The following is a 122,176-nucleotide window of genomic DNA, read 5'->3' as shown; positions in this document are numbered from 1 at the left end:
CTGAGATAGACAGACTGGCGTATACACCAGGGAGCCATATGACAAGCATTAAACGGCTTAGAAGATTGTCTTAGTGCATTATTAGTTCAGCAGTTGTAAGGATTATTGCTGTTGTTGTTTGGGATTTTTTTTCTGGAAATATCATAGTAAACAACAGTTTAAAGGAGAACAACAAAATAGTTTTGCTGGTGCTAACAGTGGTACTTTTCCAAACAGAAGAAGGAGTGCAGGGAAAAAACACAGATTCCATGTCTGCACAGTACTAACACAACACTGCCCACAGACATCTGAGCTGCTTCTGAATGACTTAAATTCACACAGGGAGCAGAACAAATTCATTAGTGCAGTATTCTCTTTGGGCTGTTTGCTTGGCTAAAAAGCCAAATATATTCATCCAGATGTACAGCCACAGTAAACACAGCCATCCAGGTCCCAACACCCAAGGCCAGCTGTTAAGATCTGGACTCTTCTTCTCTTGAGCTATGCAGGAACAAGTAATAGCTCCTGTTTAAGTTACAAACCTTTCAGAGAAAGGAATCAACCTTCTCAGTATTAAGCACAAGATAATTAAGGCAGGCATTAAACATAAAGAATAAAAGTCAAGACATCTGAGCGTGAGCTAAAATACAGAAGCTGAGGAGGAATTTAAGATAGGTTACATTGCAAAAGTTGAAATTGTAGGAAAGAATTACCTTTCCAAAGACTTTCTAAATAACTGTAGAGGGGAATTAAAAAAGAATGTTCCAGTACTTGAAACATAAGGTGAAGATCTGGACAAGAATTTCAGTAGTAAGCATTACAGTTTAAATTGACAAGATTCTGTCCTAGGTAAAAAGTTAATTTCTGCCTAACACATGACAGATTGAGAGAAGAGATTTGAGAGGCTTGAGACAAACATAACGCTTATGTGATAAGTGCTAACTGATAGGCAGGAGCTGTGCCTCCTAGTGACTGAAGGAACAAGAAAAGCGAGGATGAGGATGAACCGTATTTAATGATGTTGCATATAGGCTGAAAGCCAGACATCCACAAGCAGATGGTCAAAGTCAGGCTGAGATCCTAATTTGAAAAATATGAAGGAGAGAAAAACCTGAGAGTGAATTTGATAAAGATGGTAACTTGTTCATTAGATGAAAGATGGTAAGAAATTAAGGGTATACACAGAGGTATCAAGGAATAAAGCAAATCTTCCAAAGGCAATGCGGAAACATGGGATAATCATGAGTCAACTTCATCATAAAAATCAAGTGAGACAAGATTTCAATGGCAGAAATTTGACCCTGATTTGAAAGATGTTGACTAACCACAAAGAACAATTATAGGCCTTGGGTCATTTGAGACTTGAGTGAAAAGAGATTCAACTCTAAGGCAGACAATGGACTGTAGAACATGCAATTTTAGAAGAACTTAGCAAATGTAAACAGAATATTGACTGAGACTGGAGCTGAATGGGTAAGACATAACATCTACAAAAGCAAGTACATACAGAGTTATTTTCAAAGGCACAAAGGCCCCTTAGGTTGCCAGATCATGAGAAGTCAGTGAACTCTACTTAATCACACTCCCTTGCTCTGAAATCTCCCCAATTATCATTCTAATTACATGGACATGACAAGTCAGCTGTCATTGTGGTGCTTCCCAGGAGTCTCTGGAGCCCTGCAGATACAGTATGTAATTGGTAAAGCCTGCTGTAGACCCACACATAGATTTGACACAAATGCAGCTTAACACATCCTTCAGCAATTCAGTTTGCTTTATCTTCCCTTGTTTTTCTGCTGGTCCTTCTCCTCATCATTTAAGGGAACAGGTCCATGACATACTACATCACTTCAGAAAAGCATTAGTTCTTTCACTGAATATACCTCAAGTGAGGGATCTTATTATTGCCTTCCAAACTGTCGCAAAAGCATAAAGTAACCTTTTTCTGGGTATGATTTCACCCTTTTTGAAGGTCTCCATGCACCTTACCTGTCTTAGAGAGCTATGCTGTGAGGGAGGTCATTCTTAGGATTGTAGATGCCATTTTGCCAAGATACAGCAGAAAGACACCTACATGTCCCATAATATTATTTGAATATTATATTCAATTTGCCTGTTATTTTCAATTTTGATGCTTATATGTTTGCTCAAAATCATGGTGATGTTTTAGGAATCAGTGCAAATTAGAAGGAAAGAGAGCAGTTGTGTCACCCCGTCATGCTATGTTACATAGTTTTGCTGGTGTTATAGCATTTGGTCAAAATTCAATACGAGTGTATCTCATACTGAGTATTTTGAACTGAGTATGAGTTATGTGCCAAAAGAACTCACTGATTCCCTGGATGCCCACCAAAAATAGAGTTTTTGATAAGAGTGCATTTTAACGTGTACCTGAGCTCCTTCCTTTTAGTGTTTCAAAGCATGTGTAAGCTTTCATGACTTTTAAGCTGTAGACTGATTCTCTTACATATTAGCAAGTGTGGGTCTCTTAAAATGAAAATCATCCAGAAAGCAAATAAAAATAACACCAAATAACACCATGGGTTCAAGCTCCCTATATGAGTACAAGTTCTTGTGGTAAGACCAAATAGCTGTTTTGATCAGACCAAATGAACTACAGTTCTTCTGGAGCCCTGGGGAGATGTTTCTCCCCTCCATCTCCTCACTTAACACTAGCTATATTAAACAGCTGTTAGTCCACTTTTACGGACACATGATAATGGTCACATGTTGGACTATGGAGACAGACTGGATGCCTGACAAAATGACCCAAACATGGTTCGTTCAACAGGGCTGCTTAAAACATTGTTCTAACCTGGACTGAAAGTTAGATGTACTACTGGAAATGCAAATATTTTCCTCCCTTTCAGTTACTGCAGCTCCTCTAGTGCCAGAGTATGAATATGAATTGAAAGTGACTCAACGAAAGTCTGCAGTACTGAATAATAACTGTATGATATAATCTATTAAAGACACAGCAGTGTGATAAGCTGGAGAATTAAAACATGTCTCTTTCCCCATTAGTCAGAATGTGTTTTTCTTTAATTGTATTTGGGTTTTTTTATGCACACACGAGTTAATGTCTTTGAGCTAGGTTAAAATGATTGTAAATAAGGGAGCTTTGAACTGGTTAATCCTTGCGATTTTATAAATTAAAACCTTGAGCCTCAGGAAAAGGATCGGAAACTCCACCATCACCAAAGAGGTGGCGAACAGCCTCAGAGCCATACATACAGATGGATCCAATAACTCGGAAAAGATTTCAGTGACAGAAACTGGATGCCATATCACATTGCTCCAAGTGTGAGTGGTAGCTAAACCAACGTTAGAATTGAGATCTCTTGTTTCTGTTGAGGTCAGGGGCACTTTTCTTCTTCAAACAATAAGTTACTGTTTCCCTGAATATCTCGTAGGAAAGGTATTTTGAGCATCACTGGTTTTTTGTTTTAGACTTCAGGTTAAACATAAACAGACATCTTGAGAGACTGCTGATGTGAGAGGTGGCTGGGATTTTTTTTCACAGTTTCACCCAGCAACACCAGGGGTAAATCAATTCAAAATTCATGTGAAACATAAAACAATACCGCTTAATTATTTCTTCCTAGGTAGGCTCTAACTTGGCAGGATCACAAAACCTACACTGCATGAAGTTTTCTGAGCACTCAAGCATTAGCCATAGCCATCAGCAGATTCTTCCATTGTGATGAGAGTTAGAATAACAATCAAGAAAGGCCGTTTTGACTCAAGTGTTTCCAGTTAGAGAGCAGATGTTGAATTTAATTGTCTGGGCTTCAAAAAGGCTTCGACAGAGCAAGTATTGGGCAAAACCACAAAGTTTTTTTCCTAATTCTAAACCAGATGATAACAAAATTAGAGCCTTGATCCATTTCACCCAACTTCAGCCTTCTAACCAACATGCAGATTAGAGGTTGTGTCTAAGCAAGACACAATCCTGGTTGTTCGAGGAGGGAGTAGAGCATCTCTAGAACAACTGTTTACTTATTATACGAATTACAGTTTACATAACCCCCTGTTTTTATTGACTGGTGAAGAGTCCCAAAGCATGTACATTCACACCTTAGGCTAAATGAGCAACTGTCAAAGCTCTGGTAGTGCTTGTGAATTAAAGTCTGGGTTTCTCTTAGGAAAACCAGCAGGTACACACCAGAAATTCATGAAGAGAGAAGAAAGATGAGCTGAACTTCAGGAAGAATTCTAATACCTTCTGGCAATAAGGAGCATGGATATTTTTTTTTCTTAATTGGACAATGGGCTCTGAAAACATACAGGAAAGATACTGTCTCTATTCCACAGACATCCTAACTTGACAGAAAATCCATGGATAAAAGAAGGAAATAGATACAGGGCCACGTACAAAGCCTGTGTAGAGGTGATAGACGCAGTGTGTTTGTGCAATACCTGAAGCTTGAGAAGGTAGGAAGCCAGAGCTAAAAAATAAGCTTGTGGCTGAAGGGAGAGACACACAGAACAAGAGAAGAGAGAGAAAGAACATACTGGCAGCGTAGAATCAAGATTTTTCAGTTTAGTAAGTAAATACGTATTTCCCCCACCCACATCTGGAATAATATGAATTCTGGATTCAAAACTGCATTCTTTACTTGCTTAAGACTCCCAGTAAAGTGTTTTTTGCTCAAGGAATGCAGGATCTAGTAGTGTCTTAGCTGCATGACTTCCACATGTAGTTGGTCATATTCACTCAAACTCTTTAATTGCAGGCAGTGCCTTCTCTTACTTAGACGCTTTCCATTCACTTTTCCCCTGCATATGCTTTTTTAAAAACTCTTTTTCAGTCAGGAAGAAAGAACAGCTCCAGGAAACTGTATATTCCAGATCAAGCCTAACTTGACCTCTAGAGCTAAAAAGTGAAATGGGTTTAGTAAAGTTTCAAAAAGTGAATCTGCTTTTATTTCAGTGTACAGTCTCTCATACTGCAGGTGTGTGAAGGTTTCCTATCAAATTGAATGTTGTCTTCACCTTGCAGACTGGCATACTTAATGTTTCCAGGACAGGCAACTTTTTGCTTAAATCCACGTTATACTTGTCAAGAATCAGAGAAACAAGATTGTGGTCATCAAAATCACTTAGAGTTATTTTTTATTTTATCGTTTTGTTTGCATGTATATAAATATTTAGTAAAAAGAAAGCTATCTACTCACATTACAAATTATGAACTACTAGAGATATTCCATTCTATTATTTGTATTCTAATTACCTTACATTTTGGAAAATGCAGTAATGCACATCACAGTGATGGAATTCATGCTTCTGAGACAAAACTAAGAAATTAATAGCTTCTTTCAACCTGAAGATGGAGCAACATAGGGAAGACTGGTTTTGTTGACTAGAAAAGGATGACGTAACTCGGCTGCAGAATAAGGATTTACCTAGATGATTTCTGGTGGATTTTCTGTGCTGAAAAGTGGAAGGAAGATTAGATCAGGAAAAACATAGATTAGGAAAGCATATTCTATGCCTGCTGCTTGAAGTATTTAAGCAGAAATATTAAAACTAGCCAGTGAGATACAATTTGCAGGGCGAATAGGTAAAACAATAAATTAGCTTTAATAAATGCTATGTTCAGGGAGCAAAGACTGTAGGAGTTCAGACTAAAGATTACACCTAACAACAACACCCAGTGGAGAGTCCAAGTTGGTAAAATATGTCATGGACCATTAAGTTAGGGCAGATGTGCATCCAGCCATTTTTGCTAAAACCCATCAGGTCCTAGATGCAAGGTTTTACAATTGTCTTTGTTGAATTTCATGTAGCAAGCATCTGCTGCTCCACTTTTCCAGCCTATCGAGGTCCCCCTAAATGCCAGGCAATCTCTGCCACCATGCTATCCTGCACCTGCTTTCCCATTATCTACCACTACCTCTCTGTCTGCACACCAGCTTTTAGCTCTTCCAGTTCTCTTCCCGCTTGGGTCAGATGGGACTGCTTCTCCATCCTTCAACAACCTAGTTTAAAGCCATCCTCATGAGGGTGGCAAGCCAGTTGGCAAAGACATTCTCACCTCAGTTTTTTAGGTGAATCCTCTCTCCATCCAACAGATGTCATTCCTCAAAAATCCCGGCGGAACCTGGAAGGGCCTGAAATACTATGTTGACATTAACAGCATTTGTTTGCCTATGCTGATCTTTAGCCCACATCCCTCACAACAGGTCACTATCCAGAAGGTAGCAAGTGAAGAACTGCTGCTCTGGGTAATCAGATATTTTTTCAGCTGCTTTTCACTGTTCTGTTCCCTCGTCCTGAAATGTAAATGAACTGCCTGTGATCAACAGATGATGAAAACCCATTTATATTATCTTTTCATGTCAAATGTAAATCAAACACAGTTTCTATTTATTAACTACATCTGATAGCATCCTCATGCACTTCTTCCTTTTGTACCAGTTATTAGAGGCTTCAGACTACTTGCTTTTTGACCTTTGCATTAAATTACCTTATCCTAGACTCTCCTCTACCTCTCATTTTTCATTATCTGTAGTACTGCAGCTCAAACTTTTCTCTGTTTCTCTGGCAAATCTCTTATTACTATCAAGCCACGGTCTTTTATTCTTCTTTGCTTGCCAGAAAACAAGATGCTGCATCAGCAGCGACAGTAATGAAGACTTGTGTTGTAACAGTTATGTCCTCCCTTCTTATCACAACAACCCAAGCTTCCCCTACAGCTTCCATGCCCTCTCATCACAATACCTTCAACTCCCTCCCATGTCCTACACAATATCTCAATGTCTCCTCTAGGCTCCCTGTAACACATCCCGTTCCTGCCTTTTCACTACCTAACTTCCCTCAGTGAGTCATGTCCCAAATACTCATAGCTCCCCCACATCTCTTGCTTGACTAAGATAAGACATAGTATGTATTGATAATACGTACCATGACGTATAGTGGAGTGAGCTCATAGCTCATAGACAGCCACTCTTGGAAAAATGGACATACAGCATTGTTTCTTCTTTCCCTCATTTGGGAGCTAAACGGGTTTTGCTTTTCTTCCAAATCACCCACTTTCAGGAAAGGTGTGGGAATATCATATCTCTGAATCCTCTAACACTCTACAGAATTTGCCTGAAATTAGTGGGTGGATTAAGAGAAGGAAAGGTAGGTGAGAGGCTAACAGGCATTGGCACTGTAGTTGTGTAAGCAAATACAACCACAGAGCTGACCCTGCTTCCTCTTTGGGCTAGCGTCACTCAGCTGTCATAATGTGATTTTTTTCCTTTGAAGTGACAACTGTACTGCTGAGAGGTTAATCAGAAACTTTCTTTAATAAAGGCAAGGCCACAGAAAATTGATAAAATGCTGGCTTTAGCCCAAATCTAAGCAGGAATGAAAAGCAGTTTCTGCCAGGCACCAGGTCAGCGACCTCTGTGAAGCTTGTACAGTATTTGGGCGGGCAGAAAAGTCACAACTTGTTACTTCATCTTTCTAGTCCTCAATCGAACTTTTCCCCCCAACACCACTGGTGTGCCTTGTAGGGACAACTCATGGGAACTGCTACCAGCTCTACTTCTCACTTCTCACTTCCTCTCATTCCGGAAGTAGTATATTCAGGCAGGTTCGTGTGACCGAAGAATACATCTACAGGCATAATTTTATTGCCAGGCTAATGAGTGCTGGTTGCAGACAATTTTAGCTCCATAAAAATGCACTGCATTTTCATTTGCTAAGAGCACTATTAAATGCGATCTTAATTTAAACATTGCATTGGACACCCCTGTCAATTTTACAAACAGAAGTGGTTTTTCCTAATGTCTTCTCGCTGAAGATTTCAGCAAAAAACTTAATTAATTGATTTGGAGCAGTTTCAGATGCAAATTGCTTTTGAATTTGTATTTATAAAAAGACACTTAATTTCAAAAAGATTTTCTTCCAGTATTTCATCTATAACTCTCTAGAATCAAAGTTTTATGGAAGTACTGTACTTGACAATGGAAATGGGCCAGGAAGACGTGACCACTTGTGCATTTAGTCTCCTGATAGCTGATATTCAAATGAAATGTGAATAAAAACTGCCAGCAGCCTCATCCTAAAGCTCCTCTTGGATCCCACAGAACCTGGACTTGTGCATCACATCCAACTTTTGGCCTCTACAGAATTATGCAAATCAAATAAAAATTCTATGTGAATGGCAAACAGCTCAAAATGGATCAAAATAACAGTAAAAAGAGAAGCCAGATACAGGAACTGGCCTCATTTTTCACTCCTCTTTCAAACATTTTACTTTCTTCTAACCTCCAGTAGCCATGCTGTTTCTCCAACCATCCTATTTATTTGCTTTTGCCATCGATGGAGAACCAGACATCAGCATTTTTCGTCTCAAACATTGTGACTGCTACAATGGCAAAGGTGTGATCTAAAGATGCAGAGGTGGGGCAGCACTGTTCTGACCCAGCTTCCTGCTTTACCTTGACACTTATGTTCACTGCCCCTGTCCCCATTCACCTCCTGTGGGAGGGCTCCAAGGGCTGGCTGTGCATGCATGGACAAAACAGGGCAAAAGAGCTGGTTTATGTAAGAGGCCTGCACCAGGTTATCTATAAAAGAAAACGGGTCAGGCCCTCTCACACTCTTTCACTTTCTTTCTCACGACCCCAACTCTTGCCCCTCCAACGTAGGACCAATGCAGGATCTGAGGACTGGTCATATTCTTTGTATTCCCTTCCCTTTCCCTTTCCCTTTCCCTTTCCCTTTCCCTTTCCCTTTCCCTTTCCCTTCCCTCTCTTTTTCTCTCTTTCTTTCTCTCTTTTCTCTTTCTCTCCCTGCTTGCTTTGCCTGGGCAAAACACAGCTGTCATATTCTACCTCCCATACTGCACTTTGTTGTGGGTGGAGGGAGCTTGTGGAAGTTTGTTGTGGTTTCCGGGCCAGCACCTTTTGAATAGTTTGTTTTGCAAGTTGAGAACGTAACAATATGTATACCGTGTAAAATTAAGGCCCACGTTTATGGACCACGTTTACGGAAAAGTATTTTAAGAATTTAAGCCAACAACTCAAGGGTCAACAGCGGGCTGGTTGCCTAAGTTAAAAATGCAAGAGTTCAGCCTCATGAGAATTTACAACAAACATCACCCCTCTACTGATGGGTCGTGACACCATCCTTACTGCATTGAAAAATGAAAGTAGGAATCTTTATGGGCATATAAACCACCCACTCCCTCAGATCTGGTCTACATGGATAAGCCGACCAGCAAAAGCACCAGGGGCATTTAGCTTGGCTTCTCCCATCAAACACCCTGACAGGCTTTGGCTTCCAAAAGGCACCAAGTCTTTATTTAAGCAGGAAAAGACCGTCTCCCCTTCCTTCCCTCAGACAAGCAGCCTCTCCCATACACAGACTTTTTAATCTGTTTCTCCACTAGCTCCAGCCGCTCCGATAATCCTGTGTGCATACCTTTACATCCTTTTAACTTTCTTTGCCAGTCAGTTTTAAGCTCTATTCGGTAACTTCAGGAAAACTCATAATTTCTATTTTTTTCTGTGATTTATCACCTTTGAGGCCATTCCTAACACGAGACCGTAGAGCCAGAGCAGAGCCCTTAGTGCCAGCGGTCAGAGTGCCGGGGGCTGCGTAAAGCAGAGCACATTCAGAGCATGACTGTCTACTCTCCCCCAGACCGCCGCTAAATTACTGTTAATCATCGCTTTGCCGCCCTAAGATACAGCCGGTTATTCTGAGGCACGCCACTGCCGCTGGCTGCAGCCCCGCATTGGGGCGAGCGCTGGAGCAGCCACTTCTCGCTAAGATACCAAGTGGAAGCTGCGCTCGAACCGCGCACCTCCGACTGCAGGCCGCGCCGGCCGCTGTGAGAGCGCACGCCGGGGCAACCGAGGGGCAGGGCTGCCTCCCGCCATGCCCGCCGCGGAGCGTGCCGGGAGCTGTAGTTCCGCCGCCGCACGGCCCCGTTCCCCCGCTGCTTCCCCGAGGGGAGCGGCGGCTCCGCCAGACCCTCTCCGGCCCCGCGGCTTTCCGGCGGGCAGCGCTGCTCGCCCCGGCCGGGCATGCGGCCGCTGCTGCGGCGGCTCCTCCCCGCGCTGCGCTCGGCGACGGCCCGAGCCCTGCTCGCCCGGCGGGCCGTGCCCATGGCGCTGCGGCCGGCGGAGGGAGCGGAACGGGCCGGCGGCAATGCCCGCAGCGCGGCCGACGGGGCCCCGGAGCTCGGTGAGAGGCAGCGGGGCAGTGGGGCGGGGGCAGCGGGGCGGGGGCAGAGGGCAGGGCCTGGCGAGGCCCCGCGCCCGCCTCCCCCTGGGCTACGGGCGGATGCCGGGACGTGCGGGGCGCGCTGGGGCGTAGGGGAAAACTTTTCAACTTAATTGTGGGCTCTTGTTGATAGGGCTCAGGAGCTTCCTTGCCTGCCCCGCTCAGTCCCTAGGCTTGCCGACAGTGTATGCGTCCGATCTGACTGAACACTAAATCTACCTTTTTTCGCCTAAGTTTACTACTACTTCTTTTCTTTTTAGTTCCCTAATTGTGTATCTGACCTGGCTGAATACTAACCCCACCATTTTTTCCACAAGAAATTTTATTGTTGTTAGTAGTAGTAGTTCCTTATCTATGTAAACTATAGTGCCGGTACTGGAGGTTCAGAATGTGTCTACACTAAGACCATCTACTTCTACAGCAGCCGTCAGTTAAACTGTCTCTATAGGATTCATTTGTTATTAAAAATATTAATAGAAAGCAGCAGGTGAAGGCTCAGCAAGAGTCAAGGAGCCCCAACCCTCTTGATATCAGGCAGATGGCAGGGATTGGAAAAAGGTCCCTGCTCAGAGAGGCAGAAGAATCCCCTTCTGGCATCCCTTGCCTCCCCATGTGCCCTTATGGAATAGGTAGGAGGCCCTGGATCTTGAGGGTCAGGCAGACAACAGTGGAGAAGCAGGTTTATCTAGAGGGTCTTCCAGGCCAGTGCAGACAACCAGTCACAAATACAGGCATTAAGAAAAAAAGAAAGGTAGCTGTGGTGGGTGACTTGAATCTGAGGGGAGCTGAGGGCCCTGTATGCTGGTTTTACCCATTCCACAGGAAAGTCTGATGACTTCCTGTGGCCCATGTAAGGGATATTACCAAGAGACTCCCAGGGCTAATTCTGCTCACTGATTACTGTGCACTGCTGGCTCTCCAGGTTGACAGTGATGAGGTTGATGAGAGAAGTACCAGGGTAATCAAACCTAGGACTTCAAGGCACTGGGTTGTCTCGTTGAAGGGACAGGAGCACAGGTAGGGTTTTCCTTGATTCCTTTGGCATCATTTATCAGGGATAAATGCCAGAAGGAACAGGAAAACCCGTGTGATCAACAAGTGGCTTAAAGATGGTGCCATTGGTGGAATTTGGGTTTTTTTGATCGTTGGGAGATTTATGCAGCACCAGGCCTGCAAGATGGTGTTCACCTGTCTAACAGGGGCAAAAGTATTCTAGAGATTGAGTTGGCAGGGCTGATTGAGAAGGTTTGAAGGGGGAAGGGGGTGAGACCAGCCTCACTAGGGATGAGCCTAGGGCCTGTATGCCAGTTATGGGGTGAAATCAGTAGCCCAGCTGAAGAGCATCTACACCAGTGCCTGCAGTATGGGTAACAAACAGGAGGATCTGGAGGCCATCGCACGGCAGGAAAGCCATGATATCGTCACCATCAGGGAAAGGTGGGGGGTGACTGTCATGACTGGAGTGCTGCAGTGGGTAGCAACAGGCTCTCCAGAGGGGACAGGTGAGGAAGAAGAGGAGTGGGGTGTCTGTATCTCAGGGAGTGTTTTGACTGCACAGAGCTTGAGGATAGTGATGATAAGGTTGAGTGCCTAGGGGTGAGAATCAGGGCAAAGGCTGGTAAGCCAGATATCCTGGTAGGAGTCTATTGCATACCATCCAACCAGGATGAAGAGGCAGATGGAATATCCTTGTAGGCAGCTGGCTGATGTTTCATGTTCACCAGACCTTGTTCTTGTGGGAGACTTTAGCCTGCCCGTGTCTGCTGGAAGCCCAGCAGAGTGGAAAGGAGGCAGTCTAGGAGGTTCATTGAGCATTTGGAAGATAACTTCCTGACACAGCTGGTGAGGGAGCCTACAGGGGCAGTGTCCTGCTAGACCTGCTCTTTATGAACAGAGAAGGGCTGGTGGGAGATGTGGTGGCCAGAGGCTGCCTTGGGCAGAGTGATCACAATGTGGTAAGAATTTTCAGTACTTGGTGAAGTAAAGAGGGGCATCAACAAAACCTCCACCTTGGACTTTCATAGCACAGACTATTCAGGACACTGATTTAGAGAGTCCCTTGGGAAGCAGCTCTTAAAAACAAAGGGGCCCAGGAAGGCTGGACACACTTTAAGAAAGAAATCCTGATGGCGCAGGAGCAGGCAGTCTCATCTCTGTGAAAGACAGGCTGGCAGGGAAGAAGACTAGCCTGGCTGAACAGGGAGTTTTCACAGGAACTTGGGGGGAAAAAAGGAGGGTGTATCAGCTTTGGGAAAAGGAGCAGGCAACTCAGAAGCATTTTAGGATGTTTTTAGGTCATGTAGAGTGAAAATTAGAGAGATGAAAGCTCAGTTAGAACTTACTGTGGCTGCTTTTATTAGGGAAAATGAAAAGTGTTTTTTAGACTACACTCATAACAGAAGGGGGCCAGGGAAAACATTCTTTATTGGACCTGGAGGAGAGTATAGTCACCAAAGACAAGGAAAAGGCTGAAGTACTTAACAGCTTCTTTGCCTCAGTTTTCAGCAGTAAGAATTGTTATCCTCAGGGCAGCTGGCCCCAGCTAAACTGGTAGACAGGGAGGAAAAGCAGAATGGATCCCCGGTATTCCAGGAGGAAGTAGTTAGTGACCTTAACCACTTAGATGCTCACGAGTGTATGGAGCTGGATGGGATCCATCCTAGGGTGATGAGGGAGCTCATTAAACCTCTGTCCATTATCCATCTGTCATCAGTCATGGCTAACTGGCGAGGTCCCAGGCAGCTGGAGGCTGGCCAGTGTGATACCCATCTACAAGAAATACTGGAAGGAGGATCTAGGGAACTGCAGGTCTGGCAGCCTGACCACAGAGCCCAGCAAGGTGATGGAGCAGATCATCTTGTGATCATACAGCACAGACAGGACAGCCAAGGGGTCAGACCCAGCCAGCACAGGTTTAGGAAATGCAGATACTTCCTGACCAACCTGATCTCCTTTAATGACCAGGAGACTCACCTGGTGGATGAGAATAAGGCTGTGGATATTGTCTACCTGGACTTCAGCAGAGCCTTCAACACCATGACCCACAGCATACTCCTGGCAAAGCTGTCAGCCCATGGCTTGGGCAGGTGCACTCATCTCTGGGTTAAGAACTGGCTGCATGGCCAGGCCCAGAGGGACATGGTGAATGGTGCCAATTGGTCACTAGCGGTGTCCCCAGGGGTCAGTGTTAGGTCCAGTCCTGTACAATTACTTTATTGATAATCTGGATGAGGGGATCAAGTCTACCACTAGCAGATTCACAGACAAGATCATGTTGGGTTGGAGTGTTGATCTGCTGGAGGGTAGGAAGGCTCTGCAGAAGGACCTGGACAGTCTGGATCGATGGGCTGATTTCAGTTTTATGAGGTTCAGCAAGACCAAGTGCTGGGTCCTGCACTTTGGCCACAACAATCCCCTGCAGCATTACAGGCTGGGGACAGAGTGGCTGGAAAGTGGCCCAGTGGAAAAGGGCCTGGGGGTACTGGTTTTGACAGCCGACTGAACATGAGCCAGCAGTTTGCCCAGGTGGCCAAGAAGACCAATGGCATCCTGGCCTGGATCAGCTATAGTGGTCAGTAGGACCAGGGCAGTGATTGTCCCAGTGTATTTAGCACTGATGAGGTCATACCTCAACTCCTGTGTCCAGTTCAGGAGCCCGTCAATTCAGGAAGGACATTGAGGGGCTGGAGCATGTCCAGAGAAGGGCAATGGCACTGGTGAAAAGTCTGGAGCACAAGTCTGATGAGGAACAGCTGAGGGAGCTGGAGGTGTTTAGCCTGGAATAAGAGGCTGAGGGAAATCTTACCTCTCTCTACAACAATCTGGAAGGAGGCTGCAGCCTCCCCAGGTGAGGATTGGCCTCCTCTCCCAGGCAACCAGCAACAGGACAAGAGGACACAGACTTAAGCTGTACCAGGGAGGTTTATGTTGGACATTCATAAGAAATTCTTCATGGAAAGAGGGGTCAGATATTGGAATGGGCTTTCCAGAAACATGTTGCAGTCATGTCTCTGGTTCTGTTTAAGGAAAGACTGGACATGGCACTTAGTGCCGTGTCCTTGTTGGCAACGTGGTGTTCAGTCATAAGATGGACTCAATGATCTCAGAGGTCTTTTCCAACTTAATTCATTCTGTGATAAACCTATTAAACACATCAACATAAACAGAGTGAACAGGGAATAGGGCCTGATGATCAAGTCTCACTGTGATCTGTGATACTTATATGTCAAATAATAGAAGATTATTCTATCTGAAACAATAATCTGAGTATGTAGAGAAGGCAGCTGGGATCAGAGCACAACCAAGTATGTTTTATTGCTCCTAATTTTTGTGGTCTCTCCTTTATGAGGTAGGTGTCATGATTTTTTTTTCTGCTGTAACAGATGACAAATGCTGAAGATCGGCAATCACTTAAATACAAATTAATGAATACTACTCATATATGAAATTCAGGCAAATATAATTAAGCATGCAATTAAGAACAAAGCTTATCCTATAACAGCTTGATGGTCAAGGAGCTCCTACGGAAGCTGGTTTTGTACTCTAGGTTTCAGATTATCAGCATTATGTCAAGAGTTTTGAAAAATCTTGTTTTCAGGTTGTTTTAGTAACTAGAATCCACCTCTTGAATTTTGTTGCTGATTTCTTGAATTAGTATTTCCAAAAAAGTGAGGGAGTTTGGGGGATTTTTGGTGGAGGCACAGCCTGTAGAATTTAAACACAGTGCCTTCTCAGTTCAGTTTACTGAAGGTGCATTGTTAATTACATTACCTGTGCCTTTACTATTGTGAACAGGGAGCATTTTGCAAAGTGGCACAAGTATGTTGCTTTTTGAGCAGACAGAGCAAAGGAAACCTGTAATCTGCAATATACACCCCTCAGATGTATGTGAGTCCTTATTCTGTAGCTGATGCTACCTTAACAAACCCCTTTTCCTCCCAGCTGATGATGATTCTGCACTGCTGAATTTTGAGGTTTGCTGCCCCAACCTGACCTACTTGTTTGTCGTTTTCATGGACCTCTGTCTTGTCCTTCAGTTTGAGATCTCTTTGGATCCAGGGTTGTTTTCTGTATGTTCCTGGATACCAGAAACAATCTGTTTTATGTGAGCTTTAATCTAAATGTTAAGTAATAATTTTATTATTGCTTTAATATCTGTTATGCATGGTTCTTTAGTGTCTGCAGGGGGAACAAGTAAAAAATCTAAATACTTTGTTTCCTTTGAATAGCCTGGGGAGATAAAGTTAGGTGTCAGACTATAACCTCAGAGTGATTTATGCCTCCCTACTTTACCCTGATGCAAATTGGCATTTAATCAGGTTGTTCTTTTATTTATCTTCCCTAGTATAAAGTGATACGTGTAAGAAATATTCCACAGGGTGATAATCACCAACAATGGGTCTGTAATATTGATTTTATACATGCATAGCCTTGTGTGGCTCAAGAACATAGTGTTCACTTCTGCTGCTGAATTTTGCTCTCAGGCCAGATTTGGGCCATCTGCACTGGTCATGAGAGGAGCTTTGAAAGTGTGTTTTCTGTAGTAATGAGCTGTCCTGGGATAAACTGCAATTCTAACATACAGCTCCTTCCACAACAGTAATCCCATTGTGGAGTTGTCCCAAAAGAGTATTGCTGGGTGCCAGATTATATGGCCATTGTTTGCTGCTAGAGAAGATTTTGCTTGTTCTTTTTTTTAAGGTATAACTCAATATGCCAATATTAGAGTTTACTGATGCAGAAGCATGAAGTAGACATAAGGAAATGACTCATGCTCAGTTAGTACTCTTGGGGAAAAAGACTTTTAAAAAAACTTGTTAGTGGACATTGTTCTGTCCTGTCTAACTCAAAATATTCTGTGATTGTGGTATTATTCTGAGGTACAGCTTCATGTATATGTTTGTACATGCAAGATGTGTTTTCATTTACATACTTAAATACTGAAAGTCAGTTTTTAGAAGGAGAAAATCAGATCATTGCTGTTTAAAACATGCTATACTGAGTGGGAGATTCATCTCATTCCTGAATGATAGGGTCAACTGAGTACCCTTTGTTTTATGTGGAATGATAGGATTCCCTTCCTGCTTCTTCATGCCTCATTTTCGGTGTATTTACAGTGGAATTAATTTGCCAATGTTTGTCTGCACTGAATTTCATAAGCCTTTACTGTTATCCAAAATGAACTTTTATGTGTGTTCTGAAGGGTTTTATTTTTTATGCTCAGTTATAAGTTTTTGGTTTGTTTTTTGTTTTGTTGTTTGGTTTTTTTCAGTAATTTCGTTTACTTGGAACCAAACAAGCCCATAGGTTATTAAAATATAGAAAGCAGACGTCTTTTTTTTTTCCTATTTCACATAAAATGTTAAGGTATTTTTACTGCTTTGTTGACAAAGAAGAACAAGATCCTTGCGGGGGTTATATGTCAATATTCATTTGCTGATAATGAAATGTTTACTTGATATGTTGCCTATGTATAATGTCTCTTAGTTGTTTATATCAAAAACTAAAACCCAGTGTGTTATTTTAAATATATTACAGATGGGCTGGAAAATATACAGCAAAAGAAAATCTTTAAAGAGAGAAAGGAAATAACACAACAGAAAGAAGAGCCATGTGCTGCTGATTCAATAGATTCTCTAATGGCAGAAATGCCATTTGTGGACACAGATATTGAAGATGAATGTGCTAGTAAGTACATTAAACAAGAAACAAGTAATAGTGAACAGTGAAAGTATAGACACATCATGCACTCAGTTCTTGGTCCTACCTGTTGGCATGAACCATGCACATGGAACAGTCTCCCTGCAAACAGGGAGAGAGTTACAGTCCAGAGCCTCTCTTATTAGTATTCAGTCCTGCAGTACTTGAGCATATTAAGAATTCACCCTTTTGTTATCCTGTGGAGCAATGAGTCACAGAATAAAGACATTTCATATGTCACTTCACATTACTGTATGTGAGCTTCTCAGGTGATGGGTTTTGTGAGCTGTCTGTCAATATATGTATTCCAGCATGGGGCTGGAAGTACACTTCTAATTGGACAGTGGATGTCTGCAGCCTGGTCAGCTTATGGGTAATGTATCAGGCCATGGGGTGGGAGAGGCTCTGTAAAGCCTCAAGGAAATGAGCCAAGACAAAAACAGTTATGTGCAAAGGAAGAACTGAGGACAGACACAGTTCTTTCACTGTATCAGAAGGTGTCTCTGGGAAAGGAGGAAGTAGAGAGCAGATCTGGCTGGGATGATATTTTCTTCTGGGCTGGGTTTGGTTCCTGTGCTATAGGTTGGTCAGTCTTAGTCTACTACAACTTTTTGCTTTAATAATCCTATGTATTACTACATTTTATATTTCAAAATGCAGAATGCATGGGATTTTTGAAATTTAATATTGGCCCTTCTGCTCTACAGTCATGTCCGTGTTCAGGTGTGGGCAGTTTGTTGTCTTCTGCATATGTTGGCTTAGGGAGGCTTAGTGGTTTGGAAGCCATGTGCCTGTCTGTGTTAGCAGCTTATAAACCTTGCTTAGAGGTATAGGCTGTTAGTTCTAGTGTGGTACTTCACTTGTATGGCTACATTAATTGAGGTCAGAGTTGGATCCCAGTCAGACAGTTCAGAGCATGGGCAGAGCAGGTGAATGGGAAGACATGCTCCAGTCAGTTGACTGAAGTCCAGCTCCTGTTGGTGTGGTATGACGAGTGTCTTTCTTTAAATGTCTGTGTGCTAAAAGTAACTTTTTTTTTTCTCTTCAGTGCATGCAACTTCTGAACTAAGTATTAAGAAGAAAAGAAAGCGGACTACTGGAAGGGAAATTGAAGAAGGCATTGAGAGAAAGAAGAAAAAGAATAAACAATATCAGCCAAATTATTTCATTTCTCTTCCAATTACTAATCCAAAGGTGATATTCTTTATTATACTAATTTGGTATAACCAGAATTACTTCATCAGCTGCATGTGTTTATAAGAAGAACAGTGTTTGATATTGTGCAAAACAATTTTTTTTCAGGTATTTTTAAAGAAACATTAGCAGTCTATTCAATGAGTAATGCTATGTTATGTAACTTTTCTTGTGAATAAAATTGCTTTTCTAAAAAAGACTGGAGGAAAAATACTTACATTTTTTATTCAGTTTGACAGTCTTATGGATTTCACTGAAGGTGGCTGAAATTTCTCCTCTGTAGTGTTACAGTATTGCCTGTTTTGTTGTTCACCTAGAATAAGGAAGAGAGACATTCCTATTTAATTTAAAAAGAAAGACTCTAGCAATGTGTTTAGATTTCTTTGTAGATACAAATTTATGTTTGGATCTGTTACCGTTTTAACTTGGCAGTCTGTAGTTTAGCATTTTCCAGTAAAATGGTTCATCTTATTTAAAATTCAAACAACTATTGTTTTAGTGAATTGTTGTTCACATGGATTCAGGAAATGCAAAGAGCTCTTTAAGAAAATGTATTTTCTTGCAGTTACATGAGTTGTCTCATTTAGGCAGTAAGTGAAAATGATTTCTTACATGCTGCAGGTTATCTCTGGTACATCTTTGATATCTTTTGTGTCTGAAACAAGGAAACTAGGTGCCTTATGTTCAAAAAATTGACCCAAGCAGTTTAACACCATTTGCAAATTTAGTTCATGGGGTTTTTTAATATCAGAAACTATTTCAGATGAATTTTAACTCATCCTACACCTGTATTGTCAGTTCTCTGAAAAAAGTAAAAGAGGATTAAGAAAATATGAAATGAGAATAAAATAGGTTTGAAAATGATACTGCAGTCTTTGATTCTTCAAAACATGATTTGTGATGAAGAGATTGTAAAAGCTGGTTTTACAAGATCCAGGATAGCCTGATACAAATATTTCAGGATATCTTTTGGGATATCTTAATCTAAAATATGTTTTCTTTCAGATCTGTTTAACAGATTCCATGATTTAACAAGTGCAAGAATAATATAGGGGTTATATAATCTGATAATTGAGAATTCCTGCTGACAATTGTTACTATGCCCAAGGGTTACTTGGGAAGGTCTTAAGTACGCTTGGTTTTTTATATGTCATTATTTAGTCATAGTTCATTCACAGAGGTAAAGAAACAACTCTTTAAATTAAATCTAAGAACATTTGGGAATTCCAGGTTGCTAGAAAGTTTTGTTTATACTTGGCATCTTAGAGGTAGAGTTGTTCTGAAAGTAGAAAATACACGTTGGAATTTTTACAGGCAATATTAGCCAAAATTTAGACACCTGGTTTCTTGATAGCCAGAGTGAATCCGGTAATTGCTGGTAGTATTTAGTTGGTAATGAGAAACCTTTATTTTGTTGAAGATCTGGTTTTGTTCCAGTGAAGTATTTTAAGCATTAGTACTACTTCTTTGTATTTTATGTAGTAATTTAAGCTTTACACAGAGGACATTTTGTAATAAAGGATATTTCTGAAACATTTAATCAACTGTTCCTTTTGGAAAATGACCAGTTTCCTTGTTTTCGTTTTAATTGTTTTGAATCTTCAGAAATAAAAAAATGTTGTTCCATTAATTTTGAATTTATATTGAACTTTGCATTATTACTTGTGCAAAAATTGTTAAATGGATTATGATCATTGTGTCTTTTTCTATTTGTTTGGGGATTTGGGGGGGGGGGGGGTTTAAGTTATGACTTACATGATGTGCTATCATTTGGTAGGTTAGCCTTTCAGGGTTCTCCAGTCTTGGCTATAATTACTATTGATCTGTTAAATCTTTAAAGCTTTACATTTACTTACTAGAAGTATCCTTGCAATAAGCAAAAGTGTGTTATTCTATTACTCTCCAGAATAACGTATTTCAAATAATGGGAGAGGAGATCTTGAAATCAGTAGTTGAGGCCTTTTTTTTGAACTTTTTTTTTTCAAAAATTCAGAGGGAGGAATTGTTAAGTGTGATCTGCCTTCAAAAAGTTTTTTTAATTAAGTCAGGACATCTCCAGTAAAAAGAAATAGCATGATAGCAGTTGAAATGTAAAAGAATGCTTTGTGAGGTAATGTAAATAACAGCTTAAATACCAGTTTATGTTTTCATTTATGCAGTGGGTCATATCTTGTTATATAGCATTATAAGAGTCCTAGTTTGCCTAATTAGAATAGTACACTCAAATACTAATTGCACCTTATATTTATTGGAGAAAACAGAACAAATCTGAAATTGTGATATGCATTGTGATAGCACACCTGTTTAACGGCTGTTTTGTTACATTTTGATCACATAACTTCAGGGGAAACATCTGAAAAACAAGTTTCTGAAATTCACAAAAACTTACTTGAAAACTTTTTTTTTTCTTTCCAAATAATGTTGATTGTGTAGAGCATTGTCATTCAGCCAGAGAGAGAAGACGTGCTGAGCCTTTTTTTTATTTTACCTGTTTCAAAAAAGCAGGGTTTTTCATACTTTCTTGATGGATTCAGCAATAACTTTTCTCTTTAGCTGCTGACTGACTGTCTTTGGACATAACCTTGTTCCAAAGTCATTATTATTTGTTAGGTTTTTAGCTTTGTTTTCCTAATAGAGTTTATACATCTATGAGCCTGTACTTTTGGGTTTTTTGGGTTTTCAACCTGTTGTCCAATTTTGGACAGAAAAATTGACATCTTGTAGGTATTAATTTCCTACAGTTTTTGTGCCACTGGTGCTTGCATAAAAGAGCGAGCCTTGAAAGAACATGCTTGCATGGAAGAACTACTGACGGGAACTGTAGGGGCATGGGGATGTGGGGTATTGGCTGCTAAACTAAATGCTGAGAAATATTGATCTCTTTCAGAGCTAGGATGGTTTTTACTCCCATGGTAACACAGTTCCACACCTGTCTTCTGTATTCTGAACGGCTTGTATACTTACAATTATATTTTTTCCTTTGCCAGCTCACAGGTGCAAATTAAATTTAGAAGCAATAGTTGAAAATTGAATAAAATTGTAATTAATATGATGCACACTTAATTTTTGAGGGTTTTTTTCTTTTTTTTGCTTTTTCTTATAAACTTAATTATTCAGTCAATACATTGCAATTAGCTGGAATCACGTTTACCAGTTCTTTGCTTAAATATGAATTAAATTCCTCCTGTATCTGAGACAATGAAACTATTATTTATCCAGGATAAGATCAGTTCTGACATGTGAAGGAAAATAGTCTTATTACAACATGAATTATGATAAAATGTTGATGGAATTTTCTTCATATGTTCTACACTACGTTAGACACTTGTGGTTTTGTAAATGCCATATTCCCTTTTCTGGCAAATAGCTTTTACCTTCCATCCTCCCCACCCTCACCAGCATTGGTTCCTTTGAGTTATATTAAAGTTATATTTATATGACACTACTAGATATCTATGGCTCATTAGGTAAAACTTCGGCATGGCAAAACTCATCTTAAGAAATTCAATCAGAAAAATCCTGAACACTCCCATTAGATTGTGGGGGTTTTTTTCCCAGGAAATTTATGTATTCCTTATGATTAACAGAGCAATCAAAATATATCAATGCTTTTTTTATACCTAAGAGCTACTTGTGCTTATCTTGTAAAAGTCAAGTCTGTACAGTACATTCATGAAGTATTCACCACTGAATTTCAAATAAGTAAACAATGAAAAAGTGAGACTGGATTTTTTGACATGCTTTTTTTAGACTTTATACACCAAAGATGATTTGTCTGGAATGTCTTTGCTCACTGTGCTCTAAGAAGTAATTTATTTTGTCAGATGGTCAGGTTTATTGGATTTAATTTTCACTAACATACTCAAGAATTGTTGCAGGGTTTTGGTGTTTTGTTTTTTAAATTGCTACAATGCAACTAGTATAATTTCAAGCACAGTAAACATTTTGGATACAATTTACAGAGCATGTATAAGCATATAAATAATTTTCAATTAAAAAAATGTAATTCCAGTATTTTTAAAGAGAAAGACTATTGAAGTTAGAACTCTATACCTGTTGCAAGGAAATCTATCTAAATATACTTGAAGGGCATATATACATTATATCTGTCTATTGGACAATATAACCAGAATTGCAAATCAGATATCTCTACAAATTATTTACTGGATATTCTGGTTTTGTATGTGCCCAGTCCTGCAAAAATCAGGTTTTTCTAGTCACTTACCTGTGCATAGCAAGACAGATGTTTAGCACAGTGGGCAGATAAATTCCTTGAAGAAGCTTTTTATTAGTATCACTGGCAGTGTAAAACTGGATGATCTTAATCTGCTTCAGGAATTTATGATACTTATGGAAGGAAATTCCTATTAAGATGTGATGAGGAGTGTCCAGTGATTTATTAATCACTCCATTTGTACCCAGTTTGGGTTCACTCAGGTCAATTAGCACAGCTTTATCAGAGGATAAAACTTTCTTCTGCTAGAATGGTTTTTGCATAAATGTTTGTTTTCCATTTGTGTGCTTTCTTGTTCACTTGCATGATGGGATACAGTAATTGTTGTAGTGGCTAACTGTTGTTTCTGTGTCTTTCTTCTCAGATTACTGGCAGTATTCAGGCTGTCCAAGATGCAATAATACAGAAGGATCAAAGGCTTTCCAAAGCAATGGTTCGCTCTGGCTCATTGCATGTCACCATGTTAGTGATGCATTTATCCAGTGAAGAAGAAATTAGCATGTAGGTATTTAGTGTAAATTAAGTATATACTAATGTTTTTGCTTGATGTATTCATAAAGAGACTAGCAGGGTTAACTGACACTTTTTTGTTAGTCCTACAGCCCTAATTTACTAGAGTTATTGAATGTTTAATTCATGTTTTTAAAATGCTAATCTTAATTTTGGCCATTTTCATAACTTCTGGTATATCATAAGCTCTGAACAAAGTATGTGTTTTTCCTGCTGTGTGCTGAACTTGCACTCACAGATCTCATGTTTGCTAAAGTAATTTTTTAAACCAATGTTTTGATATAGGGGACAGGGGAAATAAAAATCTGTTGGAAGTGGAGATTGCTCATAAGAAAGTGAGAATCCAAGGTAGAAAGTAGGAACCATTTGGTAGTCATGGGCATGCTTCTAATAAGAAGTATATTGGCTTGAAAGCATTTGACACACCTAAAAGTAATGAATGATCAGTATATCTAAATCAGTTGGCTTGTTTTTACACACTTGTTTTCTTTGAATGCTATATCCTTGAGATCTCTTTACTCCTACCTGTCCTGTGAAGATGCAAATTTGTCAGCATCTTCAACAGTCTGATCTAAGGGGAGAGAAACAGCCAGGAACAGAGACTAAAAAAGCAAAGGATACTAGATCTGGTAGAGTCCCTCCCCTCTCCATGTGCCTGGTTAATGAGTAAACTGTGATAGCACCTGAAAATTGGTGAGAACAACCACCAGCTGTTCATGTGAGATTTTTTTTTTTTAAGAGTTTGAAAACTTGTAGAAAAAAGAGTTTGGGATAATACCTCAAAGCGCATGTGTCTCTTCATGAGTATTTTTTAAAAGAGTCCAAAACCGTGTACCAAAACAAATATTCTCAAATTCAAGATATTTTGCTACTCTGTGAGCCCCTCCTCAGCTTCACTTTCTGAATGCCACCGAAGCACTGACTTAGAGTTCTTCTCTGCCTCTCCCAGCAGAACTCTACAGTCCAGGCACTCAGAACTGTCCTCTAGTCAGCAGCAGCTTCTTCAGAGATTCACCCCTTCCCTGGCCAGATGCCTCCTATAGGTTTCTAGCTCAGCTGTCCTCAGGTATTCTAGATTGCATGTTCTTTTAAATGAGATTTAAAATTCATAACTGATATTTTTTGTTTAATCTTTTGAGAGATCTCAAAGAGTAAAATGCTGAATTTGCCTTTTTCTTGTTTCACCAATTTTTGATACCAGGTTAATGGAAAGAAACCAAGATCCAAGCTGGCAAAAGAACCTGTGGGTAATGTAGGGGGAGAGTAATCTCTCAAAGTACAGCTAGTCAACTGGGCATCTGAGAGTTCACTGATCCTTAGGTTTGGATCCATTAAGTTACTTAGATATCTTCAGTTTTCCAACTGTGTTTGCACAATAGTGCCTCTGTCTACACAGAAATTAAATGTGTTGAATGCTGTTTGAAGTCAAATGCGTGATAAGAATGTGCTAAACGTAACATTCAATTCAGCACAAAGCCCTTTGTGTGGTATTTTAGTACATAGAGCTTCCACCCTGAAAATGGAAGATCTGTATTCTAGGCTGCACTTTTTAAGGGAATCCAGACCTGCAATTCCCATGTGAGTTTCCTAGCTGATTGACTGTGGTCTAGCCTTCATGAATACACTATACATCTCTTTTTGTAGAACTGTACAAAATCAAGAATGTGAGATTTTGAAAATAAAAAGAAAGCAAGCAATCAAGAGTCATGACAGCAGTCCCTTCAAGCCAAGACATTCTACTCTCTGCTAACTGTATGCATAGTCATGGGATCAGGTGCTAGAAGTCAGGATGCCTGCCTTTGCAGTAAATGCCTAATTATGAGATCATAGTGCCAAGTTTTTCTTGCTGGTTTTCTGTCATTGACTCTGTGAATCTCACCTTTGCATCACAAATAACAACTGACAGAATTGAGTTTGGCTTTTTTTGTGAGATCACTTTTTCTAACAAGTGATCAAAATTAAAACTCAGAAATTTCTTAAAAGAAACTTCATGAATTTTAAGTGCTTCAGGATTTACATTACAACAATATAGAAAGAAAACAGGCACTGCTTCTATAATTCTAGTTTGTGTTCACTTAGAGTATGCTGTTCTAATTTTTTTTTTTTTAATTTCCTTTTTGACTTTAGATCAAAGTGCTAGTTAACTTTTTGGGTATCTCTGGATTAGTTGCACTGAGTGTAATTACTAGTTGGCATTGTAAATACGATTTGGTATGGAATAACAAGAAAATACCACTGTTGTGCTTTTTGCTATTGATTTCAGTGGAAATGTTTGTCCTTGTGCATTATTCTTAAAAAAAACAATTGTCAGACGTTATAAGGTGGTTGACAGAATACAAAAGGCAAGATAGCTAGAGTGAGATGACAGTTATTTTTCTACATATTTTAGTGTTTGCAAGATTAAAAACAAAAGGAAAAGTAGGACTAGATCTTGGATGCCATAGTGCTAAACTGAAAGCATGCTGCAGTGGATTGACCTTTCATAGAACTGCTCAGGTATCCTTGGCTAGAAGTGAGTTCTGCAGCAGACCCTACAGTATGGAAATATAAATCAGCTGAGAAACAGAGCTTTCCATGGGCTCTCTGCGGACTAGTTCTCACATATAAAAAATCTAGGGATGGATTTTAGATACATTTATGAATCAATACTTAAAAGACCTCTGCAAGCCTTAATTTGACTCAGTGTGTTTGAAATATCTGCACTTGTTTTGGACCAATTTTTAGGTTCATGTTGGTAAAAAAATCTACTCCTGCTTATGTGTGAAGTAATCTGACAGGTAGAACCAGTATTAGATGGTGTTTTTGAAAGGTCTTGAAGTACAGCACATAGGGAAGACACAGGAACAGGCTTGTCTAACAGTGATAAGAGGGTAGGTAAGTGACTGACTACACTTAAAGTAAAATATCTTCGCCAAGGAACAAGTAATGGCGTTGTTTAAAATGGTTATTAGGAGCTAAAGTATTTCTAGCTTATAGATTAAAGCTCTGTAAAAAGACCACAGGAGAGCTCTATCAATGAAGGATATTTTGTCATGTAATCAACCTTCATGTGTTTCTTAACTTGGCCTAGGTTCCAGTTAATGCACAGTTCACATCAGGAGTCCACCTTGTCACACACAATGGTAATGTGTAGAGATTCTTGCAATTGTACAGGCTTCAATGAAATCATTTAACCCACTGTAGAAATCATGGTAATTGCTTTCATCCAGCTTGGACAAAAAAAGTAAACATACATCTTTTGAGCATTTTTAACCTATTACTGCCATCTAGTGTATATAAGTCTGCATCGATTTGGGGAAAAGATTAAATTCAGGTTCATTGAAAAGAATTGTGAGATGTGAGAGATCTTTTAGAAAACACTAAGAATGTTTACGTGGTTTTTGTTTAGAATTTGAATCCCTTTAAGTGCAGCTCAAAACAATTATTTCATGTAATTGTACATACACTTGATTTGGCTAATTAAGATGATAATTTAAAACTGTTTCTACCCTGTTAATGCAGTTATTGTGTGCATGCCTCTTAACTCTTACAGAAAGGTAAATTGAGATAGTACCTCTTTTAGTAACAGTTCTCCGTAAGCTTAATTGTAATTTCCATATAAGTTGATCATTATATATGTAATGTCACATCTGTTTATAATTTAACTAGCACTGTAGTAACCTTAGCTGAAGAAGAATATTAGTTCAACTGACATATTAGGAGAAGAAAAACCTTAATTAATTTAAAAATGGAAAACTAAATACTTCTGAGTAATCATCTTTAAATGGGATGCACAAAGTAATAGGGACACTGTCATATTATTGTCTGGATACCTTGAGGACTGAGATAAACTCTTTTGAGGAATTACATCTGCTGCTAAGTCTGCCTTATTATTTGTATGGTTTTACAGCACAGTGTATGAACCAGTTTACCTTTATAAAAAGGTGGTGGTAAAAATAATAATAATAGTAGTAACAATAACTGTATTGATAGGAAGTAGTGCAAAAGTACCATAGTTAATAAATTGACCATAGTTAATAAATTGATACTAAAAAATCTTTGTTACACTTATTGATATAATGATTAATAGCAATATTAACAGCAGAAATATATTTGACATTGGTATTTTCTTTCCTCTTGACAGAGCAGTTGGTGCTCTTTCAGACAGCAAGGTTTTTATAGACGATCTCCTGAAAGGAAAAAGAGTGGATTTGTCTTTTCAAGGCATTGATCACTTCAGAAATCAAGTTGGATTTGTGAATTTGGCAGAAAATGATCATACAACACTACTTAAGGAAATAGCAGGTACAACTTGTCAATCTAGTTTAAGTGTCTTGAAGACTTCTCAACAACCTAAATGAGAATGGAGCACAAAGATAAGTTGGTGCTAATTTAGTCAATATTAATTTACCTTTAACAACTGTAAATGCTACATAATTGATTTCCTGTCCTACTTTGCATATTTCAAAAGGATGTTAATGAATTACAGACAGTACGATTCTCTAATAACTTTTTATTTAGTATATGTAAAAAACATAGTGCAAATTTGTAAATGGTATGGAAAGACTCCATGTTACCTTGTTTTGGTCCCATTTTTATCCCTCTATGAGTCTATACTTAAACTATGTTGTTTACAGATATTTAATAAAAATTCTCAAAGAACAGTACTGTCTGTAATTCATTGGTGTCCTTTAAAACTATCCCGGCAATTCCAACTATTCCTTGGAAAGACTCTTTAAAAGAGTTTTTCAGTATTGATGAATTATCTTTTGTGCTCTGAGGAATGTGAGGTCACACCATTTTTTAATAGAGCAATAACCCATATAGGACATTTTGCAGAGTAGCAAAGACTGCTGCTGTCACACTACCTCTTTGCGGTCCAGTACAGAGGGAAAAATTGAACAAATCTTTATTAATACAGTGTTTTCTCTAGCAATTCATAAGTTTCATTTCTGAAGTGCAGCTGGTTTGACCTTTTACAAAGACTTCAGTTGAATTTATTAAGGAATCACTGTTTTGCTTCTTCAAGGTTATGTATGGCTTTTGCCATGTGCTAAGGTGAATTTTGGTTTTGTGTTGTTATTTTAGTTAATATAGTTATATTTAGTTACTGTAGTTATATTTAGTTAAATTAGCTTCTAAATGGTAGGAGACCATTTAGTTCCATCAATTATAAAGAAAATTGTTTGATAATAATAACATCTGAGGGCAGTCACTGCATGTCTGCAGATACCAGTGTAAAGGTAAGTTTGCCAGAGATGGAAGTCCAGGCAAAGCAGAGCTAATGTGAATCATCTGATTGCTCTGATTTACTGCTTACTTCCCAAAAACCCACTAAAAGACATAAACATTATTTAATTATCTACCAGGAATAGTGGTAAACTGTTCTGACAGATGTTTGAGGAGTATTTAAATAACTCTCTGTCAAAGTCTTTTTAGAAATTGTGTGCATACAGCGACAGGACTTTTAAAAAACTCTTTATTTCTTAAGCTTTGCTGCACCACAGAATATTTGAAGGACTGTTGTGGTTTAGTCCCAGCTGGCAGCTCAGTCACGCACAGTCACTTGCTCACTCTTGCCCAGCTCTTTGGGGGAGAGAACTGGAAGAGTAAAAGTGAGAAAACTTGTGAGTTGACATAAAGACAGTTTAATAGGGAAAGCAAAAGCCATGCACCCAAGCAGAGCAAAACAAGGAATTCATTCACCACTTCCCATGGGCAGGCACATATTCAGCCATCTCCAGGAGAGCAGGGCTCTATCACTAAGAGTGACTTGGGAAGACAAATGTCATCCTCCTTCCTTCTTCTTACCCCAGCACTATACATGCTGAGAGTGATACCATACAGTATGGAATATCTCTGTGGTCAGCTGGGGTCAGCTGTCCCAGCTGTGTCCCCTCCCAGCTCCTTGTGCACCTCCAGCCTGCTTGCTGGAGAGGTGGTCTGAGAAACAGGAAAGGTGTTGGCTCTGGGCAAGTGCTGCTCAGTAGTAACCAAGACATCCCTGAATGATCAAACCTCTTTTCAGCATAAATTCAAAAAATAACTCTATACTAGGTGTTAGGAAGAAAATCACCCAGCCAAAGCCAGCGCAAGTACGAAGTGAATTTGGAAAAAATTAATTGTTTGGGTTTTATTTTTATGTTGATGACTATATTGTAAATGCTGCTTGAAGCTGATAAAAGTGAATCCTGATTTTTACCCACAGGATTTTCAGATGTTGATTTTATGGATTAATGATGCATGTTGTGGTCTGACCACGAGAGGGAGCTTGTATTTCATGAACAGAAAAGTTACTCTTCTGTTTACACATGAAACACTTCATTTGCTTTTGGTACTTTGTTTTTAAGAAATGTTGATTTGTTGGCTTAAATATTTTACTATAATTAGGACTGTGCTGTAGTACAACAGCCAGGCTGACATGCAGTACAACTAACTTAGTAATTTTCCTTAATTTTGGTTGTGTGTAGATTACATTTAATTGGTTTCCTAGCAGTCCACACTAGAGAGCAAGAGAAACGGAAACGAGTCTTAATGCCCATCTTCTTCTCTAGATACATTACAGCTTTACTCAAGCATAAACTTACATTGCCACCATGCCAAAGCAATGTGGCCCCTTTGTGCAGCTACATGGAGAATTCAGCTGTGGTAAAATTAACATTTTTACCTTTGCCAGCTAATTTTTAGCCTATTCAGCTTGCCCATGAAGTTTACTGTATAGCTGCATAACTGTTGGCAGAAAAGATAGGAGCAGTGGCAGGCAGGGACCTAGAGAGGAGCAGTCTGTTCTGACAAGGATGATAGTTTATGAGCCTCTTTAAAAATTGTGAAACCACATATTTAGCATCCACTTGAGGGTGAATTGCATTGCCTCCCTTCAGGCAGCCTAGGGAAATAGTTTAATTCAGTTAATTTAGTTCACTTTAGTTACAGATGGCTGAAGCTATGATAAATGAATTTTGCTTCTTGTCAGTTGTTCTTAGGTCATTTCACATGATTAAAAAATAGGAAACTCAAAGGTAATTTTCCATTAGAACAACTGATTTGTACAAAGTGAACAAAAAGCTAGCAGTCCAAATTACTGTTGTTAAGTTAGGTGGGACTGGAGGTATAATTCCCTGAAATAATACTGAAAATGAGCACAGCAAATGCTTTTAGATTTTAATCTACATTCTTTTTCATATTGTGCTGCCAAACACTGAATTACAATAGCTCTGATAAATAGCTCGGTAAAATGAAGCAATATGCTTATTGTGATTTAAAAGAAGGTACTCTCACCCACTTCTTTTCGTGATCATAACAAACTAATAGGAAGTATTAGAATGGATTGAAGCCAGTATAAGAAGCAAGTTTTATTCGGAAATTCTACTTAGGTTTCTTTTTCAGTTTAGGACTTGGTCTTCACATTGTTACTGTCTTGTAAGGCTTACCTTATGTACTGACATATGTGCAGAGTGGGGATTGCCTGGCCCCACTGCTCCATAGATCCTACCTTATGAACGAGCTCATTTTTTCTTACATATACGTGTGTGGTGATGGAGAGAAACAAAACAACCCATGCATACTCCTGATGAGTGCTTGAAATAAGAGTATAGCTTGCTGATACGTGACAGGGGTCTGGGACAGTGACAGCTCACTGTAGAAAAGCCTAATACACAACCAACGAGCAGTGGGAAATCAGCTTGACTCTGGCTTACCTTTTGGCCCATCTCTTAAAAAACCCTAAGAACTTAATAATTTTAACATGGCTTAACCCGATAGCTCTAATGGTAAGTTATCTATGCTCAGCTTTTCTTCATTAACAAGTATAAAGTAAAAAAAATTCAATAAAAAGACAGAATACTGTTTCTAAGTTATAAACCTTTTAATTGAAGGAACATGGTTTTGAGACAAGCAGAGATGAATAGTCTGGAAGTAAACATACATATGTAGCAGCTTTTCTGTATCTAATGAAATCTTGGGAAAGAAGATGGCCATTTGTATTATGGAATATGGCTTAATATGCAATTTTACTATGAATTGTTCCGTATTGATCTAGCTGTTGAATTTTTGAGCTTTTCCCATACAAAGTGGTTCTGAGTAAGCTTCATAGATCACATTTCCATTCTAATTATAGGAAAAGAGTTGTCTAATGGATTCAGCTGCATCCACTGTAAGAGGCAGATGACATTCAGTAATTTTGACATTATAAAAAGAGGTACAAAATGATATTACAGAGTACTCCAAACTGCATGAAAGGCAGTCTGAAAGCTGTCCAAAAATTTGTTCCAGGAAGTCACTGAGCTTGTAAAAATAGCTTTAACATTTCTAGGGTATACTTTGAAGCTGCAAACATCAGTCAGCCTGAGGCTAATAAAGGAAAACATAGATTTTGTTTGATTTTTCAGTCTAAGTAGTAATGATAATGTCTGGAGGGAAGATGGAGGATACTCATTTGTCAAGACCCCTGGGCATTGTCTGTTTGTTTTTCTCATCACTGGCCTCTAATTTCTTTCAGTTTAGGTAGTGCCCATCATAAACTTTAACTTTTGTGTATTTGCCAGTCGACAAATCCACTTTTATGCTGTCTCACAAGCCTAGAACTTTCTCTTGCCCACAGCATCCATGTGTCCTTTCCAGTTTCTATTAAATCCTTTCTTGTAGCCACTTCTTCAAAGAGCTTCATGGATATTAATAGCATTACATTATCTTGTAACCTTCCTGTGCCCTCAGGCAAACATTTCTCTTTATTTCTTTTTTCCCTTCCACTAACTCAGATTTCATTCTAGTTCCATTATTTTTGAAGATGGAAACATTGTGTTAATTATGTTCATAAGTTACCTTAACCAGTAAAATGTCACATTTTCTGTACATGTCCAATTGTACAAAGCTGGTCCTATGTGTAGTCCCAGCAAGCCCAGTGTCTTGAGCCTGTGATGTTTAATATATTTATGCCATGACAAAGCTGTGTGAAAAGTCTGATGCCCGTGAGAACGTGTGTAGACACACACCTACACGCATGTAAATCTGTCAAGTTTAAAGTTGCAGCCTCTCTCTCTGTGCTTTTCTCTTCTGACCCAGGTTTTCATTGTTTTTACTTGATTGTAATTGCCAGGTATGAAAGAGGATTTTGGAAAGATAAATCAAACACATACCAAACAAAGCTATTTCACACAAAACGAAGACAGGCAGGCCAGTGGTTCTGTTCAGCAGGGCAAAGTGCAGGTGCCCAGCTGTCCCACCCACTTCCCACGCAGTCACAGCCCTGCTGAGATCCCTGGGTTCACAGTCCCGTGATCAGAGGCACATCGGAGGCACAAACCTCTGCTCTGATACTAAGCTCTTACCAGAGTTAGAAGGGGACACCTGGAGAGGTGCAGATCTTCATCAGCACAGATCCTAATTGCAGAGTGTGAGTCAAGACTGCATGGCCTAAGATGTGATGGCAGAAAAAAAAATATTTTTTTCAGGGAAAAAAAGACTGCTATGCACAAGACTGAGTCAGAACATCACATGGTAGTGTAAACCAGAGTCCAACAAGATTTACCCTTTGCTGGAATATCAACGTCAATGGATCCCCAAGCTGTGCTGTTCAGAGAACAGTTACAGGAGCCAGAAAGCTTAGTGGGGATTCAGTGTAAACTTAGAAATGTCTCCCACAGACAAAATGTAAAATCATACAAGCAGGTCAGCTGTACTTGTATTGTTTGCTTCCCAATGTGATGCTGTTTCTTCCAGGTGTCAGAAAAAGGACTGTTGAACTATCAAGCAAAAAAATAATATATTTAAATGAAGATACATTCTTTTGTTAAGAGCTGATTAAATTTATCTGATAGGATTGATAATTTTTCACCTATTTTTGATTGTATGAGTGAGCTAGACCTACACAAAGTGAAAAATTGGAAGTTGTACTTGGAAAGAAAAAAAGTTTAAAGTTTTGCAGTTTTTCTGTTTTTCAGCAATAGAAATACTCTATTTGCCAGTATTGTTTTTACCAGAGGTTTTTTAAATTTAATCTAAACCTTTTTTCAAACAGAAAATTTTCATGTTGAAAGTAGTTAATCTAAAAGAAACCATGGAACAGAATTCAAAAGTTACACTGAAATTTATTTCCAAGAAATTAAACATTACATTGGGCAGATGAGTTGCAAAACAGTAAACTAGGTCAGTGTTGTAGAGTTGTTTTGGCCTGGACTGCAAACAGATAAAAGTAAGAAAAAATAACATTAAAAGTAGGAAATTAGCTCAGAAGGCAAGAGTGAAGCTTTAAAACCCAAGCAAAAATCATCAGCGCACCTGGTATGTTCTCTAATGCCAGCATGTAAATCCAGCGCCTAAACTTAGAGCTTTCACTTCCAAGTTTCCTCTGGTCTGAGTGGGAGATTACCCAAATACAGATAATAGAATTCACCACAGAATACTGGTTTTGAATTGAGAATTCTGTTACGTACTCAAGAGTTTTCCTTAAGTTTCCCACACTCCCAGTGAGAGTGACTGCTGAACAGTGCTAATGTAGAGTTTCTATTTTGATAGAAAACTTAGACAGCATGAATAGCTTTCTAATTGCTATTATTTAACTGATATTAACTGCAAATATTTCACATGAAGTATTATATTCATTTTCACATGAAATAATACATACCTCTGAAGAAATAATATGTGCCTTTGAAATTAAGTAGAAATCTCCCAGCCTTTTTAGTACTCATCATCTTGTTTCTTTCATGTAAAGGAGCCATGACTAGAATTACATTTGAAAGCACATTTTAAGCATTATATTATGTAATATCTTTGTATTGATACACTTTTCTCCTCCCATCAGAGACTATGAGAAAGATATTTGAAGAAAAGGGGATCATGGCAGGAGAAGAAAGAACTTTTAAACCACATTTGACCTTCATGAAGTTGTCAAAATCAACAGAGCTGCGTAAGCAGGTGAGTTCATATTTCACATAGCTCAACAGCAATCTAGAAGGTTTAATTTGGAGATGGACAGTGTTGTTTATGCTGTAGCATCATATTTGCTACTTTGTAACCAGCTGAAGAGGTAAGACTTTAATATTGTTTTTTAAAGAAATAATTAATATATCTACCATATAAACAGTCCTATACTGTAACATACCACTCTTGATATTCTCGGTGCAGTAATAGCATGCTCTGTTTTCTGTTGGGAAATTAGGCAAGACCAAAGGATAAAAGTACTTGTTCAGAGTTGCAGAACTCCCATTAGGGGGTAGATTGTATGCATTCAGTTTGTTTGCTGAGTTTCGTTACTGTATGGGAGAAAACAAGCAAATGAACAGTGAAATTTCTGTTTGGATTATGCATAGTAGGCAGACTGTTAGTTCCCTCTACTAAATATGCTTTGGTGAATTTCAGAGTAATGAGGAAAAACTATACTTTTTATATATTTATAAAATATAATTTAATATATCCTCTATATTCTCTCTTGAATATAGAAGAAGATGACTGACAGCTAAATTGCTCTGATGGTGTCTGCTTCTTGCCTATTTATTAGTTTTTTTGACAAAATACACAAATCCATGAAAATAGGATATACCTGTGATTAAAATATATAGAAGCAATACTATTTTTAGTACCTATTTTTTATTTCATATTAATTTAACTATAGTACTGTATTATTTAACACAAGGTATACATCCATACATTTTTTATTGACATTCTGTAGAATGTTTTATGGGATTCTTTAACATTGACTAGGAAAATAATTTTCAGAAAAATATTTTAAATAAGAATTTAAGTACATAAAACTGATCTTTTAAGTTGATTTTTCCTTAATAGTGGGCATTAAAAAACATTTTAAAGTTTAATTAGAAATATCTCTAAAAATGCTGAAGGTGCACGTTTTAATTAAGTAGTATTTTGAAATCAGTAGTAAGAAGGTAGTGAGATTTGAGATACATCAAGAAAATCTGAGGGTATGCGTACTTGCTGTGAAGTAGAAAGAAGGACTTATCCACAGGATGCAGGTGGTATATCATAGATGTGAAATGTGTAAACTCACAGAAGCTTTTGCTTGAAATGAGAGTTGGGTTTTTAAAATGCTAATTTTAAAATTCCACAGATCTTCTAGAATATCAGCTGTTCAATGATTTAACTGGTTAAAACATCTGAGACAATCAAGGTGGGGTTTTTGCTATTCTATATTTTTGCTTTTTTTTGGCTGGTTGGTTGTTTCATTTACATTCATCTACCTTCCATGAAATATTAGCCAGGATACATCCTTTCTGTGTTCTGATATTCACTGCTGCTGACAGAACCAGGTCAATGTCATTCCAAATTATCTTCCCGAGCCCTCCATAATGCTGGATAATGTATATGATCTACTGTAAAGAAAGATACTATGTATTAAAAATGTGTACATTTTTCTCTGTCAATTCAGTGTCAGGCATAAGCATCAGTCTTTACTATAACTATTCTTTCACTGTGTTCCTGCATTTGGTTAGATAGTCCCATGTGTTTACAGAAAAACAGTAAATAAAATATATATATCGTAAAAGGAATAATTATTTTACGGTACATTTTAATATGACATCTAATTGCATTTTCATATAATATATGAACAATATGAAAAGCAAGAAAAGGGAAATGGATGAAGGTTACATGAGCAAGCTTATAAAAGAACAAATAGTACTGAAGTGTTTGAATATAGTTCTCAGCCATAGCTTTATAACTAAATTAATTTCTTTTTTAAATGTATGCTTCCTTATTTGAAACAGTATTCTGTTAAGTCACCCTCCTCTCAATGACATCTAAATTCCACCGAAGTTATATTTTGGAGAAAAAAAAAATCTGTTTTTTTAAACCTTAATACAGGCATTTTGAAATGCATCTATTCTGAAGAGATTTTAACTTTCCAAAAGTTAAAAATTATATTTACAAAGCAAAGAGTTTTAGAATTCAGAACTAGTAAAGATCTCAAGAAATCAGGTTTTCACTTTGAAGGCATGTCATTAAGCTAATAATGGTAAATCTAAAAATTTGGAAATATATTAAGAATAGATGAAAGTGTAAAATAAAGTGGATTAGAAAAGAGCTATCTGTTTTTTACTGTACCCCCTTCAGCTTTTCAGATTAAAGGACTTATTTACCTACTCAGAAGTGGGACCGACTCGTTCTTTATGCTTAGTAGGACCTTTCTCAGATTTGATGTGCCACTAAAAACTTTCCCAAGAACAGGAGGTATATAGTGTACTCCAAGATGTCCTTGTGGAAGGTGACAAATGGATGTAATTTACTTGCAGATGTTCAGCTATTTCCAGAATTATTTGAATGATAAGAATCCTGGGTTAGTATCATTATCTTCTATGCAAAGAACCTAATGAAGTGCAATAAAAGAAGCAACTGGAGTTTTGCATTTGAAGATAATGTTTCTATTCCTGCTTCCCTCACTTGCCTCTTAAGTTGCCACCAGTCAGTCACAAGCCCTGTTTTGCATTTTGTCCAGATTCCTGTTTATTTCAGGGGGTATTGTGAGGCACTTCATAAATGCTGAATGATGTTTGAAGGTCCTTTGATACCTAGTACTGCCAGAACTGCAAATTCTGTGAAATGAATTTCGTAAGTAGAAGACGACTGACAGCTAAATTGCTCTGATGGCATCTGCTTAATTAGTGCAGAGTATGTCCCTAGCCTAGACATTGGTTGACAACAAAAAATGCCAAAATTACAAATGATTAATCTTTTGTGTATTATAATCTGTTGTAAGTTTTGTACAAATATATTCTCTTTTACTAACTATACATGCAGTATCTTTAAGATGCTCCATGTATAGCTGGTAAAAGAGAATATATTACTGAGAAAAATGTTTGTATTTGCAACACTTCCAAGTATTGCTCAAGGCCTGATTCACTGTTGCCATTCACTTCAATGGTAACATCATCATGATACCAGATATTATGCAGACAGTATTATTATGACTGCACTGGAAATAGCACAATTCAATAATTTGTTATTGTACTTTGTAATGTAAATTATGTTAAAAGACTGTCACTTTCCAGTTTCTTACAGAAATAACAGAAGGTACTTATTTGGTAACCATAATAGTTTCTTTTATCATCAAGGAGGAAATTCCTTACTGAAACAAACTCAAAGCAGCATCCAGTTTCAGATTGTTTAATGTACGCTGATATTCATCTTTTTGCTATTTTCAGCCATATTTACCAGATAACATGTTTAATACTGATAATTATAAAGGGATTTAATTTCTTTTTAAACATTATTTTCTCTCATTTGATATTTTTGGCTTCTTGAAATAACATATAGATGAGAGATGTATAAAATGTCTTTTATTTGCCGTAATGTAAGTGGTTAGAGCAAGTTTTGGCAGACAATAAGCTATCTGATGTCTCCTCTGTCTTACTAACATGAGGAATCGCGGACACTTGTCTGGCTGCAGGAAAAATTATTGCATTAACATTGACTAGGAAAATAATTTTCAGAAAAAAAATTTAAATAAGAATTTAATTACAAAAAACTAATCTTTTAAGTTGATTTTTTCTCAATAGCGGGGCATTAAAAACATTTTAAAGTTTAATTAGAAATATCTCTAAAAATGCTGAAGGTGCATGTTTTAATTAAGTAGTATTTTGAAATCAGTAGTAAGAAGGAAGTGAGATTTGAGATACATCAAGAAAATTTGATGGTATGCATACTTGCTGTAAAGTAGAAAGAAGGACTTATTCACAGGATGCAGGTGGTATATCATAGATGTGAAATGTGTAAAGTCACAGAAGCTTTTGCTTGAAATGAGAGTTGGGTTTTTAAAATGCTAATTTAGATGCCATATTTAGATGTGGCTCTTTTGTCATTAATTCGGTAATGAATTTTTCTTGCATATGCGTGCATAAAATACTCTGTTCAGCAAAGATCCTCTGCATGACAAGAGAAGTGAAAGGGAATCCTCTCTTTGTGTTACTAATCCTCACATGTTAATAATTTAAAATAGAATAGAAAATGTAAATTTCTTTCTTACATTTCTAGATATTTAATTTTTGCCTTTATTTATACCCATGTGGCGTAGACACACACTATGTATGATACAACTGTATCATAAAGGACCTTAAAGAAGAGAACAGTTCTGAGTAAAACCAAGGCACTTCTATTTATCAGTCCCCACTCAATCTGACCATCAGCATTCTTTTTATAATAACTCCTGGGATCTCCAGCAGTTGGACAGAAAAGATGGTATAAGAAAAGCCAGAGTCATTAAATCCTTCTGCATTGCCACTCACCAGCCTGTATGTCAGTGGTTTGTATTGTGATAACTGTTAATTGTTGGTACAAGAGCCTGAGCCACGTATTTGTTTGGAGTCTTTGATGCTGATCCTAAAATGGCTGAAACCATCACTTTGGCACAATATGAAACAATATGAAACATCCCTTTAATAGTCTTCTAAGACCAGTAGAAATGTGTTGTGATTTTTCTACAGTATATTTTTTAAATCTGAGGTTCCAACAACAAGGACAGAAAATGCAGAAACTGAGTGACCCAACAGCTGGAAGAGGTTCTTAAAATTCTTGCTCTTCATACAGTCATATGGTACATCAAATTGCAGGGATATGTGAGTACTTGGTTTAAACAAGAAGAAGAAGGAAGAACCTAACTACAGACAGTTTGTTACAACCTAAATGTGCTGTGAGGTGTTATGTCATAGTGATCATTCTTTAAAGTACCAGACTCTCAGCTGTAGACATGATGCAGTCTTATGCATTTACACATACTCTTGCTACAGGACTGAGGCTGCAGAAGGCAACACCTCTTTAGACATGAACTCTTCCAAGTCCACTTGGGGATCGTCAAGGTCTATGCAAAGAAACTTTTCCACAACAGACTTGCATTTTTCCATCCTATCAGCTTTTGAAGGATCATCAAGACATTTGATAGGTTTTCCGGTGCGAATCAGTTCTGATACTTCCACTCCTCTTTCAATAATTTTGGCTGGCATTCCTGCTATTGTAGCAATATTGGCAGCCTGACTAATGGTGGACATGCCCTGTTTGATCTGATAGAAAAATATCAACTCCTCTCCATCCTGATGGGTCTCCAAGGTCAGGTACTCGAGAAGAGGTGTATCAGGCAGGAGTTCTAGCTGCATTAAACTGTGAAAATTAGTGGAGACAAAGACCTGTGGACACTGTGTTCCTTGTCTGATCCAGTACCTCAGGACAGCAGCCAGAAGGGACAGGCCATCCAGTGTGTTGGTCCCTTTACCAAACTCATCAATAAGTACCAGGGACCTCTCTGTGGCATTGTTTACAGCCTTGGCAACCTGGTTAAGATCAATCATGAATGTGGAGAGCCCTACAGAAACTGATTCCCTACTGTGGATTCTTGTGTAAATCCCATCAACTACTCCAATCTCTGCCTCTGCTGCAGGGACGTAACTGCCGATTAGGGCCATGAACACTATAAGACCTACTTGCTTTAAGTAAACACTCTTTCCAGAAGAGTTGGGCCCTGTGATGATCTTTATTCGTCCGGTAGCATCGCCGCTGTCCACAGGATTGGCCACGAAAGTCTTTGCACATAGTTCCATGAGTGGATGTCTTCCGTCTTTGATGTGGAAGCCGTGGCGGTGAGTAAAGCGAGGTCGGCAGTAGGCGTTCTCCCGGGCCATCGCTGCAAAGGCCAGCAGCACATCCAGGTGCGCAGTGTACTCAATCACACTGTTAAGTACTTCAGACTTCTCCAAGATCCTTGTTTGCAGCTGGTGCATGATGAGTGTTTCCTGGTCCCTGATCTCAGACTGCAAGTCACCCAGCAGGTTGTCTAGCTCCTTGGTCTGGGCACTTCTGTAGTACAGTTTATCTTCTGACAAAAACATGAAGTCCAAGCCTTCAATTTCGAAATCAGTCTTGTCCACCATATTTGGTAGGCGTTCAATGGACAGAAGGAACCCAAGCAAAGGAATGTAGATCACAGAACAGGCAGGAATCTGACTGTCCAAAGTCTCCAGTTCTTTTCGTGCTACTTCTGTAAGGAAGTCTGGTAGTCCCATGAGCTTTCGTTTCTTCTCATCAACCGTGGCATCTACATTGGGTCTAACAGTGAAGCGGTTCTCTGAGAGGCTGCCCTCAAAGTCTACCACTTTGCTTATTAGGTTAGCAATGTAGTGCAGATCATCAGTGAAGACACGTGAAATAGTCTGAAAAAGTTCAATAGTGTTGGGAAGAGAACGACATGTGTCTCTAAGACACACTGCATTGTATGCTGTCTTATAAAGCGCTTGCCAGTCACTAAGTTTTGTGTTGGAAAGAGTCATTCTCTTTAAAATAAGAGGCACATTTTTAATATTCTTGAGGCAGTTTTGAAGAGTGCGGACTGTTTCATGGTTCTGAGCCAGCAGGAAGAAGTTGATAACATCCAGCCGTTTGTTCAGCTCTGTCAGGTTCCGAGTAGGTCGTGTGAGCCACAACCTCAGCAGTTTTTCCCCCCATTTGCATCTGCAACGGTTTAAAATTCCATATAAGCTAAATCCTTCTTTTAGTCCACTGGATAGCTTGTACACAGAAGGATGCATGTCACTTTTAAATATCTGCAGGACACAGTAAGTGTCTTGGTCCATATTCACAGTGTCTGACAGCACAAATTTTTTAAAGGCCAAAATAGGAACTGCTATGCTGCTGTCTTCGAGTTCAACTCCAACCCTTCTTCTGTCTAGAAACTTAAGGAGGCCCCCTAAGGCTCGTATCATGAGTGGACTCTCAAAAGGGATGACTGAGGACAAATAGAGAATTTTCTCTGTGGCAGTCATATGGGATGGGATAAATGGAAATTCCCTAGACAGGATCCGTTGCTTGCTGACTTCTAGACCAAAATCTATGTTAGGAAACAGGACAATTTCTGGTTTTCCTATGTTCTTATCACCAGCAGTAGCTGTTAGGTTGGTCAGGAATTTGGCAATATTCTGGTCCTGTTTTGCACTGGTCACTATGCATTGAGGGTTAAGTTCCCCAATCACTTTCTGCAGTAGCTTGAGGTCTTCGTTATCAGGTATCTCAGGCATGAAGTAGACTGAGCAATCTTCTGTATCATAGTAAGTAATTGCCAGCTGCCCTGCATACCACAAAACAGACATATGTATCTCTGAGCCCTCTTGCTCATCCTGCTCCTCTTGCTCAGGCCCAAGCGGTGGTGGCAAGGCACAGCTCGTGGCTGATGTGGCACTCATTCTGTTGGCAAGAGGTATTTTCTTTACAGCTCATCCAAAATGTCCTGAGAAGTAACTTTAATTGACAACAGGAGGTTAACACTCACTCTTCCAACCCTGAAGAATCTAAGATGCTAACAGGAATTAACGATAAATGTTCAAGTGAAAAGATGCAGCCAGCAACTACAGCCACCATCGACTTCCAAGGAAGGTGTAACAGCTGACTACCAGCATTAGTTTTACAGTTTTTCTTTGTGTCCTTTATTTTTTTTAAGTATCTATGTACACCCAAGTACCCATAAATACAGTAACATGCACGGGTATGTATATCCATGTAGAAAACCATCCTCCCTTAGAGGTTCGTGGCACGCACCCGCGCTGACCATGGTTCCTCTCAGCAGTGCAGCCCCATAGCCTGGCCGTCATTTCAGGGTTGCAGGCCCATATTCATGTTGCACAATCACACAGCACCAGTTTCCATACAAGCACATAAGGGATCGGACATACCAATCCCTGTCAGCACCTCATTTGCAATCCTCACCACAGACGGGCAGCTCGTCCCAGCTGCTGCGCCTTCCTGCAGCCCAAAAGCGTTGTGCTGTCCCTCTTCCCTTCCTGTCCGGGCGGGAGCTCCCCGCTCCGTCGGGAGGGCCCGTCCGGAGGCCCGGACCCGCCTCTGCAGCCGGGCCGCGCCCACAGCGGCCCAGGGCCGGCTGGCGGCTCGGGCGCCCCGTAGGGTGCGGCCCTCGGGCCTCCTGCGGGCCCCGCCTGCATGGAGTACCCCGGTGCTGTGCTGGCGTCTGGGGTCTGGCCCACGGAGCTCGGAGCTGCTTGCGTCTCTGCTACTTGCGCCGGCACCACTGGAGCCTTCCTGCCCCCGGTCCCACACCTGGTTCCTGCCCCCGGTCCCGAGGCTGACTGTGGCAGTAGGCATGGGGACTGCATGGGGTTCAGCTGCTGGGATAGCAGGCTGCACCTTCCCAGAGACACCAGAAGAAAAACCAGACATTGCAGGGCTCCCAAAGGCATTCTCCCAGGTGCTCTGGCAGTCCTGCAAGAGCTCCTCGTGCCGTGCCTCTCCAGGCCCACGTTCCACAGCCATATCCTTTACAGGCGTCATCCATTACAGTGCTTCCTCCAGAGGCAGATGCCTTCCTCCTCCCCTTCCAACACCAAACGCTTCAAAGTGGCCTCTCTAGTACTCTTGTTTCCCACCCTCCCCCATTACAGCTTATCTTTATTATCAGTATCTGTACTATCCCCATGTGGTAACAACTTTTCTCTTGCATCTCTACTGCTCCAGACCCTTTCAGTTAAGAAATGAGCCATGACCTTCCCGTGCACCCGCATTGCTTCATCTTTTCACATCTCACTGCAAGCAGCACTCCAGAAATTGTTTCAGTTACTAAAAATATCATAGTTTTCCCATGGCTGCTTTTCCAAATACTTTTCAGTAGTGAATCACAAGCACAACTCAATTCCTGAGCATTCAGCATTTGATTCACACCTTCCCAACCTGTCTTTGACAAGCAACATCCCAAACTCTTGTAAATGTTATTTTTTTTTATTGCAGCATGAAGCTGTGATTTTTATCTTTTCTTCATTTCATTCCAGAAGTACTCAAGGTTTCACAGTTTGACAAGTGCGCTCCTGGCTGAAAAGGTCTTTTTTATTGCTAATTGATGTCTAACTGTATTTCCAAGAAGTGTCGGCTAAAAAGCAAGGAATGATTTAATGTCTGAATAACCTTAGTACATAAGGACTAGTCTAGCCACAGAACATAAAATTCTAAGTAATTACTGTGAGGACAGAATAAATGTAGACTTCCACAGAGATGTAGACTCCCAGATTTCCATTTCCTGAAATGAAAAGCATCCACCACTAGATGTCATCATGTCAGAGATTAAGGAAATGAAAAGATATTTGTCTTTCACTAGAGGAGACTTTTCACAGTGATGAGAAGCCACAGGCAAACCAGGAATTTGCAGCTGTTGGGGACGTAAAGCCGAGGGCCCAGGATGTTGTCAGGCTGCTTGTGCAAATGCATGGGGGGTGTGCAGGGGGAGAGGTTGGAGAAGAGCACAAAAGAGGAGTGGACGGTGTGGGCTGCAAAAGGGGCCAGTCCTGTTTAAAATGAGGCTGGTGGGCGCAGTTGTCCAACGGACTGCCAGGGGCAAATGTCTGTATCCTGTCCAAACTGTGTGTGTGGGGAGTGCAGGTGTTCACTGCCAAACCTCAAGCTGGGCCAGCCAGCAAGTGGGAGACCCGTGGGCTCAGTAAGAGGCCGGCAATCTGGGCAGGGTACTTGGGGGACAGAGGGGCCATGACAGTACTTCAGGACTGTACAAACATGAAAATAGAGAGAAAGTCATGTACATCCTACACTGTTGACCTTCTGTCCCTGCCAGGAGTAACCTGCACTTTTGTCTCCTGTGAGCCTCACGTGCAGGTGAAGGCAGTGCCATCCATGTAGCCAGCCATGTCCGTGTCCTTGTGTCCTTTGAGCATGGGTATGGTTTTGGGAGGTAGAAGCAGCAGGTACATCCATCAAAGACTGGACTGGACTCCAGTAGCCAGGCAGTAGGGGGCACTGGGCTGGAGCTGCTCGAGGCTCCTGATATTCCTTAGCATAGAGTAATGATATTTAAATAGCAAACAGCATTATTGGGAGGTAGATTGAAGGAGAAAATACTGAATTTCTACAAAGATCATGTATTTTTATTGAGGATGCAATGGAATGTGGACCACTAAACTCTTAAAATAACGACTGAAATGTTTTCTGAAAATAGCCTAATAGAATATTTATTATGTTCCACTTCATATATGCAAAACTACATAATGATTCCAATATTATATATCCCAGTAAGGTTTTAGATTTAATGAGATAAAAAAGTCTAGTGCTAGTAAAATACAACTACTTTTCTTGTATGCTGATTTTAATGACTCAGAAAACTGCCCTTGATGACTATTTGAGATTCTTCCTTGTAGCAGCATGCCCAGTGATGACAGCAAGAATAATTCCCAGTTACACATTCCATGAGTACTGTTGCAAACCATTGGAATTTAAAGCAGTTGTAGCATTGTGTATGCCTATTTGTTTCCTATAGGACTGAAAAGGAAGGAGGACTAATGACACTTTTATTTTATTGTTAACTTACGCAGTAGACAATACTTCCCTAAAATGGAAGATTTGGCACATGATTATTTTTGTATTCTTTTTACATCTTGAAGTAATTTTCCACAGTAACTGTACTTACGGTTAAAATGAAAGCTATAGAAATTAAATATGAAAATTCAGTCTCCGAGTAGAATGCCTAATTGAATTTTATGTTCCTTTTTAAAGGTGAAAAAAATTGACTCTAGTCTGTATGAAGATTTCAAAAACCATTATTTTGGAGATGAGATTTTGCACCGCTTTGATCTTTGCTCCATGTTGAAAAAAAAACAACCAAATGGTTACTACTACTGTGAGTCCTCTATTGTTTTTGGTAAGTACATCCTAATTTTCTTCTGGTCAGTTATGTCTCTGAGTTATACGTGCAAAAAGCCATTTTTTCTGGAGTGTGTGTTAGGCAATTCTTGTAAGATCCATGGAGAATGACAGCAGTCTCTCCCTCAGCCTTGGCTCTGCAGGAACTCTGTGCAGTGGTTCTCACTGACAGTTGAAGTTTATGTTCAATTATCCATCTCCAGAATCCCATTCCATTTCTCATCCTAAAATGAGTGTTTAAGATAAGTGAGATGTATCACTCCCCAGAGCTGCTCATCTCTCTGTTGACTTTAAAGACAGGCTGTGTGACTAAGTCAGATTAGACACAGTGCTTACAGATGATTAAAGCTAGGTGAAATGTCTCTGGTTTGGCAGAGATGTCACCTTACTTAGACTATATTCATATACAGAGGGAATTTCAGTGGTACCACAGATTTGATAATAACTCTTCAGAATACCGTTAGACTTTAAACATTGTACAGACACCTTGCTAGATTATTACAGTGCTAGAAATCACAATTGTGTCTTCCTGCTTTGTCTGAAGAGAAATACCAGTGTTAGAAGTTAGTGCTGTTTCAGGACCACACGTAGGGCTCTGGTGACAGTTTGGTTTTTCCCCTGTGGTGACTTCTTTTTGCTGCAGCATTGCTGCTGGAAGTGCTTACTGGTCTTGAGGATTGTTCTGAGGACTTTTAATTAAATACTTAAACAATGCTTTAAATGTGCCAGGCACTTCTCAAATTCTAGTTGCTGTTAATGCTTTGTTTGTGCTTAGGGTCACCTTTATTTAGCTTAGCTAAATTGTTACCAAAAAAATCAAAAGCAGTACAGAGGAAAAAAGTATAGGATGTGGCAAAACTATTGCAAAATCCAGATAATTCAAAATCAAAAAGAGATATATTATACATATTTATTTATCTCTCTATATATCTGTCTTACCATATTTATTACCTTCTGTTATATATGTTTCATAGTTATGTTTATCTTTGTGTATATAACTATATATATAATGCCTTCTGTACATGTTTGTGCATTTAAACATTATTTATATCCATCCAAATGCTTCAGAGAAGGAGAAGTTACAAGATCATTTAACATGTTATAAAATTTTTGATTTGGGTGAAATTGAGGCCCCACTATATACAAATATTCTTCAAACTATTTTGGAATATGATTAAGGAATTTGGTATATAACTCTTTACAAAAAAAGAATCTGCTTAGTAGTATATTTGGTAGATATGTTTTTCCCAAACATTTGTTTAAATCTGTCTTTTTGAACTTGTCTTGTTGCTGACATCTCAGATTGCTAAAATGAGACAGTCTTTCAGCAGTCTTTTGTATGCAAGTGCCATTAAATGGTTTACAACAGCAGTCAATCAACCAGTATTCAAAGCAAGAATCAGATGCTTGTTTGGCTTTAACTCAATCCCAGTACGACCATGCGTAAAGAATTTATGTGTCATTTTCACAGCCCAAACAGAACTCTGCTTTGAATTATTTTTACATGAGCACCACATCTGACTTTCTGTAGCCGTAGAGAGAGTGGATGTTCTTCAATGATATTAGATTAAGAAAGGGTACTGTTATTATCCCCGTTTTTCTCAGTTCTGTATGGATTTAGGTGCATCTTGGTGAAATATGTGCATTTAATTTCTTGGTTTTGTACATGTTAATATATGTTTATTTAAAGCCAGCAAGGAAAACACTATATTGGAATAGAGTTTAAATTACTTATTTTTTAATTTCAGAGAAGAAGAAACTGTATTTTAATGAATTTTGAAAAATTCCTTTTGAAGTGTTTTAAAATGTGATTTGAATAGGGTTTTTAGTAATTATAGGTACCTAGGACATTAAAATAAGGGAGTTAATGTAGTTCTATTAATACATCAAAAATAGTGAAATTTGAAAACTACTGAATACAGACAAAACACTGTATCCAGGTCTAGTTCTTCCTACATGTACATGTACACAGGAACTCGTCTTTTTCTTTAAGTACACAGAAATTACAGAAACAGAATTTACTTGTTACGTAGAGTTTGGTCAGAGTTAAGTGTTTTGCATTTAATAAGATGAAAAGATCTGAAAGGGGATCCAAATTATTGTTAGAAATCCATTCACAAGGGAGACTTGCTTACTTCAATGTTCTGGCAGCCAGGATGGCCAGGTGTGTCCTTGAGGGGCATCAGGCACAGCATGGCCACCCAGACGAGGGAGGGATTGTCCTGTTTTGCTCTGCACTGGGGGGACCTCACCTCCAGTGCTGGGGACAGCTTTAGGTGCCACAGTGTCAGAAAGACATTAAACTATTAGAGAGTGTCCAGAGGAAGGCAACAAAGATGGTGAAGGGCCTTGAGGGGCAGCTGAGGTCACTTTGTCTATTCAGCCTGGAGAAAAGGCTGAGGGGAAACCCCATTGCAGTTACAATTTCCTTGTGTGAGAGGAAGCCAGAGGGGCAAGTACCAATCTCTTCACTCTGGTGACCAGTGACAGGACTTGAGGAAACAGCATGATGCTGAGGTGGGGGAGGTTTAAGTTGGATACCAGGAAAAGGTTCTTCACCCAGAGGGTGGTTGGGCCCTGGAACAGGTCCAGCTTTCCCAGGGATGTGGTCACAGCACCAAGCCTCACAGAGTTCAAGAAGCATCTGGACGATTCTCTCAGGCACATGGTATGACTCCTGTGCAGGGCCAGGAGTTAGACTCGATGATCCTGATGGCTCCCTTCCAACTCAGCATATTCTATGGCTAATAAGTGTCACGACACGTATCAGCTGCACATTTATTTTAAAGTGTGTTTAAAAATAGGGGAACCAAAAGAGAGTGATATGAATAAAAGATGGAAGTACAATACTTGCTGAACTGCATCAGTATGCACCGTGGGTAATCAGGGTTTGACTGGATGTTACAGAGCAACATCCACTAACTTTAGCAGAGCCTACATCTGCACCAGAAGCTTTCTGTATCTGTGTGCTAGCCCAGATATATGGTATTCAGGAGTTCAAGATTGTTGTGATAGTGAAGGTAATGTTGAAGGTTCATCATCAAAGTAGAGTTCAGTTTGCTGTTTAAAGCAAACAAAACAGCAAGGCAACAAACAAAGTGTCCTTCTTTGGACCACCCACCTCATGGCAGCTGTTGTATATCACCTCAAATCCTAAAGATTAGTGATACTGGAATGAGTTGAGCTTTTCAGTATATACTCCTTCACTTGAGAGATTGGTCAGTTTTGGATATTGTGGTAAAGATATTCAATAGATCCTCTGAATGTCAGGAGCATTATGTAAATCTTATGTCAAATATACCTTTAGCATTAAGTATCTCAAATATTTTCAGGGTCCATTAATGTAGATTTTTGTAGACTTGTTTCAAAGAAAATTTGTTTGTAGTATTATAATGTAAAATGAGATTATACACACATTAAAGAAAGTTATCACATGCCAAGCTGTTTTCTGTGATGTTTCTTCTGTGTGGCTTGTAAGAAGTTTATACATCAGACTTCCCTGTGCTATTTCTGAGTTAGGGGAACTTCAAGATGTCTGTTGCTTGGTGGAAACTACCCAGCAGGTTACTGTTACTTTCTGCACAGCCAAAATTGATATTTCTGGAATGTGGACCAACCTGGAGGTTAAATTGCTCTTACAGTCCCCCTTAATCATTGCAATCTAGCAGTAGCAATATGGGAAATAAAATATCAGACTACAAACGTCTGTTTTATCTGCATAAAAGCATAATAATATGGTAAAAGGTAATGCTTCTTTCTGTTCAAGCAATACCTCAAAAAGATGCCTTTTTAAGTAGCAGAACACTGGTGGATCAATTTGCTTTTTAGTGCATCTATGTACAAGTTTTTGTGTCCAGTCTGACCTTGTCACCAAGGTCATTCTGCAGTCTCTCTGAGGTGGGAGACACCTGCAGAAAATTGTTCTTCTCATCCTAAAAGCACTGTCTAAGACAGGCAGGATCTAAAAAGTGTCTATGATAGCCAAGATGTGAGTGTAAGATACACTGCTTGAGCAGTTACTAATATTTGTTAATTAGCTTGCTTGCAAATTCCATATATATGTATATATATTAAGATACAAGTTTTCAACCAGATGGCAAAAAGGTGCATTATATTTGCAATCTTTAAGTTTCTGAAGGAGATCAATAACATTGTGCACAGAACATGTTACAAAAAAAAAAAAAAATTCTCGCCATTTACTGGTGTTACACTATTTAAACCATTTAAGTAACATTTTTGTTGCTTTAATAAACTTAATTAGGCTTTCAGGTGCAGTTTGTGCTTCCACATTGCATTGTAAAGTGCTAGCTAGGCAGCTGCTCAACACCCATGTCTCAAACAAAGAATAAGATGCTTCTGATGGTAAGTTGTATATGAGCCCTCCAGATTGAAGATAAGTTTGTCAGCAATAGGTTTGGGAATACGCACAGGGAAGAAAGAATTACAGAAGAAAGAACAGAAGAAAAACTCATCTGTACCTGAAACAGAAAATAGACTTGATAATGTCACTCTATGAACTCTGAGTAATACTGAGAAGAAACAGAAGACTGAAAATAAAGGAATTGGAAACCAATTGATAGTTGGATAGATTGTCAACATCCCTCAACCTGCTCTTGATAAAAATGCATTTACAGTCAAGCAAAAAATACAGTAGCTTTCGCCTTCATCATCAAGGACGAAGACATTTCAAATACAGAATGCAATATGAAGTTTTGCCAGTTGGTCTGAAAGCTTTTTATAGTGGCACTATCTTAAATGGAAGAAAGATTGCCATTTGTCTCCTGTAGATGCTCTCCTGCTTCTCTGTTTGTTGGTGGTTTGACCTCAATGTGGTTGGTTTTATTTGTATGGCAGTTGAGCATTTTCTCACACTGGGGACAGCAATGGTAAGCAGGTAAATGCTGCTTTAATTGTCCAGATTCTACACCCAGATTGTGCATATTATGTGTTGGTTTCTTTTCACCTTCCTTCTTAATTGCATGACAGTGAATCACTTTTTGTAAAATAACGATACATTCTTTAGTTTTACCACTAGTATGTCCTTCTTTCCTCTTTGTAATTTCAAAATACCCTTAGGTTTGTTTCTTTCACTTCTAATTTTCTTTCCTTGATAGTCTATTTGTATCCTAGCTTCTACTTTCTCCACCCTATTGGGTCGTGAGTAACTGTTTTTGAGATTCTTGCATATCTGTGGCACTTCTCCCAAATTTTAATTAATTATATGGTAGTCATAGTGCTTCTGGATAAGAATGTCTTGTGTGGTTTCCCAGGGGCTGTTTCTTAACATTTGAAATTAGTAATTAAATCACTGTTTGTGTTGAGTTTATCCAGAACTGCTGCAGTCTTGTGCATGCAGTGTGGTCAATAAGTATTTGCCTGAATAAAAAGCAACAGGTATTATGTGCTAATCAGTAAAGTCTTTCCCTAAAGCACTAGTTCTCAGCTGAGTCATGTGGTAGAATATTGAGTTATAAAAATGATTCTTTTAAACATGGCAGAGAAAAAAATCACATATTGGTTATTAACCTAGAAGCCAGGCTCTTTGTGGACACTGACTTAAAGTAGCAATCCAGGGGTTTCTTACACACATCAAATATTTTTCGTATTCCTAATGACAACAGAGTAGTGCCCTATTGATTCCTTTTCAGTACTACTGCTTTAGTACTTGTTGGATGGTCTCTAACAATGTATCTCATCTTGTTTAGCCACACTGGGCAGTTGCTTCTATATTTGGTAATTTTCTGCTGTTGAGACATTAATCATTAGTATCGCATTTTTCATAATGAGATAGCATTTTTATACTAGTTTTGTAATACCAGTTATGACCTAAAAGCTTTGTGGAAACTTACTGTGTCTGGATAAAGAGAAGAGGCTAATTAAGAGGAAGGTAACCATTATGATTTGAAAATGGAAGTTTTTATTTCAGAATAATATTTCATTGTTCTGAGGCAAATTCTAATGTTTGAGCTTTAATGCTAGCAAATGTATGACAAACTCTTCATGAGCCAGTGACAGGGAGCTTGAAAGACAGGAACATGATGTTTATAATTCAATCATTTATCTCCTTGTACTAAAAACAAGCAAAAAACCTTCTCATCACTTTCTGTGAAAATGAGATTTATTTTTTGTATTTGATTATGAGATTCACTTTATTGTACAGAATAATTTTTGCTACACTCTTTTTTAAAATATCATAATGCAATTCTGTTCAAAAGACTATTTTCCTTTGTTTTTCAACAAAAAAGTATTTGAAGAAGTGATGTGTTTTTGTGCCAGAGCTGTTATTAGTACTTGAAAATAAGTCAAAATAAGATTTGCCAAAACGGTTTTCAAAAAATTGTGCAAACAATGGGATAAAACTGATGAAGTAAATATAAGAGGAGTGCACAAAATGCTATATGACGTCACTACAATTGTGATTCATGACTGAAAATTTAGTTGAGTGTATGAAAAAGGCAGAATTGATTTTTCACAACCCAACATAGTATGCTATAAAAATACAATTTAATAACATCCAGCAGGTTTTTGGTGTCTTAAGTATTTATGCTTTAAAGATATTTTTCTCAGCAGACTTTGGTGTTCAAACAACTTATTTATTTCTAAATTTAATATAATAAAAATACATTGAAAATGCATAAAGCATTGATTTCAATATACCTTAATTGTAAAAAAGTAAACAGACCTCTTAGGTGGTATATATGTAATATGAATATTTAATATTCTTTATTGAATGGATCAGTAAATATATAATATTCTTTTCTGGAATGGATCAGTAGAAGATAATTAATTTATATTCTTAAAAATTTCCTAGCTAGCAAGGTGCTTTTGATGATACATATTACTTGCATAGTGTTGACATAAAATGAAAGGTATGTGTCATTTACCATAACCAAATTAAGCTCTTTCTGCATTTCCTGAGGAGTTTTTTCAGTAGTTTGAAGGACCTGGAATGAAAGGACAACCAGTTTTCCACTGTTCAAATGTCACCATTTTAGTTGTTTCTGGTTAGTGTAGAACTCTTACCCATTGTGCTGCATGGTTCCACAGGGCCTGTAGGCTTCCTACCTAATCCTTATGAGATATTCTAAAATAAGATATGATTGCAGATCAATAGAGGTCTGTACCTCAGGGATTATGACAAACACTGACATAAAAATGTAGCTGCTGGGGAAAAGGGCTTGTTGAGTGATACCACAACTTGCATTTTTCTTTCAAGACAGTACTCAGCAATTAATTGAAACTGGTTTTTCTAGGATAGAAACAATAGTTTTCTTATTCTAGACTGTGCATAAAATATTTTTGAGGCCCCTAGTATTTGTAAAAATAGATTCTTTTTGTGAAAATAATATCAAGATAAAGTGTGACAGATTTGGAAGATGCATTGTTAATGTGGCTTGTAGTGTAATTTCTTCTTTCCAAGAAAGCCACAATGTGCTGTTTCTCATGGGAAGCAATAGAATGTAAAAGCAAGATTACATCAATCACAGGCTAAAACATGACATCATTATTTTAACAGTAGTCTGCCAAGTTACTTTGTTTTAATCTATTCTTAAACACAACAGAGAGGGTTATCACAGTACTTGCTGAATACATGGTATGTGATATTTTAGTTTTTAAACGAAGATAAGATATTTAGGATCTGCATTAATATTTGATGACAGCTAAGAAACCTGAACCTCTTCTCTGTTTATAGGACAATTAGGCAGATATGTTGAGTACAAAAGGTTGGAGATGTCACTCAAGCAGTATAAAGACCTTTGTGGGAGGGTGCAACATGCAATTCACAAGCTTGTGGCTATATCATATATGTGAAGAGTTTTCATTTCTTCTTAGTGAAGTGTATCTGAGTCTGCGTGTGGACCCTTATTTGTCAGCCATCCAGCCAGGGGCAGTCCAGCATTGCTGGTAATCCCCCTCCCCCACACATACCAGAGGATGTGGGGTTCTTACACTGCCTTTCATGTTAGTGGCAATTCTTTACCTGTTCCATTGCAGGATTAAATGTGCTAACCACCCATGGCATAAGCTATGTGGTATTACTCTAGTGTTTGATGTACCTCACTCGCTTATGGTGTGCAAGTGACAGGGAGCACTTGGGATCATGTGGAGATGACAGTGCTAAATGCAGCTGTTCTTCTTGCCTCTCAAGTGTGAGTGCCACCACTAGGCTGATGCTATAATGTTTAGCTGTGTACTAATTTCTGTACCAGCATCAGCAGCTCAGGAGGTTTACATGGCCAAAGCTGTGGTACCCAAGCCTAGGTTGAACATGCAAACATGCTAATACTTACCAGACGTACTTACAGACATCGGAAGGTACGTTTCCAATTTTTCAACTTTTTAAACATGCCTACTCTTTATTTTTTGAGACAGTGTGCATTCACACTGATTGCATTCTGAGCAAATATCTGGGAATGTGTTGTTGCCAAAGTGCTGAGCTTGACAGTTTCAGTTGGCAGCACAGATTTCTGTTCACCTGGATTTGGATCACTATTGGTAGAGCAAGAGTGTCCTCTCTAGACTGCATGGTTTTACTTTAGGTAAATAGTTTACTTTTTGAAGTCCCAAGACATTACAGTTGACCCTTTGACACATACTTTTAAAAACTTCTGATGTTACTTCATGTTTTGCAAAGAGCAGGTTTGTCTTACAGAATTCTGAGTAGCCATCTACAGCCTAGGGATTACACCAGGAACTAATTGCTGACTGAAGACTGTTTGAAAAACCTTTTGCCTTTTAAATCATTTATTTAGAGAAGCAGTGAAAATACCACAATTGAATTTTAATACCTAGGCTACCATAGCTTTTTTTTGTTTTATTTTAAATGTTTAAGACGTTTTGAATCAGAAACCTTAGATACTGAACTTTATTGTTTTAATCAAGAGAACAAACAAAAGCCTTTTTTACACATATAAATGCTCCTAATGAAATGCTTTTGGAAAGTGGGTCAAGCTGAACAGGAACAAAGCACTCTCTTATTCCAAAATAAGTGTGTTCACATATGGAATTATTCAGAAACAGCTCTTAGTACTTTAAAATTCCCAGGCAGTGTTAATCTGTCTTATCTTTCAAATGCAGGCAAGCTCTATAGTTTTCCTTCCCCATTCCTATATTATTGCAGACTGAAATCACATTGAATGTTAAAATTTTTCATCACTTGATTAGGTTGTTACACCACCTCTGGAAGAAGAGATTTGTTGGTGTATCTTTAATATTAGAAATGTTATTTTCACATGAAAGCAAGTAAAAGCAATCATTATTTTGCATGGGATGTAGTCTTTCAGATGAATATCTTGAATTCTTTGTGATCTTTAGTATTGGTAAATTCAGCTTTCTATACATTGTAGTTTCCTTTCTTGATATATATAATATCTCAACATATTATCCACAATCCAGATTACGATTTCCTTCTTTTTCTTTTTTTTCCTAATTTTTTCTTTTAATCTTTTCCAGATTGTTTTTTTTTCTTCTTCCAGTTGTCTTGCAGTTAACTAGTCAGAGCTTCTTGGATTTTTTTTGGTTGTGTTTTTTTTTGTTTGTTTGGATATTTTGGGGGTTTTTTTGTTGTTGTGTTGTTGGTTTTTTTTTTTTTTTTTATTCCCAGAAATATGCAGGATATCTGTTTTAACTTTATTCATAATTCATTACCTGGACTGGTTTGAATGTACTTAGTGATTATCTCTAGTCTTGGAATAGCTTTTCTTAATTTCTAAGAACATAAAACACATGAAGGTATGCTGTATCTCCAAATGAAGCTTAAAATATTATACATACAACTCTTTCTATTTAAGCATATAAAACCCTATGTATTTCGGAGCAAACCAAAATCTATAATTTGAAATACAGATATGTAAACCCTAATGCCCTAGTTATTTGAGAACTATTGCAGATATTTCCGAGATAAAGAGTCATCTGTGTTTTCACTTCTTCTCTGTATCATGGTGCCTTTTATTGGCTTGTATGACCAACTTGCACAATGGTGTTGTGTTTATTCAGGTGCTTATGAGGGACAAGGACTAAAGTTCTGAAGATTTGGTTCTTTCTTAATGCTTATCTGCATGTTCAGTTTTAAACTCTTCACCCACTTTCAGTCCTTTTCTTCACTTCTTTCTCTGTTTGGGACTTAAGTAGTACAGGGCCAGTGGTGGTAAGGCACACCTAATGAGATTCTAAGGAAAAGAAAATTATTTTGGGAGAATATTGGTTTGTGCTAGTAGATTTTAAAGATGAGAATTATAAAGTACAATGCAATAGCTGAGTACAGCTTTTTATTATTGTTTGGATATATTTGAACTATTTAGCATCCATTTTGTTTAGAGGCGGGATCTTATCTAAATGAGTTGCACTGCTCAAATGTACGAAATTAGTCAGCTGCATATACCCGATAAGTTTCTTTTCTGTATCAGTAGCTATTCTGACGGTTGAATTTTTATTTGAATACTTTTGTCTTTATGGTTGATTTAATATAGTGGAAGAATCTGTAAGGGTTTGTGTTTTGTCACAACTATACATTGTTTCAATGTAAATTTACATTGCAAAAGCAAGTGTAATGATCTGTCAGTGCAGTTATATTAATAACTTTGTACTAGTAGGACAATTAAAATAATAAATCTACAGATACTCAGACTCTATTTTAAGGGTTGTTTCCCCAAACAAATTTTGGTCCACAGTGCTGGCCCACAGTCTCTTGCACTGTGAAATATAACACATACTGCATGTATGTTATCTACCTGGCTAAAAAGTGCACTTCATAGGTGTATTATGTTGAAAAGTCCTTCTGGTTTGTATTAAAGGAGGGGGTTGTTACATATCCTTGTGTATAAATAAAATTTACAAGTCAAGAAAAAGGTTTTAGATTAATATCTTTTTAAAGAATTTGGCCCTAGAATGAGATGCCTCCATTCCCAGTTGTGTGGAGTCCAGTATCTCAGAGTAGAGTCCAGAAAGCTGAACTGAATGCTGCATTGAACAAGCCAGGCATCAACACCTCTTTGTCTTACTTTGATTTTTGAGTTAGGCATCTCACCCAACAGGGATCTAAAACCTCTGCTTATGATACATGGGCACTTTAATCAGGTTTCACATTTTATCTTAAAGAGGAAATACTTTTTACGTACATAGTTTGCTTGCAAATGAAACTGGACATTGGGACTTTTTTCTTCTCTCAGCTTGGGGAAATTCAAGCCCCCAAAGACTAGCAAAGCCCCAAATGGCAGCTTAGCGTGGAAGCTGAATGATGCACCAGCGTTCTTCAAGGAGCTTCACCAGAGCAGCGGAGAATTCAGACATCACAAAGCCAAAGAATGAGCCCCACCCCTGCCCCAAATCAGACTCTCTAATCCTGTGATTATTTCCTGGAGTTTCTAGTCTTATGGAGGTCACAAGCACAATGCTAAAATGCTCACTGAACTCTTAATCTTGTGGCTGATTTAGAAAAGGGAGTGTCCAGTTTCTGGATCCTAAGCCCAGGCTGTTCAAACTGAGCCAGTCCTGAACATGACTATTTCTGCTACTGGACAACAGGAGAATATGTGGGGTTTATTCAGTTTCTGGATGCAGATTTATGACTCCTGGCTAAATGCTCTGTTTGGTGCTTGTCTTTTTTTGGTATTCCTTAGAAAGAAATTATCAGTATATACCTATTATCTTTATGCCTCTGTGTGGGTGTTTGCATGTTTGCGTATAGTGCACATGCATGTACGTTTACTGTAAGGTGATGCAAAACACTGCTTCTAAGCAGCTCTTCTGTTGCTGAAATCCTTGTTATCAATTCAGCCACAGTGGTGGGTGATGTTCGTTCATGTGGAGGAGGTTAAAAAAAGCACAGTAGAAAAGCATTGAATACATGTGGGTTTGGACAGCCTTTGTCTGTGGGACTTGTATGGTACCTTGATATATATCCAAGCTGCTTCCTACCAGTTGCATAGTAGATGCCCCCGATACAGGCTTTGGATTGACTACAGTCCAGATGTTCATCTTCTCATATATTGTTAGTTTGTGTTTCATTGAAATATTCCTTTTCTTTGGAAACAGTTCAGAGAATCTCATACATGAATGTCCATTTAAAGGAGCATCTTTTTTGACTGTTGCATGTTGTTATCTTTTGAACGTGAGCTTATTTTTCAATTTATGCTAGCTTTTGCATTCTTATGTAAAAGATTCATTAGCACCTAAAAAATTGATGTTTAAGATCATAATTAAAATACATAGATAAATCCTATTTTATCAATTAGCATAAAATAGCAATTTTGAAATCAGAACAGATACTGGAGATATTACCAGTGATTTTTCCTCTCTCCAAAATTATTTATCATTGCTAAGGACGAAAACAAATGTCTCTTTCCCTTCTCAAGGAGTTGTACAGTACACAGAAATTTTATGGAAATAAACAGAATGAGAACGAACAAAAGAAACTGTTTTACTTCATCTAATGCCTGCTTACATGAGTAAATTTTGTAAAAAAATACTTTTCAATACATTGAGGTAAAGAGAAAGAATTTGTTATTTCACTTAGTTGATATTGTAGCCTCTTGTTCACAGAGCAAATACAGAATCACACTCCCTTTTTTATGACCTTTATAAATACCACTGTGCCCTTGGAGTATAGAAATATGCAGGAATGCCCACTCAGTTAATTACATTTTACTCAGTTAATATTAGCATCTCAGTCTCCCAATTCTTAAATTCCTTTTTAAGAATGAAAATGTTTTTCTCAAAATATTTGAGAAAATACAGTTTTTGTACAAATAGGTAATAGATGTTCATATATGAAACTAAAATTACAGAACATGCTTCCTTCATATTTATAAATCTTAAATACTGAGATAGGAAGGCAATAAACATATTTCTAGGTGAAGATACAAGAAAGTCTTCAAGGTGTTGTCCTAAATGGCTTTTTTCTGAGAACCTTCTGGAAAATTTCTTCTAGCTATTAGATCACTTTTGACTCCATAGTTTTCTAGGACTTTGAGATTATGCACTTTCAGTGTTCCAAATTTTATATTACGTAGATATCACTTCTATATCTTTTTATAGAGATGTGATAGAAAATCACAATGCATAATCTTTGCTTCACTTTTTCTTACTTTATGTTTTACTTCTTCCTAGTATGCATAACATTCAGATTAATTGTTGTCAGTAGTCTTATGTGACCCACAAAGAAACTTAGCAATTTATTTAAAAATGCATATATTTTAATTTTAAATCTTAAGCATATTCTGTTAATGTCTGAGTCTTTTGGGTAAGTCCTATAATTACATCTACATTATTTTAGTGAACGCCAATATTTTATTTCATCTGTAATTGGAGGCCAGGGAAAAACTGGCAGAACTGTTTGTTTAAATCAGAATTAGGAGGCTGTTGATCTGTAGCAAAAGAATGGCTGGAGTCTAGATGAAGTGTCTGTTAACTTTAGGGCAGGACTTGATTTTTTTGTTAATTAGGGGGTTTAGAGAAGAATGTATGAAAGGAATAACAAGAATCTGTGTATGACTAACCAAAATGAGTTTAGTTCACAGTCATCTGAGAAAGCAAAAGCTGGCTGGCATTCCCAGTTCTCCTTTTCTTTCCATTTAGAATGAGTTTTCTGCTTTGATCTCAAGAAAATCTTGGAGCAGAATAGCATAAGAAATGAGTCAGTGTTACTGCCTGTCCTGATTCTTTAGCAGAGTCTTTCTGGCACTTCTCTTTGTGATGATAAATCTGGTAGATTCACACACAGGCAGTCATGGCAGTGTAATGCCTTTTAGTTAAAATTACACCAGCAGTTACCCAGCTTTCAATCCGTTGGTGTGTTTGTGATATGTTGGTAGACCATATGCTAAGGGGTCAACTGGAAGTGATAAATGCAGATTATTCACTACACTTGCTGCCAGGATATATTATTAATGAATGCATTTTTTGTGCCTGTTTTTGAGATGAACATTTCAAATTCCATGCTCTTTTCCCCCTTCTTTTCATAGTGTAAATTAAAACAGTGACAAGAAAAATGCAAAAGGAAAGAAAAAGCTTTTTAAAATTACAGTCAGTAAATGATGCTGGACTAAATGTTCACAATATTCAAGAATATGTGAGCTAGATCCTGAAATATTTTGCAATGTCCAATTTCTGTCTTTTTAGGAAGGAGTGAGAGCAAAGTTTTCCTGAAATAAGTTTTATTTTAACTGGTATACTCAGAAGAGAGTGTAACAGTTTAGTGCATTTGTTGTCTGCAAAAGATTGTTCTTTGTTTATCAGTTTTAGCTGAACGTGGATTTGAGCTTCACCTGACACGTACTGCTTTAAGTGACATTGTGCATGTCAGATGAAAGCCATAGTGCTGCACATTAATGGGATAAAATAATTCAAACAAGAGGGTCTTGTGAAGGATCCATACTTGGTTTCTGTGTGAAATTCAAGGTAGTGAGCCCTTTGCTGAGGTGAATGGGTTTAGATAGTCCAAAAAGATGATATTCCTGAGGTATCTCACATATGTGTGTAAGTGTGGGATGGGAATATTTTGCCTGCTGCCAGTGGCCAAAACCCAGGCACTGGGGGAGAATTAACTGCTTTTTCAGAATAAGCTGCTTTCTCATCTCATTGGCATGGAGGAAACTAGAATTCTCTAGGAATTGACTTTGGCATGACTTTTTGCAGATTTTGTGTGTATATGCCAGTCAAGCTCTTAAAATTGAAGATTGATTAGGACTGAACATGATCACTGATTAGAGCATCCTTCTTCCTCCCTGCTCCATTTACAGACATTCTTTCCACTGTCGCTGATCTTTTTGAAAGACTGTTGGCTGTGGAAGGAAAGGCTGTATTTAAGAATTTATTCAAATTTAGAAATTCATTTTCTGAAAGGTTTTGAGATTAAATGTGTGATTTCAAAGAAAATTAATAATCCTTTTCTTTCAGAATATTTACTTTCTTTATAATCTGACCAAAGAGATTGGTTGTTTTCCATGTAGAGTTTACTAAAGGAAATGACAGCATATGAACAGATTTCAGTGAACCATATTAAAGTGTAATCTAGCTGATAAAATCAAAACCTTATTAATTGTGGTTTTTAAATGCAAGTTGTACATGGATTCCTTTAGTGACTTTATGCTACTTTCCTTTTTCCCCCCATCAATCATAAAAAAGCCTTTGATACAGCCTTAAAAACATAGCTGTATGGCACAGTAACTAATGGTCCCTGCATTTCTGTTCTTTAAAGCTATGAACTTATTTGCACAGTACCAAATACCACATTTTCACTGACATTCAGGAATAAAATGGCAAAAGGATGAAGAATTCCGTAAAATACAGGGTATTTGTTCTCACTAGAAAGTCAGAAAAAATAACCTGTTACTACTGATTTCCAGAATTTCAGAGAGCATAGGGCATCTGTATTCAACATTTAATTTTTCTTCAGACTGTAGAAATACATACTGTAAGAGCCTTCTGTGGTTGTACCATCAAGTACTTCGAAAATAAAAGAAAACTATTACAGAGAGGACCACCTTAAATATCAGTTCTGTCTTGACTTGCATTTTGGCCAGCAGTTTTAACAAGCAGGGGAAAAGGAACTTTGTAATTTCTCAGAAAATTAACAAATGGTCACTGGAGCACCAGATATAGGAGATCAGGGAAAAGCTGCAATCCTGAGGAGTGTTGCAATAGGAGTGAGAAGGGGACTGCAATAAGGACCTCCCTGTGAAACCTTATGCTGGTTAAATTTTGGGCACATTCAGTGAGTTATCTATTTAAGTGTTCCAAACCCAAGAATAATTTTAGTAAAGAATGGTAATGAAGAGCAATACATCAGCAATAAAATACTGACTAGGGTCAGTGGCAGTAGCAGATTTGATACACAAAACTGTGGTACAGTGTCAGTGCACTTCAGTGACTTTCTTGACAGTCTTTGATGGGAAATAATACTAGTAGTCACAATGAATTGTAATTTCTTTTTTTTTTTTGTTTTAAAAAAAAGTGTATTCAATTTGCTTGTTCTTAGTGGAAAACTCATTTTAGGCTTTTTTTTTTAACAAGAATTGTTCTTCTAGTCTATGCACAACACTCAGCATTCCAGAAAGAAAATTTTAACATAATGTGATCAAAAATATATGCTTATTGCAAAAAATATCTCACTATGCTGTGTGCATAATGCATTTTATTTTAAATGTAAAAATTTGTCATGTTTGAATGGAGAACAAGAGAAGAATGTACAAGAACAGATCTCTAACTTCTCTTTCTTGGTAGCAGGGTTTTCCAGTTCTTCAAAATAATAATTTAGAAACCCTACATGTAACCAGGAAAATAAAATATAAAACAGCATTTGGGGAAAAAAATTCAAGTCCTCTTAAAGAAAGGCAAACAGCATACTGATAATTTGTTGGAAATGAATATTTTAGCAATCTAGATGTCAGAACATAGTTATTAGACCTTTGTCACTGCCACATCTTACTCTTGTTTAATTTTTATACACATAGGAAAAACACCCATCATTATTTTGCTGTAGCATATAATTTGAAAGTGAGGGGAATCTTTTATATTCTCCTTAAAACTTCTTTGGTGACCTCACAGTCAGGTTAACTCTCAGTAAACCATCATTGGATAGCTGTCTATAGCTACTGACTGCTTTGTAGAATTGAGAGACCGCATACTAGGAACAGAACTATTTCCAAGCATTATCATCTCAGCTGTTCAGTTTGCCTTATTTCAGAAGGAAAAAGTATGTAAGTACCAAAAATTTTCCCTTGACTTTTATTACAGTTTTTGCACACATGGCATTTAATAATTTATATTAAGAGAGTCAGGATTTTAAAGGGCGATTCCCTCACAGTAACAACTGTATCCTTCAGTTTCTGGTCCTCATGTTTTTTATATATTTTTTAATCTTTCTTTTCCACAGAAACTGGGGGAAGTACCTGAATATTGAATGAAATGAAAGCTTAGGAGGTCTCAGAGGTTTAGGCTTGTAAACTGAGCCTTGGGAAAACCCTGAAGTGTGTGGTGTACCTTGCCCTGGTTTTTCACATTGTCATGGGACTTATCTACAAGTCTTGTATGTCAAAGGGGATGCATTCTTGTACTGGCAAGCCAGTGTGAAAGTTCCTCTCATACACATTTGACCTCTCAATGAGGCCAAATCACTTCAAGAACAGATGGGATACCTTGGGATGAATACACTGTAGGTGGTCACATCCACTCTGCAAAGAAGGGTGCCATGATATGTTTGTGGTTTGCACCCAGAAGTGCTGTATGGCTTATTCTAAACGTGTCTCTGAATGCGTTCCTGAGGGTAACAACTTGTACAGTTTGCAGATTTGGTCTTGAGCCTTGCCCTCAGGTTGCACTTAAAATAGAAGGCAGGCTCATTGGTGGCTGGCATCCCAGCCTTTCCTGAAAGGTACAGTGCATTCTGGAAATGGAACTCACAGGAATAGTGATTTGCAGTGAGTAGGAGCAAGGTTCTCTCTCTAGAAGGCAGTGTTGTAAAACACATATTAGTGGTGAGAGTTCCCTGGAGGATTTTAATGTGCTTTTTAAAAGCATAGCTAAAATATGCACTCCTGTTTTATAATGCAAATGCCAACTCACTATCTTCTTTTTCCTTTTCTTTTTTTTTCTTTTTCTTTTTTTGTATAATGCATGTTTCTAGGAATATTCTTAAGCTATTGAAAGAAAATAAAATACATTAAATTTAATTGAGGCTCATCATTTAAGCTTCTTCTCCAGAAAACTTGAATTGGAAGTGTTTCCAGAAAGACACAATTGAAAAATTGTTAGAATTACACAATGCATTACAATCCAAATATCAGAAAGAAGTGGGAACATAGTCTGCACTGTCAAACACAGTAGGAAAATGTTTGCATATTGGCAAGTCCAACATATCATTTATTTATCCCTGTTTTATCTTATAAATGGGCATTGTAATTCTGATTTGGTCGGTGCTCCCAAAATAAAACTTACAGTGATTTACTGTCTTTTGCACTTTGTGTGTATGTGTGTTTTTATGCATAGGCTTGGGAACAGCTTCGGTTCTGAGAGCAGAAATACTTTTAAATTGAAATGCAGATCAGCTTTTCCTCCTCGCCCACTTTTTTACATAATTTGCACCACAAGCATCATCTAAAAAAAGCTAGGTTCCTTCTGATCAGCTGAACAGTATTCAGGAGCATTAAGAAGGCTGAAATTGCCTCTGCTTAAAATGAATACATTTTAGTTTCTCTTAGTCTTTATCTGCTGTGAGGAGACTTTCCAAGATTCAAAACCATAATTTCTCCTCAAGGAGGCTAATAGTTCTGTTTGTTGGTTTTGTTTCAACTACTTTGTTTTGGCTAATATGAATAGCCATCCTTGATAAAGGATGGTACCTTGCTATTCCTTACCTAGAAAAATTCTACACCTCCATTTCAATCCCAAGGTGTCCTTCAGTTTCTCTGCCTCCCAACAAAATATATACCAGTATCTTTTGGGATCTATTCATTTTTAAAAATGCTTTGGCTGTTTGTGTGGCCTCATGTGGCTAGAGTTACTATAATTCTATATCCAGTTACATGTGCCTGAAACAGCTGAAAGCTTTGCTGCTCTGCTGTAACTTCTGTCAAAAATGTATTTTGTATATCTCACCAAAATTTCAGGAGATGTCCAAACAAAACAAATGGCAGGCCTTGAGCTAGCAAAGCACTGAAAATGTCACCAGACCCACTTTTGTTATTGAATATCATATTTATTTAAAATATTGAAAACAGACCCTATCCAGCACTGGAGGTTTCAATGGACTTGATGGTCCCCTACTCTCACCTTGGAAGTTAGAATGCCTGTAGAATGATGGGTCCAGTGTTAAAGGGCCAGGACCCTCTTTGAATCCTCTGTTTCTTCCTTGTACCGACATTTGTGCTTATGTATTTTCTTAGTTTTGGCTAAAAGATGGCTTACTGGATGGATGACAGAGGTCTATCACTGGTTGTGACTATTCCAGAATTGCCTAATAGATTATTGTCATCCTGATATCCATGGATTGCCAGGACTGCTTACAAAGTGATCTTAAGTAAGAACTGTGGTTATTGCATGTTTTAACAGAAGAATGCTTGTGTTTAAGTACAAGAGGACTTTGTGTTACTTAATACTGCTTGGTTAAACATACTTGTGGAAAGATGAGAGCACCAGGAGCTCTCTGTATTCTTTTAGGTACTACATTGATGTGATCTCTCTATACAGAACAAGATTATGCTTACATAAAATTGAAAAATATGTTAATGTTTGTTTTATTAATTGAACATTTTTGATTGTTTGGGGTTTTTCTCTTTTATAAGTTTTCTTGGTTGAGAATATTTGAGGGGTTTGCCTAAAATGTTGTCTGTCTTCTTGCCTTCTTTTGATCCTGAACAGAATGGAAGATACTGCTCACTCTTAGAAATACTTTCTCAGTGCTTAGATGACTGTCTTCACTTATGCCCTGTAGTATTCATGTTTAATTCATTTATGTTGTAGAATATGGGTCATGTTCTTTTATTTTTGCTCTGGGTTAGGCTGACAGCATCTCCTTAAGGGAGGCAACTACACAGCTGAAAGGAATTGCATTGAATATAGAACTTAAAAATTGTTATAGTTATTTTAAAAACTTTTATACAGTCCTGAGGGGTTTTTTTCTTTTTTTTTTTCTTTTTTTTTTTTTTTTTTTTTTTTTTTTACTTCTGCTACTGGAAGATAATTCTTTAAACAGTAGATGATCTAATTATTGTTAATAACAGAGCAGTAATGGAAAAGAATAAAAATTACCACCTACCAACCTTAGGCATTGAGTTTTTGAATATTACGTAGCTTAAAGATAATTCTAATTTTATGAGAAACCAAGCTTTACAAATGTGTTAAATATATTACACTCGTTCTTCTGAGATAAGATGACTTATCTCTGTAAAAAATATGAAATATTCATAGGAATTTCCAGTCTGAGATTCTTACTTTTGGGAAAACAAACATAAAATTTCTTGAATCAAATAGTAGTTTGAATGGAATTAGTAGACATTTTTCTGAAGAACTTCTGCCACTGGTTAAATTAATGGTTTTATGGAAAGCATATCATAAGAACTAGAATATTTAAAAAGTGCAGATTAATAGTAGCAAAATTCATACCTTCGCCTGTGTGGTAACTGGATTCTTTGCTCATATATAAGTATTAGTCTTTATAATGTAAAAAAGTCATCTGAGCCTTTTGTTTTATTTCATCAATGTGATGAGGAAAAACTTGCATGCTTTAACGTCCTTCATATTAATACCAAATGTTAAGAACCATTGCTGTCACAGGCTGTCTGTAATGGTGCCCAAGGGTCAGTGACTGCAGGTATCACCAGAGGTGTGCAAGATTATGTCTTTTAATGGAAAGTAATTGTGCATTTGGTTTCTTCTGATTTATTTTTACTCTCTGAATGTAGAAAAAACTACTTTCAAAAGCAAATTGGCTGCAGTCATGAAAGGCTGTTTTTCAACTGCACATGGATGATCCCTCAATGAAACACCGTGGTTTTACTGGATCTCCTGGACAGGAAATTGTGTTGTGGTTTAACCCCAGCCAGCAACTGGGCTGTACCACACAGCTGCTCACTCCTTCCCTGTCCACCCCCACCCATGGTGGGATGGGGAGAAGAAGAAGAAAAAAAAAAGTAAAAACTATGGTTTGAGATAGGAACAGTTTAATAATGCAAATAAAGTTGTTAATAACAACAGCAACAATAATAATAATAATACAACAACAATAGGAGAATAATAAAATCCCCTGACAAATGGATTGTCAGCCTGTCCCCAAGCAGCTATTGGTGCCTCCCAGCCAACTCCCCCTGCTTCATATACAGGGCACAACATTCTAGAGTCTGCAATATCCCTTTGGCCAGTTCAGGTCAGCTGTCCTGGCTGCACTCCCTCCCAGCTTCTTGTGCACCTGCTCGCTGGCAGAGCTTAGGAAACTGAAAACTCCTTGATTTAGACTGAACGCTGAACGCTGCTCAGCAACAACTAAAACATCAGTGTGTTACCAACATTGTTCTCATCCTAAATCCAAAACACAGCACTGAACCAGCTACTGAGAAGAAAATGAAACTCTATTCCAGGATAGTATGCAGACTTTCTAGTCTGTAATCCCACAATTTCTATGTACACCTGCATTCCTTCATTATTAGCCAAATGATAGAAGATCTGTGGGATCATGTTTTCCTTATGGGTATATATGTGTGTTACCTGCCCATCACAGTATTCACTTTAGAACCTGTTGGCAAATTTCTGGTAAAGTAATCAGATGTAGAAATCTTGAAATAATAAATATCTACATGTTGGCAGAAATACACATCCAGATAGAAGAGAGAGAGATTTTATTAATTCCCACAATGAAGCAAAAATTGTAGTATGAGCTTGAGTTTTAAGAGCCACGGGGCATCAGGGAGTCTTGCCATTATGAATGGCTGACCATGGCTCAGTCTTCAATACGAGTTCATTGGAGACCAGAGAGCTACTTCTCAGCCACAAGTCATGTACATTCCTTGTTGTTTTACAGAACAGCTTGTGCTGACAGCAGATTGCAGCAAAAGCTGGGATATTCACATAGACTTTCCCTGCAAAGATGCTTTGATAGCCAAGAGCATGTGAGCACCCCAATAGTGTTTGATTCCTTGAAATTAAAGGAACCACGAGACAAAATAAGTAGAAAGCTGGGTGGTTTCGGTTCTGGTGAGTGGAAGAAGACTTAAACAAAATGTATGTATTTTCATTTTTTATTGACATACTTTAGAGAAATAGACTCAGTTTGCCAAAGCCATACAGGCTGTGCTCATTTACTGTCCTTTCTCACTGTGTATGCCAAACTTTCACTCTTAGGTATTTTATCATATATTTACTTTCAAGTCAGTAATGACTGTGTTGAATAATGTTAGGACTACTACTAATCTAGTAGGATTGCCTTTGATTCTTTTTTATCTTTAATAACTAACTGATGTTGCATCATGTTAGTATTTTATTACCTTAGAAAATCCTAAATTTATTACATCCACCAGGTGACCTTCATCATCCACACTTGTATTGCACACTGTGTCGAGAAAGGAGGACTGGTAACCTGGAGTGAAGGTGGCCGGCTTTATTCCTTCTGAAGTCAGAGGCAAATCCCCGCCACACCCAGAGCGAAAATCCCAGTTTGTTTCTCAGGATCTCAGGCTAGGGCTGCTGTGCCGCTCCTCCAGCTCCTTGAGCAGCTTTCTTCCTTCCCTAGTCTTATAACTTCATCTTTCCTTGTGAGGGAAAGAAAGAGAGCCCACGTATTAACTATAAATATTAATATATACATATATATATACATAATTTGTCCTTAACTATATTTTCTCCCGTTTCTCAGCACAGGGCTGTGGAGCAGAGGGGAGCAGTGGTGGCAGGGGCACTCAGCCCCACTGGCCGGTGCCGTATTTAAGGTGGCCTGTATTTTCCAGCGCCCATCCCTCCCCTAACGTCAGGACGAGAAAGGGAAGATCTGTCTTTAAGCACATTGGATGTCAGGGAGACAGGCGCAGGATATCAGTGATTCCCAGCCCCGCGGGCTGGGGCTGGCGCTGGGGTATGGGTCGGCATTGGGGCTGGGATTTGGGCTGGGGCTGGGGCTGGGCGGGGGCTGGCGGTGCCGTGCCGGGGGCGGGGCGGGGCCGCCGCTCGTCCCCGTCTCCCGCTCGCTTCCCGAGAGGAATAAGCAGTTTTTGCACGGACCGACGCCCGACTTGCAGGTTTTGCTTAAGGTGCAAGCAGAGAGGACGAGGGAGAGGCTGAGGCAGCCGGTGCCATGGGCCAGCTCTGCTGCTTTCCCTTCTCCAGAGGGGAGGAGAAGATCAGTAAGTGCGCGGCTGTGCGCGGCGCTGGCTGCCGCCGCCGCGGGGAGGGAGCTGCGGGAGCATTCCTGCGGGGTTTTTCCTTTTGGAAAATTAACTGATTGCTTTTTAGAGAAGGGGTTGAGACAAATTAAGCAATATTTCCACTAGGTAGATGAAGATTACTTTCTAATTTTCTTTCTAAGTAATCAGGTCTAATTTTGTTTCTGAGTATTCTGTCAGTCCATTTCTGGAAGCAAATGTAGCCGAAGTGAGCATTTTGATATTCCTTTTTGACAAGTGCAGTTTAGAGTGAGATATGAGAAGGTTTTGATATTGTAAGCATGTGCATGGTAATGGTAAAGCTCATTAGCAATAAATAGAAAGAATGGGGATTTTGTTGATGTCAGTGTTGACAGATGACAAAGGCTTTCGATTTGGGTGTTGGTTGGATGTGTAGTTTTAAGGTGACCAAATGAGGGAACAGTCACACTTTATGGATCTGGTAGCATCTGGTTTTGCTTTCAGTTGAGTAAATATAAGTTGAATCAGAGGGAGCAGTTCTGATCTCTTTATCCTTTGGTGTACTGAGTGAAGCTAACTAATTTGACTGGAATGTTGTTTCTGTTAAATTCTGTGCTGAAAATGATGTTTGTCCTAAAGTGGTTGCACAATAAAATATTTACTCTTGACTTCTTGCTCAGTGAAATACTTTCAACCTTTCTTCCAGAAGATACAGCCAAATTTCTGTCACATTGTGTCTGAAATCAGTTTTAACTAAATTCATGTAATTCATTAGCTGTAGGCTAGAAAATCCAGTTTTCTAATCTGGCTTATATTCCATTCTTATTTCTCAGAAAGCTGTCTAGGCATAAAGAAAGTGAGAGTTCATACCATCAATTAAACAATCATTGTGTCTACCAAGAGTGCAAGAATCTAGAAAACAGCCTCAGGAAGATGAGTTGGCAGTTATTTTAAAATGTTTTTCTTTCCCAGGTCATGGTATAAGGATAAATGTTACAAATTTTGCACTGGGGAAATGACTAGGAACATTTTATATTTCAAAACTATTTTTTCATCTAGCCAGTACAGAATGTCTTTATATGAAGAGCAAGTAAGTAGTGCATCTAACTTTTAATATATGACTTGGTGAAGATGGACAACAAATACAAATTGAGATTTTAAAATTGTTCTGTTGACAGAAAACAAGAGAAAGAAAAAAGCATTGTATTCTGCATCCTGCTTCACTCAGTCCGCTCACTTCATTGCTTTTTAACTTTTCTTCTGACATCACCTGTCATGCACCAGCTTTCTTTGTATGTGCTCTTGTGAGTGACTGGAATACACTGAATATAACATTTAGCACAGCATGACCTCAAACTATGTGTAATCAAAAAAAATAATTCAGGAGATGTCATTATGTATGTGCAAAGTCACAAGGGCTTTTGAAAGATGTCTGCTTTTTGGCATGTAGCAACTGAAAGGTGTGGCACAACCCCTTGAAAATGTGGAAAGGGTAAAAATGAATAGTTGTAGGATGAGGGGAATCTGAATCAAGGAGATCTGGCTATGGGTGAGGTAAGAGGGTGGTGTCTGAAATGAGCAGAGAAATGTAGATGTGGCACTGTTTTACGAGTGTTCATGGGGGAGTAACATGACTGAGCCATCTTAAAAAGGGAAAGAGAGAGGAAGTATAGGATGAGCATGGTGAATGTGATTGGTTTTTCCCTTCGTTCAGCGCTGACTGAAGAAAAGGGAGAGAAGGGAAATTGCTTTCCTTTCATCTGGCCTCCCTCCCTCTCTTCTGCCACATCTGTTTCTCCCTCTGTGCGCTGGGAGGAAGGACTACTGGGCATCTAGCATGGCCCCAGCCAGAGAGGCAGTTTGAAGCTGACCACGAGGAACAAGCAGAAGGGAATGTGTTTCACATCCATTTTTCCTCTCCTTATCATATTATCATAGTGACCTCTAAACTAATTGTGTTTAGAAATTAACCCAGGCTTTTTATTACCACTAAATGATCCTGGTTAGGAAACCTGCAGGTGCAAATCACAATTATGTGGCTGTTGTACATGAGAAACAAATATACATTATAAAGGTGCAAGGTCACTGTGGTACTTGACTCATTTCAGTTGCAGTGAAAATTAAAATGTATGAACTTCATTATGGTTTTCCTGTAAGCTTTGTTTCAGCTGAGGTGCCTCAAGTAAACTCAGCCATATTGTATTGCTGAAGGTTTGTTCCTTATGCAGTAAGGAAATGTTTTCATTTCATGTAAAGCATAGTTCCAAAAAGTGTTGTATATTTATTATCTGGTACTGTTGTATAGTACATCTTTGTGTTGAGTGAGGTGAAAGCTCAGTGCTTTCATTGTGTGCTTTTTAAAATTTGAGTTTAGATCTATTTCACAACAAGTGTGAATTGAATTTAGCTTCAACCCAATCTGCATTGTTAAAAAAATTAACCTATTTTACCTTAGAAATTAATAGGTGCTTATGACTGAAACACATCAAAATGCTGACAAGTGGAATCTGAGTTGTATTGCTAAGTTTTAACAGCCACTTGCTTATGTCTTGTATCCACACACAGGTATTTCACATCCTTTTCTATTCTCTTCAAATTTAGGTCTGTATGGAAAATATTTAGCCAAGTTTTATGGTTATGGTAAGATCGCAAGAGTGGTTGTCTGGGCCAGATTTAGGATCTGTCTCCCTAACACATGCCTAACAAAGCCATTGAAAAAGGGCAGGTGTGTAAGAAGGTGTTTCCCAAAATAAACTTCTAATCTTCAGCAGTTCAAGATTTGTGGACTTTGTGAAGAGGGATGGCATCCTTGATAGTCATCAGTCTTTAATTATTTTTTCCAGTCTCCTCTTGAATCCACAGAAAAATTTTATATTTCTGCTATCTTCTGGCTAGAGGCTATATGGCTTAAATACGGTTTTTGTTAAGAATCTTACTAGCCATGCCTACTAATACAACTTTGCTTACTGAGTACTATCTTAGTAAACACTTTTTCTGCTACGCTTGGTAGAAATCAAGTCCCAGAATGTACTCTGGGTAACAGAGATCTAGGGTATTCTGCAATGAAGGAGAGGAAAAAAGTATCTCTTCTCACCACTGATTGTGGGATAGACACAAGTAAAGCATGAGTAGAAACTGTTAAAACTTAGACATGTAGGACCTTCACAACCTGTTCTTTTTGTTGTCTTAGTGAATGGTCATACAATCACTCTAAGGCTGAGAATACTTTCTACAAGGATACAGACATCCAATTCAGCATATTAAGTTCCAGTGAAGTTGGTTGGAGTTTCAAAATTTGGCTCACTGTGTTCAAGGAGGAGCTTTTCAAAGTGTATATATTTCAAATAAAGATTAGTGTTTAGTCTAAAATTAATTCTTTATATTTCTGAGATTGTGAAGGAACTGCCTGCATGATAACCCTGTAGTTAGACCTTGTATTTGTAGACCTGTAGATCTGCTTATGTCAATGCTCAATAAGTGCTTTTTCATTTTGGAAATGGTCTCAAATGATTTTTAACTGCTATTTGAAATCATCTAATTGTAAATTCATTTCTGGTCTAAAGTTGTTTGTTTTGACTTTACAGCATGACGCTTTTTAATCTGACACAAAAGAAGGCACTTTACAAAATAAGCATTGTTATTTTACCCCATTATAGCTGTATATGTGGTAGCCCATTTGCTATGTGATAAGAAACCAAGGAACCTCAGAGACTTTGTTGTGCTGGCCAGAAATTGTTTAGAAATCAGCTGTTAAATATTGAACACATACAAAATTCCCATATTATTCAATTACTGATGTGAAATAAGGCTGGTCATATAATCAAAATAGAATATGAACCTTATTTGTATTCTAGAAAATGAGATTCCCAACTTTAAAGGGCAGAGGATAGCAGTGTGAGCACTTTTGCATGTTTTAATTTAATGAGATTAAACAATTTGATGTTTGATAGCTGTTCTAAACAGAACTAGAGCAGACCTGCTGAGAAGGACTTGGGCTGCTGGTGGATGGTGGACATGACCCAGCAATGTGCACTCACAGCCCAGAAATCCAGTTGTGTCCTGAGCTGCATCCAAAGCAGCATGGCCAGCAGGGCAAGGGAGGGGATTCTGCCCCTCTGCTCTGCTGAGACCCCACCTGCAGTGCTGCACCCAGCTCTGGGGTCCCGGCACAGGAAGGACATGGACATGCTGGAGAGAGTCCTGAGGACGACACCAAAGATGATTAGAGAGATGGAACACCTCTCCTATGAGGAAAGGCTGAGACAATTGGGGTTCAGCCTGGAGAAGAGATCTTTGGTGTGAATTTATTGCAGCCTTCCAGTAAAGAAGGCTGAAGAGGCCTGCAAGAAAGATGGAGAGAAACCTTTTACAAGGGCATGTAGTGCCAGAACTAGAGGGAACGGCTTCAACTGAAAGAGCTCAGGCTTTTAGATCAGATATTAAGAAGAAATTCTTTATTGTGATGGTGGTGAGACATTGGCACAGGTTGCCCAGAGTAACTGTGGGTGCTCCTTCCCTGGAGCAAGGCCAGTTTGGATGGGGCTTTGAATGACCTGGTCTAATGAAAGGTGTCCCTGCCCATGCCAGGAACTAGATGATCTTTAAGGCCCCTTCCACCCCAAACCATTCTATGATTTTATTATTATATGTTAATACTCATAGTGCATATTGAATATAGAGTGGCTAAATAGTTGTGGAAATGAGTAAATAAATACAGGACCTAGGGCTGTGTAGCCTGTGCAGAAGAACCAAGCAAGCTGGCAAGCTCCAACATAAAGCCAGCCAGACCAGCAGTCCAGATCTTTTGCGCCTGACCTAAAATTACTCAGCTGTATCAAATTAGGGATTGATTTTGAGGGTAAAGTTCAGTGTTTTCAAGTTCAATGAACAGAAAGCAGCTACTTTATTTAAATCTTAAATTGACTTTGAAAATACTGAAAGTTACGTTTGCAAATCAATTACTTGGTCAAATTTGCAGTGTGGTGTAAGTTATCATGATTTATTTTGCGTTTACGTAGCTGTAGTACAAAAGTTGCATTGTCTGGCCTTCTGTCATGAGAGACAGGACAGGTTTGCCTATCACAAATATTAAGTCAATCCCTGTTGTCAAACAGGCCTTGTACATTTGCCAGGTTGTCCAGTACTGATTGCTCCCTGTCCTGCAGGTTGTGTCCTTCTCACTTCTGTTTTGTGAGGTTTTAACTCTTATATGCTCAAAGTAAGATATAAGATACTTGCTGTGGTACTATGAAGACGCTATTATTTTCCCTTCTTCTTCCTGAAATGTGAATACACACTCATCAGCTGAGGTTGGTGAGTCCTATTTATACACATTCTCCAGTGCTTATATTCTGTCTTGCCAATCTCCCTGTGTGATGTTGTTTCTTCACTCCTACACATACGTTCACACAAAGTACACACAAAGAGGTGCATGAAGTGTATGAGAAAAAACAAACAATTTGAAGGAAAGGTGCATTCCTCGAAATGACAGTTTGAATAACAACTAGTTGTTGTTTGTCTTTTCCCCTCATAGAACTTCACAGTGCCTGTGATTAGATTGCTAAGATTGTTTCCATTCTCTATGGGAAGAAAAGAAAGAAAATCTAGCAGTCTAAACCAAAACTAAATATTCAATACTTGCCATGTCAAAGTTGAAAGTTCAACAAGTCTTCATCCTCCTGCAACCAACATTCGGTTCGATGACCAAGGCAGTAAACCCAGCCAGGGCCTGAAGACAGCCAGGACTGTCTTTAACGTCAGTATGATCATGAGTATCTTACAAGTATGTCCATTCTTGGGTCTGACAGTGGCTATCAAAACTTATCCATCAGTAATGCAGCTAGATTGCTAAGAGAACACTTAGTATCTTCACACTAGTGAAGAAAAAGAGAGATTTTTAAAAAATCTAGGAGAGAAAGTAAGGTGTTAAGTTCCCTCTCACTGCTAGGTATTAAGGAGGTGGATGACAGGACAGGCTTTCATAGCAGAGGAATGATATTTAAGAAAGCCATCAGGAGTGAATGCCTTTTTGTGGCCTCAGGAATGAAGAATGTAGTCATCTTGAAGTAAAGAGGATAAAAATACTGGTGACTGTGAAACTGGGAAGTTTTAAAAATTGTGTTGGATGTTTCCATATGTCTTAGGCAATCCTCGAAATTAAAATGTCTCAACAGATTTGGGGTTGTTGGTTGGGCTTTTTAAATTAATAACTGCATTTAGAAAATAGTCCTACATGATATGAAAACATATTGCTGAATTGTATTCTGTATCTGATCTATAGTAACTTTATGTGGCATTTGACTTTAATTGAAAAGTGGAATTTAATATTTTTTTCTCCCTTTGTGTTTGATACAAACATATGTAACCTCAAATTTAAATCCTACCAGCATATATGATCTTTGGAAATAAATTAAATGATTGAATTAAATTTTTATACCAGTTTTTATTTGGATATAAGGAATTTTGAAACATAGAATTGTATTTTTTTTTAATAGGCTACCTTTTACTATTTCACAAGTATGCAGCAGACTGTCTTGCTCTACAATCTATCACACTTCAAAAATTGGGCTCCCTTCCACCTTCCTGACAGGATGTTTCGTGTAAATTCCAACTAGAAATTCTGGAGATGGATCAAGTCAAATGTGATTGCCTTGTGTTTAGGTTGTATTACTGATGGTGGGAAAAAGCAGAAGTGTTTATTGTATAATTTATTTAGGGATGTGACAGAACTGCTTCTTTTCCTGAAAGGAAGCATGAGCAAAGTCAATGAGTTCTGTGGTTCATAATCAAAAAATGTCGAGGTTAATTTGTAGCTGTTCTAAAATACTGAACGTTGTAAATTCTGATAAAAGTCTAATCTTTATATAATGTACACTTATGTATGAAATGAGGATGTATCTGGGGACTTATTTGGAGTACAATTGGCTACAGTGATCCATAACTACACTATGCTTAGAAACTTCAGGAAAAGTCTTAACCTGTTTGAATTAAAGGACTTGAAGAATAACTCATGAGAAGATAGGAAGAGATTTCATTTCATTTCAGCTGTAGCAAGTAGAAGACCAGGATTAGCTAGATGGGACAGGTATCAACACTTGATCCGAGTAAGAGAGGATGAGAAAGAAAAAAAGTACTAGAGTTCAGAAGATCCTGATGAGAGGCTTTGAAATGGAGATGAGGTCACTAAAATTGGCTCCATGTTGATGCAGTTGGAACCTTAATGAACTTAATGATCACTTTTCATTGAAAGTATGCCAGCAAAGAACCAGTCTCCAGTGAATTGTGACTGTGTAGCAAGATGAGAACTGCACAGGTAACTGTGCAGCCATTGTTATTATGATGCACTGTTTCCTGTCTTCCACTGATGCCAGTGGGAAAAAATGTCTGAGAATGTTCTTTCAGCTTCCATCTAGGATGTTTTTGTGGTCACTTTGCCACTGTGTGTTGTATCTAGATTGTCCGTTAGCTTAAGTGTTGAAGGGCTATCTTTCCTTCAGCTTAATTGCCAAACCATCACTCTGCATAGATGGAAAAACCTTTTTGGCTATCAGGTGACACATTATATTGTGCAGAAGTATTTCCATAGGTTCCTCCTATGTTATTGAAATTGTATTTATTTTCTACATTGAGGCCAAGTTCTCTCTCTTCCATTCACATGCTACTGTTACTTTACTGTCAATACCTCTGGAACTGTATTACATCCCAAACATATTGGGGAAGAGTATCTTTTTTATCAGTTTAATGACTGGCAGAGAAGGATACACATAACGGTACTGTTTTTTGCTTTCGCCCTCACTATAATCTCAGTCCTTCTTACCCTGGTGGAGGAGTTGTGTGATCTTTGGATAAAACTACCAAGGTGAAAACTGGCCACGCTTTTTATAACCCTGCCTGTAGTTTATGGGAGGTTGCTACAAGCTACCATCTTTCGTAGTGAGTTCTAGCAAGAAATACATGATCACGTGCAGTACTGGTTAACCTGGCCTTATAAAGATAAATGTAGATAGTAACAAAGATAAGCAAAACAGTAATGGTTCTATGACCATAAAACCCTATCCTCTTCTAGGTTTAAAAGTGCTGACAGAAGAAGTTGCAGATTCCATGGAACCATTGCTGCCACCATCCCTGTTTGTGTGCACTGTGCACTGGTGTTCTGTGCTGTGTAGACTGATCCATAGCAGAGCAAGTTTTATGGGAGCACTCCTTTAATAAAGGCAAAAACACCCCAGTGAGGTTAAATGCTTCTCCATCATTAGCTGGCCAACCTGGGTAATTTTGTTTTAACTTAATTAAGGAATTCTCAAAAACCTTGAAGCAGCTGATGGTAAGGGTCACATAGCCACAGTGGCTTCTTCTATTGTGTGACTGGATCTAGTGAAGAGAAATACACATGAGAAGTACACAGGCTCGGTTTTGCAAAGTGCTGAGCAGCTTTGATACCTTGTGAACAGGTGCACACATGGAGATGCTTCCTGCTGCCAGTAGACCATGCTGGAGTGGCAAGGAGCTGAAGCTTCTGGTGCATGGGGAAAGGACTAGCAGAGTGGGAAGAGGAGACATTGACCAGAAAAGCTGATTATGATGTCTTTCTCAACAGAGTATACTGCTCCCTTGGTAATGGTAATGAAAGGGTTTTTACTATGTTTAAAGTAATAAGCTCTGCCTCTGTGCTGATTGATCCATTGGTACCTGTGGATAAAATATTAAATCATGTAGATGTCAAATGGGTCGGTCTTCCTGCTAAGTGTAAGCAGTCTCAGGACTGTGAAATGGTGTCTCTGTATCTGCCTTGGACTCAGATGGAGAAAACAAGACCTGCTTGGTTGTAGATGAGTGATTTTCGATGGACAAAATGTCTGGCTACAGAAAAAACAGTTGGAAGGGCAAAGCTCTGAGAGAGGTATGGACTCTGTGTCTCCCTTCTGCCACCCCTCCCAGTTGTATTGCCTCATATGGCTGCTGCTCCACAGGGTAAAATCCTAGACTTCTTATTGGTTGGCCAACTTCCAAGGTCCTGTAGCTTTTATCATGCTTATATTTCACAAGAAGGTTGTCTTCATATTTGTGTGATTTCCCAGCCTCTTCTGATCTGCAAAGCTATAATTCAGAAATGAGTTTATTGACAAAGAAATGATTGTTAGTTAATGCTTGTCTGGAAGTGTTAGGAGACGTGGAAGAAAATTCAAAAACTGATGCAAGTTTTTCTGCTGTGAAGGGCATTCTGTGAGCCATCTGTGGATTTTTTAGGTAATCACTGTTCAGTCCTGTTAGTACTGCGATGGAGAACTCTGTTATGGGACTTTTCATTGAATGAAGACGAGAGACATTACAACTGTTTCATTTACAGCTGAAGGCTTCTTTGCAGATATGGGAAGCTAGCCTGTGATCCCAGTGAGTCCATGCAAAGGTCACCGCTGCTGGAACTAGTCAGCAGGCTTGTCAGGCTGACAGAGGCTGCTCGTTGAGGGGGTTATGGTTGTGGAGAATGCATTATTAGTTATACTATAGTTATGCAGTTTTCTGAGTGAAAATAAAACACAACAAGAAGTGATGATGAGTACCGTGCAGTATTGCTGCTGTTGTATGGTACTGTAAGGGAAAGAAAAAGTAATCCTCTGGCAAGCAGAGGAGCCTTCCTTAAAATGTTTATTTTACTGGACATTGATGCAATTAATTATTTCTGTGATTTGTTTTCTTGATTTTGCTCTCTATTTTAAAATCTGTGACAAAATAAAATTTTTGTAAACCTGGCTATAAGGTCAGACAATCCATTTAGAGAAGTTATGCACTGGAAAGTTGCTTATGTGGAGAAGTTCCTAACTGTGACCTTAGCCAGACATTTTGTTCATTGTTTCTGGAAAGTATTTCATTCAAAAAACACATGAATAAAACCAGCAGATTCCAAAGGAACAGTAGTATTTTCTTAAACTCCCTACTGAGCACACTGATGCTATGTCAGTTAAATTGATTGACAAAAGTTTGGAGAGAGAGGAGTCTTCAATAGATGCAGAATTGAGTCCTGTATTTCTTAGGTTATATAGATGTCACTTCAAATTCCATCCACCATAGGTAATTTCCTTGGCCTGTAAGGGGGGAAAAGAAGGCCCAAAAATATATCGAAACACTCCATTGGCAGTTGGAAAAAAGAAGCTTTATGATGATCGGGAATATGAGCAAATTCTGCCGCAATCGCACTCAAATGGCCCTGGGCATTACTGTGGGCCACCAGCTGCAGTGGCAGATTACAGATGAAAGTTGCATTTAATATTCCAAACTGGGCTGCTTCTTGGTTCAAAAAGCCAAACAGACCAAAGAATAGTGAATGCAATTTCTCATGGGGGTAAATCTTTCAAATGCCATTAGTTTGTTTTTAAATCTCCAGCATAAAGTTTGACAGAAAGCTTGAATAGAAATTAATAACTCTTTTAAAATATACTGTAATGATTAATTGCTTTTCATCTTTTATAAATGGGTAATAACTGACAGCTAAATATTGTCTACGAATTTGCAATATAACATAAATAAAAATACATGTTGCTTTTGCCCAGAAAATTTATTTCTATGTAATAAAAATAAGTACACAGGTAATTTTTCTGGTAGTGGTAAAATCTCAGAAAAGTTTCCACTGTCCAGTAACTGGATTGTTATTTTTAATAATTTTTAAATTAATCAGAAATAATAGTTTCAGTAATATTATAGCATTTAGTACTTCAGTGCTTGAAAGCTGTCTTAAAGGATGCTTCAGTTGGAATATTCAATTAGAAACAAGCTAACAGGTGTTTAAGGATTTTTGGTAAACATGCAAGTAAAACCATGAAAGTGAAACAGATTAACTGGGGCATGAATCAAGCGGTACTAAAAATGTCAAGTGAAACCCTTAGCAGCAGTAGGCAGGAATAGTGCTGATTTATACCGAGCAAGGACCTGGCCTGCCAAGTGTCATGGCTGTGACAGTCCACTGGCAGCCCCTGGAGTCCAGAGCTACAGTGAGATGGATGAGAATATCAGCCAGCCCATTTAAAAGCAGACCTTCTATAAATAATATCAGAAAGACTGGTTCAGATGGCAAGCCAACAAAATTGCCAACTCCATCTGGAATCCTCTTTCTAAGTACATACATAGCAAGGGAAGGAGCCTGGGTAAAATGTTGTTTGTACAGCCCTGGGCATTAAAAATCAGGCTGGTGGTCTGCTCCCTTGGCTCTTGCCGGAGGCTTCCAGCATGATTTCTTCAAGACAGAGTGAGCCTGGAAAGAAACTAAGATCTCTATTAAGTCTGCATTTACACTGGTTTTTCCGAGCAGTGCCATCCCATGTTCTTTTTGGGTTTAAAAGGGGGAAATAAAGGCCAAAAGAAAAAGTGAATGTACATAAACATGTTGTGGGTGAATCTAAGAGCGTAATTTCCCTGATGGTCCTATATGCAGATGTTCCACTTAAGAAGAGAAAGTGTAATGGATTTCTCATACTTCCATAAGTATGCCGGTTAAACATTAGTGCTCATTAGTGGAAAATATGTTTGGTATCCACCCCATAGACACCTAGATATGAGATATTTTGTCTTCTAAGCTGTTAAAAAGATTTAAAGATTATCTTAGTAACACCATTGCCACAGCAAAATGAAGACTGGGTTCTCAGAGGAACTCTGTTTGCTTTACTCTAGGTATATTTGAATAAGGCAAAGGCTACAGCATTATGTTTTTATTGATTTTCAGAGGGTAAATTACAGGTCATTGCTATCAGATAATATTAAAAGCTGCCCTGTATGCCCAGTGAACAATATCCAAATACCTTGTTCTTATTACAGAAGTCCTCTCAGTACTATTTCTCTCATTCATTATTGCATACTCCTGTCTCAGTTTACTGAGATTTGTGTGTAGTCTGGCACAGTGCCTCTCTCTATTCACTACACAAATTGTGCTACTCTTTACACATCAAACAGTAGAATGAATTTTGTCTTTCCATTTCCATACTTCTGCAGGTTAGATCAGAACTTCTGCAGTCAGATTTCATTGTAGTAAAAGAGGAAATGGAAATTCTCTTGTTCCCACAGCTTTACTGGAGTCAGGAGCCAAATCCTGTCCTCTGGCACACGTGTTACTCTAGCTACTACTGCATTACTGTCTAAAACTGTTCTTAGTTCATACTTCTGTTTTCATTTGTGCTGGGCTGCTTTGGAGTTACGATTCAAAACCTCTGCCAGGAGAAATCCACAGAAGTAACTGTTCCACGAATGCAGAATTTGGCTCAATGTACTTCTCAGCTTTGCTACCTACAGACACAGAGCCCAGCTCTGTGACTGCTCTGGGTGCCTTGGACTGCAGTGCACTGCATGCCGGGGTGTCTGGGGCTGCACCTGGTCACTGGGACTGCCTTGCCTGTGCCATCACCCTGGCATAGTTCTGGGCCTGGCAAACATGCTGCAGAAACTCTTGGGCACTGGTTAGGAGTTAGCACCAACCCAAGTCCTTTCCCAGCAGGCAGTTTGGATACAGCCACAGCATTTCAGAAGAGCTGGATGGGATGGACCTGAGTTGCTCTGTGCTGACTGGCCTTAGAGCCAACAAGTACTGGCATTGTAGAGCTCACCTGTGTAAAAGAGGCAGGTGCATGAAACACCAGGTTTCAGAGATGCTTTTCATGGTACTGTGAGAACAGGTGTTTGCCTAATGTCAACATAGAACCCAAGCTGGATTCTCCTTCTCTGCTCGAAAGTGATCCATAAGCAAATCCATATTACAGCCAAATGGAAAGTGCAACATGCTAAACAGGAAATATCATTCTCTGTTAGTATATGTAAACAGCTACCCCTTCAGTTTAGACCTATAGTCTTGCTATATTGCAAGTCGTACTGTGACCTAATCCCTCTGAGTTTAGAGTGGAGCTGCTCACAATATAGAAATTGTAGCATATGGATAAAACATCTATTACAGAAATAGAATAGCCACACTTGAGAGTGGGAAAGTGTTTGTTATACAACCAAAACGTGGTAGTTGTCTACTTCTTTCTAAGCTGATATTTTAAATGTACTTTTTTTCCCTTTTTACGGTCTGATTTGTGATGCTTAATGCTAGGTAATTGAGTGCTTTGTTTGCTAATGGAGAGTGGTATTCCTGGAAGCGGGCAGGCATATTCTAACCTCGATTCCAGAAACCATTAAAAAGTTAATTTAAAAAAAAAATAACAAAATTGGTCTGCACAGCCTCCATTAAAGGTGCCATATAATTAAGAAAGAGAAAATGAGTTATTTTGTTTTAATAAAGGTCTCTAGAAACTAGAATATGGACTAATAATCAGACTCTCAATTTTGACATTTCTGTACTGATTTGGTATGATCAGGAAGCTGTACTCAGTCCTCTATGAAAAAGGGGTGAAAACAGATTTCATCTGTGGAAACGGTTCACTTCTGGGAAGGATAAAACAACCCCAAAATCTATCTCTTTTTTTCCCCTTCAGCAAGGTCGTGTGCCACCAGACCTATAACCTTGAAGCAGAAATGGCATGCATGCAGTGCTAGCCTAATCTGCCCTGGGAAGATGAGTGTAACTTTTGTCCTAGAAGCTCAAGAAGCTCATGGAGCAGAGGAAATAGATTCTTGGAGGAAGTATTGTGTTTCCAGAAGAATATAATGCTTGAAACGTGGAGTAGGAGCCCAGGCTGTGCTTCAGAAAATGCTTTGGGAGCTGTGGAGCTACATCTTGGGGAGCTCTGAGAGCAGGAGCTAGCTAGTTTTGGCAAGGAAAAAAAAGCTACAAAGACAGACGGCAGGAGGAGGAACTGGTTAACATGATTAAGCAACTGTTAAGATTGTTAGGATAGCATGGGATTACTTCTATTGCATCATGTGAAATAAGAACAAGAGAGAACATTTTGTATATATTTCAGGGAAAGCTTCCTGTCAGTGACAGATGCTGGGCTGCAGAGAGTCTACATTTTGCAATGTTGTGACCAAGATTTTGTGATTAAGGCAGGCAAACAAAGAAGGCAAGACAAACAACAGGTCGACTGAGGGGTTGTCCTTTAGATGACATTGGTCTGTTATTATTTGTGAAATTATTATAGGCAAAGTGGAAAATAAGATAACCTGAAAAGTATCATAATAAGAGTACTGATGCCTTGTTCAGCAGCTGATTACTGATGGTTTAATAATGTTTTATGCCAAGTCATTTTGCCATTCCTAAAATTTGAGTGGGCCAGTTTACAAAAGCTTAAAGTGGAGAACTGACAGAAGAGATTGGGATTTAGAGGAATTTGGGGTATTTGATTTTATATGCTGTGTAAGTTAGCATGGTGTCCCTGCCCATGGCAGAAGGGTTAGAACTAGATGATCTTTAAGGTCTCTTCCAACCCTAACCATTCTATAATTCTGTGGATCATGAGGTTGTGAATTGTCTTAAAAGGAAAATGGACTGGGTGCAGGCTGTCCTTGAGCCTTAAGTAGCTAGAAATACCCTGTACCAATAACCAATCTGGCATTGCCAAGCTTGTACAATCAATCTCAAGGTCAGTACTTTTAGACTTGTAATTCGGATGTTGGCATACACAGCCGAACTTTTGCCAGGCTTTTGACCCTGCCTGAATTGTCCTAAATTGGTATAGGGAGAATTCACTTCTTATCAGTTATTTCCTCTGGATCCCAATCCCCAAATCTCAAAATCCACCAACTTTATCTTTTGTGCTGATGGCTTAGTCCCTTTGAATATCTGCCAATCTCAGGTGAATTTGATCTGAGCACTTGCTACGTTTCCTGTGAGCTAAAATTCTCAGGTATGGATAATTCATTTCACTCACTAGAGGGATTATACCCTTTTGCTGAGAGGCAAATTGTCTTACTCCATGGTCTATTATTGTGTTATTCTGTTTCACATCCTAGCAATAATTTTTAAATGACATTTTATTCAATCTTTCGTTTTACTGCAAAGCACGAAGGATTGAACAAAAAACATATTAAGATAAGCCATGTTTTCTGTATCACTTACTGTGGCTGAGTACAATCAGCAAATGTACATTTTTTTCTGTCTTAAAAATCCATTACCACTAGTATAGTCTAATGCAGTCAAAAAGGTTTTCCTTTCTTTCTCTCTCACATCCTCTTTCTTTTTTAACATTAATACAGTGCGATAGGTTTTTCGAGGAGAAAATGGTGAGTTTACTCTTGCAGTTCTACAAACTGTAACCTGTGATGGGGTGAATTCTAGGGACTGAACCCCCTTCTAAAGTCAGGATTTACCTTTCTCTGTTAAAATGAAATTTGCTGTAGTGTTTTTATGTTTTGAGGCACAGTTGATCCTCTGATTTAATGACATAAATGTTAATTTATGTTGAGCTCCACCTGTGTGCCCTACTCATACATTGTGTGTGTATTCTCTCCTACAATAATCTGAAATATTTGGAACAAGGGCCACATGTAATACGGCCCGGATAATGGAGTCACTGCCTGTAATGCTTGCTTCAGCACAAGTGAATAATAATAATAACAATAATAATAATAGTAATAATAATAATAATAATAATAATAATAATAATAATAGTAATAATAATGTCCCTTCCAAAAGAAGTGCATAATTTTACTTTATAAGATCAATTTCATTCCCTTTGCCCTTTTTTAAACCATAATCTTTAAAGAAGGCATAAAATGAGAAAATAGTATAGGATTAGACTTTAAATAAAAACATGATATGTAGTAAGATCTGTCCTAGTTTAATCTTCTCCATCAACAGCAGAATGTGTGGATGCCTGTGGTGCTGCAGCTAGGCTGTGAGGACGGGCCAGTTCTCTAAAGCTCTAGGTTACTGCTTCTGATGCTCCACTGTGTAGCTACACCTGCATTCTTGGCATTCAAACCATGTTGTACTGTGCTGAGCAACTGTTGTATGTGCTTTTCTGTCTTGGGAAATCTCAAAATCATGAATGACATAATCTGCTTTTGAGGAGAACCATTGTCCATTTCTTTCCTTCTCCTCATCCTTAACAAACTTTTCTTGGCCCCTCTAGCCAGATAAAGAAATGGAAGAACTTTTCTATACGGGAAACATAAAGATAAAGCAAACTAAAGTATTAACTCAAGCTTTTGACCACACAGTTGGTTCTGAACAGAGTGCAAAGAAATGCAAAAACTGGTTATGGCGTGAATATCCACCCTTTATTCTTTTACTCTTGAAATGAGGAGGGACTGAGAACAATATTCCTTAAAATAAGAGGATGAAGAAAATATATGAAACTCCAAACTAGAACTGTTTGGCCTCATATAAAGGCCCAAAAGACCAGCTGGCATAAATCAGCAGTTTTCTACTGATGTTATGGGTCAGATTTAGAATTATTGGGATGCTAAAGAGGAAGGTGTGGAACACTGCACTATGTAGGTAGAGAGAAAATTTGCGAATGGAAAAAGGAGTGTAAAGAGATGAGAACCATCAGTTTTAAGGCATGGTAATGAGCAATCCATTATGGTACAGTGTAAATTGGTAAAAATTGTGATGATTAGTTCAGTTTTTAGCATAGCAGACATATTTTTCTGGATTGATTTCACTGAAGTGTTGCTAGAACAGCCTTTGACTCACTGAGTTTGAGGAAGTAGAAATATGGGGGAAGAAAGGGAGGGGGAGTTATTATTTTGCTAGAATGCAGTGTTAGAACTGTAGGGATTTACTCTCATTAAAGAGGTGTTGCTATTATATAGGGAAATGGGTTTTTTAAGGAGTTTTATATTGTTTCACAAAGAAAGGCTTTTATAACTGTTTGGTATTTAGCATAGGAAGGATATAGAAGTAGGGGCCAATGGTTTAAAAACAGTAATTAGAACTTAATTATTCTTGATTTTTAATGGAGAAGCAGACTCAATAATAATCTTAATTTTGATTATTAGGTGCTTGTTCAGCAAATGAGGTTATTTTCACTATTCATAAAGAATACAGGATGGGAAAATAATTAGTACTGTCCTCTCATATTCTTTCAATTTTTTCTTGCCCTAGATTATAAAGTCTTTTTTTTTCACGTGAAGGATTGATTGTATTTAATTTAGTTTTATGGCATGGTAATGGTTCGGGATTTTTTCATCCGCAGATTTTGTTCCACCGTCCTCTAGCAACATTTTTTAAATTTCTGTGAATTAGATTAAGTGAGCTGTAGTCATACCTTCAGCATTCTTAATTCTTTATCTACAGCTATTCTGATTTCATGTCTCAGGTCACCAAAAATCCCATGGCACAGAGCAGTTTATTATGACCAAGCACATGCCTGAATTTGTTGCTTATCTTGTCTTTGGAATATTTTTCTTTGGAAATCAAGAAGGACTTTTGCAAGGTCATGTGGCGATAGGACAATAGCTTTAAACTGAAAGAGGGTAGTGAGTGCAGGGAAGTTGTGCATGCCCAATCACTGGAAGTGTTCAATGCCAAGTTGGATGGGGCTCTGAGCAGCCTGGTCTACTGAAAGGTGACCCTGCCCATCGCAGCAGGGGTAGCACTAGATGAGTTTTAAGGTCCCTTCCAAACCTAATCATTCTGTGATTAAGTGTGCTTCAAAGTGGGTATGTTTGGACTTCTGGAGAGTGATAAAAGTTGAGGAAGAGCTTGTCCTGAAGATCCCAAACAGTGGTTTTATGGGTTCAAGGCCAGAGCATTTAAGGAGAGGTCTAAACTATGTACTAGTACTCTCCAAGTAACAAAAGTAAGCTTCATGTTTACAAACATTTGTGTGGTAGAGCAGTGAACATTTATACAGCTACATCTCACAATATCAGTTTTAAAACTGATAACAAATTCTAGCTCTTAAAAAACCCCACCACATTTAAAGGGGAAGTTAGGTGGCAAACAAAAGGGAGGGAAGAAGGAACAAAACTAAATGCATTATTTAAAGCAAAATCTATGATAGATAAAGGGGGTTCAGATAGGAAAGGCCATGATAAGTACTTAAAGTTAGGGGGTGTTTTTAAATGCAATTCAAATTGATTTAATGGTGGGTGTCTTGTTAGCTTTCCCAAGGCTGTTAGCTAATTTGATCAGATTCTGTAGACTTGATCCATGAAAGGAAAGGCAGCAACAATACTACTCATGAGTTAAAAAAACCATAACTTTATGGTTTTCCTAAGAAGCTTACAAAGTGTGTTCAGTTCCTTCAAGAGGAAGATTCCGGGGGGAAAGGATTAGACCTATCTATTTTGACTGCCTTTGGATGCAGAAATGCTACCAGTTCAAATCTTTGTAAGATGCTTATACCAAGAGAGGGGACTCTAACCTTCTTCCATTAAATTCAGAATCTAATTAAGTATGGTCACAGAAATGTTAAAAGCACCTTGCAAATGATGGGTTTTTTCATTAAAATTATACAGTGTTTAAAATTATTAAATCAGATTAAAATTATTACAGTATTTTATGGACACTGTTGGACATACTCTTGAATTGCAATTATATTTTTTTGCAAGATTTCATCTTCCTTTTGCAGTTCAAACAGTATGCAGCTGTGTTTCACAACTCATGTTACTGCAACTGAAACAATTAAATGACAATACATGTTGATTAAAATTTGACTTTTGTGTCCATAACTTACAAATAGATTCATAATTGCTTCCCCCAGGGAAAGAGATGTACTTTGTGAGAGACTGTGATAACGTGAGTTTGTATGGAGCTTTTTTCTGAGCTCAGGAGGACCAACAACTCAGGTTCAGCTTGTTAAGATCCAGTTATTAACACTTGTTTAACTATCTGTCTTAGTCTAAAAAAGATTGCTTTTTCTAGTATGCTAGACAGTAGCATGGAAAAGTCACAGCCAAAATAGCATCCCTTTGAAAGCTGTGTAGTAACAAATAAATCCTAAAGATGTGAAACTGAAGTTCCCATAGACTATTGGAAGGATAAGGAAACAGTAACAAGAGGTGAATATTTATTAATATTTATTTATTTGACTTATATGAATATTTATTAAATTACTTGCTTTGTCATGCTTGTGAGTAAACATTTGATTTTCATGGTTGATAGGTCCATAAGCAGGGACTTCAAGGTTTTGGCAAAGTATTTGGACTGTGGCAATTAAAATCTTTGTATATACCCTTTTGGTTAGCTGCTGTGTTTTCTGGGCCTACACCTCCCTAAGCTTGGTGACCTAGCAGGGTGATTTTCTGCCTTCAAGACCATCCAGCTCTGTCTGTGGTCACTGGTGACCGAGGTTGATGGGGAAGCAGCCTGTGCTGTCACCCATAGCGTGTTACATTCTCAATATTATTTCTGGAGGAGTTGAAGGCAAGGGATTGATGTGTCTGTCCTGTTCCAGAATTCAGCTTTTCCATGGGAAAACTGGGAAGCCGGATCTCTCTCTCTCTTAGGCTCTGAAAACAATAGGAGGCTTCCCCCTTGGCACATCCTAGAGGGTGCAGCAACTCTTTTGCTCTCCTTGATCAGCCTGCTGACCCAAGCCACCCCATACCGTGTTCCTGGGAGCTACTGGCACCAGACAGCACTGCGAATGGTGAAGGGGAATGAATAATGTTGCCTGGATATTTGCCATCACAATCTGCCTCAATCTTTTGGTTCTTCCATTGCCATCTTGCACAGTGGGTGTTACTGTGGCTGTGTAAAACCACTTCTGTAACTTGACCTGTTCTCTCTACCGGAGTGTTGGTGCGAAAAATCAAGTAAAACTCACAGCTTTTTAAGCCATCTTGTTTCCTTCAGCCTCTTTGCTATCTTTCCTGCCTGTTTCACTAGACTTCTTATAAATTGGTTCAATTTAAGCATTAAACTACATTAAAGGAGTCTGGGAATTTCTCTGTCAACAGGTGTCTTTTAATAGAAAAATGAACCCAAGTTATTTAACAGAACTCCCTGTATGTCAGGACTAGAGTCTTACATAATTTTTAAAATTTTGTTTGTTCTGAAGGCTCTTGCCTGGGGCATCACATCCCTCAGTGCTTGCAGAGGGATGAATAGGTTTCGCAGATCACATCCTCTTTCTTCATTTAGAGGTGGTCAGAAAACTTAGAGTTTCACAGAGGTTTGTGTGAAACAAAACAAACTTTTGCCATGTTTGCCAAGTCTGCAGCTCAAAGGGTCCTGCAAGTACTCCTGCTGTCATTACCGAATCTGGCAAGAGCACCACTTTCCCTGAGTAGCTGCAACACCCTTAACTTCCTCTTTAGTAGAAATTCCTAACTTTTTCAGTTTTATTCCATGGTGTGCCAAATTAAATAAAAAAAACCTTTCCAGCAAACTAGAAACCATGTATTCAGGATGAAAGACAGATTGTTATTGCCTTGTAAGACAGTTCTGTATTTACAGAGCAATATATGTAAACATAAAGAAGTTTGTTAGATGTCCCACATCAGGTGGGAACACCCAGCAACAGAAATGTCATCACCCTCATGTCATAATGAGATTATAATTTCACCCTTCCTCCCAGTGCCTTATTTGTGTCAATTTCTTAAGTGACCACTTAAGAGACTTTTCATCCACGTCCTTCTTAATTAACAAGGAAATGTTCAGAGTTGTGACTTTCCTGTCTGTACTTACTTTGTTGATTAGACATGGGCACATGCTCATATTTGTGTTCATAGAGTTTGTAAAAACTGAATTAGAAGTAATTATTAGAATAACACAAAAGGTAGGTGGGGGCATGTGTGTTACCACAGCCCTCCCCAGGTGGCAGAGCAGAACCTCTGTCACCAGAGTACAAATTTCTCAGCTGGTCTTGGTAAGCTATTCAAAATACTAAGGGTCTCTTTTATAATGTTTCCCATGTTATCAGTGTTTTGTTGCCAAGAAAGGTTGTTAGAAGCAAAAACAAAGCCCAGTGTGTTGAGGCCACAAGGGGAAGATTGCAGAACATTGTCTTGGAGCATAGCTGGTAAAAGGTTGTAAAACTGGCTTTTCCTATAAAAGGGATCCCCTGTTGTTTCCTTCAATTAAATCTGTTACAAAAAAAATCACAATCCATGGGCTGATCATATGAACAATAGAGGGATCCAAACTGTCCTGCCTCTCTCCAAATCTGAGATGTCTACATACACTCTTAACAGGCTATGTCAGGGCCATGAAAATGCTGTACCAGGACCATGAAAGCAGATTTGTTCCAATACAGTATTTCAAAATTCAGCTCACAATCTTGTAATATGTAGGGGGGTGTAGACTTGAAGAGTAAACCTAGTCCAGTAGAAAAATGCAGCAGTGAATTTGAATCCAAACTTGGCTGTGATTGCAGGCATCTGGTTCATGTCCATAACTGCTAGCAGTAGGATGTAGGATCATAAAGCCTCTTCTGAATAATTCTGTGGAATTGATAATTCCCTTTGTAAAAAATGATGGTTATTTCAGGACAACTGGTGTGCTTCAGTTTTAGTAATAAAAAACACTGCTCAGCATGAATGCATTGAGGTACATTCACAGAGTGTGAATTGGTTTTCATATTTTGAAAATTATAGAAGAGAATTCTGGGATAAACAAAATGAATGGCTTTTTTCATTTCTTTTTCTGAGCAACGTTGAGAAGACAGTGAAATTTTTTTATTCTCAGGCATAGAAATAAAACAGTGTCACAATATTGATGCAAATACAGTGCTGTGGTATATCTGTTCCCTTTTCAGAACAGAGATTACACACAGAGCAAGTGTGAATTTTTAAGCCTCCCTTTTGAATCTAAAACATTCATGTCTACAATGACTTCTACAGATATTCCAATAATGGTAGACAGTCCATTCGAAGCATTTGCCTGCTGCAAAGGAATTATATTCATCAAAGAAGCAGGCAAGCAGCAGCTGCAGCATGGAAGAAGAGATGTAAACAGGACAGATGTGTGTTAAATTGTTAAGTAGATATAGATGACCAATATTCGTTTTTATTATATGACCTGTTTCATTTTATCAACATATGAACGTTGATAAAAAATGAGAAGGAATGATACAATGGTACCCAGCTACCTTGCCAGCCAACTGTGGCATTGCAGACACTTCCACAACTGCTATTTTGGGAGTATGAGAACAGAAACAGAACATCAGGGAATTATATAGGCCCATGTGCCTGTCTACCAAGGTGGCTGCACAGGTAAGTTCAAGCACAGTCTTCATGCAAGGAGGTGCATGCATTTGCATTCACATGTCAGTCAGATGTCTTTCCAGTGGGAGTGCAGGGCTCTCTTAGGAGCTGCTACAGTCTTCACCCTAGACTTTTGATGAGCCATGAATATCTCAAAATACTAAAAATAAACAAATGAAAAACCACAAACCCATTCTTCTGTAGCTAAATAAACTGTAGTTTTTAAAGGGCTCATTTAAGCAATCTGATGTTTTTCATTCTTGAGAAGGTACTTAAAAGTGAAATACTTGCTTATTTTGAAACAATAAACACAATAGTAGCTATATGGATTTTATACATATATCTGTAAATGAGAAGTGTTCTGCAGAAAGCATGCATGGGGGAAGAGCTCTGGCCTTTTTTAAACTGTAATACATGATGCACTACAACTAAAATTACACTGTCAGTAGATGTAATCACTACTGTTGTGTATCTGGAGGCTCTCTGATTAGTCGTCTTCTGCATATTAAGCACTACAAGGTCAAGTGTGAGAGTGGCTCAACACCATATTTCCCATTGATTTTGTTCTGAGTTTCATGGGTGGATCATTAGCACCATGTGAGTAACAATTTCCGTGATCCACAAGCAATTCTGAAAAAGAAGAAACTCTGCAACTGGAAACCAGTTTTATTTTAAATAATCATTAATATGTTAATTTTTTTTTAATGACTAAATAGACCAGGGCAACCAACACATTTTTGAGCATCTTTACTAAAAGCAAAGGAAATCAGTAATCAAAGTGCTTCATTCAAAGGAGTGTGTGGGATCAACTCAGAAAAGCTGTGAGGAGAGGCTGCTCATAAATACCTTGGGTGCCTTGAGAGAGAAGAGACTGAATTAAGTCCCTCCTTCCTGTAAGTTAAAGGATAGACTTAGATGCAGGATTTAGAGATAGCAAAGAAATATTGTAAGCAGTGAGTCAGAGAATGTGGAGTATGTAGCTGTTTGGTTTTGGGAATAGTGCCTCTGCCTCCATTGCATGGTAGCCTAAAATATTTCTCCTTGGAAATGATAATTCTGTTTTTAATGTATTCTTATATTTACATGCTTATAATACATTCTTATAATGTATTCTTTTATTTGGGGTTAACCAAAACTATCCCCCTAGATGTTATTAATAATATTTTTAGTATATTTATCTACACTTTCTCCAAAATGTAAAGAAATGCTTTACCAAGATGTAGTCTGATGATTCTTCAGGGGGAGAGCACATTTATTCCTTGCCCGTACTAACAGTGCTGTGGAGGCCCAGAACTGTAAGAGCTGCTGTTCCAGAGCAGAATGATCAGATTAACAGCTGATTGAGGCACTGCCTCTGAATATGAAGAGTTTTGTTTGCTTCTCTCTCTCCTCCTTGAATCCCCATATGAATTAAGCTTTATGAGTGAAATCGCTCCCAGGTTGTGCAGTATACTAGGAAGACTAATAAAAGTCTTCCATAACTATTATCTAAATGTTCTGGCAAACTTTAATAAATTTACATACATGAAAAATGACAAATTTAGGTAATTGAACATTACAAAGCTTTGTGCTGAGAGTGTACAATAATATCTCTTTCACCAGATGTGTGTGACTAAACAGCTTCTTATTACTGGTTGCAGAATGCAAAAAGAATGCCAAAAGAGAACATGAAATGTATGACCTTTAAATATAGATGGAGGGAAACAGTTATTTACCTAGTGCAGGGGACTGTGAAATAGCAAATGGCATGACCAATGAGAGTTGGACAATAAAATTTGCTTTTCCTGCAACAAATTCTTTGTGAAAGGAGGATTCTGCACTAGGGTTTATAGTTTACTAGGAAAATGTTTCATGGAAATGTACCATTTCAAATTACATGTAATGATGTATGAGAATCCTCACTATGTATACTGTTGTTTTGTCGAATATGTTATTCATACCAAGTTTTAGCAAAACAGCAAAAAGTCTCAGCTTCTTGTTTTTATCAGCAGATATTTAAGAATGGACTGCTGGAACTTGAAATCATTTGATGTTAAAGCTTTAGGTAGAAGACAGAAGAGAGGCAGGGAGGGATTATATGGTTTTTTCGAAGTTTTATGCTTTTAGAAAAATACTTGTAACCTGTTCTTTAAGTGTTTTAGTAATTTTCCCCGTGAGGAACTCTTGAATTACAAATAATGAATACATAGATAGATTTTAGATTTATTAAGCAAAATCACAAAATGGTGGCACCTAAATTTAGGAATGCTGCTAAAATGTAAATATGCCTTATGCCATATTTAATCCTGAGATTGGCTCAGTTGGTCAGAGCATGGGGCTAATGATGCCAAGGTTGCAAGTTTGATTCCCTTAAGGGCCATTTACTTAAGAGTTGGATTTGATGATCCTTATGGGCCCCTTCCAACTCAGAATATTCTGTGATTCTGTGATCTTTGCACAGATGTCACAGGTGATCGTTGGCCAGAAAAAATTAAATTTGCACATTTACTCTTCTAAGCTGAATGAGGGCTTATTATGTTAGCCAGTGGCTTTTCCTGCAGTGTTATAAGAAACATGAGCAGTGAAATATCTTTGATCTAATACGCTGTACACATCTTTATGGAACGCTTTTGATTTGGAGCTTGAAGGGGGAAAAAAATTACTTTTTTACAATCAGGAAGAGGCAGCTAATAACTTAGAATCCAGCTGAAGTCAGAGGCTCCTGATAAAATCACAGCTACTGTCTTTGCATGGCAATGAATTCCTTCTCTTGTCTGTTGTGACACATAGGTGAAAAACAAGCAGCAGAGCCAGACGATGCAGAGCTGGTGAGCCTCAGCAAAAGGCTGGTGGAGAATGCAGTGCTGAAGGCTGTGCAGCAATATTTAGAAGAAACACAAAACAAAAGCAGACAGACTGATGGGAGCCCTGCAAAAACTGAGGAAGCAGCAAGTGGCAGCAAGAATGAGAGCGACAATGATAACAGCAAGTGAGCACTGTGCAAAAAGCCTGGGAGCAAATATCCCACCAAGAATAACTACAAAACCGTGTTCCGCTCCCTGCTGAAATTTGCAAAGTGGTGTTGGGTGTCAGGCACTCTGTGAGTCTCGTATCAAAAGTTTGTTCTGAATTGAAGGACACTATCTACTGGTTCAATAAGTTCTTGCACTGCTGAAAATCTGTCAAATGCTGGGAGGGATGGACGGTGGAAAAAAGACAAGAGTGGTGAAGCAGGCAGCTCCAGTCTTCACTTCTCTTGATACCACAGGTCCCTTCCTTGCTTTTGGAGAGAAACTGAACATTTTGCATTTGTCGTTTGGATTGTCGTGGATGGCTGTGGATGAGGCCTTGCCCTAAGTGGAAGCGATGCCCTGCGCCCGAGGGTTTGGCAGCGCTGCAGGGCTGCTTGATCCGTGTGGGAGCACGTGCTGTTTCCTAGTCAACAGCAGTCAATACCAAGCTAAAAATTACCACTACAGATACTCATCACAGATACTATTACACAGTATGTAATAAGACAGGAGTTTCCCTTAAATGTGATGCTGTACTGTTCTTTACTTTTTGGTAGCATTTGTTGATGTAAATTATATTTTTTGATGAAATGCCTTTTTATAAAAAATCAGTATGGGCAAAACACTGAGCACTTACTGCTGTCCAAACCAGATATTATCTCTTTATCTCTGTACATTGATTCTAAATCACATTAGTTGTTATAAAATGTATTATATTGTTGTTTTCCTCTAGGAAAGAGCCATGAAGCAGACTTAGTAAAGGAAGCTTTACGCAGAGAAACGCAGGCCCTGTTACCCAGACTGAATCAGATAAAGGAGCTGTTAACGAGTCCTGAGATCCGCACAAAAATTGGCAAAGAACTGTTTGAAGACAGGCACAACTCTAGCAGTAAATGGAAAAGTTGTATTGACTCTGAGTCTCCAAATGTATGACTGTAAATTGCCATGATCGAAAATCTCATCAGGTTGTATAAAGACAAAATATTGTGGCAAGAAATTTTTCAGGTTGGTTTGTTTGGGTTTTTTTAACTGAAAATGTGAATGGGTGTTAATGTCTCATGAGGAATCATGCTGAAATACTTGCACAGAAGGATTATATTTCATAATAATGAAGAATAGCCACTTCTCAACACTGCATTGAAACATGTTTGAATGTGCAGGTACATGTCATGACTCCAAAGTGGAAAAATACTGGTGTCAAATGGATCTGAGCAAACACTGTGCCCTTCCTCTATCATTGTAAATAACTCCGTTTTTTCTCATATATTCCTTCCCTAACAATGATGTACAAGTACCAAAAAATTGGTTGTTTTAAATACTTCAAAATGTATATTTGGGAAAAAAAATCCTCTTTTAATTATCTGCCTTTTGTATATGTACTGGCATTTTGGGTTAGCATTGTATGTTTTTTATTGTTTTTTTAAACAGCACTTGAATACTTGTATAGATGCTGACATTTAGTTTCTGCTGATGTTTACACGAAAGCAAGAATGTTTTAAATTTCAGTATGAAATTCAGGCTCCACTGATCTCAATGGCATACTCTCATTGGCTTTAATGGAGTCAGGATGCTGCAATTAAGATTTCTTGTGCAAATAATCATATTCCTTGGGATAATATTTGCCTTTTTACTTTTGTAGAACAGCGTTTTTGTCTTTTGTTTTTGATGTTACTCCATCTCTACCTTCTGCTGCCTGAGGTGGGGTGTCAGTTTGCTCTCATTTTTCCCTCCACACACCTGCAAGATTCACTGAAGATTTGGATGATGAACAACAGTGCAGGACTAGGTCCAATATTTGCAATTTTTATACACATGGGCATAAAAGCTATATAATATGTTGTGATTGGTATCAGAATTGTGCTGTTAGAACAAGCTGTGTTCATGTTCTTCATTTGTCTCAAGCACTGTCATTTATCTCACATCAGAGCTTTTTTTTTCCTCATTTGATATATAACAGTATATTCTGAACCGCATCTTATACATGCCATGTTCACAATAAAATATTTTTCCTTTGCACTCTGTCTACGTTTTCAGCTGTTTCCAAATGGACTTGAATAAAATTAAGTACTTGCAAGTAGCAGTGTTACAGGAGAGAAATAGTGCTCCAGTGAATCGCACCATTAAGTTGACTACAGGGTGTTGTGCCAACATACTGCTCTGGAATTTGGCTGCTGAAATCATGCAGATAAACTAGGCCCAAGTCATTACTGTTTTCAAGGAAAAACCTTTGAAACTCTTGGGATTAGTTTATGTTCTGGGCAGGACCGGTCTAGAAATAAATACTAGTTGCAGCTTCCTAGAGGTCCACTCTTGAAGTGTGAGTTAAAGGAGTAGTCTTAAAATACTCTAGAATGATAGATTTAAAAAAAAAAAAATCTGAATCTGAAATCATCCCTGAAGATCATTGGGAGGTAGTTTTATATAGGCTATCAAGCAATTTAAATCCAACTTGCACATAAGAACACAAAACCAGACACTCAGCTGTGAAAACAGGAAAACAATTTATTGTATTATATCTGAATCATGGATTGTCATCTCCTATTCCTCTATAGAAGTCATTTCCATGATCAAGGATCTTTTTATATCATTCAGCTTGTAACAGTCATTGTTCTCATGTTTCAAGTAAAACTGTGCAAATTAGTCACTGAATTTTTGTCCAGGCACTGTGATAGGTGACCTCATTATTAGAGAGCCTACTCATTCAGTTCCTATGGATGGCGTCAAGAATAGCAGCTCTGAAAAATGTTTAGGAGAGTTAAAGGCCTGAGCATCGGCATCATCTGAGATGTACTGGAGTCGGTCTGCCAAATATGGCACAAACCGTAAAGGAGACGTTCTACTGGATCAGAAACTGTGGGAGAGGGGACATCCCAGAGCCTCTAAAAAGACTCTGAATACCTGTGTTTAAGCAACCCAAACCCATCTTTAATTTTCAGATGTTTTGAGACAGGAAAATCAACAGGGCTTTTGTTTCTGAACCATTCATGTTCTCTTAAAACAGCCTTTACTTCTGGTTTTGACAAGAACGACTGTTAATTTACTCAAAATTCAAAACAATAGAGAGGAAAAACCCGTGCATCTGGATTCATTTTCTTATGACAACCCTTCTTGCTTTCTCAAAGTTTTTTTTCCACTGACAGTGAAGCCTGGCTGCCAAATTGAAGGATAAATCTCTTGTATGGACCTGTGAGATGAGCACTGAAGAATGCAGATACATAAAGACTGAACCTAATATAGGTAGGTGTGAAGCTCAGAGCTGCACCCACCAGAACAAATATGTTGCCTTCCTCACACTTACAAATCATTTTCAGACAACAATTCTGTTTCTTAAATAAGCTCTTCTTCTGGGGAATGTCTTAAGGTAGTGGTGCACAGGTTATTCTAAGAAAGCGTTGGCATTTCAAAACAGACGGTGCAAGTTTGTCCATGTCTTGTTTTCAGTTCTACCTTTCAGTTTGCTCATACTCAAAGTGTATTTCTAAACGGCTGATTGTAGAGCTGTCTGTGACAGATTTAAAAGCAGTAGCTCAGCTTCCAGTACTAATCTAGCTGGAATTGCCCGTGACCTACTGAGAAACTTCCTGACATCTAGGCTTGGTCCAGGCATAGACTGAAAAAAATTGTGGAAAGCATGCACTGGATATCTGAGCAACCCATGCCATAAATTCCCTACACTGTTGGAGTGTGCATCAGAGCTGCTGAGGAGTTGACAGAGTAACCAGAGAGACAGTAAATCCATATAAGTCCTGACTAACAGGCACCAATTCTCTGTTGAAGGAAGGGAGACTGTTGTGGAGACCCATGTCTCCAAGCACAGGTGCATGTGGCATAAGGATGCTCAGTCTGGTAGCTAAGGGGTGGTGCACCAGCTGAACGTGCATCAAGGCCTTTGTGAGAACAAAGCTAAATGGTGTTTCTGTGTTGACTGAATGTGACCTAAAGCTAAAATGGATTGGAGCTTAAGGTCAGATTTGAATGCTGTATCCAGATATACAGGTATTGGGACCTACGCTGGATAATGCCCTGTGTCAATTGATGGTCCTACTGAATTGTTTGGTAAAATACTACTTCTTGGCAAGGTTATGCAGTTTGTAAGTTAGGATTCATGAGGCTTCATGTTACATATTTATAGAAGTTTCTGATTATGACTGTGCACACTTCTGTGTGTGCTATTTTAGCCTAAAGACCATGTGAGCGTGTCATGGATCAGAGTGTGAGCCATGCTTCATTCTAGTGACAAGAATGATACTGTTTCATTTTTATGTCAGTCTAGACATGACTCACATATTCTTGTTAGAATTCTGACTTTTAAAAAGTCTTGAGAGATATCCTACACATTTATGTAGTCTGCAAGCAGAAAAACAGAAGAGCAGGGCTTCTGCCCTCACTGGAACTTGTAAGTTAAAATTCATTAAAAGCACACTTTTTTTTTCCAGTTATGTTCAAGAATATGCTTGTGAAATGAAGTGTAAACTGAAACTTTTTCACTGCAGATGAAATACTATCTGCAGAGCTGTCTGCAGCCCAGTGGAAGGCAGGAGGAAATGTGGTTGCCTCAGGTGGAGCCTGATAGGCAGACATCTGAGGGTTGCTTCACTCTGCTTTTAGCCTCAGACTTGGTTTTGCACAATCTTTTTCAAAACGATGTTTTATCTGCCTCTGTTCAGCTGTTGGTATATTGTCTTGGCCTGAAAAAATGAGGAGCTGAACTACTACTGTGGCTTTCAGCTGTTTCCATGCCTTTGGAGGTGGGGAGAAGTTGTTGCTGAAATCCCAAAGAGATTGATGTCTTTCAGAGGCACTTCTGGAAGGAGGGCCGACATGACTGTTCACTGAAGTCTTCATCTGGCAGTGGCCATTGTCTGATCTAGCCCAAAACTACTGGACAAAAGCAGCTCCCAAGGGATGCACCCTCCCAGAAATGACTTGGTAAGTGGGTCAACTGTGTGATTAGTGAGCAGTTGGATAAAGTAAGTGGTGTTTTAGCATCATGAAAATTGTGTCAAGTCATGGTCATGTAATAATTTAATTTGTGAAGACCTTTTGGAATCTCAGTTCTTCTGTAGGTTTTCACATAGTGGCAGGGGGTAATCTCTGAAACTGATGAAGGTGCATTTGCTTACAAAGAGCTCTTTAGTGCTGTACCATAATCTTCTATAGAAATGCTTTTTGCACTTCTTATTTCAATTAAACAAAGTCTTTCCCGGCCTGGTTTCAGAGGCCAGTCACACTATTCTTATGGAAAAGGAAACTGTTTGAACCGTGGAAGTAGGAGCACGTTAATGCTGACATGTGTTTTACTCTGCCATTCCTTTGATCAATAGTTTCTGTATAAGCAACTTCTTAGCATGCACTCATCTTCTAATTTATATTCTCCTCATGTTGAGCCTTTATAATGAGAACATTTGTACTGAATGAAAATCAGTCCCAAGAGACGGCTGGGCTGAGAAATAAAACACACTCATAGTGGAGCAATAATTAGAACAGTACAAGGGAAAACAAAAAGCGATATGCCTGCCATTCCTGGCATAGCAAAAAGGGCACTCTGGCATTGATAAGCAAATAATTCTGCAGCAGGAGGCTGGAGTTTGACTGGTCTCTGCTCCCACTTCTGTTTATGTTCTTTGTTTAGTGACTCTTGGATGAAAAATGCATTAGCAGAGACATGGAACTGTTTCTTGAAGGAACTTTCCTCATTGCTGTAAAACAAACCCCCTTTTTGCTTGTGGTGATTAAGGATTAAACTAATCCAAAATGCAGAATTAGGGTAGTTAAGAGGAGATAATTAAAAAATTACACATGGGGATTTCAGTGGAAGCTTATTTGAAATAAAAGTTGGTTTTCTTTCAGATAAGAAAGGCAGAGATGATTTGAGGTCAAGATTGACTCTAGAGATTCTGGTGGGATCTTTTTAGCAAAACTACAATTTGAATTAAAATTCAGAGAAAGCAGAGCATTGCAGAATACTTTTTACTTTAATTCTTTTTTTCTTTTCTTTTCTTAACCATACAGAGAGCTTCAGGTACTGAAATGCTAAGAGGGTAAGAAGAAGAAAACATGCTGATAATAACTCAGGTCATAACTCAGAAAAACAAAACATAACAGAAAAACAAAGCAAAGAAGAAATACCAGCAACTAATGATAAAGTTCAAAGGTAGCTGCCACTGTGAAAAAAATTTAGTAAGTCCAAATGTTTAGAAGAATAGAGGATGCAATGAAGCAAAACAATAGTGTTCTCTGCATCTGGTCAGTCAAATAATGAACACTTGTGTTTGTCACTCTGCTGGACTGTACAGGCGAATGTCCCATTTCCCAGTCACATTTTCCACCCAGATACATCCAAGTAAGAAGGCTGAATGAGCATATGGCTGGGAAATGCCACTCTAGCAGAGCACTGAAGTGAAGGGTTACAAGAAACATTGCAGGATAGAGGCTGAGTCAAGATAAAGTCAAGGCAGAGCTCAGGGAGATGATCTCTAGAGACGCAGGAAGAAGCAAAGGAACAAGGTGTGCATTTGAAGCTCCATTTATCACTGTGTAGGTCCTCTGAACCTTCATCACTTTCAGAGGTTACCCCTTGTCACTATGTGAAAAGTTACAGAAGAATCAAAATTTCATAAGGTTTTCACAAATTAAATTTTTATATGACCATGATTTGGAACAATTTTCATAAAGCTAAAACACCACTTTATCTGACTTCTGTCAAAGTGGAACAAGTAGTCAAATCCTTGAATGTGCACAGAGAGCTACAGGAAATTAATTGCAAATGATCTTAAATTTGCAGTTTAAGGTATTCCTGAGGTATTCCTGCTGCCAGCCAGCGAAGCAGAGTGGGCAACAAACCTCCCTCCTCCAGAATCAAATGGATGACTGAATATTTGCAAATGACTCGAGGTGATGGCTGCAGCATCAAGCCTTGTTCTTGCTAAGTACAGGAAATTGAAGTACAACCTCAGCAAACTTATTCAGGTCAATTACCAAAAAGGTCCATGGCAAAATCAGGCAGAATAATAAAGTAAATATGATTACTTGATAAATTAAAACCTTCTTTACCATTGTACTCTAAATTTAGATGTATCACTGGACTGGGATAGATCCTATTGTTTGTAGGATTGCTAACAAAGGGAGTATGCAGAGAATGTCTAAAGCAACATTCTAAATTAATAATTCTGCAAAGGTAAGGAAGGTGTTTCAAAAGTGAAGGTGCAAAAAGGAAAAAATAGATTAAGTTTTTAGTAAGTCCAGATAGTCTCAACTTCATCCATCCATCCATCCATCCATCCATCCATCCATCCATCCATCCATTCATCCCAGTAAAACTTCAAGTGCAGGGACAAGTCTAACATATACAGTTCCATTGCGCTTAAAGCATAAAAGCATAAAATATGTTAATCAAGGAAACATAACTGAAACTGCTTTTAGTGGTAGATGTAGAAAACATAGAAAAATTGATTCATTGCTTATTGAGCTAACGTTGCCAGTGACCTACCTGTTACATATTTAATCTGTCATTTTCCATGTAGATATAGTAATACTTTCTCTAGAGATACAGGAAAGGCACCGAAATACAGAGAACATCCACTTAATTTGTACCTAAAGATTATAGAAAAAGAAATGAAGTAATGCATTTTTTTGGGAGACTGGAAATTAACTTTATTAGTTAAATACTAGACAGTTTTTGCACTTTCAGTATATAATCATGTACTACTTTGAAAATAGCATGAACAAAACACATTATGGAACATCACTGGATTTAGTGATGGATTTAGTTACAGAAAAGATGAGCATGGAGAAGCCACAGATGAATTTGTCTTGATTTGTCTTGTTGCCATTGTGTTAACCTCAAACTCTTGGAAGACCACTTTTCATCTGTCATAACTGCAGAGATGCTCCTTCATAATTACTTACTAAGTCTCTGGGTTTTTTACTGCTATAGCATTTCTGGATCATCTGCATGAATTAATAATTTATATACATTCATAATTTACACTAGGGAGTGTGATGGAGTAACAGAGGCTGGAGGCCATGGGATCAAAGGGAAGAAGGATCTTCTCTGTAGTCAGTAAAGTCACCAACGTCATGAAGAGAAGCTAAATGACTGTATGCGGAGTCTGATCTCCTGGAAAGCAATGTACTCTACCAAACTGGGGGAGCAACCTATACCACCAGCACATGAAAACCTAGGCTGGAAAAGTGAACATGAACAGGTCCTAGCTCAAAATGTGTTATGGCCTCTCTTTCAGCTCAGTTTGTTTGGGCATCTTTAACAGGAATAAAGAGATTCCACAAACTGGACATGCACTCAAAAGCATAAAGTGACTGTTTATTATGTAACACATAAAAAAATGGGGCTTTACAAACTACTAAGCTAAGCTTTAATGTGCTCCCCACCCCAAAGTCTCTCTGCTGGTCAGGTGGCCATGAAATAGGAAGAGAGGTGTTGGTCTCCACAGTCCCCTGGACCAAAGTCTCCATGGTGCTGAGCTGCCCCCTGCCACCCCCTCCCCCCACTGCTGGTCCACAGCTGTGTGAGCCAGTGATTCCTGCATTGCTGACCTCCTGCCACTCCATCTCACATCCTTCATCCAGCCTCCATCAGAGCTGCACAGGTCAGCTGTCAACATGAGACCTTGTTCCCAGGCTGGGGGAGGCACAACATGCCCAGCAGCCTCACCACATCCACATCTGTCATTTGGGCTGTTCTCCACACCAGCAGACATTTCCATCCAAATACTACATTAGCTTATGCATGGGTGGATTAATGTTACTATTTGTATTCAGGACTTAAACTGCTCCTTGCAAGAATTAGATTAAGGAGGTTTCAGAGAAGTGTTAGCTAGCATTTGTTAATCATTATTCTTGAATGTAATCTCAGAGCACTTGGCTCTGCCAAAATATTGGACAGTTTCCTCACTCTGTCTCCTTTCCTCACTCCAGAGAAATCCAAAGAGAAGCTTGCTTTAGCCACAGCTGGCCCCAGAGGATTAGTCACAGAGGTATAGGAAGCCTGTGGACAAAATCAAAGGGAACCCTATGGCAATGGACACTGAACACACAGATAAAGTCTTCATATTGCAGTACTCTTCTCCTTCCTCTGGTTTACTCGGAAGTCATCCTACAGTGCTCCTTTGGTGGGGACTCTGCCACATGAGAATGCTCAGTTTGGCTGTTTTGTGAAATTCATCCTTCACTAACCACGTTATTTATATTTGGAGGTTTGTGTAAGACCAGTTTAAAAATAAACACAAGCTCAACATGGACCTAGCACAGTCTGGTGTGAACATGTTGCAGCATCTGTGTCAAACTCTCCTGACATAAAATAAACTTAGCCTGTACTACCAACACTTAGCCTGGAAATCACACAAATATATTAAGAAGCTTTCAAAAGAAATTAGAGTGGATTTAGCTGCTATCTCCAAGTTTTATTAACTGTACAAGCAGACACACCAGGTTATGCACAAATCACTTGCATGCACTTTGTTCTGCTGCTGCAGAAGTCCATATCATGGAAGTTATGTGACAAGAAGAGTTTTGCTCATTCATGTGAACACCATGAAGTACTTTATTGGAGAGCAAAAGGCTCAGAGTGGCAGCACACCCAGGAGCTGAGCAAACCTGGACTAGGAGACATCAGATCTAGAGTATCTGATTTCAAACCAAAGTAATCATCATGAAGGTCTTTCATCACCCAGATTTCTTCATTGAAAGGACAGAGAGAGAAGTTGGATCCCAAAACTGAAATAGTAAATATTTATTAGGCAGTTGTTTATAGAGTGGGCTTCTGGCATGATGTCTAAAATAGCCCTGTTTTTTAATCACACTACTTTAGAGTGTGTTTAAAAACTGAAAATGCCCTTGCTACCCAAGTGAGGTAATTTCCCCCTGCAGTCTATAGAAAAAATATGACTAGGGTGTCACATTTGCATTAACAGAAATGAAAGTATACTAAGGCCAATAATGAATAGCTTTAGAACCCTTGTTCTGAGCCTCTGGGATAAACACAGTTAAATAATGAAAAAATAAACCTGTGAGCATAGTTACAGATTCATTCCACAAGTCACAATGTTGCTTTTTATGAGATCAAAAATCATGCAAAAAATTATGCAAGGATATTCAGCCAAGTTTTTATGACAAACAAAACATTAGAGAAACTCAACATTTTTTGTCTGTTTTTGACTGTTTCCCTTATGGGCTCCCTCCAACGGAGAATATTCTGTGGTTTCAGAGCCAAATGAGAATAGGAAATCTGTCTCCTCTCTTAACAGGTATTACACATATCAAGCTGCAGTTTACATGCATTAATATATTACTTTAAACCAAAAATTTCCCCCCTCTGCTTTACTCATGTGACTGTAAGAACTGAGATACCACAAAGAGCCATGTTCTCACTAGTAGCAGCAGTGGCTGCTTCAGCTGAGTGCTTCTTTCCCTGGCACATCCTCCCAGTTTCCTGCAATCAACCCTTAAGGGACTTTGTGAGTGGGAACTTGCATCTGGAACTGGAGGCTGTGATTACTGGCCAGATTAGCAAAAATGAAAATTATTTTCAAAGAGCAGAGAAGACACATAAGATGATAATAAAAGACAGTTGAAGTTGTAAGTGAATTAATGAGCAAAAGACAAACGCAGTCATATTTCACAATAATACTTTGAGTGCTATTTGGTATAGTCCCAGCTCTCACAGAAGCAGAGCTGGGCTGCAAAATGCAGAGTGGCTTGGGTTGCTCTTATGTCCTGATAGGCCATGAATCTGTACCCACAGTGTGCCTGGGTAATGGCCAGGCTCATACTACACTGTGGTTCTTAGCATCCTGTGACAAGTCTTCCCCAAAGCTCTTTGATACTCAAACTGACAGCTGTCCTTTTATTGCTGTGCCAAATCAGAAATGTTTGGCTGCCAAGGTCAGGGAGATGTTCCCAGAAACAGGTTGGTGAGCAGCTCTGTTTTTCAGACAGGACATTGCAAATCCTCACCACCTGGCATGATTTGCCTCCAACTGAGGCACCATGGCCTCCAACTAAAGAGCAGCCATGTGGTTGTGCCTGGCATAGATGTGGTGCCCTGAGCAAGATCACCTTCTCACAGGCAGGCAGTCTGGGTAATTTACACCCTCCCAGGGCAAATGTATTTCAACTAGACCAGAGAGTCAAATGCAATACATTGGACCAAATAGATAATGTATGATAGATTGGGATTGCAGAAAATAAAGACTTATTTGGAAAGAAAACATTTTTAGTCTGTTATTAGATCAGGACAAAACATTGCCTGAATAATAATTACAGTTGAAATTACACCTTTTTTTTTTTTTTTTTTTCCAGTTTGGGGTTTGGGGGTGAAGTAGCATTGCCAGAGCTGGGAGAAAGTCTGGTTCTTAGTGCACCAAAGCTGCTAATGGAGAGAATGTATCATTCATATTGCTTTTCTGTTATGCTCATTTCCTATTTATCTTCTATTAAATTATGGTCCTTCTTGAAGACATATCAGCGGGTAGGGTCTGTGTTACTACTGGCTGCTTCAGCAGCCTGGATCCTTTCAAAATATTGTTTTGCAATAAGGGACATCAGAGGAAGCTGGCAGGACACAAACAGAAGATGGGTTTAGCATACACTAGATAATCGACCTGTGGAACTTACCGCAGAAGGATGTTAGTGGAAAATCTTTACATGGCTTGGGGGATGAAAGGATGACAGGAAATCCACAGTGGATTGATACTGAAACCACAGCCGCTTTAGGAAAGCCCCAGCTGTAAAGCTCTTTCTGTCTTCTAAAATATGAAATTTTATAAATGTTTCAATTGGCCAGTTTGCAACACATGTGACCTTTGTTACCCTTACTCCTTGGGCTTTGGAAAATTGCTGTACTATTCATTTGATCATACACAGGAAAAGCATTGTTATCAAGCTGAGATCAGATTACCAATAAAAACATAATCATAGTCTTGGTAAATTCACAAGAGCCTACTGAAGGTGATAATATGTGCAGATTGCTCTTTTAAAGCCCAAGGGGAATTTCATGCTTCAGCAGTATCCTTCCCACCACTGGCACAGGGAATTATCCTCATCCCTTGCACCTTAGCTGAATTTAGATCTCGTTACTATCACAAAAAAAACCCCACATGCTATTTCTCTTCTATTTGATAATGTGTTTTCTTCTCATATGGGAACTGTTCTATATTTCTGTATTTTTATACTTGCTGGTCATTTTTACACCTCTTGTGCCGTAGGACAGACCTTCTGGACTGATGTGATTAGAATTGAAGACGTTATCATTCCAGAGTCATATATAGTCTGGCATGATGATGTTTTTTTTATATTTTCTGTTTCTCTCCTAATAATTCATAACATTCAGTTTAGCTTTTTGATCACGGCCCTGAACTAAGGTGAACTTTTCAGAGAAATACTCACAATGATTGCAAGATCTTTTTCCTGGGTAGCAATAGCTCATTTACAGATCATTATTGTGAATGTGTAATTAAGGTAGATTTTGTATTGATTTGTATTTATCAGTATTGAACTGATTCAGCCATTGCATTATTTATTGATATTCTCACAAAATGTTTTTATAGGTCTTGGTAGACTTAGCTTTGACTACTGTGATTAATTCAATATTATCAGCAAAAAGTGTCTCCTAAGTCTTCACATTAGTTTCATGATCACTTACAGACATTTATGGAATTCTACATTTCCTATTACTCTACTAATTTTATAATCATAATTGCCTAGTTTCTTTAATGCACTTTGAGAAGAGACATTGTTAAAATGATTTGATGATTAGCTCATCCTTAATTGTATGTTTGTTGGTATACTCAAATAGCTCCAACAGCTTTTACTCTAAAAGCCATGTTGATTCATTGCATACATGACATGTTTATTTATTTTCTGATGTTTTCCCATTAATCTGCTCAGTGTAAAAGGCACATTTATCTCTTTGTAATTCTTAAAATTTTCCCAGGGGTTTCATTAAATATTGATGCCACATTTACCACTTTCGAGTCCTTGGGATCTGAACTAATTTTAAGCAATGGGGTACAGTGCGGTCAGTTCAAACCATCCTAGAATGGAGTCATGCAGGAATTAGGCATGTTCTGGTAGCCAGACTTCACCATGTCTCTTCTGCTGCATTGCTTCATTTTGCAGGAAAAGCAGTGCAGACATAGCATCTCATCCACCTGCAGATGAGCAGCACCTTTCATTTGTATCTGTTGCTTTCAATTCCAGGACTTTTAGATTTGCCATGCTACTTATAATGTCATGACAGAAAGTAATAAGAACAAGCACATGCTGCCAGTGACCTTAGTGGACTGGAGAGTGCCCTTTCAGCTGGAAGATTTTAGTGGTCCCTGTGCCAAAATATATTGTGAAAACTGTGCTAGGTCCTTTATCAATACAAGTGTGATAAAATTGGCATGGATAAGCTAATTTTTCCTATATGAGAGCTCAAAGATTTGAGTTCACATGCAACTGCCTACTTCTCAGTTCAACAGTTACCAGAAGAAACCTGGACCATACAAAGCCTCGCAACCAAAAAGAAATAAAGGCCCTTCTCTTTCAGATGAACAATTTGGCTAATGAATGCTCCCAAGAATGGGTTCACCTCAGGGGAGAAAAGAGAGATCCTAGTGGAGGTAAAACCACATGGTTCTCTCCTTTCATACTTCTGCCAAGGCTTATGCAGGTGAAATTACAGCACAAACCCAGACAGCCGTTCATTGTAGGAAAGAGGTGATGGGAGATCTTCCAAGTATTTACAACAGTTCTTTTCTCTTTACTGTATTTAGATTTGATCAATTTGAGGGGTAGGAAGTAAGGTTCTGGGAGAGAAATAATTTAATACAAAGAAAAACCCTGCATGCTGAAGGTAATAATATTTTATACAAGAAACTTTGTTTCTGGCCTTCAAAAAGAAAGATGCTTTCAATTTTCTGTAATGCTAAAGCCATTTTGCACCATCTGGACTTATGTTGCAGTTTTCAAGCAGGAAATTTTTTCATTCCTTTGTAACCTTCATATCTTAGTTGCAGTGATCTCTAAAACTCAGTTACAGTAATGATATTTTATAAAATAGACTAAATATCTAGCATCAAATATCAGATTGATTTTCTCTTCAGATATTCCATTTCTTTAATGTGCCAGTTATTTTGTCCTTGCCAGGAGCCTGTTAGAGCACTTTCCCCTCTGCTGGTGATGGAAACAGAACCCTGTTCAACCCATGGTTTAAGCCCAAACTTGCTAAGTGTACTGTCAATGCTGCCTTGCAATTTTAGCACTGTGGAAAGCAGACTTGAAAGACTCAAGGTCCCATCAGCCTTCTGAAGGATGTGGACAGAGTAACTGGTTCAAGAATCCAATTTAAGTCTCCATTTCCAGATGTAAAACTCAACACTAGAGAAGGTCTTTGGCATATACCAATGTATTTTTATTGACTTGATTTTATTCTATATCAGGACAAACCTACCTGAAAATTTACTTTTAGGATTATGTTTTCCACTATGACAAACAGATGAATCCAGGAAAAAATGCTTGTATATTTAGACACAGTCCAAAGAACAAAACTCATTTGCAAGAGTGCAAATGCTTGAACTTCAGTTCACAGAATCTGCCATCTTAATATTTAAAGTAAATTCAAAGCAAATGCAATAGTCTCATGCCTCCAGTTATCTCAACTGCCAGTGGTAAGTAATCCTGGCAAATCCACTTAGAGATAACAGTAGGTGTTTAGATACACAACTGAAAAAGCACCTTAACCTTGTGCCTGGGTTAGAACAAAGTGTCCTTATGATTACTTGGATTTCCTGCTTCCGTTTGGGCTGAAACTACTTTGGGAACAGTTTAACTCAACTATGCCGGAGTTTCAGTCATAGCAGCATCTGTGAAACAGAGAACGAAACATGAAAAAGCAAAAATTATCAAGTCATAAAAATCCCATAATATTTGTTTGGCATTAGTTATTATTTTGAAATTAAAATCTGAAGCAGAAGGCTTTCTTTGAGGAAAAGCTGCTCATGCCTTTCTTTTCTTGGAGAGGTCTCTCTTCCCTCAGAAAAATGCTGAAAATACCAAGAAACAAACATGCAATCTCTGTAAGTTTTTCCAGCTGGGCAGCTTTGTTCAGCTAAAATATTCTTAATCTCTTAAGCATGATCTGATGCCACTTCTTTCCAGGCTGCATGAGTCCTCTTCTGACCTTGTAAATTGAGTTTATATGTATACTCATCTACAGCTGTCGTTTGCAGTGCCAGAGGCAATTCAATTGCTTGGTATTTTCATTAGTCCCCTATTGATCAGTTCCCCTTCCTCCCTGCTGCGCACAGAAAAGTACATTTCCTGTTGCTATTTGCTGTTTAACTAAACCCTCTTATGGGTTTTTTTTGGCATTTTGATGGTATTCGATGGTAATCTTAACTGGTTGTCATTAAAGCAGCATTTTAATTCAGTATTTTACTTAAAGCAAACTTTGACACAACTTTAGCTGGCTCTGGAAGTTCTACTCTGAATTCTTAGTCAATCTCTTCTCCTTCTTCCCTCCTTCCCAGGTCTGTTAAACTGAGTGCTGGGCTGAGAAGTGGGAGGCTTTCCTCATGGAGCTGAAGGCATTCCTGACAAATACTGCAGCATGCCCTCTAAGGCTGCTATCCAGCATATGCTGGGAAGCATAGCACCGTCACACACTGTGGGTGTCATCTGCTGGGACACTGGGGCCTCTGAGGTCTCAGAGAAGAGCCTGCAAGTGCCAGGTGACCTCACTGGAGTCAGGTGAGAGAGCAGCCATGGGAAAACCCTGACCTGCCTTGTTCCGGTCAGGGGTGTTACACAAGAGCACTATGATAGATTAATTTAAAACAAGCTTTCTTTCATGCTGTAAAGCCACAGCACTCTCATCCCATTTGTCCAGCTGGTGCCTTCTCTCCTAGGACATTTGCTGACCCATGGGAAAATGTATCCTCTGGTTCACACCCTTTGGAGGCAGTGTCCTTATGAAGGCTGGGATTGCCATGGTGGGATGCATCTGCCTTGTGTTTTGTGTTTTGCTTCCATTCTGTGGTCATCAGAGAGTACGACTTTCTCTTTTCAGTTCTCAAATTAAAAATCTCATTCACTGCAATATTTTTTATGATATTAGTTTTGTTTTGTTTTGTTTTGTTTTGTTTTGTTTTGTTTTGTTTTGTTTTGTTTTGTTTTGTTTTGTTTTGTTTTGTTTTGTTTTGCTTTGTTTTGTTTTGTTTTGTTTTGTTTGGGTTTTGAACTTTTGAAACATTTTGGACACCTATAGGTCTAGGAGAACATGTTGTTTAGATGCTCACTAGCACAGAGGAAAAAATAAAAACTTCTTTCACTTTTTTTTTTTTACAGTAAATTCCAACAAATTCATACTATGTCTTTTAAATATGTTATTTTTAAATTGTTCATGCTTGCATTCAAGACTCTTTAGGTGAGTTACTGGAGCAGTGACCAGCTGTGAGGTCTCACAACATACAATTTGAGAGGTGCACTAAACCTCAGAGACAGAGGAGAGCTGAATTTGCTAGTCAGGAAAAACTACGCTAAATTTCCAGGTCTGTGTGTTTTCATGTTCCCCAGCCTCCACAGAACAGAACTAAAGTCATTGGAAATGGCAATATACCACTTCATCAATGCTGAATCCTTCTGCCAGAATGACTCAACTTCAACCATGTGATGTGTAAGTAAAAATAGGAATAAGCATGTGCATTGATTTATGGTATGAACGCTCAGATATTGAAAGTTAAATTGTTACAAACTTTATTTTAATCTGAAAAGTAATAATAGGACAGACATGAAAGAGCTCTGATAGTGAAGTTCTCCATTGCAAAGGCCTTTCTTGATGCTACTGGAAAATGCCAGCTGAATTTCTGACTCAGTCTCCAGCAGGGAAACCCTCCTGCCAAAGTCCCATGATCCAGTACGGAAATCCCAAGTGTCATGTAATATATCCCTGAGGGTAAATATCAATATGGAAACTGTCAATCTTCTTTTTGTTTCTGGCTGTTGCCCACACTTCCCCGAACCTCACATTTTTCCATGAAATGTGTTTCCATGGATTTCTTCTTTTTCCTCAGCCCTACCACCTGTTGTGCTTCAGGCAGAGCTGTGCTTTGTCCACCTGTGAGCACATGCAGGGGCACCAAGCTCCCTCCTGCCACAGAAAAAACCTTCTCCCTGCTGCCGTCAGTGACAAAAACCACTGCCCGGGACAAGTTGTGTGACACAAAGCTGCAGGTTCCTGCTCCATCTTGGACAGTGATGAGGCCTGAACATTTAGTGGGGAAGAGGAGTTTCCAGAGCAAGGTTAGGAACAGTGAAAGCCTCAGGGAAGGGACCTCAGCACCTTGCCCCTTTTGGTTCAGTGTTTCCCCAGTGACACAAGAGAACATCTGGGGTGCTTGGGGGATCTCCTTACCCTGAACTCAGCTCTGATGGACATCTTTCCCTGCCAGCACCCTGAGGTTTTGACCACCATGTTGGGAGGGCAGTAGGCTTCCCAGTAAGCTTCCTGAAGACAGGAGACCTCTCTCCCTGGCTGGGACACCCCATTTTGATCCAGACTTGGCCGGAAATGGCTAAATATGGTGCAAAGTTCTTGCCTGTGGGAACGAAGTCACTGAGCTGGTCTTGGGACAAGTTCTTCATCTTCCTTCAGGGAAATTGAATGTCTTGTGAGCCACAGCAATTCCTGAGCTGGCTGAGGGCCTTCCAGCCTGCCCCATGTTGCAGACTCACCACCTCCATTCCTGAACCTCTGTACAGAGCTCCTTTGTGCCATCTATCATTTAAAATGACATTCCAGTAGTGCCCAAGAGCCCAAGTACTCGGTAGTCTCTGGGACTCTGGAAGTTGCTCCTGGGCATACTTAAAGGCATCCAGATGATGGCAGCAAAAAGGACTGGGTACAGCCACACAGTCCTCTCCATTTCCAACTTTAAAACAAATATGCGTCTCTCTACTCTCACTTGCACATATGAAGAAGTTTTAATTACATCCTGAGAAAAAACAGTGTGATCCTTACTGCTTTGAGAGTCCAGGTTTCTGCAGCACAAACCCTTTCCTTCAACTCCCCTGCCCAGAACTGGGCTGCTCAAGGCTCCTCTGCTTTCTTTTGTCTTCACTTCACTCTATAAAACAAGTGCTCAGATCCCCTGTGGATGAAGGTTAGCCAAGGCAACATGGCTCCTGGCTCGCCATATACCTGGTGCTGAGCACAGCAGGGGTTTAGTGTCTCATGGCTGGTTTGGGAAGGAGCAAACTGAGCAGAAGAAATCACCACAGCTTATTTGGCATGGGATGAACCCCTGGACTCTGAATGCCACTGGACACTCGGGGGCTGCAGACTATGCAAGTTGTGCTTTCCCACTTCTGTCCACTGCACGTGGCTGCCTGTTGGAAGTGGGATGACAAAACCAGAACTAAACAAACAAAGAACCCAAATCATCACATTTTGAAGAGCCAGAGCTAAAAGGCAGCTTGGAAAAGAAGTATTTTCACACAGGCTGAAACAACAGTGAAAATACAAGGCTGTAGTTACTGCATGCAAGCACTGGCTTTGTAGGAGTGCTGAACTGAGGCAGAGCAGCTTGCACACAGGTAATGGAGGGATAAAAACGACACTTACAGGAGCCATTCCCAACACATTGTAGCAGATTTAAAACCTGCCGCAAGAGATCAAAGCCAGCAAGTATTATGTGCTGGAGACAAGAGCAGAGAATCCTAGGCGTTGCCCAGGTTTCAGATTTACTGCATTAAATTAAACCCCTGGACAATCAGAGAAAATAGACCATAACCAAGTGAAAACAAAACCAGAACACTCAATGCATTTCATCCTGTCCCACTGACATGCTGGAAGGATCACACAGACAAAATCAGTTGAGTTTTGCATGGACAGCTGGGGGATATGAATTTGGCATGTGGGCAGTTGTGGGTGACAGGAGTACCAGGATGTCCATGTCCTGCCTTTGGGTGCACATCCCCTGGAAAAAGGGAAATTGTTTATCTGAAGTAGGCTGAAGATCAACAGAATAGCACCTGTCAGGCATCTCAAAGCATTTACATTTCGGCCACCACCTGGACTAACGTATCTAAGCTGAAAGGCAGCAGATCAGATTTTAGGGAACAGTGATTGCCCTCTCTCCAGAGAGTGGAGGGATCTTGCCCATGCCCAGCAGTGTGGTGTGATACGGCTGCTGTCACTGGCTCTGTCTCCCTGCCCCCTGCAGTCACACTCATTTTGCATGGCCAACATGCACTGTGGGTTCCTGCCCTGTTTTCCTACAAATGCATCCAGCTTTCTCTGGAAAACAACAAGAGATTTCTTCATTTCTGTAAGCAGCTTGTCCCAGTAAGTGCTCTTGGTGGTAAGAATATGATCCTAATTGCTGATTGGATTTCTCTGGATTTGCATTCCAGGAAGGGTTTTTTACTTTTCTGGATTTTTTTTTCTGATAGATTAAGGAAGCCCTTTATATCTTTTATTTTCCACTTGAAAGATACATTCAGGTTGCAATTATGCCACTATTACTACCACAGTTATCACTAGATAACTGAAATGAACTGAACAAATCCTATCAGAAGTGATTCTCCATTTTTATTTTTAATTATTACTTTTCCTGGGACTTGTGGAAGGCTGCTGTATATATATATATATATATATAATGTATTACATTATTCACAATGATAGTATTTTTAAAACTGTTGGCACTATATTATCACCCTTCCACAGCATCTGAAACTTCTGTTCTCTTAATACAGAAAAGCCTTCTCAATAAACTCTTTTGGGATGTGGATTATATCTACTGACTTTAATTTATTCCCTGAATTTTCTTAACTTCCTTAGGAGTCACTAGTGACATCGTAATAGGATGCACGTGCACAGAACATAACCAAATTTGATCTTATGCTGCATTTGTTCAGTCACAGAGATGGTTTGTGTCCTACCAGCCTAGAACATGAACATAAAATAAGATATTTATTCATCCATTAGCACAAACCCTCAGTATACTCTCTCAGTTGTGGTTCAGTCTCTGCTCTGGACTGATATTGAGGGGTTTTTTGCTTTAACACAGAGATCTAAACCAGAATATGTTATTTCATCATTCATTAATTCAGCCTATTTATTTAATTATAATAAGAAATTAGATGCAATATGAGGACTGATAAAATGAAGAGATCCCATTGGCAGTAAAAGTCGATCAGGCTTTTCACAATTAAATTGATATGTTTTGAGGACATATTTAACAACTTCAAAGGAGAAACAAATCTTTGAACACACACTTCTCTGTTATACCAAACCATTGCTTCAGGCATTGGAAGGAAAATATTGCAAGTACAATTAAGTTACTGGGACTGTAATACATTTACTGGGTAAATGTATTGCTTTGGATTTTTCCTCTGGTCTATTTTACATATTAGAAAATCTATGCAAGTCTTGCCCAACAATCACACAATTGTACAGCTGAGTAGCACATGCAACTATCATAAAGAGTGTATATTCAGGAAGGGAAGCTTTTCCAGTTGTTATGAGTATAATGCAATCTAAAGATACAGCAGTATCTTTAGAAAATATTAGAATATTTTTGTAAATATTCACTAACATGTTTCTATCCTGAATGTGGAAGGAAAATGCATTTTGCCAGGAGTGGTCCCAACTCTTTTTGTGAGCAGCTTATACTAAGGGCAGAGAAAATGCTTGGAACTTCCTCGGAGAAATCCTGCTACTGGAGATCTCCAACCATGCTGTCCATTCTTCCAGGTAAATAGTTTTTGTACCTCTGAAAGGTGTGTAAGATTCAAAGGCCAGAGAAGAGACATGCCAGAGTCCCATGTATCCAGCAGGTAGAGCAGAGATGCCTGTTGTCCTGGCAAGTGGAGAGGGGATGCCATGAACAGGAACAAAGAGCCACATGGAGCATCTGTGTTAGAAACTGGGAGTGTGGAAAGAGATGCAGAAACCTCTAGAGGTTCATCAGTCTACTCCCACGGCATGATTAGATCATTTGGGTCAGTTTTCTAAAGGCTCCAGATGATTGAATTAGTCAAGGATAAGTCGGATTATTTCTGCCTTATTGCCATCATTAGGTTGCTGTAAACATATCAATTAAAAGAGTTTGCTCTGACAGGATTCCTGCTGTTACTAATTCAATGGCTCCCATTGTAAAGAAAACCACCTTGGTTGTAGTCCTGAGAAGGCTGTGGCAGCTGAATATATTGGAATGCCTCGTCTTGGGAGCCAAGGAATCTCTCTTTTTCCTGAGAAGAGGACACATGACTGGCTGTGATGGAAAGGAAGCAGTGATATGGGCAAAGACCCCAGGTTAGGGTGCCAAAGCTTTTATCTACCCAAGTAAGAAAATTCAGCTGTGCTTTCTTTTGAGAATTTCGGGGGGCATTGCCCACCACCATGGGCTTGTTACCCCCCAGTTAGATCAGTCCCAATGCCATGTCACCCTCCCAGCTGGAAAATAGCACTTTTCCCTGGACACTCCAGGAATGTGTTGCAAAGATGCAGTCATACCATAACCACAGTGTGCACTGGGCTTTTGAGACATAAACATGAAAACCATATGGTCTTCATACCTAATACTTTGCAGGAGAAAAATCAAATCTTCAGACTGAAAGAGTCCCATCTGTATTTCCTCAAAGCAGTAACAAGAACAATAGTGTGGGATAGCAGTACCAGCATAAAAATATTATATATGAAGAAATCCTTATCTGAATAAGCGTGGGTGAGCTAACAGCTCACTGATCACAGATTCATAGAATTGCTATGTTTGGAAAGGGATGTCTAAAATTATTGAATCCAAGCATTAACCCAGCACTGCCAAGTCTGCCACTAAATCACGTCCCCAAGTTCCACATCTAAATGTCTTTTAAATATCTCCAGGGATGGTGACTCAACCACTTGCCTGGGCAGTCTTTCCAATGCCTGACCTCCCTTTCAGTGAAGAAATTCTTCCTAATGTCCAATCTAAACCTTCCCTGGACAACTTGAGGCCATTTCTTCTTGTCCTGTCACTTGTTACCAATTAAGGTTTTCAAAAACTGGAGGGTATTTCCAAATACTACTCCCTGAAGACTTGTAGTTAAAATGCAGATCTATGCTCTGACCTTGGGATTATGAGGTCTTAAAGCTTTCCCATCAGTCACCCCACATCAGGAATATTTCGTTATGTATATTGATTATGATTTTGCAAAACTAAATTGTGTGTGGGACTCTTAAGTTCTGAATATGTCATTTATTTGCATAAAACACATACCTCTTCCAAAGCACATTAGTTTTCTCACAGACCCTGCAGAATGGGTGGATCTTTATTCCTAATGCCTGACAACTGTTAAATTCACAAAGCAATACTCAGATGACATATTTATTAGCATTACTGGCTGGTCTCCTAAGCAAAAATTGTGGGAAGAGCCCTTTCATGAGAGGGTGGTTGCTGTAGCCAGGGATGGTATTGCCTGGCTATCACAGAGTGACTCCAGCTGATGTCTTGCCAGTTCTTTGATGCAGCACAAGAAAGCACTGCTGCACAGCTCTATCCATCTGGGTTAAAATCATTGCTACTTGTACCTCTTGGATACAGGTTGGTCACATTTATGACTCAAAGAGTGCTCCTGTCCATCATCCTGTCCTTCTTTTCAAAGCTTCCTCTGTGTTTGCTCATTCTCCCTGTGCTCAGAACCAGCCTGGTTTTACATTAGATATTTCTGCCACCTTTCTTCAGTGCACTATGCCAAAGCATTGCTGCAACGTGAAGCCGAGGTTGTGTTTCCCAGGACAGACCTGTCTGGTTGTGTTGTCCCTGTTTCTCTGCACACTGCAGGCCTGGGGCTTTCAGCTGCACAAGCCCCTTGTGTCACTGCATCACGTCATCCTCTCACATTGCATGTGGTGGCATGAGGGAAGCCCGAGCTACTGCTTTTTCTCTGGCATTGGCTGTGGTGGGGACCAGCAGCAGCTGCCCAGCACTTGCAGTACCATTAATGCTGGGTAGTACAACCTTTGCTGGTCTTTAACAGCAGAAGTGCCCAACGGAGAGGAGCATGTACTGAGCAGGATTTTGGAACACCCAGGTGTGCTGGAAGAGGACACTAACAGCAGGAGTAGCTGGGAAGGAATCACAACCGCAACTGAGACGGAAAAAGTATCTTCTTACCTACGGGACAATGGTCATTTCTTCACAAGATGCAGGTTTCCTGGGCACCATACAAAGGTGATCATACAAAAAAAAAAAGAAAAATCCCTAATTCATAGACATGAAGATCTTCTATTCACTTTCAGAAAAAGGGCAGGAACATCTCTAATCAGGCACCTTGGAAATCTCCAGCTTTGTCAATTGGTTCATTTCTACTGGAGTCTGAATCAGGATTACTCATGTTCACCAGATTACTCTTGCCTTTCTCATGACCCAAAAGGAAAAAGATATGGCTCAGGCCAACCTGAAAATCATAACCAAAAGCCGTTTTAAAATCCTTCACCTTAAATTAGAGTTTTTACAGCTTTCAGAGGCCTTTTTGCTCAAGGATGTCTGCTACGGTTTTACGTTTTCTCACATTTTCAGTGTTTTTGCTCACCACCAAGATGGCTGAAGACAGCTGTGAATGAGCAAGAGGAGGTAAAAAGAGAGCAGGCCCCAGGGGGAGCTGCCATAGCTAGAAAGCTCTATCTCCTTGACAGGGACAAGGGACACAACTGTAGATTCTCACAAGAAGAAAGGCCTGTTCAGGCTCTGGAGAGGCAGCCTCTACAGTGTGCCCTATTCCTGAAGGGAAGCATGGCAGCCCATGTGGTAAAGATGTGGTGTACCCCAGCTGAGGGATCTCCCACAGCACTTGGGCATCAGGCTGGTCATGCAGTGTGCTCTGTGGCTAATTAGGGACTGTTGAAGAATGCAAACCTACAGAGTCCAATTACTGCTGATTTATTGCATCAACCATTTAAATCAAAGAGTGAAATGGGAAAAAAATACATTTGTTCAGCAAGTGAAAAATACTGAATTAAGCAGATTGAGTCTCTCACCACCATTCTCTAATCATGATGTTGCTTCTGCATCTGCTTTGTAGGTTTAGCTGGAAGTATTTTCTAGAGACAGGAAGACAATTAGACAAGTACCTGTGAACAATATTGGTGTTGGTTTGTTTTGGTTTTTTGGTCTGTAGGAGAACATTGCCAATATGCTGTGGAAACAAGAAATACAGAATTGTAGAATACAATTGTAGAATCAAATTGTAGGTTGCAAAAGACCTTTAAGATTACCAGGTCCAACTGTTAACCCAGCACTGCCAAATCCAACATTAAACCATGTCCCCAGGTGCCACAACTACACATCTTTTGAATACCTCCAAGACTGGTGACTCAACCCTTCCCTGGGCAGCCTGTCCCAGTGCTTGACAACCCTTTCAGTGGTGGTGTTTTTGTAATACCCCATCTACACACCCCAGCACACTCTGAGGCCATTTCTTCTCATCCTGTCACCTGTTGTTTGGGAACAGAGGCAGACTCCCACCTGGATACAGCTTCCTTTCAGGTAGCTGTAAAGAGTGATAAGGTCTCCCCTCAGCCTCCTTTTCTCCAGTCTAAACAACCCCAACTCCCTCAGAAGCTCTTCATCAGACTTGTGCTCCAGACCCCTTTTCAGAAGCCAGGGAGAACTTGACTTTTTCCCTGCTACTAACTGGGAGTGTGACACAGAGCAAAGCACTACAGGGCTTTCTCTTCTTTCATGTATGGCACTGAAAATATTAAAGAGCATCCACTTATTCCAGACATCCCTCACTGCTGAAGTGGGATCAGGTGGTGGGAGCTGTTGATTTTTTTACGTCTTGCTTGCTCTTCTTTGGAAACATAAAATTTCATTATCATTTGAAGAGGCATCTCATTGCTTTTACCAGTGACACCAGCCCTTTCTTTCCCTCATCCAATGTCACTGCAATTTCACAGCAAGCAGCTGAGAAAAAAATGTATGAACGGCCCTTGGTTCATAGGCAGGCCCTGCTGTGCTGGAGTGGCAGTGCTATAAAAGGGCTAATTGCAGATAGGAGGCCTGCTGAGTTACACATGCTGAACATGGCACTAATTTCTTGTGCCTTTCCCTCAGACTCCCTTGCTGCAGTGCCTGACTAGTCCATCCCAGCAGTGCTAACAGAGATTTTTGTGAAGGGACAGATGGGGTGGGGCAAGGGTCTTACTCTGCCCAAACCCTGTGGGGAAGGTTTCCCTTCAGTGAAGTACTTTCTTTTTTGCTCGTGTCAGGCTGCTTGGCTGGACAACCTGCCTTTTGGCTAAATACTACATTTTAAATACAAGATCCCCAAATCTGCAGATCAAGGATATCCTTAGTTCTCAATAGACCTTCCCACACAGAAAGTAATTTGAATTTCAATCAGGGTATAAAATGTAGTGTATACTCAACAAAGCAACTGAAGGCAGGCTGAGAAAATATAAATGAGCTTCATTTTAGTTGCTTTCAAGTTTCTTCTGTATAATCTTTTCAGTTCTTATTTACTGTAATCAACATCCATCTGATGGCAATTTGTAGGCGATTGTGCACTACAGTTTGTTCAACATTCTGAGAAAATCTGCGTTTCTGAACCCTGAGGTAAACTCCACAAATACTTAGAACTCTTGATAGAAGATGAAAAGGCCTCATAACAGGACGCATTGTTCTGCTCCAGAAAAAGGTATTGGGAAGAACAAAGGAGTACTAGTGGCTCCAAGCATTTTTTTACATCAAGAGTATTCCAAAGACAAAAAAGTTCAAAATAGATTCAGTTCTTCAACTATTGTGGACTATGGCAGGCTAAGTCACCTGGATCCAGCACCTCCCATTGGAGAGGTTTTCTACTGAGCCTCTTCCGCTTGCCCTTCTGGGTTGGTGATGGAGAAATATATTCTGCTGAGAGTGCATGGTATGAGGAGAGCAGGTAGCACTGGTGAGTGCGTGTTTGGGTCTCCTGATGAACTGAAGCAACACAAGAATTTTGACCAATTTGCTCAGCTGTAAATGCAGTGCAAAATGCATCTCATGGCATCACTGTTTCTGTCCACACTGCTTTTACTTCTCATGCAGCCTCCTTCATGCAAAGCCGGGTTTTATTGCAGGAGGAACAACAGAGGCGGAAAATGCCTGGTGTTTAATGCTCTGTTATTTCAACTTCATGATTGCTGTTTCAAGTGTTGAATGAGCTCTTATTGCTGGCAATACCAGGTGAGAGAGGCATTAGTTTGAGATCTGCCAGGCTGAGATCAATAAACTCCCCCACATCCTTACACTTCTCCCTGATCACAGTTGAATAGCTCGTTAGCCTTGTTCCAGCTATTATCCTGGCACAGCACTTTTTAAACTGATCTGGTCTTTCCTTGTAGCAGTAACGATGTGTTTATGTTTGCAAGGCACCAGGCACAATTACAGGTCTGCCTCAGTCGTGAGCAATAACGAATGCACCAAAGGTCAGCCCAGCCGCCAGGCTCCATGTGGCTGTAAGTAGCAAGCTTGGCATGAAAAAACTATTGCAGCTATACAGAAGTAACCTGATCCTCTCAGGTAAACCCAGTGACATGCCATCCCGGGGAGAAAATGGAGCAGCCAGTGTGAAACTGCAGTTTATAGGGGCTGAACAGCATGTGCACATCTTAAGTGGAGGCTGCAATTCAGGAGGGGCATTTTCCCTGTGGGTCTTGGCATTACTGAAAATTTTCAGGCACTGTACTGGTTTAATGTCTTGAGACAGGCTGTGATCTAATTGTTCTCTACCTCCATGTAAAAGGTACTTAATTTCTACGCATAGTCTTTTCCCCAGAGCATAGGATATCTTTGAATTTATGATGCGATCAGGGAAAGCACTTTTTGTGGAAAGCCTGAAGTGTGACAGATCTAATTTTGAATGAACCATTCTTATCAGATGGATCTGCTATTGCCTCTGCCCTGGGCCAACAACCAGGTCCTTTTGCTTTGCAGCCAATAATGTTTTAAATCTTCTTTAACACCCAAAATGCCTAGATCCTTGCATAAACAAACCCACAAAGCTAGTTTGTGAGAAGTCAAATTCTCCATGGAGGTCTAAACACTCTGCAGCTGAGAGACACATATGAAAGCTGCTTTGGAATAGCTAAACCCATTTAAATCCATTTAAAAGCCTCACAATTAAATTTGCATGCAGCCAGCTCCTGCTCTGTCTCTCCTGAGTCACAGTGGGCTTAGCAGACTAGAGAAAATCAGGACCACTTTTTCACCAGCACAATCCCAGTTGGTTTTCTTCCCCACTTTTACCCAGATGAGCTTTGGGAAAAAGGCACTTTTGCCAAAGTGCCTTGGTGGGAAGATGATAGGGATAATTCAAAACAAGCAAAGTACAAACAGACCCAAAGAAAGTGACGTGAGCTCAGTAACCTCTCCTTGAAAGGATGAACCACTGAGCAAAGGGTGCCAAGGGCCAGGTGTGCCTCCCAGATGAGGGCACAGGGGAGGATGGGCACAACGTGTCCATGGAGGGGTTGCAGGATACCATGGGGCTGGTGGGTGCCTGGCACTTCAGGTAGCCCAGTGCTGACGGAGTGAGAATGTTTCTGGGTGGGTCAGCACGGACAAATGGAGAAGGCAGCAAGTAGTACCAAAGTGCAAAGTGTTGCTGGTGAGCAAAGCTGCTGGTTTGGGGACAGAAGAGGCCACATATTAACTGGGCTCCCAAACACCTCCAGCCATCTCTGCTTCTCATTAAAAAGCTGCTGACGGCAGAGGTGTCACTTGGCAGCTCTTTGTCTTAGGGGACAGAGGGGAAATATTATCTTTGCCATGCAGATATAGGGTCCCACCTGTCCTTGGGTGCAAATGGTCCTTATTAAAACAGATGGCTGCTGTGGATTGATAAACTGCCAGGGGCTTGTCTGCCTGTGTTAGAAAAAGAACATCTTCCTGCAGTCACGCAGAAATCCTGGGGTTGGTTAAACAGGCATTTCTGTCTGCTTTCAAATATGGGCCAGCGCCATGTGTAACGGCAGCTGTGTGTTCCCAAAACATTTCCGTGCAATTAGGTTGCAAGGAGACAAAAGCAGCCAGCCAGACTAGCTTCTCCCTTACTCTGCTCCAGCCTCAGGGACTTGCTGTGTACTGATCCCAGCCTCAGCAGAGATGCTGCCTGTGAGGCTTTCAGTGTTTTCTAACCCAACCTTGCTTCCTAACTCCTGGAGCAAGGAAGGCATCCATGTCCCTGTATCTCTCACCCTTTTCCTGCTAACTTCCACAGAAAGTTGATCAAGAGGTCACTGAGCATGTCTTTGTGATTTTTTTTTTCCCAGTTATGATGAATATATTCATAGTAGGTTATTCTGGGTTTCATTCAGGAAGGAAAAGTAAGACAAGACACTGTTTCAGTCTGAAAAACACAAATAAGGAAAGCATGAGTGATTCTGTTGCATTCTGAAAAACCTGTGTATTTTAAAAGTTGTTCTTACAAGATCAAAATATAACAAGCCATCTTGTTATGTCTTAAGACTTACTCCATCTTGACCTATTCTGTATGAATCAGAAAGTATTTTATGCTTTTATCCAAGGACATCAAAGTGCTCCTCTGCTCCCAACAATACTCTATATCCCCTTCAGTCTCCCAAATGCCCTTTGACCCCCACATTGCAGGTCCTGCTCCAAGGAGATGTGGAGCTGGTTGCTGAATATGGGCTTTGCTGGGTGTGTGCCTATGTTGTTATCATATTGAAAGATTTGTGCCTATCTTTCAATGATCTAGATTAATGATTATTCAGCTGTTCAGAAATACTGTCAGAACAAGCAGTTTTAGCAGAAGAGAGCAAAGAAGGTGTGTGTGCTTGCATGCGTATTTCCTACGTTGTTCCTTCAAATTCTCCAGGCACGAAATCATTACATGTCTAATTAAGTGGCAATTACAAAAGCAACACTCTGTATAAGTCCCTTTGGCACAAGGGATCTTTCTAGATGTTTTTGATCTCACCTTTCACAGATTCCACTGAAATTCAGGGTGAATTTCTGAAGTTTTTTTGCCGAACTTCAAAGGAATCAGCGTTACCTCCAGCGGGATGATGGCGGGGATGAATTCTCCAGGCCAGTGTTGGAGAGGCTGAGTGTTTTACTGGCTGGTAGCAGTGGTAGTAACATAGCCACTGCGGATTCAATTTGTGGAATATATTACAACAGCAGTGTGAAAAAAATTACTCTTAGGTTTTGCAAATTGATACACTAGAGCTTTAAACTAGGATAGGGAGGGGCCAATTTACACTTCAAAACCCAAACTATGCCCTCGGATATGTTTGCCAAGCTCCATCAGAAGTTAATAAGGACCGTGAAATCAAAGAAGATACAATTTAGCTTAACTATTTAGATGACTAATCCATTTGACTGTGGTTATTTTACATCTTCCACAACCCAGTTTTTCAACTGAGTTTCTGAATGTTCAAGCTATCTTAAGTAGAGGAGGCAGTTTGAAGGATTGTCCAACAGAAGTCTTCTAAAAGAATAAATATCAACAAATTAAATAATCCTCAAATCTCCAGGTTCTTCAAAGAAGAGAGAGGGTCTATGTGTCCTAAACCTCATTTCTTTCCCAGTTAAGCTACTTCATTCAGTAAAAAGGTCAAGTCTGTCTACAAACCTTGTCTTATCAACGTGCCCAAGAGTAATATGATTCTTCAAAATATTCCTGATTGAAAGTCTTCAGTTTTCTGTGGAGCGAGGTTTTCCCTCTGTGTGTTCCTACTTCCTCCTTTTTCATATCAGTATTTTGACTGAAAACAGCAAACTCTTCATTGTTGATAGACTGGCAAGATTTTTTAACATAAACACAAATCTAAAATAAGCTTGATATTTTAATTCATCTTCTCATACCAGTAAAGAGAGCAGTGGAAAAGGATA

The 122,176-nt window shown here is 39.1% G+C and overlaps 2 protein-coding genes across 6 annotated transcripts; one reads left to right on the top strand and one right to left on the bottom strand.

The window, feature by feature from the left end:
* Positions 1-9,911: 9,911 nt before the first annotated feature.
* Positions 9,912-95,483, top strand: AKAP7 (A-kinase anchoring protein 7). Of its 5 annotated transcripts, XM_066179171.1 has the most exons (9): positions 9,919-10,167; positions 16,744-16,893; positions 17,954-18,099; positions 22,698-22,834; positions 26,967-27,127; positions 33,621-33,733; positions 44,315-44,459; positions 92,074-92,272; positions 93,028-93,125. In XM_066179171.1, exons 1-9 carry the CDS (start codon positions 10,008-10,010, stop codon positions 93,038-93,040), a joined length of 1,224 nt encoding a protein of 407 aa, XP_066035268.1. In that variant the 5' UTR covers positions 9,919-10,007; the 3' UTR covers positions 93,041-93,125. The 5 variants fall into 5 exon arrangements, with proteins under 5 accessions (XP_066035272.1, XP_066035270.1, XP_066035271.1 ...); XM_066179175.1 differs by lacking the exons at positions 92,074-92,272; positions 93,028-93,125 and adding an exon at positions 95,435-95,483 and having other exon boundaries at positions 9,912-10,167; XM_066179173.1 differs by lacking the exon at positions 92,074-92,272 and having other exon boundaries at positions 9,912-10,167; positions 93,028-94,310.
* On the bottom strand, positions 38,548-40,992 carry MSH5 (mutS homolog 5). Its single transcript, XM_066180478.1, has one exon. The coding sequence runs from the start codon at positions 40,990-40,992 to the stop codon at positions 38,548-38,550; it is 2,445 nt and encodes an 814-aa protein (XP_066036575.1).
* Positions 95,484-122,176: the final 26,693 nt, after the last annotated feature.

Source organism: Chamaea fasciata, unplaced genomic scaffold (assembly GCF_029207755.1).
Source record: "Chamaea fasciata isolate MVZ Bird 193981 ecotype frontalis unplaced genomic scaffold, bChaFas1.0.hap1 SCAF_3, whole genome shotgun sequence".
NCBI classification, from domain to species: Eukaryota; Metazoa; Chordata; class Aves; order Passeriformes; family Sylviidae; genus Chamaea; species Chamaea fasciata.
This window is presented reverse-complemented; position numbering and strand designations above follow the sequence as displayed.

Coding starts and splice junctions, on each gene's coding strand:
- AKAP7 (XM_066179171.1), top strand. CDS start 10,008: ATGCGGCCGCTGCTGCGGCGGCTCCTCCCCGCGCTGCGCTCGGCGACG. Junction 10,168..16,743: donor CGACGGGGCCCCGGAGCTCG/GTGAGAGGCAGC, acceptor AATATATTACAG/ATGGGCTGGAAAATATACAG. Junction 16,894..17,953: donor TATTGAAGATGAATGTGCTA/GTAAGTACATTA, acceptor TTTTCTCTTCAG/TGCATGCAACTTCTGAACTA.
- MSH5 (XM_066180478.1), bottom strand. CDS start 40,992: ATGAGTGCCACATCAGCCACGAGCTGTGCCTTGCCACCACCGCTTGGG.